Below are 144,179 nucleotides of genomic sequence, written 5' to 3' on the forward strand. Positions count from 1 at the left end.
CTCATCAATACAAAGGAATTCCTAAATACAGTGGTACCTCTGGTTAGGTACTTAATTTGTTCTGGAGGTCCGTTCTTAACCTGAAGCACCACTTTAGCTAATGGGGCCTCCCGCTGCCGTCGCGCCGCCGGAGCACAATTTCTGTTCTCACCCTGAAGCAAAGTTCTTAACCTGAGGTAATATTTCTGGGTTAGCGGAGTCTGTAACCTGAAGCGTATGTAACCTGAGGTACCACTGTACTAGTAACGGAATATTAATGTTGCCTTGCTGAAGCTATACAGCGGACTATAATGTTACGAGTGCTGGGGTTTTTTATTTATTTATAGAGCATGCAGTTTGCTAATGCATTGCAGTCATTGGCGACTGTTTGATATTTCTTTATGTCTGCTCTCACAAAATAACCACGTGTCACAAAATCAAGTAGCATGTCACCTAGCAACAGGAAGTGCAGTGCAGGAGCCAAGAAAAGTTCCAGGCTGGGCAGAAAGAAACAGCAAGCGGGGCATCAAGGAGGAGGCATGCATGCGTAAACTGGGTGTCTTAAGAGAACAAAGGCCTCACAATCCAACAAGACCGATGAAAACAACACCGTGGTGAGTATAGCAGGAATCTTTTAACAAGTGATGGGTGAGCTTTCCCAGGCTTGCTTAAAATTAGGACTTGGTTTAGACCGAGCCCAAATTAGCTCATTTTAAGAGCAAGTCCATCTGGAGCTCTCTTAAGCCACCCCCTTCTCATCCTCCCCACAAACCTATGCTACTGACAATGAAAATGAAGATTTGCAGTAGCAACATTGACTAAGACCTAGGACAGGTATGAGAAACCTGTGGCCCTCCAGATATTGTTGGATTCCAACCATCAGCCCCAAGCCAATGTTTCTGGGGTGATAGAATTTGTAATCCAACAGCATTGGGAGAGCTGCAGGTTCCCCATCCCATACCCTGGAATGTTGGAGGAACAGTGGATTGGACACCAGGATCCATGAGAATTATAATCTCCCAGGGTTTATTGCCCCTTTGTAAGGTCTTGGTGCTCAAATGCTGCTGAAGAAAGCCACAGCTGCAGCCTGTACCATTCTTGCTGCCTTCACCAGGTACCTTTCAGCAGGAAAGAAAGGGAGTTGGCTCCGGCAGCAGGGATGGAACAGATCACAGCTAAGCAATTTGGCCTTTGGGCTAAAAAATGTCCCGCATGGCACTTGTAATACCCTGATCAAAGTTACTACTAGACCAGCAGCAGAACTACACACATTTGGCATACAAGATTGCAGTTAATGCCTTTTGGTAATGCCAGATGCAATCTTCACTGACTATAGAGAGAGCTTGATAATCTGTTCAAATCCTTAAAAAGCAAGGAAGCCTCTGTGGTGTGGCCAGAAAAGCCCGTAATACAGTGGTACCTTGGGTAAAGAACTTAATTTGTTCTGGAGGTTTGTTCTTAACCTGAAACTGTTCTTAACCTGAGGTACCACTTTAGCTAATGGGGTCTCCCGCTGCAGCACGATTTCTGTTCTCATCCTGAAGCAAAGTTCTTAACCCAAGGAACTATTTCTGGGATGGCGGAATCTGTAACCTGAAGCATCTGTAACCTGAGGTACCACTGTATTTAAACCTGCACCACCTTATTCTACCCCCCCCCCCCAATTTTTATACTATAATTTCAATAGTTCATAATTGTGGACATCAATCTACAGATAATTTCTGAGTACAGCAGTTCCATGCCACCACAGAATGCATCACTTCTCAGGTGTATGACATCATGTTTTACCCTTTTATTTCCAACCTACCTTACTCCAAAGGTCACCTGGGCTAGCTTTTGCATTACACTCTTCTTCACTTAAATTTCATTATTTCTAATGCTTACTCACAATGCATTAATCTATGTAAGGACCCTATATATGGTTTAGATGTTTTAACAGTACACCTAAACATGTCAAAGTGTACTTACCTTCCATGTATTTTCAGCATGCAGCTTTCTGCATAGAACCATCAGGTCAGTTGCTGTGCAAACAAATAGATGGACACATGTCTCGTATCAGAAATGGCAACATTAAGAAACCAAAGGAAGAGAATATTGGTCTCCCAGGATACTCCACTGTTCTCCAACTAAATGATTTCAAAGGGGACTGCAGCATGAAATTGCTGAACTGGAACTCATCAGGAAATATTGAATATATCAAGTTCATTATCTTGAACTAAGATAATGGTTTCCTGTCCCACCAGAGGTGTCAATTCATCCATCAATCCAAGGGATGAGTCTCACCAGTCCCTGCTCTCATGCATGGTCACTTTGCATGCATTTTACTTAAAATTGCCATATCCTGTATTATTTACATTTCATTGTCCGTAGACCCCACTGTTTCCATCCCTTCTTCTCTACACATGTGCAGACATGTATATGAAGAAGAAGAGAAGAGTTTGGATTTGATATCCCGCCTTTCACTCCCTTTAAGGAGTCTCAAAGCGGCTAACATTCTCCTTTCCCTTCCTCCCCCACAACAAACACTCTGTGAGGTGAGTGGGGCTGAGACACTTCAAAGAAGTGTGACTGGCCCAAGGTCACCCCGCAGCTGCAGGTGGAGGAGCGGGTAATCGAACCTGGTTCCCCAGATTACAAGACTACCGCTCTTAACCACTACACCACACTGGCTCTCTAATACATGTATTAGAGGTGACGTGAGTTCAACAGCTAAAGTGCGAAACAACTGGTAATTCATTATAAGCACGGTCAGACTGTGTGCACATAATCCACAAGGCACAGTAAATGGGTGCAGTGGCTGGTTATTATGCACATGAGCCATTGGGCTCACAATACGCCTGATATATATGTCTGCACGTTCTCCAATGGAGGATAACACTCCTTGCATGTGAAGCAGACTCTAGCCTACGAAAGCTTTGTCTTAAAAAAAGTAGGATGAATATGATAGGACAAATGCACATTTGCAAATATGTGCATCATATGACATGGCACACTCCTTAGGGAGTTGTGATGGGTTGCGTGGAAGTTTTGTAAGCAACCTGGGTTGGCCTTTGCCTAGTGTGTGAAACTCCCCATGCTGAACCTAGTAAAAGGATGTGATACTCGACCAATGGGGTTGGTTGATACTTAGGTCCAGAACCCCAAATCATCCTCTTGTATCATAGGAGCCAACTCCTAGGGGCAGAGATCCCTTCGCCTCCCCCTCAATAAAATATTTGAGGGGGCCTGCCCCCCATATGTATGGGCATCGCCCTTCAAAAGCGGGGTGACTGTGTGTGTTTGTGTGCTGGATCTTGTAATCGATTATGCAGGGTGGAGCTTCCTTGACACCCAGCCACCCCAATATTTCGTTCAAGTTGGCACCGCTGTTTCGAATCCAAAGGAAACCGCCTTTTGCGCGGGACTGATGGCTTTGCAACCTGACCCTCGTAGAGAAAGGAGGACGAGGATAGCGAGGGGTCTCTCTCTAATTTGCTTCCATTGCTGAAGCGCCCAAGAGTGGAGCGGAGTGTGGAGCGCGAGCCGCCTCCTTCCACCGGGGCGCATTAGGGCCCTGCAGGAAAGCGCCCCAAGCGGGGTCCCTCTGCCCGGCTTGTCTGGGTCTCGCATAGACACCCCGCCCGCGCGCGCAGAGAGTGGCTGGCAGGCAGGGCAGCGGCTGCGCTGAGCAGAGCCCGGGACGGCTGCCAGCCGCTGCTGCCTTCGTGTGTTGCGATGGCAGCAGCAGCGGCGGCGGCAACCCCCTCATTCGACGAAAGGAACCTCTGAAGCCCGCCCGGCTCCCTCCACCACCCGTCCACTTGGCACACACGCGCGCGCGCATTCACTCCTACACGCAGAGATAGAGGCGCGCGCGCCCTCTCGCCTTCCCTCACGTTACGCGCTGCGCCCAACCTCAACTTGCCCTCCTCGTCAGGGAAGGGTGGGCTTCTGCTCGGCCAGAGCCGCTTCTCTTCGGGGCGACGCCCCCCCCCCCTCCACACACACTCTCTCGGTGTGTCCGGGCGCGCGCGCGCTAGAGGTGGCGCGCGCGCTCTCCTCCCGCAGCCTCCTCCCCAGCTCCCTTTCCGTTCCGCCAGTCTCCGAGCGCCTCTGTTGCTGCTGCGCCCGCCTCGAAGTTTGGCCGGCAGCTGCGGCTCCTCAGGCAGCCGCCGCCGGCAGCGCCAGCAAGCAGCGCCGCTCTCTCGGAGCCGCCGCCGCCGAGCCCGCCTCTCTCGCTTAGCCGCCGCTTTGTTCCTTTCGCTCCCCCTCAGCCCCTGAAGAGCCGGACGCCCGCGCCGTTGCCGCGCGCCGCAGCATGCTGAAAGTCACCATGCCCTCGTCGTCGTCGTCTTCGTCGTCGCCCTCCTCCGCCCCCACCTCGTCCACCGCCGCCCCCGCCGCCTCTGCCCCGACCTCGGGCCGGGCTGGGGGCGCCCCTGCCGCCGCCGGCCCCACCGTCGTCCCGGACTACTGGATCGACGGCTCCAACAGAGACACCTTGGCCGACTATTACGACCTGGAGTCGGAGCTGGGACGGTGAGGAGGCGGGAGATTTGCGCGGGCGCCGCCGGGGAAGAGGAGGTGGCGGGGCGTGAGGGGAGGAAAGCCGTGCAGGGCTCTGGAGCGGTTCAGGGAGGGCGACATCCTGGGTGCTGCTGCTGGCGCGTCAGGGTGGCGGCGGCGGCGGCTGCCCCCTTATCACTAGGCAGGGTGGCGCTGGGGTACCCAGGCTGAGGGAGGCGTTCCTGGACAAAGCGGGGCGGGGGGCGGCCAAGTGAGGGGAGGAGGCGCTGGTGGTGCAGCAGCAGCAGCCGGGGCGCTTGTCGCCAGGCGAGGCAATGCAGGGGGCACAGCAGGGCCAGCGAAGTCCTGCGCGGTGCAAGGGATTGTGGGGGTGCGCGGAGCGGTCCAGGCAGAGAGAGACACACAGAGAGATCGTGGTTCCGCAGAGAGGAGACATTCCTAGACAGCCGTGTGGGCGGCCAGCAGTCTCGCTTTAGAGCGGGGATGGGGAGGGGAAAGACGGCCAGGTGGCGCTGGCGACTGGAGAGTTTGGACCACAGGAGCCAAGTCCGAGGGGCCGAGGATCCCTTCGATCCTCCCAATAAATGAAGGGTCTGCGGAGCCCCCTCCCAAGTTGATGAGCATTGCTATTCAAATAGTATGTGTCTTGTGATCAGTTATGCAGGGTGGGGCTTATCTCTCCCCCCCTTTTTAATTCAAGTTGGCACACCCCTGGTTAGGAAGGAGAAAGCGATGTGGCAGTTTCAGGGCTTGATCCCGGAAGGCAGAGGGGCATCCCGTCCCTTTGCGGGAGAGGGGGCAAGTTGGAGAGGAGCGAGTGGCCACTTATGGAAGAGGGGCAACTGCTTGGCGTCTTTCTCTTGCTGGTGTTGGGGAGCAGGGGTCAGACTGGGGCGAGTGTGCTGGGTTGGTGCCTCAGCGCTTCTGCTCAGCAGCCACACACCGCCAAAGATTTATTCCTCTCCCCCACAAGTCTCCCCTCCTTCCTTCCCTCCCGCCCACCAACCCTCTTATATTGAGGGAAGAAAGCTGCAAACGGATCGAGCTGTTGCCCCTTGTTTCACATGTGTAGGAGGCAGTATTGAAAGATGCGCCATCTGTAGTGCTCTAATAGGAGATGGAAAATCTCTTTTCTTTTTTCTTTTTTAACCCACATACAGATTTGGGTAATCAGCGTCGTTATTTTATCCATGTTAAACTTATTGTTATCGTATGGAGGCAAGTGACACTGAAAATGGAATTTAAATACTAGTTTGGATTTGTGGTTCTGTCAGTAGGTACTAGAGAGTGGGAATGAATCATTTAAAGCAGTTGAAAGGAAGAATAATAAAGAGATGCCCTGGTTCAAAGAAATGAACAGCCTAGCACTAATTATCTGGGAAGAGGCTAAGCTTGCAGCGTCGTCTTCTGAAACATGAAGAAATGTTTTGCAAATACCATCTCAAGAGCATTATTATTCTGGATAATTATTTAATGGTAACAGCTGTTGCATACTTATGACTTGACAGAACATTTGTGTTTGCGCGGATAAAGCATTTCCAAAAATTCTGTGGGGGTATGTGTGTCAACCTGCATTCTAAACAGGATGGGAGAAAGGTAGAAACCCACAGGGTTTTCTTTTGGAAAACAGAATTCATTTTAAGTCGAAAGATTCAAGTTGAATTTTTTTACAGGCGAAAAATGTTTAGAACATTTATCTAACCTTCTCCATCTCATCTGAAAGTAGCTTCCTCCTGAAGCAATATTTTATTTAATTGTGGAGAGTTTGTGAAAACACCAACCTTTGGTTTAGCTGGTGGGCCAGTATTTTAGTTGGCTAATGGTGGGGCGATAAGTGAGTGCAGCAGCTTCCCACTCAGATCTATGAGGTGGATGGTGCTGTCATGTGACAGCCCTTTCCACACACATTGATACAAGTGTAAAAGAAGTTTTCAGTGCCTTGTCTGTAAAGGCCAAATAAGGTGGGGTAAGAACATCAGGGAAGTCAATGAAGGGGAAAAGAAAAATATCAATTAATAGCTTGTTCCAGTGCTGAATAATCCCAGGGTAAATTTGGTAATATGCAACTGGAAATCTCAGCTGAAAACATTTACCGGTATGTATTTTACAATTAAAATATTTTAAAACTACCCGCCATCTTTTCAGACCCCAGGGTGGTATACAATAGGCATTATTATAATACAGCCGTGTTCCATTGGTACGTGACACTTCACAGTCTTCACGAAATCAAGTCACCAAAACTCCATTAACAGCGTGACCCTGTGTATGCTTACTCAGAAATAAGTTCCACTGTGTGCAGTGAAACTTACTTCCTCATAAGTTTATACAGTCATACCTCGGGTTACAGACGCTTCGGGTTGCGCGTTTTCAGGTTTTGCACCATGCCGAATCCAGAAGTACTGGAACAGGTTACTTCTGGGTTTCAGTGCTCGCCTATGCGCAGAAAGTGCTAAATTGCACTTTGTGCATGCGCAGAAGCGCCAAATCGCAACCTGCGCGTGCGCAGACACGTTGCTGCAGGTTGCGAACGCTGTGGGTTGCGAACGTGCCTCCCGCACGGATCACATTCACAACCCGAGCATCCACTGTATAGGATTGCAGCATTAGTCATCCATGCAATTTCTAACTTTCTTATTCAATATGGGATGAAGAGCAAAGACCCTTCAGTGAGTTGCCATTTGACAAACTGCACCTATATCCCATCCTATCCGTACTCCTGAAACGTGTCTCATGGCATCTCAGTGCTATGAAGGACTGCCTTCCTCTTTTTGCTGCAGAATTAGATTCTAATGAAAGTAGCACTATGATGGCTGACTGGCATCTGCAGACACAGGGAAGTAGGAGCAATGGCAGAAGCAGAACTGGGAGAACAGAAGTCACTGGGTAGGAGCCAGTGGAGTTGAACAAGGTAGAAAAAGCCTGGATGAGCAGAGTGGGGGGGGGGGAATAGGTAAGCATCCACAAATATATATATATTAACTAGACTTTGCTAAAGCATAAAGTCAATCATATCTAAATACAAAACCACATCATGGGGCAATTCCCATTCTCAGTGGCTTATATTGACTGGTGCCTTTTTATAACTTATTTTAGAAGTGCATGAAATAGTTCCATTACGATATTGGACTATGTGTAGGTTAAAATAAACTTTAAGCATCCCTTCTTATGTGGGAGAGAGGACATACCTGCAAACATACATCATTTTATTTAAAACCAGGCTCAAGTTGGCTTACAAGATAGAAGCAAAACAATTCAAACACAACAAAAGTAGTTGTAAACAATAAATAAAACATCAAAAAAGCACACAGCCAAACTGAACACTTTCCACATAAATCATAATAAAGATACAAAATAAACACACAAATTTAATATCAATAGCAGCAATAAAATCCTCTAAACAATACCCCCAACCTGAATCTGTTCAGCAGCTTCAGCGTTTGTAGCTGGAGTCGGTCATAGTCCCACTCTCCCAGACCAGGATTCACAGCCAAGATGGAGAGCAAGAGCAGAAACACACTTTGATTCCATAGAAACTGTTAAAAACATGGAATAAAATAAATTTAAGACCACATATTTGGTCGCATCTGTATTAAAGTCTTGTAATATGGGAAACTCTTTATAAATTGTTGCTATGGTAGTATCTAACACCAGATAGACTTAATAAAATCTATTCCAACATACAGTTTGAACGTTGAAAGTTTTCTGGCACCAGTGCGCACTAACCTCATTTGTGGCAGAAGTTTAAGAAGGCATATGATCTTTGGAGGCAAATAATATGTACCATGAAATAAGTGGTGTGGATTGCACTGGGACTTAGTCCAATGTTGCTTTTGTTTAAATACATTTTCCCACTGTCTGGGTGATAATGAAAGTTCTAACTCTTTATTCCAATCATCCCTTACTGTCTGTGTATTGAACTTTTGTATTGTTAATAGATATCTATAAAAAGCAATTGCTGGCTTTTTATTTTTGAATGAGTTGTCCAATTGCTCCAATATCTCAGGTATCTTGGAAGCTGAAAGGGCTGATGGACCAAACACACTTGGGTAGGAGATGTTGTAATTTAAGATATTGCCATTGGGCTGCATCTGATAGATGATATTTTTGTCTTAAAATAGCAAAAGTATAAAATTCATCTTCCCCATCTAACAGTTGGTCCAATGTCAAAACATCTGCTTTCATCCAATTTTTCCATATCACCATCTTTTTTTGCAGTTCTTAGTGTGGGGTTTCGCAACAGAGTAAGTTTAACATGTGAAAATGAGTCAAATTTGTTTTTATTAGCCAATATATTCCATATTAATTTTTCCCCAGAGTCACTTGAGACTTCAAATTTTTCAATCCTAGTATTGTCCAACCAACCAAAGGTGCTATGTACATATATTGTAGGGTTGCCCGCATCAGAAAATTAGGGCCAACAGTGGGATTTCAATATTTAGTACTTGACTGCATGTAAGCTTAGTGATATAATTCCAAATTTGGGATTCCAAAACCACCTTCTTGAATTTGTAGCTGCATTCTCTGCAAGGATATTCTTGGTGTTGCTGATCCCCAAAGGCATTTCCTAAACAATGAGTTTATCTTTTGAAAATATGATTCAGATATAAAAACTGGAAGTCCTCTCAGGATATAAATGAATCTGGGAATAATATTCATTTTGAGAGCATTCACTCTTCCCCAAAGGGAATTTGTTTTTGTAAATAATGAATTATCCCCCCTTCTTGTTTTGTATTTATCTTAATCGTTCTCTTAAAATAATAATAAAAAATAAAAAATGCCTACGTATGAAAATATAAAAGTGTTTTATATCAAGGAGAGTGCTTATAAAACAGTTCTACTCTTTCTCCCTATAAACAATCTGGCAGTAAAAATTTTGTGCCATACTAAATCTGAACTGGCACAGTTACTTGACTTATTCATTCCAGAAGGTATTAAACTTTCATGGGTGACGTTTCAAAGCTCTATAGCTCATATTTTAATGTTTTACATGGATTCATAATTTAGTCGTATATATCTGTAATATGGTGTTAATATTTAAAGCACACAGACTTCTGGGAATAGTGGTGAAGACATTAGAGTGTACATCTATCTCACACAGTTATGATGAAGTTATTTCTTGCTAGCAAAATCTCCTTTTACAAAACACTTTAGCAATATATTCTAGAAACGCCAGATACATAAAAAGTTCTGATTTATTTTGCTGTGGAGCTTATTGTTAAGCCAGTCATATCGGAGTTGAGTTGAACAATCCCAAGCAAGGTTTTGTTGAAATGTAAGTTGTTTTATACATGAGAATGCAATTTGCTTCTAAGGAAACCTACATTTCTGGAACTCCCTTCCCCCCCACTTCTGTTCCCCCCCTCCCATTTTAACCCTACTGACCGAGAGTAAGTGTTGTTGTATTTGAGTCCTGTTTCCTGTGGGTATTTGGGTGGTTACTATGAGAATAGGGTGCTGGCCTGATGCAGCTATTCTTATGATCTTAGTAGAAGCTCAAGTATGGCTTATTACTGGTGTCAACAGTTGTGTTTGAAGGACCAAAATGCTATCACCCCCCCCCAAACTCTGGTCACAAAACATGACCATCAACACATCAATGCTGCACACATCAGATCACAAAGTAGCAAAAGTAGGCAATAACAACAACATTGTGTTCTCCGGTAAGAATATTTGCCTGAAAACGAAACGAAAAAGCTGCAATTGACTCAGGAAGTAATTTACAAATCTTATTCACATGTAAGGATGCATAACGTTTACCTGGGATGAAGTGAGGATTACCTCTGACATGTACAAGATTGCACTATAATTCACTTTCATCCTACCATTGTGGTCTCTGATGCCCCAGAAAGATAAGAGCATATGTGAGAGAGTGAAAGAGATAATGAGAACTTTCCCAGGATCTCAGCCAGGCAAAAGCTTTCATTTACTAGATATTCAGCTGAAGTTAAGCTAGAAGGTATGTGAGTTATCTGGGTAGCTTTTGTTCTCTTTCATGGATAAAGGCAAGATATAATAGATCAGGTGGCGCTGTGGGTTAAACCACAGAGCCTAGGACTTGCTGATCAGAAGGACGGCGGTTCAAATCCCCATGACAGGGTGAGCTCCCGTTGCTCGGTCCCTGCTCCTGCCAACCTAGCAGTTTGAAAGGACCTCAAAGTGCAAGTAGATAAATAGGTACCACTCTGGCGGGAAGGTAAACGGCGTTTCCGTGCGCTGCTCTGGTTCGCCAGAAGTGGCTTAGTCATGCTGACCACATGACCTGTACACCGGCTCCCTCGGCCAATAAAGCAAGATGAACGCCGCAACCCCAGAGTCGGTCACGACTGGACCTAATGGTCAGGGGTTCCTTTACCTTTACCTAGAATAGGTATAACAAATGTGCCTGCCACATGTTGTTGCAGTCCACCTCCCATCAATCCAAGCCTCCATGGACAATGGCCAGGGATGATGGGAGCTGTAGTCCCACAACAACTGGTGCTATGTTGTGGAATCCCTTCCCTGCTGAATTATGAGAGGCTCCCTTTAGTACTGGCATTCTGCCAGCTCTCAAAGACACCCTTGGTTGGACAAGCATTCCCCTGAACTCGGAACTTCCTGATCTAATTGGTTTAATTGATTTTTAAACTGTTTTGCTTTTTAAGAGGCTTGTTTTGTTGTATATGTTATTTAAGCATATTTTTAATGTTCTGCTGAACTGATAATAATGGCCAAACACACTCTCATATCCACCTCAACCAGCTACGCCCACACATGCTATCCCCTTTTTGGAATAGTCTAACATCTCGGCACAATGAAAATATCAGATTCTATATGTCTGACATTAAACCGGAAGTAACTGCAAAAGTGGCTGAGTTTTTATCAATAGTATCTCTAAGAGTGGTGAATGGCACTATTTAGTGGGAAGAAACTCCAATGAAAACCCTTGTTATTACATATTTTTACATGGCTGTTTATTTGTATATATTTTTAAAAATTTATACATGGATGTTTTATGATGGCCTATATTTGTAATGCCTAATAAAGGTTTGGTGTAGTAAGTAAATAAGTATAATTATAGGACAAGTCTGGTTTGTTCTTTTTCATGGCAATGGAAGTGTCTCAACTATGTTTCCCCACCCCCTTATATCTTAATTTGGAATTTAAACTCTTTTGCTTGACAATAGCCAGTCACTAGAATATAAAAGCTATATACACAACCTGGCTGGATAGGTAATTATTGTTCATTTTTCAGAATGAACCTTCTGACAAATTGAGACCTTTTTCTATTATTTTTTGCAAAAAATTATCCATGACCCTATATTACAGCACCCTTTGCATACATCCGTGTTTGGGGAAAACACAAAGCTCTAATAATTCCTAATTTGAGAGCAGCAACACAATGCAATATAGTGTTTTGTTCAGCAGCGATAATCTTTTTCTACACAATTCCTGTGCTAACCAGCTCCCTGTATTGCAGTGTCTCATTTCATTCATTCATCTCATGCCCACACAGATGCATGCACTTGACCTGATTCATTACATGTGTGCTAAAAACAAAGGCAACTTGGCATCAGCTTGTGCGTGGTTCTTACAAGTTAAGTGAAGTTTGTATGCTTGGAAGTCTTGTCATAATGCTTACTATACATGTAGCAAATATTGTGTGAATTAGCCTCATGTGCAGCAGAATGAGGTGGGGGGAGAGAATTGTATGAACTGTGGAGGTAGGGGGTGCCAAATACAATTTTTATACAATGTTAAAAAGGAACCACATGAGAAGGCTGGGTTACAATATCTAATGTATAGCCTACCGCTTTAGGAATCCATCACTTCATTCTGCTAACCTATGTAGATCCAGCCTCAGTCTTGTCTTAATATAAGCAATAGCAATGGACAGTAGCCTACAGTTTAAGAAAACCACAGTGCTTCTGCAGTTGATTATGAAACGGCAAAGAGCTGCTTTCAAATGGCACATGTAAATCATCTTTCAAACACTCAGTCTTTTGGATCATGGCCAAAGCTAACACCGTCCACTTCAAAGAAGGTCTCTACCTTTTTCTAGACATAATGCAAATTCTCAAGATTAGAAGTTTTTCCTGTAAACTAGGATACCTCCGGTGCCATCATTGCAGCAATTCAACAACAAATTAATTTCCTTTTAGTTATCAGGTATTCATTCTCTTTCGTGTGTTACCTCTGAGTATTTGGGTCTCTAATCTGGGTTTCTAAAAATGAAGCAGCACTGAACAGTTTGTAAAAAGTATTAGCAGGGAAATGGAAGGCGAAGTACAATTGTTCCAAGACACCATTGGTATATCAGAGGCGGTTCTCTCACTTCCATGTGAGTTACTGCCTGTTTTTCTGCTGAGTTCAAGTTAGATATCTTCCATGCATATCTTTCAATACCTTGGTGGGTGTCATAGTTAAAAAATTCTTGATTTTTCCTATCCATGGTGCACAGTACAGCTATAAAAGAAAGAATTTGAATGGCCATAAGATAAGAATAGCTGTAGTCATTGTCGCTGTTTTATCATACTGTGCTTCCAGCTTGTACAAGATCTCCAGTACCTCTTGAAGGAGACTGTGAAACTGGGCCAGTGCTATCTGGGGAACCATAAATCTTGCAATATATTAAAAAGTGAATGAACAAGCCCTTAGAGATTGATCAGCATGAAATGCAATGCTAAATGGATGTTAATGGGCTATCCTTAACTCTTATTAGATTGAGCAACAATCTGCAGTGCAACAATTTAGTCTTTATGGTGCCACAAGACTCTTATTTGCTCAGCCTGAATGTGCATTGTGTACCTTTGTGCATATGGTTCACAACTTTGCTACCTACTTTGGAAACCTTTATTTTGAAGTGGAGAGGGACCATAGAAGTTGAGCGTATGCTGTACATGCAGTAGGGTCCTGTTTGCACATCACCCCCAATCTCTGAGCAGTGTGAGATTCCAGGGGGTTCCAGGTGCTTTACGCAGGGTTCATGCTCTCTTTTGGAAATGAGGCACAGTGGAGACTGTGGTGTATTTATGACCTACAGTTTATGCCTTGTGTGCCTCCTTCTGGCAACTCCTGGCCACTAAGCTGGTGCCAAACGTATTGTTCTGCTCTCCTTTGGACCACATCAGCGAGGCCAAGAGGGGGGTCTTGTCATCTGGGCAGCACAGGATCTCCATACACGCTGCTCAGACTTGTGCCCCAGGGAAGTCATTTTGGTGCTGCTAACACAGTGGTTTGACTTTACCACTGGAGGAGGTGCACTGCATTGTCTCTTAAGACAGATAGATGCCAACGACAGCAACACACATATATAACCTGAGCCTATAGTGTAGTTCACAGCATTGGCACCCCTAGAGGGACTTGTTTCTCCCATAGCCACAGCCTTGGATCCAAACAGACCTCAACCATTGCTCTCTAACATCTCTCTGACTCTCCTGCTTGCTGCATTGCTTCTCCTAGTCACATAACTTCCAACTCTAAAACCCTTCTTCCAACTCTGCCTTTGTCTTCAAAAACTAACCATGAGTTGAGGGGGCGCATGCTGTCTGACACAGAGCTCCTCCTCACCTTCACCCCAGGTGATTTCCTTATCAGGAAACTGGCCTGGCTTATGTTTTAACATTTGCTGAATCCAGGGGTTCAGTGTGTGGCATCCAGAAGCTCATGACATGGGGGAGACTGGCACCCACAAACTCAGTCCCAAGTTCAGGCCCTCCCCTCCCCAATTTAAAGTATTAGGTAACAAAAAGACAGGAAAGACTCAAATGAACGTACCATATTTTTCCGTCTATAAGACTCCCCCTATTTTGGGGGTCTCAGATTTAAGAAGATGGCCTCGGCACTATCCGTGTATAAGACGCCCCCTAATTTTTGACATTATTTATTGGGGGGGGGGGAACCTAGTCTTATACACAGAAAAATACACTACTTTCAGTCATTATGTTATTTGTTTAAATATTTATAGACCACACTTTTCATATGAAACATTGCAAGGTAGTATACTACCTAAATATGCAATACTACAGTAAACGTAATAAAAATGTCAAACACACCAGTAAAAGCTGGATAGCAAAACAAAACTAAGCAAAACTCTCAGGTTTGAGCGGCCAGTCTGAATAATACAGTTTTTAAAAGACGTCTGAAAGAGAGCGGGGATGACTCTTGCCAAACCTCTGTTGGCAAGGAGCTCCACAGAGCAGGGCTTGTCAGTCCCTGGTCAAGGCCAGTCAGACTTCAGGAGTATGTGGGACTGCTGAAAATGCCCCATTGGAAGACCTCAGCAATACAGGTGAAGCATAAGAAGTCAGGTGGTCCTTGGACAATACTAGGCTGGGCTAGATGAACATGTAGCATAAGGCAGCCTCTTCTAAACTGACTTCCCCTCTGAATCCTTGCAGCGCATGATAAAACATCACTGACTCAAAGCACATATGTTATTGAAGAGTCCTGCTGAAGTTCTAAGGTTCTTAAAATTACCCAAGGAAACCCACATTCTAGCAAAATGCTCTTCACCAGATGTCCAGCTCTACAATTAATGCACTTTGTTTTTCTTATGCACATGCTCATTTATAAAGCACGAACCTTCAGCCCAGCTTTCCATAGGAAAGAGGTCTTTCTTAACAGCAGCTGTAGCTAGAAAGGATGCTACCAAATCTTCTGCTCTATTGATAAAGGAGAAAGCCACATGCTATCAAAGGCTGCGTAGATGATGCAGACGCCAAGTGATCCTGTGGCTTCTGACTGTGCCCACTCGTTAAAGCCGGTGTCTGGACTCTCTGAAAGGGAAACTCCTATGTGAGCAATGTTAAGGAATTGCTCATGTGGAAGGAAGCCCTTTCAAACGGGATGGCAACCTGAAAACACAGGTGTTTTGTCGGAAGGATTTTAGTTCAAGTGCAGTGAAATCTCTGAGAGTTTTCGGGGGTGGGGTGGGGGCTGTGAAGGTAAGTGTGCATAGCTATTAGTATCGTGAAAGAAAGCTACATAAGTAAAAGGTAAATGTAGCACAATTTGTCCCAGTTGTGGGGAATAAAATATTGGAATATTATATGTTTGAATGTTTAAATATTGAATGTTTAAATATTGAAGAAGTTGGGTATGTGCAATTTGGAGAGATGATTAAGAGGTGATTTGATGGCCATTTTCAAATACAGTCATACCTTGGAAGTTGAACGGAATCTGTTCCAGAAGCCCGTTCGACTTGCAAAACGTTTGGAAACCAAAGCGTGGCTTCTGATTGGCTACAGGAAGCTGCAGAAGCCCAGTCTGATGTTCAGGTTCCAAAGAACATTCGCAAACCGGAACCCTCACTTCCAGGTTTGCGGTGTTCGGAAGCCAAAATGTCTGAGTACCAAGGAGTTCGGGATACAAGGTACGACTGTATTTGAAGAACTGTCACATAGGTGTTGGAACACATTTGCTTTCTGCTGCCCCAGTGGGTTGCGCTATAACTCAACACTCTTACCCAACCCTTGAACTCAGCGCACTTACCCTAAAAAATACTTTTTTGGTGATACACACGTAGCCACCGTATGATACACAGCAATATTTTGTTGCAAGTGATATTGTAACAATATAATTGAGAAGTGTCTAAAGAATCTAGGCCTGATGCAGTGCATATCAATAGACAGACCATGTCCATTGGGCTTTCATTCTAATTAGGCAAAACTAAAACTATAAGTATAACTAAGAGACTGAAAACTGGAGGAGGAACAGATGAACAGAAATAATTAGGCATAAGCTAGCTGACATAAATATTTTTTTTTCCATTAAGGTATGATAAGGAACATTTAAAGAAATGTTAAGAGACTAATTAAGTGAGTAAATTAGCTGGTAAATAGATGAGAGAAAGGAAGAAGCATGAAGTGGTGGGAAGGATACAGCATTTAGCAAAGTGAAACTAAAAATAAAAGTTAAGTCAGAACTAGAGAATGAAAGTGAATACATGATCATTATATAAAAAAGGGTAGGTAATGGAATGCAAAACACAAACAAAAAGCTTAAGGTGAGCGTAAGGAAAAAGCAATTAAAAGAGCATAACAATTATCCAATCAGGATAAAATAAGAGAATGAGCCAAAGTGTGGGCAGAATAAACAGAAAGAAAAAAAGCAAATGTTAGCAATATTTGACAAGTGAACACAGTGAAAGTTAGGAAATGATGAAATCTGAGAAGAAGAAAATATAACAAAATAAGACCAAGTTCTCTTTGTTGAAGAAAAGAAAAGAAAAGGGGAGGTAGGCTTCAGAAATACAGCCAAAACTAGAAAAAATAGAAATGAACAGACAGTGGAAAAGAAATGCAAACAAGGAGCAAGTGTGAGCAGGGGTGAGTGGGGGATACCGCTAGATTCAAAGCATGGCGTGCAAAAGTGAATAAAAGACAGGAAAGTTTAAAAGAATCAAGAAGAGCAAGAAAATATTGAAGTGACAAACGTGAGACCAGTTGATGTGGATGTTGTTGTTTTTCAATAATGGATTTTCCTTTTTCCATACAATATGCAGCTAGGAAAATAAGTTAGGTTTCCAAAGTTATTCATAAGATTTAATGACAGTTCGGTCTTACTGTTTTATTGCACTCATGGTTAAAAAACATATACACTTGTTGTATCTGTGAGGATGAAGGGCAGCCTAAAAGCATTCTTATTAAATGGATAAATGAAATAAAAATGCGTCTAAACCATTGTACTAGGGATGCGGGTGGCGCTGTGGGTAAAACCTCAGTGCCTAGGACTTGCTGATCGTATGGTCGGCTGTTCGAATCCCTGCGGTGGGGTGAGCTCCCGTCGTTAGGTCCCAGCTCCTGCCCACCTAGCAGTTCGAAAGCACCCTTAAGTGCAAGTAGATAAATAGGTACCGCTTTATAGCGGGAAGGTAAACGGCATTTCCTTGTGCTGCGCTGGTGCTGGCTCGCCAGCTGCAGCTTCGTCACGCGGACAGCGCCGGCTCACGGCCTCTTGAGCGACATGAGCACGCAACCCTACGGGACACGACTGGCCCGTACGGGCAGGGGTACCTTTACCTTTTTAAACCATTGTACTATGTGGCCTAAAAATTATCGCAATAAACAGTAGAAAACATAGGAAAATGCCTTACGCTGAGGAGGAGCTTTGGTCTATTCTAGCTCATTATTGCATAAACTGGCAGCAACTGCCCAGGGTTTCATGAAGGAGTCTTTTCCGACTGGGGATTGAACTGGGAACCTTCTGCATCCAAGGCAGATGTTCTGTCTTTGAGCTATGGGCCTTCCTACCATGCACCTTGACTTGCAAAGGGAGTCTTCATCGGTTGCTCTGCCTCAGCCAGCAAAATAAATTGGGCAAACGTGATAGTACCAAAACTTAGGCAGGCATTTGTGCACCATAAGGTCCTACTGAACCAAATGAGTCTTCAAGAGATGCTGAAAGCTTATCATCATGCCAGTGGTAAATTATGGGAGAGGACATTCCACATACCCCCGCAGAATAGGCCATTTGGTTGCTGAATCTCAGATTTCCCTATGTTGTGGGACAACCAGAATTCAGGGCATCAGCCGCTGAACTTAGCACATGGACAGATTCATGCTGGAGGAATGCTCCTTCAAAAATGCAGGTGTCAAGTTGTTTAGGGCTTTGTAAGTCATTACTGGTGTACCTTGAGTATACTTGAAGGACGTTACATGTACTGAAATCAGGAGGTTCAAGACACCATCCAACCACATCCAAAATATGGCACAATTCAAGAACCCAGTTAAATGGATTGATTCTATGGTATGAAGTTGATTTATGACATGAACTATGGTAAGTCTACATCAGTACCTATCTACTAAGAAGTCAATCCCAATTGGACTTCCAGGTAAGTCTGTATAAGATTGCAAATACAGCCTATATTTCCTGCGTTATTTAAGATTTTGTATGTAGTCATTGTGTCAGGGAACTGCCATCGGAGCCAGAGGGAGAGGGAGGGCTCCAGAGGGATTCCGGAGAGCGTCCCGGGAGGGAGAGAAGCAGCCCATCTTCTGGGGAAGGAAATCAGCGTAGCACCAGTGGAGAAGGGGGGCAGATGGGGGAATCGGTGAGGTGGCTCCATGACTCCTCGCCGGAGACCAGCGGGGAGAGCACAAGTCCTCCGCTGCCCACACCCTCCTTGCGCAGAAGGCTTCCGCGCAGGGAGAGTAGGCGGCGACTAGGCGTCAAAGAGCTTCTTTGCTGGAAGAAGTTCAAGAAACGCCCACTGACGGATTCTGCCAGCGATTGAGACAGCCACGGGTGAGTGGCTGTCCGGACAGAAAGAGTTCACCCAGGTAACCCAGCCAGGTGTGGCGCCGATTTACTCACGAGCAACCCCTAGAACCATTACACTTTGATACCTGATATTCTGTAAACTCATTTAAAAATGTTTCTACCTTCCCCCTATCTTTTATATTTAACTTATAACTAAAATAAGAGAGAGAGAATAGTGGATGTGTGTAACATGGTGTACTTTTTCAAGGCACATTCCAATAACCCTTGTAGCACACTATGGTCCATGAGACTATCTCTGCTGTGCAATCTTTGTAATCTTCCCTGGGGCATCTCAATGGCCATGTGAGATATTTAGTTCTGGCTCACATTATCCTTTTTTGTGTGGTCCAGCATGATACTTAGAATCATAGAGTTGGAAGGGACCACAAGGGTCATCTAGTCCAACCCCCTGCTATGCAGGGATCTTTTGCCCAACATGGGCAACCCTTGAACCCATGACCCCTGAGATTAAGAACCTCATGCTCTACCGACTGGCCTATCCCAGTTCTTCTAGTGTCTTTTTGTTTTAACTTCTATTTCTATGTGTGTTTCCAAAAAAACTGAAAATACACTTTTGTTAACATCCTCTTTTATGCTGGTGAGTTAAACGGGTATCTCTTGTAATTGCTACTGCTGGTATTATTATTATTTATATATAACATGCTATATTTAAATCAGAACAAACCCTTCTGTGCCCAGCATTGCAACTGTTAGGTAGACCATATGTTAATGAGAACATTTCATTGTAAGTAAACAGTTTATTGCATTTGAAAATAACCAGCCAGGCTCAAAAAGACTTTCACCAACAGCACAGGCTTGTATGATGTGTAGAAATCACCATTCAATTACATTTACTTTATGTATTATTATTTTTAAATAACTGACACAGTGGCCACATTCACACATAAAGCTAAGCCAAGTTGCGTGGTTTGTTTAACCCACAATGTGCACAATCACACAGCTCAAATGCTCTTATTTTGCTCTTTCTTTTGTCTAGCAAGGAGCAACAAACCATGAGCCTTGACGTAGTGTGATGTCCAAACCATTGCACTTTGTTTTTTATTAATCACTGCCCATCTCAAAACCACATGTCATTAAAAATATAGTAGTGCTAACAGCATTTATACCAATGGAGACTTCAAAACTCTTCCATCCTTCTAAAAAAATGTCAGAGTTTCTGTGGTCTGAGAGAAGATAGAAGAACCACAGAGGAAATTCAGAAAGGCTGTAATTGCATGATGGTGTTGTATGGATGTCTTGCAAAAAGTGAGTGAACAAACCACAGCAATTTCTCGGTGAGCTTCTATTGTGGAAGCACCGTTTCAGCCTTGAAAGTAATGTGTACTAAGAAAACGATATTATACTAATGGATGGTTTTGATTTCTGAATATGCACAAGCCTCGCGTGAAAAGAGAGCCAACTGCAATTTTCAGTAGTGTTTATCAGTGCTTTTGCTGATTTTATAGTTCTGCTGTGTGCTTCTGCTTTTATTTTTCTAAGATGAAAGATAAATTGGTAAGAATTGCTATTTAAACACAAGCATTTTTAAATAGGCAGTGAAGTTAGAGGACCTGCAGGTGTGTGGTGCAGAAAGCAGATAAATTCTTTAAAATAGTTTCATGGAGGTGGTTTTGAGTAGGCTGGGTAGCAATAAAGGTCTAGGAATTGTATATTGTGAAGTGTAGCAGTATTTATTTACCTGTCATTCAAAACCCTCATCCTTCTGCTATACTTAGAAACATGCTCATGTAGCCCACTGGTGGGTGTGCCCACATCTTTCTTTTAATAAAGAATGACTACATAAGGTGTTTGAACTTTTAAATCCTCATTCCTGAGATAATCTTCAAAACACATCGCCAATTGCCAATGCAGATTACATAAACCTGGTACAGGAGCCTTGCAGTAATGTTTAGGGCTCATGAGATGGTGGGAACAGGGAAGTTATAGGATGGGGTAGGTAAGCGAATATATTTTTCCCCCTTTCCCACTAGCCTTGAAACCTTCATCAGCCAAGCAGGTGTTTATGAAGTGATGCTAACTGGTGAGGTAGATATGTCAGTCTGCATTTCTTAGCGCAGAAAATACACATCCAATGTGTAGAGATCTTTCCTATTCTAATTAATTCAAGAGGGTTCTGGAAGCTTCTCTTGGTGAAAGAAACAAGCAGAAGGTTCATGGTGTTTGGGCTATTCCTTCAGAGAAGCTGAGTACAGCTGGCTTAAACTGGCTCTCTTATCTCTTTCTGTCAAGGCCATGCCCACTATAAAAGTAGGGCCAGAAGGAGCCTGGGTTTCAGTTTCTTTTTCTATCTCTTTTCCTTCTGTACATAGTATGCTTAATGTTAAGGTTTGGACTTATTATAAGTTATTGTAAGTTTAAGTTAAGTCTGCTGCAACTGGATTTTTTTTGGACTGTGCCAGTTGTGAATGTACAGTGGTACCTCGTATTAAGAACTTAATTCGTTCTGGAGGTCCGTTCTTAACCTGAAACTGTTCTTAACCCGAGGTACCACTTTAGCTAATGGGGCCTCCCGCCACCATCCTGAAATAAAATTCTTAACCCGAGGTAGTATTTCTGGGTTAGCGGAGTCTGTAACCTGAAGCGTCTGTAACTCGAGGTACCATTGTATTGGATTTGTGACCATTTGCCTCTGTAGCAGTAAAGCTCTGCTGGATGAAATATAATTGCCCCTGGTCTATTTTTTGGGAATCCCGCAACACATTTAAGTTGTTACTCTGCTAACTATACGTTGGAATCTGCTCTGGATCAACACTGAGTAGAATTTCAATGACAGGATAAGCACCAGGGCAACAGTTCCTAATAAAGTAGAGGCTAGGTGATGAAATGTAAAAGTTTAAGCCACATAGGTCTCCACAAGGTCACTGGCCAATTTAATTTGAGGAAGATGAACTGACTAGGAGTATATTCACATTACCGTGGACTATGCTTTCAGTGCACTCGCACATGACGTTAGCCACAATCCATATTGATTCTCCCATTTCTTCACCAGCACTCCTGTTGGATGTGATTTTTTTCCTCCAACGAGCTTCAATCCAACTAGAAAACTGGATTTGAAGTTAGAGGTAATGTGAACATATCTTAACAGCCCCTGTGCATGTGCAGATGAGCACCCATGCACAGTGGCGAAGCTGCATGCTCTGGCACTGGGGGGCGGAGAGCAGGTGGGGGCGTGGCTGGTGCATGTCCTGGGGCTATGGTGCGCGTCCTGGGGGCGTGGCACGTCACCCCGTGGGGTGTGGCATGCATCCTGGGGGCGTGGCTCCCGGCATGGTGGGGGCGTGTGCGGTGCCTGTCCGGGGGCGGCTGAGATGGTACCCCCCTCCCTGATGGTGCGGGGGCGGTGTGCTCCCCCCGCCCTCTGTTCCTCCGCCAGTGCCCATGCACAGATGACAGCTTCATGAGTAGAACTTCTAAGGGGGTTACAGGATCGGGAAACCCAAAGCATCCTGTGCATCAGGTGAAGGCCTCCTCACCCCTTATCTGATGTGAGAACCCTGCAAATGCGGTTCGCAATAGGGGGTGACCATGCCGCATTTTAAGCTGCTAATGTGAACAAATGCTAAGCAGGAGTTAAACTCATCTCAAGTTATGCAAGATCCTTTTATCTTCAAGTCGGGATATGACCATTTTAAAGTTTAAAAAGGTTTCTGTTCGTGAAGGAGTGGCAGTCTATATACATCAGTACAGTGGTACCTCGGGTTACATACGCTTCAGGTTACAGACTCCGCTAACCCTGAAATATTACCTCGGGTTAAGAACTTTGCTTCAGGATGAGAACAGAAATCGTGCTCCGGGGGCACGGCGGCAGCGGGAGGCCCCATTCGCTAAAGTGGTGCTTCAGGTTAAGAACAGTTTCAGGTTAAGAACAGACCTCCGAAACGAATTAAGTACTTAACCCAAGGTACCACTGTAGTGCTTTAGAACTTGAGCTCCAAAAAGAAGAAAAAGAAAAAGAAAAAAAGGCCATCTGTCCCAGTATTACAACATCACCCCTTGTAAAACCTGGCAATAATTCTTGGCAAAGGGATATTGTTTAAATATTTGATTTTCCAGGAGGAATAACAAGCATTAGGGAACATTCAGAACTGTGGAAGGAACAGTGGTTTGCAGCAGGTAGCCACTCGGTTTTGCCATTTAGCATTTTAGTTTCTGGTTTGATTAATTATTTACTCATTTGTTTTATCTCTATGGCACTTCATATTCATGCGTATCCCCAAAGGGTTTACAACCAATCAGAAGCAACAGCATAAAACATACTGGAACATCATTGTTGCAGCACACACACACACACAAACAATCACAATTACAATGCCTGGGCCAATTAAAGCTGACCAAACAAGTCATATACTGTAATATTAATAAAGTGATGCAATGGGAGTTTATGCCTGTAAACATGACATGGTGAGAATTTCATTGAACATGCACGTGGCACAGAGACTAAAATTTAATATGCAAGGAAATCCATTTTGATCATGAAACACAAGCAGAAAGGGGTACCAGGAAATCACATGCATTAAATAAAGGCCATGGTAACCATCTGTTCATAATAATTGAATTGCTACTGAATATAAACTAAAAAGGAAGGGAAGAAATTGAGTATAATAGACAGCATTTCCAGTTTTCCATCAGAAATACAAACAGAATCTTCTCCAGATTTAATCCTTTTGTCTTTTATGTCTAAAGAGTATAAATCATTTGTTGTGCATATTTTTTATTAAATTTTCCGTTTTACAATTTGGAATATTCATTTAAACAACCTTAAAATGTCAACAACTTTCCTTCTTCTCTTTCCATGGTTCATTTTGCATATATAAATCCCTGCATATTTTACATAAACTAAACCATTCAGTAATCCATTATTGCATCCGTCAAAACTTGTTTACACTGTTGAATTTATCTTAATGCTTCAACGTTAAGAGTATAAGTCATTTTTCTTCCTCAAAGATTTTGCTTAAGACCAAGAACAAAAGCTGTGAAGAAGATACACTTCTTGACAGAAAGTCATCTGATGTAATTCCAGACTATTTGTATTAAAGTGGATTTTAGTGGAACGTTTAAATGTTACAAAACAAAATAAAGATATTTATTTAAATAATAATGTTATAATGCTGGAAGGCTATGTGAGTTTACTCACCTAACCTTTCTATACTTCTTACAGTATAATTAAGATTCTAACATACAAATTAGGGAGAATGTGATGAACCCTAAAATCCACGAAACATCATTGATGTGGCTCCACAATGAGATATGCGCAATTCTTTTTTTTTTTAATTTCTTTTTATTGAGTTCCTTACAGCAAAAACATAAAAACATTAAGAAACAAAACAAAGAAAAATACAAACGAAAAAAGAAAAAAAACGAGGACAACACACATAACAAATAAACAAACAAATCAACTCTAAAACACTAATTGACTTCCCTCCATCTCGGTTTGAGCTATACAAATACCATACCTCTCTGCAGTTTTATTTGGCCAAATCTGTACGTCGCGGGTTTTATATTTCACCTACTGTGATTTTAATATTTCCTAGATTTGCTTCAGTGTATGTTACAAATTTGTTCCAGTCATTCATAAACTTTCTACTTTTTTGATGTCTGATTTTCTGTGTCATCTTTGCTAATTCTATATACTCGAATAATTTAATTTGTCATTCTCTAACGGTTGGGATGTTAGGAGTTTTCCAGTTTTGCGCTAGCAGTATCCTGGCGGCTACCGTTGCGTACTGGAATAATGTTTGATCTTCTTTTTTAATCTCCTCTCCAATCATTCCCAAGAGAAAAGCTTCGGGTTTTTTGGGAAAGGTGTATTTCAATATTTTTTTAAATTTATCGTAAATAAGTCCCCAAAACCTTTTCACTTCTTCACAGGTCCACCACATGTGGTGAAAATTACCCTCTTTAGTTTTGCATTTCCAGCATGTTTTGTCTCCTGTCTTGTACATTTTTTCCAATTTCACAGGTGTGATGTACCATCGGTACATCATCTTTTCCATATTTTCTCGGAGTCCAACACATGCTGTAAATTTCATACCCTTGTTCCAGAGTTTCACCCAGCTGTCATACTCTAGATTATATCCAAGATCTATAGCCCATTTAATCATGACCTCCTTTATTTCTTCGTCCTTAGTCTCCCAATCTAACAGTTGGTTATACATTTTGGATAAAAGTTTGGAGTTACTTTCTAAAATTTCCACCTGGTATCTGGACTTTTTTACATATGCGCAATTCTTACCACATGGCTAATTCTGGTCACTAGCAGGCATAGTCCTATGCAAACTTACCTAAGATTGAATTCCACATAATTAAATGGAACTGACTTCTGAGTAGACACACATAGGATTTTGCTGCAAGCTGATATGTCAAAAGCTGACCCATATAATATCATTAATTACCTTAAAGCTCGGCTCATAGTCATAGTAAGATTCATAATCTCACTTTTCAAAGTAATATATGAATTGCACATTGGAGTCAATGGATAAAGCATGCCTGAGTTCTTGAAAATTATAATCTAGGTCATGGTACTATGAGCACAACTCTGCCCTCACTTTAGCATATTTTGAAATGCTTGGGGTCAAAAGTCTGTGGCGGGGGTGGTGGTGGGGAAACTAGAGTGCTTTAATATTTGATTGAGTTAAATAAGAACGGGCACTGCTCCACTGCAGCACTTTGCACTAATGTAGCTCTGGCATAAAGATGGACAGTTAAACAAGCCATATTTATTGGCTGCTGACACTATTTGAAGCTTCGGAGGAATATATAGGAAAGAGAGCATTACAGTGGTACCTCGGGTTAAGTACTTAATTCGTTCTGGAGGTCTGTACTTAACCTGAAACTGTTCTTAACCTGAAGCACCACTTTAGCTAATGGGGCCTCCTGCTGCTGCTGGACCACTGGAGCACAGTTCCTGTTCTCATCCTGAAGCAAAGTTCTTAACCTGAAGCACTATTTCTGGGTTAGCGGAGTCTAACCTGAAGCGTCTGTAACCTGAAGCGTATGTAACCCGAGGTACCACTGTAGTATCTTGATATGTGAATCTATGAGGAAGCGACTGATTACCCTTGCATACTGATATGTGTGTGGGGGGGTGTTAATAAAAAAGAATAGCAGCAGGCGTGCAGAGTTCTGCCCCCCCCATTGGGGGTGCCCCACACATGTGTGTGATACCTGACACGGCGAGCGCTTGACATTACAGGGCATGAAGGGGCCCGATGGAGCCCTTTGCGCCCTGCAAAAGGGCCCCCAGAATGTCCTCTCCCTAGAGGCTCAAGTGGCTACAACACTTTTGTCATTTGACACCGTGTGAAAACTCTTGTGTTCACCTTGGCTTTTTATAACTAATTAGGAGTTTTGACCCTGCCACAAGCTAGGAGTTTGGTTTGTGGCTCCTTGTGGCTCCATGTGGGATTTTATCTGCTTTTATAAATGGTACTAAATTCAGTTTAACTGCAACACTGTTCTACTATTTATTGTATTGCGACCTGCTGTGGAATCATATGGTGAAAGGTGAGCTAGAAATTGCCTTACGAGTATACTGAATATTATTTACTAGCAGTAAATATTACTATTATTAATAATTAAATATTATTTTTAAAATATAAATAAATAATTTATGGGACAAGCGTTTGACACCTAAAAAGCGGCTGTGTGTGTGTGTGTGTGTGTGTGTGTTTATAATGCAGAACATGCTAATTATCTCTTGTTTTATCTCCCCCGTTACTGAAAGTCTATACAACAATAGCTTTCCTAACCTTTCTATGGCAATTCAAAGCAAAATTATTAACTTTGACCATCCCTCCCTCTCTTGGGCTATTCCTTTCCATGTGCAGATGCATAATACCTGCCATTCACACCTGCTTGCCCACTGAGAGCAATCAAACAATACAAGCCAGCAGCTGTTTTATGACCCAGATAAATCAGATGGAGACACGCCGCTGTTCTGTGTCAAAGTAACCTTTTCGGATGTTGTCTTCCAACTTTTTCCTCTATGGAGACTGCTTCCATATGGCAAGGTCACTTCGCCCCCCCTCCCCGCCCCCGCATGTGGCCTTCTCCATATGCCCAGGTTACTTATGAAAAAGCTGGTGGGCAGTCAATGGCGAAAGCTTTCTTTTTTCTTGGCACAACCTTGACTCCTCTACAGTAATTTGTTTCTTTTCAGAGAGTTCTCCTTCTCTCCCATCCGAGAGAAAATAACACTCAGGAGTCACTCTTCTCCTTGCTAATCATATCACTTGTCTAAGGGAAGCTGCTGCTGTCACAAAAATCGTATTTGCAACATGGAATGGGTTTCTCACGGCTGGCAATTATCCAGGTTAAGTCATTCATTCTTGACAACTTCTGTTACTTGAATCACTCAGCCTGAAAAACACACACAAAAATTAAGTTATCTCCAAATATGTTTTAATTAAAATCCTTTGCATAAGATTTTTCCTAAATAGAGAAGGGAAAAAAGATATACAGCCCATTATGATGTGTGAAAATCATGCCATAGTTTATTTTGTTATGTGTACATGAGATTAAGAAACCAGTACATGAAGTTCCTTCTAGGTGTTTGTATGCATCAAAATATAACAGCCTGCAGTTTTCACACATCTTGTTGTATACATTTTTCTCTACATGGAAATTAATGCAGTGCAGTGTTGCATTAAACAGCCTTAATATTTATTCAATTCATGTTGGGGGAGAAAGTGTTTATACCTTAATAATGAATATTTTCTCTTTCCCAATGGTTTTACTGTTGGAACTAACATCTGTTATGTGAATGACGCCTAACAAGACACTCCTTTGCATGTTTACTCAGACGTAAGTCCCACTGTGTTCAGTGGGACTTATTCATTGTGAACATGTCTGAGGACGTGGTGCAACACAATGAAAGGATAGTCAAATTAATTATCAGTACACATATTGTGACAAAAACGGGAGCAAAATAATTCAGTGATAAAGATGAAAAACTTTGTACTAGACATGAAGTAGATGTGACTGATGCCAATCTTTTTGTACTTCTGTTTCGCCATTGCAATGGTTTTTGTAACATGCTTCCATAATCTGATTTTTTTTAAAAGAAAAAAATTTGATTATAGGACCGTGTGTTAGGACACAGTTGTGCAGAATGAGAGCCAAAAGTGTCATTTGAACAATCCAAACCACCCAGTTATATGCATATTCCATAGTACAGTGGTACCTCGGGTTACATACGCTCGAGGTTACAGACTCTGCTAACCCAGAAATAGTGCTTCAGGTTAAGAACTTTGCTTCAGGATGAGAACAGAAATCGTGCTCCAGCGGCGTGGCAGCAGCGGGAGCCCCCATTAGCTAAAGTGGTGCTTCAGGTTAAGAACAGTTTCAGGTTAAGAACGGACCTCCGGAACGAATTAAGTACTTAACCCGAGGTACCACTGTATATCTGTCAGTGCAGGAAAGCCCCATGCAGTGATGGTTTTGCCCCCTTCTCTCATAGGATATGAGCAGTAGCATCATTTCAGGACAAGGGAGCAAATATGCTTTAAACTTCTCTGGCATTGTCTTTGCTGCAGCCAACAGGCATAGGGAAATCACAAAAGTACCACCATTGATCAGAAAGCACTGCCCCATCACTAAGCCATGACTTGACAGGACAAAGGAATGGGCAACAGATGCTGGGAGGCAGTGTTATCACAGATATTCCACGCAGCTGTAGGGTGCCTCCTCATTCTTCCGGAAGCTGGTAGAGGAGAACACAACCTTTTCGATACAAAGTTGAAGTATGCAGGAGAAACAAGCCTATACTCTAGACATCAAAAGATGGGGGAAACTGTTCTGTTTGTCTGTGTCTATCCTTCTGTAGCTTTTGGAAAGTTTCCTGATGACAGACAAATCAAATTGTTGCAGGCTTTGGCAGTTTTTGCAACTATCTTCCACCAGTCATTTTGGTTTTGTACTCCCGCCCCCCTTTTATATATATAAAAAAGGGAGTGTGTTCCATTTCTGTAATGAAGGATGTAAAATCATGAGATTGTAGCATAAATATGATGAATGCTGTGGAATATCTGTCTGCCTGCGATCAAATAGAAGCTGAAGTTTGTTACTACCTTAAGAAATGAAACTGACTACACTAGTTTGATTACAGATCTGTTTCTCAGTTGTTACACATTTACAGCATTTATCACTGCCACCACCCTGGAAGTGGATCAAGTTTTGTTCCTTGCTTTCAGTCAAATGCAGATATACAGCTGATACAGATATAGATACACATATTCATATACAGAGAGACAGAGGGGCCTTGTACAGTCCTCATTATTTAATTAGGCTTTTAACCCCTAATTAAACATTTGGCTGGCAGTGAAAGGGAAAGTAGAAGGCTTTTTGGCAGTGGTGGCCTCCCTGTGAAACACCCCTCACCTTCAGATGGCAAGGAGATAAAGAACTACAAACTTTCAGAAGACATTTTTTCAAAAAGGGGAAAAGAGAGGACACAAATAATTACCGCCCAGTCAGTCTGACATCAATACCAGGGAAGATTCTGGAGCAGATCATTAAGCAAACAGTCTGTGAGCACCTAGAAAGGAATGCTGTGATCACCAATAGTCAGCATGGATTTCTGAAAAATAAGTCATGTCAGACTAACCTGATCTCGTTTTTTGACAGAATTACAAGCCTGGTAGATGAAGGGAACGCAGTGGATGTAGCCTACCTTGATTTCAGCAAGGCATTTGACAAGGTGTCCCATGATATTCTTGTAAAGAAGCTGGTAAAATGCGGTCTTGACTATGCTACCACTCAGTGGATTTGTAGCTGGCTGACTGACCGAACCCAAAGGGTGCTCATCAATGGTTCCTCTTCATCCTGGAGAAGAGTGACTAGTGGGGTGCCACAGGGTTTTGTCTTGGGCCCGGTCTTATTCAGCATTTTTATCAACGACTTGGATGATGGACTCAAGGGCATCCTGATCAAATTTGCATATGACACCAAACTGGGAAGGGTGTCTAACACCCCAGAGGACAGGATCACACTTCAAAATGACCTTGACAGATTAGAGAACTGGGCCAAAACAAACAAGATGAATTTTAACAGGGAGAAATGTAAAGTATTGCACTTGGGCAAAAAAAATGAGAGGCACAAATACAAGATGGGTGACACCTGGCTTAAGAGCAGTACATGTGAAAAGGATCTAGGAGTCTTGGTTGACCACAAACTTGACATGAGCCAACAGTGTGACGCGGCAGCTAAAAAAGCCAATGCAATTCTGGGCTGCATCAATAGGAGTATAGCATCTAGATCAAGGGAAGTAATAGTGCCACTGTATTCTGCTCTGGTCAGACCTCACCTGGAGTACTGTGTCCAGTTCTGGGCACCACAGTTCAAGAAGGACACTGACAAACTGGAACGTGTCCAGAGGAGGGCAACCAAAATGGTCAAAGGCCTGGAAGCGATGCCTTATGAGGAACGGCTAAGGGAGCTGGGCATGTTTAGCCTGGAGAAGAGGAGGTTAAGGGGTGATATGATAGCCATGTTCAAATATATAAAAGGATGTCACATAGAGGAGGGAGAAAGGTTGTTTTCTGCTGCTCCAGAGAAGTGGACATGGAGCAGTGGTTCCAAACTACAAGAAAGAAGATTCCACCTAAACATTAGGAAGAACTTCCTGACAGTAAGAGCTGTTTGACAGTGGAATTTGCTGCCAAGGAGTGTGGTGGAGTCTCCTTCTTTGGAGGTCTTTAAGCAGAGGCTTGACAACCAAATGTCAGGAGTGCTCTGATGGTGTTTCCTGCTTGGCAGGGGGTTGGACTCGATGGCCCTTGTGGTCTCTTCCAACTCTATGATTCTATGATTCTATGATTCTATGATTCTATGATCTGAAGGCAGCCCTGTATTGGGAAGTTTTTTAATGTTTGATGTGTCCATCTCCTTCTCCCTGCACCTGATTACATGTTTAATCAAGGATTTAAACCCTAATTAAACATCTAGTTGGCAGTGAAGAGGGGAGGAAGGAAGGAAGGAAGGAAGGAAGGAAGGAAGGAAGGACAAGAGAGAGTCTCTTCCTATGTCATCTCCCCCCCTCCACCAACCCTATCTTTAATTAGTGTTTAAAATCCTGATTAAACATGTGGTTGCCTGAGCCCCCTGCTTTTAGCAGCCCTGGACTGCTCTGGGTGGGCCCAACAAGAAGCAGACCTGGAGCTGCCTTGACCTGCTCTGGACAAATCCCAGGTTGACCCAAATTGCCTGGTTTGGATTAACAATGAGTTTTTAGACATGAAAACGTCTCCACATCATGGAATGCAAGAATATGATATGGTCGAAGAGATCCCAAACTCAGGTGTGTGAGAGGTTTTATGGGGCTTGGGGTGGGGCTGGCAGTTTTGCCAATTTTCTGCACAATCCAAATCTCAGCTCCACCCGAGTGGAGAAGTTTGTATGCAGCAGATCTTGGGCTGTGCCAGCTGAGCTGGGGTGAAGAAGAAGAAGAGGAGGAGGAGGGGGAGGAGGAGGAGGAGTTTGGATTTGATATCCCACTTTATCACTATCCTAAGGAGTCTCAAAGCAGCTAACATTCTCCTTTCCCTTCGTCCCCCACAACAAACAGGTGAGGTGAGTGAGGCTGAGAGACTTCAGAGAAGTGTGACTGGCCCAAGGTCACCCAGCAGCTGCATGTGGAGGAGCGGAGACGCGAACCTGGTTCACCAGATTACAAGTCCACCGCTCTTAACCACTACACCACACTTGCTCTCCAGTACTAAGCCAGTATAAATCCCCCATCCTGGCTCAGTTGGCATAAATCCCAGCCCTGACTCTAGCATAAGTTCTGCTGGCTTCCTATTGTTTGAATCGCTCTATTTGCCACATCTCTGGCTTTATCTGTAGGTGTGTGTGTGTGTGCGTTTGCTTATGCTCACTTTATGTTACTCACATTTACTATAGACCCGTTTTGTCCTTTGTCACAAAATCTACTAGGCTTTCTGCTGCTGATGTAGATTCAATAATCCACAGTAGGTATTTCTACTTGTGTAGTTCTACGGAACATCCCTCCACCCCCCGCTGGTGAAATATGATTCATTGGAGGATTGTGGAAGTGTGATTTAGAATACAGCGCTTACATCTATAGCCAGAGGCCCATATTCATAACATAATTTGCATGTGTAGACTTGACATTACCCTTCTGTTCGATGCTTACTCCGTTATTGTCTGAGAATTGTGCAGATGACCTCTGTTCATTTTTATAAATGACCACATCTGCCTGACCTGCACCTTTATTATTCCACCATGTGATTTTTTTTCCCAATTAAATATTATTAATTAGATGCTATTGTTCTGTATCTAGTTTTTTCAATATGTTAAAGATTCTGCAGAAAAGTGGGGAGGGGGGAGAGTAAAAGGAAGCAAGCCACCCAATAGGAATAGCTTTTCTTTTTTCGTGTGATTATATATTCACAGCCAAGTATATACATCTATATCTATATTGACCCATGTGAATTGCTAAGCAGCTGGCTCTCATTTTGTATGCAGCACCACACCCTTATGCACAATGATTGTCATATAGACTCCCTTGCCACAACGAATCGAAAGCCCAACTGGATCAGAATGTGCCACAGGGAGAGAGGGTCACAAAGTGAGGAAGGGATATAGATAAAGTGCCCCTTTTAAAGCTGTACTACCAAAATGATTAAGGTTTTAAATGACAATTTTAGTTTATATTTTAGTGATCAAGATTTAATATATATTTTTAACTGCCACTATATCTGAATTGTCTCTGTTATACCCAATTGCAATTCAATGTATTCCTGTTGTGTTTTATGATTTCCCTGATATTGTAAGTGAGCCGGAACTGGTCTGTGACCGTAATAATAAAATTCATTCATTCAAGCGCCCCTTTTCTCATTCCCTCCCCCCCCCCCGCATTGCCTCAGTTTTTCAAACAGCAAGTGTCTGCTTTCCTCATTTGCGGTACAGTGGTGCCTCAGGTTATGAACTTAATGCATTCCAGAAGTCAGTTCTTAATCCGAAGCGTTCTTAACCTGAGGCACGCATTCCCTACATAGGTGTCCGTGGCCCTGGAAGTGGATTATGTTCTTATCCCGGGGCAAAGTTTGCAACCCGGAGCACCTACCTCCGGGTTTGTGGAGTTCGTAATGCGAAGCGTTCATAAGTAGGATGGTTCATAATCCAAGGTACCACTGTAGTGGGCTTCTTGGCAAAATGTGCATATGTAGAAATAAGTGCATTTGTCAGCATTTCCATGTGAATTTTTCCCAATGCATGCAAATTTACAAAATAATTGCAAAAACAAATTTGCAAAAAACAAAAATAACATTTTTGTATGTTGTTTTCATTAAAATATCATTTTATTATAATAATAATATAATAATAATTTATTATTTATACCCCGTCCATCTGGCTGGGTTTCCCCAGCCACTTTGGGTGGCCTCCAACAAAATATTAAAATACAATGGTCTGTTAAACATTAAAAGCTTCCCTAAACAGGGCTGCCTTCAGATGTCTTATGCACACTTTACCCTAGTCTGTGCATTATTATTATTATTATTATTAGTAGTAGTAGTAGTAGTAGTAGTATTAACATATTTATTGGCTGGAGAACTGCACTGCAAAATTTGGAGAAGTGCAAATTTTGAGGGATGATTGTCAGGGACTGGTGGGGCTCTGATGAGTGAGTTGTGGAGGCAGGGGGTTGGGGGCTGTTGACACAGGAGAGCAGACCAATGATTTATGGGGTTTGGTGTCCGCGTGAGGCATGAGTCAGGGAGGGGGAAAGAAGACAGGTCAGAGCAGTCCAAGGCAGAGGAGCGAGTGCAGGACATGTCAGAAGCAGAGGAATAGGCTGTCCTGGCGAGGGACTACCTATGCTGTATGGCAAACAAATACTGAAACAGCATTTCAAAAGCTGTTCACAATGTGGCACAGTGGCGGCAAGTAGGGTAGGAAGCTATTCAAGGCAGAAAAATAAACTTTCCACTGGGCTAGGAAAAGCCTGGATACTCTTTAGAGCCTGGCAATAAATTTGCTGTCATTAGGCTAATGCTGAAATAGCTGGCTTGGAGAAGTATTTGATTTGCAGAAGTAAAGAAAAAATGAACTATGCCAATTTGGTTATATTTTGTGACATGTTTTAAAGATGATGCTCTCTTAATTATAAGGAGATAGACAGGAGAAGTGGGAGGCAAGTGTTTTGCTCAACAGTTTTGTACGTTCTGCTTTCCAGCCATGGTTTCTTTGATGTGCAGACAATTCAGAACATTTCCCCCGTATTGTTTGTAAGCCTACGCAGATTAGAGTAGACCTTTAATTATGGTGAGCTCCTTTGGGCATGGCTTATGATGGAAAAGTAAGGTAAAGGTAAAGGGACCCTGACCATTAGGTCCAGTCGTAACTGACTCTGGGGTTGTGGCGCTCATCTCGCTTTATTGGCCAAGGGAGCCGGCGTACAGCTTCCAGGTCATGTGGCCAGCATGACTAAGCTGCTTCTGGCGAACCAGAGCAGCACACGGAAACGCCGTTTACCTTCCCGCCAGAGCGGTACCTATTTATCTACTTGCACTTTGTCGTGCTTTTGAACTGCTAGGTTGGCAGGAGCAGGGACCGAGCAACGGGAGCTCACCCTGTCGCGGGGATTCGAACCGCCGACCTTCTGATCAGCAAGTCCTAGGCTCTGTGGTTTAACCCACAGCATCACCCGCGTCCCACAATGATGGAAAAGTAGTGCACAATAAACCGGTGTTGATGATAGGTTCACTTGTCAGACCCAATAGTAAAACAAGCCAACAAACAAAAATCCACTTGGGAGCTAAAAGACATAGATCCAAAATCTAGAAGTGCACTGATGTTCTTTCTTGGCTAGCAAAATTTTATTTGCAGGGTTTTGCAGAAGTTAGCAGGGTGTGTGATTTCAATCAGCCAAATGGCATGTGGGAAAGGTTAACTCCTCCCTCCCTTCCTCCTGCATTCACATTCTTTATTCTCTGACATCCTTTTGGGGGAGACACTATCTTGTCCTTTCCTTCAGTCATCCAAATGTCTTGGGTTGACCCTGTTCCTCCACAGCTGCTATCAACAGAACAAACATGCAGGAGATAATTTTCCTGGATCTCTCATGTCATTGAGCTGATGTGGTATAGCGGCCAGTGTGTTGGGCTAGGACCTACAAGATGTGGGTTCAAATCCCCCCCCCAAAAGTCATGAAGTTCACTAGGTGACCTTGGGCTACTAACCTACCTCAGAGCTTTGTTGCTGGAATCAAACAGGAGGGGGAGAACTATGCAGTGCTCTCTTTTTTCTTTTAAGAAGAAAAGATGTCAGTACTCACCATAAAGTTATTACAGTGAGTGTCACACTTTTAACATCTGAAAAAAGGTGTCAGTACTATGTACCCTTGAGTACCCCCAGGAAAAAAGCACTGGAACTATGCCACCTTGGAGGAAATGTGAGACATGGGTGTAATATTAAATGATAAAATAAATCATCTCCTTTGTCCTGAGAAGAAATAGGGGAAATGGAACGTATAATAATTAAAGGCAGGGAAGGGGATGGATCAAAAAGGGGAAAGGAGCAGAGTCAAATTCTGAAACAATAACCAGAAATAAGTGTGCCCAAAGCCAGATTTTCCAACTTGCCAAGTATTCTTAAGTGGTGAGGGACCTTGCTGCCTTCCCCACAAATTATTTCTGGATAATCACAGGGACATTAAATAAATGGAAGGGGAAGTTGCACATGCACACACAAGGTTTCTGAAACTACAGCGTTCTTTGAATCATTACCTATACAAAATTTTGACTACTGTGGAGTGTAGACTACCAATTTTGTATGCTCCTACAAAATTACACACCTAATCTCTTATGCATGTAGAAAAAGTTAGCTTTTATAGTATTGGATCCAGTACCTTATCAGGACCATTTCATGCAAAGCATTTACCCGTGTTCATTTCATCATTTTACAACCTTTTATTTTGATTTGGGTAGCAATTCTCCGATTAGATAAAATAGAAATTGGCAGTGGCGTAGCGTGGGGGGTGCAGGGGGGGCCGGCCGCACCGGGTGCAACATCTGGGGGTTAGGGTTAGGGGGCGCAAATCCACGGGTTAGGGGTGCAAATTACTTGCCTTGCCCCGGGTTCTGACAACCCACGCTACGCCACTGGAAATTGGATCTTGAAAATATACTCGCACAAATCTGTTTAAGACTTGAATAATTTATCCAGTTGAAATCTACGCAGGATTGGATTTGCGGTGGTGGTGATTATTGTATTTGAAATGCAGTACAGGGTTGAACTGATTCTTTTTTTAAAGATACATAGTGCAGTTGTAGCTTTATTAAGCAAAATGTTTCTTTTCCTTCTGATTGTGCTGCAGCTGCTTTGTGAAACATAGAGCAAAGACAAATGTGACATTTTGGAACAGTGGAGCAACTCTGGAAACTCCTTTACTACATTTGATCCACATTTCCCTTCCGTTGTTGAACTCGAACAAAAGAGGTTCTGCAAATCTTCTGCAGAAACCAGCTATGCATGGTGCTCATTGGCTGGCTACTCAAACTTCTCTGGTTACTCAAACTTTGGAGCAGTCTTGCACTTAAAAAAAAAGTGTATAAAATATTAATAACGAATGAGCACAGAAATGCATCACGTGGTGCTTTTAAAAATAAAAATGTATACAGCCTGACTGAAGGATGGAGAGGGGGAAATGATGGACAGCCGAGTTGCCATTTTATTTAGCATTATGCATGCATGCATGCATTGTGGTTGCGTACTGTTTTGCAAATGGTTCACGCAGACCAGGGGTCAGCAAACCTTTTCAGCAGAGGGCCAGTCCACTGTCCCTCAGACCTTGGGGTGGGTGGACGGACTATATTTTGAAGAAAAAATAAATGAACGAATTCCTGTGCCCCACAAATAACCCAGAGATGCGTTTTAAATAAAAGGACACATTCTGCTCATGTAAAAACACCAGGCAAGACCCACAAATAACCCAGAGATGCATTTTAAATAAAAGCACACATTCTACTCATGTAAAAACACGCTGATTCCCGGACCATCCTTGGGCCGGATTTAGAAGGCGATTGGGCCGGATCCAGCCCCCGGGCCTTAGTTGGCCTACCCATGATGTAGACCTTGCATGTACCATAGTTCCCAAATCCATTCCCCTTTTAAATCTGGCACCACCTCACTCCACTCCCTGCTCACCCTTCTCAGAGAATCTGAAAAAAAAAAGTGAACAAAGAGACAGTTATGTCCCATGGAAACATTTGAGGCAAGAATTTTGTCTGTCAAACAATGCCCGGAAGAAGGAAGGGTTGCTGATGGGAATGGAAGAAAGTTCAGCCATAATAACAGGATTCTTCTCAACTGTAATTCTGACAGTATCTTGAGCGGCCCCAGAATTATTGGCTCTTTCATCTTTATTGAAAGGACCGTTACTCAGAGACCCTTTTTTCTTTCTCGTTTTGTGTCTTCCACATCTGCCTTGTGCTACAACTTCCTTTAAAATGTTCTGAGTATGCTGCTGGGTCAGGTCTACTTGACATTAATTGCATTTTCTATTATTTTAACTTCCCTTCCTTCTCTAGAATATATACTACAAATATATTAATTAGAAATGGATGCTCTTCATTCAGTGAAGATGTGCTCAGGATAGATGCAAATTCATACATCACTTTCCCTCACTTCTTAACACGTAGATAAGAAGTTTGTGTGAACACACAAATGGCAACTGGAAGGTCTTGCTAAAATACTTTTCAAAGTAACACATTTTGCATTAGGGAAATGGTGGATGCGTCTGGTTTTTTTAAATTAATGTTCAAAGAGTTCTACCGAACAACACTTCTAGAACTGCAGTATAAATATTCCATATAAGAAAACACATCACCTAATTCTGTCGTTGTTGGTTTTTGTTTTTTTTTTAAAAAGGAAGTGGGGATGTATGAAAAGTTGAATACAGTACTGAAAAGAGCAAAGAAATTTTCAAGACTGACAGCTGAAGATTGCATTTTCCAATGTGCCAAAGTCATTCCAGCAGTGAAATAACAACTCTCCCGTGGAACAGAAAAGGCTACAAATGAAACAGTTTTCTGTTCTGCAGGAGTGTTACAATGTCGCTAGCACTGGATTTTATTTATTTGTTTATTCTTCACGATTCCCTAGTACTGCACTGTAGTTAAATATCCCTGGGCAATGGGAATGGAATAATGAACAGAATTACTTTGTGTAGGTGTTACATTGCTGAGGAATATAGCCAAAATAAATTCCAAGCAAGTACTTGATCAAAACTGAAAATCAAAACTGTACAGTGAAAAATCATAACTTATTTTAATTTCCAAGAATTAAATTTCAAATTTTAAAGCAAGCTCAGTTTTCAGAGAAATAACGTTTTATAGAATAGAATAGAATAGAATAGAATATATTCTACATATCTGAACGTAACTTTATATTCTGTTTTTTTCAGGGGTGCAACATCTATTGTCTACAGATGCAGGCAGAAAGGAACACAAAAGCCATTTGCTGTCAAAATCTTGAAGAAAACTGTAAGTTTCATTCCACCACCACCACCACCACCCCTTCTCAAATTTTTCTTACAGAGGTTTTCTTCAGAGGATCCATTGCAAATGCGTTTAGGCTTTAATTGCACAGTCTGACCAATGAGGACGTTCCAGCTTTGTTCGATTTAAATTCATGATGTGCACACCAGCAGCCTTCGGAGGAAATTATTCCCGAAGACATGCTATGCATTTACTCGTCTTTTTATATATCAGTATTCTATCTGCATATTGTAAAATGTTTAGTAGAAAATGTACATTTAGAAAACACCAAGTGCGTGAATTCCTGATGAGAACAAAGCAGCAGGAAGCCATGGAAAGGACATAAAAAATTATAAGAGGTTCTGCAAACTAACCCATATATCTTGTATGACTTCCTAATCTGAACTCAGCCTTCTATGGAAAGCAGAATCTTCTGCACAGGCATGAGGGTGTGGGAAGAAGAAAGAGATTATCACCCCAAGACTACATGCCAGAAAGAACACAACAGTTCTTGTTTTTGCAAAGGAAGCAACCTTACCTTTTGTTTCATGCTGCAGTTGTACCTGAGCAATAGTTCTGACTCAGGGGGTGGCCAACCCTCAATGCAGCCCTCAGGATAGGGATGGGGGGGGGGAGAGAGAGAGGTTTAAAACAAGAGTAAAACTGCTTATGTGTTCCTAGAGAATTGCTAATTTCTACTGTAAGTAGGTTAATGGCAGGTGCTGCTTCAACTTTGCTAGCATGCCGTACTTTGAGAACTCTGCATTGTGGCATGTTCTCTGAGTGCTGAAGGTTTCATGGTATTATAAAAATAGCATTAGGATTAAAAAATTCAGAAGAAGTACAGTCAGGAGATTCATCCAAGAGCTGGTTATTACATAAGCACCTGCAACTCTCTCAAAAGAGTTGCTATTATTTGAGCATCGTATTTAGCTTTGAGGCTGAAATTCATATAAGTTATGGATTTTTCAAATTAGTAAGCAGAATGGTGGGGTGAGGGGGAGAGAATTTGGAAACAGGAGTGCGGGGGACAGTCTAGATGCATTTCCTTGACAACAACAGCTTTATGATCCAGCCATATTCAGTGGCGGAGCTTCATGCTCCGGCACTGGGGGCGGGGCGTGCATCCTGGGGGTGGGGCATGCCACCCACAGGGGCGTGGTGTGCGTTCTGGGGGTGTGGTGTGCTGCCTGCAGGGGCAGGGCACCCAGCACGGGCGGGGGGGGCAGCCGTGATGGAACTCCACCGGGATCACGCTGCCGGGGGCAATGCGCCCCCCCGCCCCCTCTTCCTCCGCCAGTGGCCATATTGACAGTGAAAACCTTTTCAGGTTTCAGTGGTTAAGTGAGGGGAGGCATTCAGTAGAGAGGAATGATATTTGTATCAATGGAGATCCAAGTCACTTCTGCAAAGGGAAAGAGCTCTTCTGTAGGTGGAATAGCACGTCTGTACCAACTGTATCACTGTAGGTCACTTATTCCACCAAATAAGAGGACTGTTCTTTCTGTTCCTCTTATTTCACCAGGGGGGGGGGTTTCAAGCGCTGCTTACGCACCATCTTCCGTGGAGTTTAGACTTATCTTCAACAGCAGCTCCTCCAAATTTTAAAATGTTCTGACAATAATTTTAATGAGTCCTACTTTAGGATTGTTTTATTGTTTTCTCGCCGAAGGGGCTTGAAATACTAGAGCTGCAAGCTAAAAATTTAGTACAGTGCATATGTTCCTATTTGAGACCTAGTTCTCATTTTCAGCCCCAGGTGTAGCTCATCGCTCTGCAGTAAAATATCTTGACACCACTGTTGAAAGCGTAAACACAGTGCAATGGAGCTATGCGACCATGTTGCAACTATCTGTCGGTCTGGAGTTAATATGCATAGTTCAAGCCCCACATCTTTAAAAGATGGGCAAATTGGTTAATAGGTAAAAAAGCAGCAAATTTATAATTGGGGTATGGGACGTTTTCTATATGGAAAAAATCCAGATTAAGGCCCATCATCTTGGGAAATAAGTCAGTAAGTGCTTTCGGATGGGTGCTTTCTTGAATGACAGGCATAGTCATTCAGCATATCCCACCAACAGCTACAGGAAACATTGGTTAAATCAATTTATAATGGTCTCTTCCATTTTGAGAGTTTAGTTTAAGGGGACCTAGTAGAACATTATGAAAGAAATAGATTAATGCAAAATTTGGCATACACGGCTCTGCAGGCCCATTTATGTTAACAATTATTTTTCAGTGGATCCTGTGGAATTTCATTGATGATCAAGGTATATACAGGTCACAAAGCTTGATTACCCTTCTGAAAAAGGGAGTTCATTGATAGGTGACTTTTATTTGAGAACAGCTTGTCCTTAATCTCCATGTTTTGTTTAGAGTCTCCAATAATCTAAAGAAATGAAGATGGGGCTGTTAAGATGGACACTCTGGAAGGAAATAGATTAAAGGTGTCTTGTTATCAAAAAATTTAAAAGGGCAATATAAAAAACGGCTCCCCTCCCCTAGTTGTTGGTTGACTCCAACTTCCTCTCTTGAAACTCGAATGAAAAGTGTGTTGTGATAGAGAGCACCTTTGGGATAAACTGATGACATTTATAAATTAAAACAGATCCCCCGAGGGACATGGAAGCATTCTAGTCATGTTAAAGGGAGTCCCTCAGGGATGATTTTTGAGAAAATCATTGTACTAATCTTCCCAGAGAAGAGGAAAAAGATATGTTTTATTCCTGATCACGACCCAAACTGGCAACAGTTTTTACAGCAACTGTTATTGTGGGACTTGAGGCAATTTTAGGTTACATCCCAGCAGATAAAATATCCAGAGATGGAGCCAAGTCTACTTGTCTCTCAAAAATAAATCTTCCCTACCAACAGCAGTTGAGGTTACGTGAGGCAGTTTTAACTGAATGTCTTCAAAGATTGAGGGATCTGCTCAGGCTTTAGAGACACTAAAGTGAAATTGCACCGGGCTGCAGTCCTGCACCCATTTACCTGAAAGTAAGCACAATTGAACTAAATAGGAAAAAGTAAGTCCTCCTCAAAAGTGAGTGGGCATACATAGGATTATGTGCTGTCACAAATCTGAGCCTCCAGGAAGAACCATTTAACTGTCATGTCAACTTTCATTCCAATTCTGCCAACTTGTTCACCCCTCTTTGATCAAATCTTCTGCTCATTTACAGTCAACTGCTGCTTCCATGTGCATACCAGCAAACTTATAGCTAGTCCAGCCATCAGTCTTGCTCTCCACATTCTGTTTGGCCTTTGTTGCTTAAACTTGAAATGCAAGAATGTTTCTGCATTTATCTGTTCATTCACCACCTAATTAATTACACAACAGTGCTTTTTAAAGTGTAAAACTGGTAAAAAGGGTAAAGGTAAAAGTCCCTGGACGGTTAAATCCAGTCAAAGGTGACTATGGGGTTGCAGTGCTCATCTTGCTTTCAGGCTGAGGGAGCCGGCATTTGTTTGTTTCTGGATCATGTGGCCAGCATGCCCAAACCGCGTCTGATGCAACGGGACACTGTGACAAGTGCAGAGCGCACAAAAAACACCGTTTACCTTCCCGCCACAGCGGTACCTATTTATCTACTTGTACTGGCATGCTTTCGAACTGCTAGGTTGGCAGGAGCTGGGACAGAGCAACAAGAACTCACCCCATCATGGGGATTCGAACCACCGACCTTCTGATTGGCAAGCCCAAGAGGCTCAGTGGTTTTGACCACAGCAACTTAGCACTGACCCTTTGGACTGGAGATGATGGGGTCTGAACCAGAGACCTTCCGCATGCCAAGCAGCGGCTGAACTACTGAGATGCAGACCCTCTATTTTTGGCAGGGCTAACTACCCGTCTTGCAAAAATGCATGCAAAGAAGCTGTCGCACCAGCTCTCTTTCTAAATAACAGCAGTATTCGTGGAGAGCAGAGTTATTTAACCCTTTCCTGTGCTGCAAATTGCTACTTCCCTCATATATAAGCTGCACTCACTCCGTAGGGTTCCAAACACAGCTTGAATCCTGAAGCTCAAGGTTAGTAAAGCAAGAAACAGCCAGCAATATTTCACTGTACCATCTGTTGACCAGACTGTTGGAACTACGCCAGGTAATGTGCAGCTGAGTCTTGTTTCTATGAACACCAAACTAGTGCCAGAGTAGGGCTTGGTAATAGGTTTGTAAGCAGTAGAATGGTTATCACTTTATCCAGATTTTTTGTTTGCCCGCCCCCCACAAGGTTTTATCCTAAACATTTGGACTGTTCATGATGATGCATACTTTATCATTTATAAATTATATAATAAATGATAAGTATCAAATAAATGTGGCCTTCAATGTTGAGACACAGAAACTCTGCAGTGTGAAATACCAGAGAGCATCCTCATAAACATTAACCTGTTGTTGTCATGACATGAAAAGCTCACTAATGCCATGGTAGTGGCTGCTAAAACATTTTAAGGGTAAGCATAGGTAGTATGCTTCATAAACATTAATTCACATGTGTATTCAGAGCAAAGTTTAGAGATTGGGTACATTTTTAGCAAGACCTAGGGAAGACAGGGTTTTTTCCCCAGCTAGAACTCAGCAGAACACAGTTCCGGCAACTCTCAGCTGGGTGCCATTGCCGTTATAAGAGAACAAGGGAGGCGTTCATGGTGAGTTCCGGCACCTCTTTTTCTAGAAAAATAGCACTGTATAAGGATATACTATTTTTTGTACCATGAGCTCCAATGTATCCATTGGGCCAAGGCTAAACTGGGCGTAAAGCTGTTATAGTAATCTGTAAACGAACATGTTATTTCAGATGTTGCCTGCTGAAGAGCTCTGTGCAACTCTAAAGAAGTTGTTTCAAGAAAAGGTATTGCTATGTTTATATCTATTTGATAATAAAGGTAAAGGTAAAGGTACCCCTGCCCGTACGGGCCAGTCGTGTCCGACTCTAGGGTTGTGCGCCCATCTCACTTAAGAGGCCAGGGGCCAGCGCTGTCCGGAGACACTTCCGGGTCACGTGGGCAGCGTGACAGAGCTGCTCTGGCGAGCCGGCACCAGTGCAGCACACGGAAACGCCGTTTACCTTCCCGCTATAAAGCGGTACCTATTTATCTACTTGCACTTAGGGGTGCTTTCGAACTGCTAGGTGGGCAGGAGCTGGGACCGAAAGACGGGAGCTCACCCCGCCGCGGGGATTCGACCGCCAACCATACGATCGGCAAGTCCTAGGCACTGAGGTTTTACCCACAGCGCCACCCGCGTCCCATATTTGATAATAGGAAGAGAGTATTAAGTGGCTTCAGAAAAACTAGAACTGCAAAAATATACCCGCCCAGTTTAGTAATCCCATGCAGCAAAAGATCTGCTTGCAGAGGAAATTTTCCATTCTTTTCATTGATGTTGGGCTGCCTGCTCCATGGGAAGTGAAAGGCTAATTCATGCAGGAATTCAATGTCTGTACACACACTGAATCGCACATTTGAAGCCTTGTGTTTAAAGCAGCCTTAGGTAAATGCCATTCATGTAAATAAATTATTGCTAATCAGTCAGTAGCCTTATTACTTTGACTACAAAGCAGGGAGGAGTAGTAAGAAGAACATTGTCCCTTGAACCTGGACGGCGGCCTGTTTGTTGTAATGGTAAAGAGTGCATTTCACCTAGTATTTATGCTACACATTCAGCTAAATGCGCAGCATTCATTCTGCAAGGAAATAAGTAACATGTGTGCAGCAGCTGTTGCTTGGTAGATGGCATTTACTGCAACTATTGGTCATGAATTCTATGTAACGATTTTGAACAAACATTAAGGGCGGGATTCACCTAATGAACCCTGCCAGCAGAAGCTTTGTGCAAGGGTTTTCACTTGTGCAATGGAACTTCCTCATTTCTTCCCTCCCCTCCCCACATGCCCCCTGCCCTGAAATTGCATTTGAGGGGGTCAGGAAAAACCCCAGAACAGCACATACAGGGAGTGAAATGTTCCATCTGGCAAGCAAATATGCTTGCAGATGGAACCTTGTAATTCCATCCTGAGACTTCAAAATGTTAAAGTAGGACAATAATAAATGCCAACTATTACTCTGTGGTATGAACATGTGTAGATATCATACTGGCAAATCAGGGATGGAAACTGCCAAATGAAACTTCTGAGCACTGCATGAACTGGAAACTGGAAACAAACAAAAACAAAAATCTGCTGGGTGCGCAGAGTGCACTAAAGGACTGAGTAATTAATGTTTTATTTTATAAAACTGAGTGATGAGTTCTGCTGAAACATGCAACATTCATCTTAAGTGGAGAGGCAGTCAGAAAAACTACTGGAGCTTACAAAACAGTAAGATTCTCCCCCCCCCCCTTGTTCCTTTCTTCCGTTCTTGTTTACCCTCTAGGCACTTATTCCTTACCCTCTTGTTTCAGCTAGCTTGCTGGGTCTTTTCAGAGCACAGAGGAAACCTTTCCCCTCTCCCAAATGTGTAAACAAGTGATATAAAATTCTGTCTTTGAGCACATTTCTAAAATTAACTTTGTAGTGTTGTAAAAAGAGAATCCTCTGTGACATGTTGGCACTAGAGGGTCACTGCTGCCTCACACAGAAGTAGCTTGGGGGCACAGATATTCACCAGCAGGGAGTGCTTACTAACCTAATAAAACAAAGGGAAGTTTTGCTTCATGTACACCTTGCTTCTGCTTCTTGAACATATTTTCCCCCCTCAGACTTAGTGTAAACTTATTTCTCTTGTCTCCTCAGTATCTTGCGGTATTCTCAAATCTGTCTAAAATAGCTGATCATCTTTGTTTCAGACCTCAGACCTCTTTGTGCCCCTGATCACATCTACTATTAATTTTATTTTTATGATTTCTTTTCATTATATAGGTTTCAGTGATGTTGACCTCAGTGCCTGGAGCATTTTCTCCTCTCACTGGTATTAGCAAGATTCCCTCCACCATCCTCTCCACCCCCTGAGCCTACTTGCCTTCCACTTCACAGAATTATAGAGTTGAGACACTGAGGGTCATCTACCCCAAACCCCCTGCAATGCAGGAATCTCAACATGCGGTCTCCCATCCACTTTGAAACCATGCCGGACCCTGCTTAGCTTTGCAAACGTGCTAGCAGTTTTATTGCTGCACCTCTAGTCTTCGAACAACATACTGTCTTTTTATGTAGACATTAAACTCAAGAAAGGAAGGCATATTTTCTTATATTGGTTTTTGCAGTCACACTGATGTCGTTGGAACTGTGCTCAGAAGGTAATTGGACACAAGGCAGGTTTCAGAATAATAATGTGTTTCTAATATATTGTGTAAATATATAGGATGCTTGAATGGTAATGCAAGATTTTAAAAAGTAGCCTTGCTGAATGAGACAGGTGGTTGTAGCAGGTTGTGCCGTCTGCAGATAGAAAACTTTTTGATCCAGTGGAACTTCCTGTCAGCTGAAACAATGGGTGCTGATCAAATTTCCATCACAATTTTGTATGAAACGTTACTGAAATCTTTGAATTTTCTTTAAGAATGCTGGTATATTTGCTCAGATATCTATTTCTTAACCTGCAGCCTTATCCTAAATATATTAGCATGCAAGTAAGTCCCAGTGATTTCAGTAGGACTCACTTCCTAGAACATGTGTTTAGGATTGCACAGTAATAGTTAAAAATGTCTAAGATGAATACCAAAAACTTATTATGCATCCCCCCCCCCTTTAACTAGGTAGACAAGAAGATTGTCCGAACAGAAATAGGCGTTCTACTTCGACTTTCACATCCAAATATTGTAAGTTGGGTATTTTTTACAACACTATTTTTTGTTTGCTTGTGATACAGATGTTTTATTGTGGAACCTTTAGGCAGAATGAAAAGCAGAGGTTTAAAGAAGTAATTAAAAACAAGAATAAGTTCAAACAAACCCCAAGACCAAGTTAATGGGATAAATGAGACATTCATCCTTCACTGTAACTTCCTTGCTGTTGATCTTCGAAATATATACATACTTTCTCTGAAACTGAAAAATTCCTTATTTTGTGCCTTTCTCAGATAAGACTGAAGGAGATATTTGAAACCCCCACAGAAATCAGCCTTGTCTTGGAGCTGGTCACGGGAGGAGAACTGTTTGACAGGTAGGCGATGTGTGAAAGCCAGATGGGCAGGGTATAAATAATAAATTATTATTATTATTATCACATTAAACCATTCTTAAACAGTGGTTTATTTAAACAAGTCAACGAACCTTGTTTAAACCAAAGGATGAACTGCAAATTACCGAAGTAATTCTGGTTTGTTTCACCCTTTCATCCCATCTGGCTTCTAACTCTCTTCTGCCCCTCCTCCTAACATCACTTAAGTGTTTGCAGCACCTAGTTACTGGCATTGCCTCACTATGCCACCATTTCCCTTTCCACTGGTCGGCTGTGAGAGTGAGAGCTGTCATCAAACAACTGCTCCCTCTTTCCATTCTGCCAGGAAAGAAACACCCACACTATTTTGCAGCTTGTTGTTTCTTAAAGTGCACTCCTTTCCTCTGCAACCATGCCTTTTATTTTTCTTTCCCCAACCGGCAATTGGTTTAAGTAAGCATTCCTTACATTGGACCCCTCTCTACGCTCTTCTTCTGCTAGGTGGGTATTGAAAGACTGATTTGACTAATGCACACTTAAGTAGTTTCATATGTTAATTGTAATGACTGTCAGGAACAGAATCTCATTTCGGACTCATGCATAATGAGTTTTCCCTTCAAAAGCTGCCCAAATTGAAAGGAGACACATTCCCAGAAATCATTCCACTCACTAACCAAAACCACTCCAGCGCCCAACAGTGGAAACATTTGCAAAGCAAAAATTCATCAGTGTTTCCTTTAAGTTTTAAAATCCAGCTTGAGCTGCAACTTTGAATAGAAGGGGAAAGGATTCTGTTACCAGGCAAAGTTGGCAGCAGTGTCAACTACAAGAGAAGTGCCAGTGAGAGGAACTGAGCACTAAAAGTGGATTCATTTTTCAGCTACTCTTGTTTGGTGTCTCTGTTTCTTGGTGGACAATTTGGGAAGGGTGACATTACAAGGGTCACATAAACTATATACAGTGGTACCTCAGGTTACAGACGTTTCAGGTTACAAACGCTTCAGGTTACAGACTCCGTTAACCCAGAAATAGTACCTCGGGTTAAGAACTTTGCTTCAGGATGAGAAGAAGAGAAGAAGAAGAGTTTGGTTTTGATACCCCGCTTTATCACTACCCGAAGGAGTCTCAAAGCGGCTAACATTCTCCTTTCCCTTCCTGCCCCACAACAAACACTCTGTGAGGTGAGTGAGGTTGAGAGACTTCAGAGAAGTGTGACTGGCCCAAGGTCTCCCAGCAGCTGCATGTGGAGGAGCGGAGACGCGAACCCTTTTCACCAGATTACGAGTCTACCACTCTTAACCACTACACCACACTGGCTCTGAGAACAGAAATCACGTGGCGGTGGCAGCAGGAGGCCCCATTAGCTAAAGTGGTACCTCAGGTTAAGAACAGTTTCAGGTTAAGAACGGACCTCCAGAACAAATTAAGTTCTTAACCTGAGATACCATTGTAGTTAGGGAGGTGCTCATGTTTACACATAACACTTGGTCATAGCTAAGGTCACTGAGCCAACAACAAATCATGGCTTTAAAAGTTAAACTATAGTTAAGGCACTCTGCTGGGTTCAGATGTAACACTAAACCATGTTTTATGTACCAATATTTATCAGGAGTGACTAGCCTTGCAGGCCAGAGGGCCTGAGGGCTGCATTCAACATTGGCCAATCATAGAAATAATAGAATCATAGAGTTGAAAGGGACCACGAGGGTCATCTAGTCCAACCCCCTGCAATGCAGCAATCTTTTGCCCAAAGTAGGGCTCGAATCCACGACCCTGAGATTCAGAGTCTCATGCTCTACCAGCTGATCTTTCAGGGGCTGCATGCCAGCACCATATGTTGCCAAAAATAAGTGTAGTCACCCCACGCTCCTGCATGCACAGATATACACAGGCAGACATACACACAGCAGAACTGTGTACATGCATCTACCATCCCCCACAGCCACTGGACAGACTCAGCAACACAAAAACACTCGTTCAGCAGCATTTGTGTTCTCTGAATGCTCCAGTATTACCCTGGGGAGCAAAAGCAAAGCCTCCTTTTAAGTTTGCAAAATGACCTATTCTCTCTTTGGTGCTGTGCCGTTGTTAGAAGGTCTTACAGAGGAAACAGAAAGGGATGCTTATTCCTGTTTCCTAAGCATCTCTGAGACCTGGGTTGAAATCCCAATTCTGCCATGATGCCAAGTGACCTGGGGACAGTCATTGTCTCTCAGCCTAACCTATCTCACAGAGTTGTTAAGGGTATAGAATAGGGTGTGAGGAACCATGTACGCTGCCTTGAGTTCCTTGGATAAAAGCTGAGATAAAAATGCCATACATACATACATACATAAACACAGGGATATTCTCACCCAGGCAGCCTTTCAAAGACAACATTTTATACCACAAATATGGATCACAGAGGAAAAGTAAACAGTGTGTATCATGAACATGCTGGTCACATCAGTATGTCAAACAGGTTTATTATTTATAGAAGCTCAACAGAGCAGAAGGGAGTAATGAACAGTGAGAGTTTCAGAAGGCGAATGTGGGCAAATTGCCAGCGAATGCATGTGGTTAGAGCTGCAGGTGAGGCAAAAGTATACAAGAAACAGATGGGCATTTAATAGGATAAGGAAGTGGAGGATAAAATAACCAATCATCAAGATTTGTATCATCATAATGAGTTGTAAAAATCAGACCACTTTGAACACTTTCCCATTCTTGCGTTTTTCCTTCTGATGGCAGTGCTGCGTGATCCTAGAGGTAAGATAGATAGTAATTAGGTCCATTTTTCTGTGCTAAACATTATTTAACCAAGGAGGCCCTGTTTTTCTTATTTGCTTATATCTGTGAACTTTGAGAATTTCCTAATGCAGGTTCCTATGGGTGACTGGCTGCAGAGAGCACATTACATGGATTCTTTCATATGGCTTTCATATCTCCTGGGCCAGGGCAATCCGACACACATCCCGTGGGCCACATGTGGCCCTTGAGGCTGTTTTGAGGCTCCTCACCCGGGGCAGCACAATCAGGCTGGTGAAGATGGTGGTTGCAGCCAAAGGCAGGCTACTGCTGCTGTTCCTCCTCCTCCTCCTCTGCTGCTGCTGCTGCAGGAGTTGTGATTCAAGGACCCGCCACCTGCTTGAGGATAAGAAAGACACATGGACACAGTATATTAGGTTAATGGGCTAAAAAAGGCCACAACTTTATTGATTACAGCATGTGAGAGGTATTGGCTTAGGCATTGGATAAAACAACAGAGTGTGATTCCACCCCCTCAGGGAAGGGTGAGTCTATCAAGGGTTAACCACCAGTGGGAGGAGCCTGTTGATGCAAATACAACTGAAAGCTCCCCCTGATGTCACCAGGGGTCGTGCCATGGCCCTAGCCACCAGCAAGGGCGTCGGACAGGATTCACAACTGCCGGATTCCTTTACCGGAATACCCATAAAATGGAGGGGTAGGCGATGGCCACACCCTACCCTCCAATGCACAACCATATTCCAATGCCTAACCGCCAATACCTAAAGTTGTGACGATTTGCTATGAGGTAGGCGAAAACCAGCAACACAATGGCCTGGAAGTGCTGTCGCGGCCGCATTTGAGCGGCTAAACCCCGCCCCGAAGCCTTCACCCGATTGGCTGGCCACCTGGGGGCATGGTGTGGCAGCTGGAGCAGCTGGGCAGGGGCCGAAACGCCCCCTGCCTCCTCTGTGAGGAGGAGAGGCTTTCTGTGCAGCCAACAGGCTGCGCTCTATGGCCCACTTGGAGTGTGGCTGCATCCCACAGGCTTCCAGAACTCCAGAGCTACCTGGGGGGGGGGGGAGAAGAAGAAGAGGAGCACCACCTGGTGTAGAGAAGAAGCATGGTGTGTGTGTGTGTGTGTGTGTGTGTGTGAGTGAGTGAGAGAGAGAGACTTTGCTTTCTTTCTTTTTTGCAATGCAGAGAAGTTTGAGCTTTGGGGTGCACCAATTGGTGGGGGAGAGAAGGGAACTTTGGTGCCAGAGTGGGTGGGTGGGTGAACTGTGAACAATCATTTTCAAACATGAACTTCTTAAAGTCCCAAACTCAAAACAACCTAGTAGATCATTCATTTGAGAATTGCCTGCGAATGTCAACCACCAACCTCAAGGCGGACATCGGTCAACTGGTGAAGAATTGTCTAACTCAGACATCCCACTGCTTGTCTGCATTGTTAACGAAAGCATGCGTTGAGTTCCTGTCAGGATAAAAGGCAGGGGAGGAGGAGGAGGAGGAGGAGGAGGAGGAGGAGGAAGAAGAAGAAGAAGAAGAAGAAGAAGAAGAAGAAGAAGAAGAAGAAGAAGAAGAAGAAGAAGAAGAAGATTTCAGAATGTTCAAAACCAGTTGAGTCTCTTGCAAAGTCTGTAAATAAACACAGCCTGCGAAGAAGAAGAGTGCATGATTTTGGACCACCCTGCCTTAAACACACTCCTTCCAAATGGTCCTGGAATGGAGTTATCTTGGCTTAGTCTGTAGCTGACTCCCCACTCCCCACCCCAAATAAGTTAATAAACTGGGGTAGGAAGGAGTCGTGAAGGGTGCAGCGGAATGACAGGCTGTTTCTTAAGAGTGGAGCCATAAACTGGATTAAGAATAAAATAAAAAGATCTGTTTTCAAGGCCCGCACTGAACAGTTTCTAATCAAGAATATTGAGCAGGAAAACATTCTGAATAAGGCAGAAAGGGCAATCAGTGAAGTCCAGAGACAAAGCCTGAGTGCATTTTTGCAGACATTTCAGTCTGAAGGGCTGGGGTGGTAGTGGTTGTATGTCTGGTAAGCAATGCCAATCTAGGGCTGACAGAGGTTCCCCATCCCTGCTGTAAACTGCTATGCACATGATGACGGTGAGGTATACAGAAAACATAACACTGTTTCCAGGCCTTTGGGGTTATATAACTGTGCTATATGGCCAGATCCTGACACAGCGTCATACTGTGTAGGCAGTGTCAGAAGCAGAGGAAAGCTTCATTGCCAAGCACAGTTCCTTTATGACAGCTAGACAAGTCAGGATATGATCTCTTACAAGGCTAGCTAGCTGACATTTGCTTAAAATTCTGAAGTAAGTGCAAAACCAGCGCATTGGATTCATTTTCAAAGACACATCACTTTGTAACTATCTAAAGATACCTTGGCAACAAGAAACTGGAACTGCATCAATGCTGATGGCAGGCACTGGGGAAAGCCTTCCATGTGCTGTCAGATTTCTTAGCGGAATAAAGAGATTTGTTTTAAATATTTTGTTTTAAATATTTTACAAACTTTTCAACAGTTTTAGTCCACAAAAGGAAAAAAAAATCCCAAGATACCTGTAATTTTAAAAGCATTGCTTTGTAGCAAGTTTAATCTGTGCATCAGTCTCTGCTTTAGACAATCATCTAGCTATTATACAATGTTAGAAAAATGAAATAATATAAGCGATTTAAAATAGGAGAGTAGAAGAAATATTTATTCAATGAAGTGTCCTAGGCGTATTGATGACAACAAACTCCACAGCTCTAGATGATGCCTCTATGGAATTTTGAAATACTATGGAAGCTGCAAAAGTTTAAAGAAAGCAAAAGCTGTCAGTAAGTGTGTTCCGTGGTGATTCGCATAGCTGTCAGCTCCAAATCATAATGTAATTTATTATGAAAATTTGATCCAGAAACGTAATGTTTCATTTCTGTCCCTGGGAAATCAGTGTTTTGTTTTTTTAAGTTCATATAACCCTGGCTGGATCTAGACACATCAAAGAAGCGTTTCAGTTAAGCACGTTATAAGCTTTATAAAGGAAAATCACGTTGACGAAAGATGGGACTCCACGGCGCCATCTGGTGTCTTAGTGTTATAACGCATATAAAATGGTTTTTCTTTACTAATGTAGCTGAGTCCTAAGTGATTTTGGACCAGTCATTTAGCAATATAAAATGCTGCATTGAATCCAAATGTGATTTTGCCTTAGTGGAAATGTTTCATTTCATGCATGTTGTGACATCATGCTTTCCCTTTTACCTACTGCAGCCCTCTGAGCCATATCCCATTATGTGTTTATTTTTTGTGGGGGTGTCCCACTAGTTCTCAGAACCAGTTTCCAGGGTGATTGGGGGATTTAAGTGGGCATGGCAGATTGGCAAAAATCGAATGCCCTGACTTGTGTAAGGCAAAGCCACCACTGGATGCAACCCACTGAGTTGTCTGCTTCCCCATAAAAAATTATTCTGAGAGTAGGCGGTTAAAAGGCAACGTGGTAATTATCAGGTCTTCATATAAGCAGATAGAAATAAGTTTTGCGGGGGGTTTTGGGGGGGTTGCATTGGGCATGTCTCAATGGAAGGAGAGGGAGAACCCTTGCTGAACATACAGAGAAGTTATATTTGCCTTCTTAGTTCATTAAAACTGAGGAGTAGGTGATGAATAATAGCATAAACTTTTGCATTGTTGAGATATTTTTTGACATCAATAAATCAGATAATTTAGCACTTAGAAAAGGATGAGCTGACAATTGAAGGTGAGAGCACTGATAAATGATCTAGACGTGTTCTTTTGTGTGGGGTGTGTGTGTAGCCTCTGACAAGATAGTATACTTCTTCTGTGTCCCATATACTCACATGTGTCTCAGTTGTCTAATGAACTCCTGAAGCAGCATTGCCAAACTATCCATTATTATTAGTAAAACAATGTTCTGGGAAGTAACTAGAATCAATATCTTAAAAAACCCAGTAAATATCAGAGAAAGCCCAGGCAATGGTATTTTACCTCATACCCTTGACCTGTCAAGCGCCATTTCTGGCCTTCTCTGATTCTCCCCTTGGACTCAGGTGGCCAATATTTCTTAAATTTAAAGCTGGAAACCCTGCACAAAACAATGTTTCTGTGGTAATTTTTTTTCCTGAGCTGAGCTAGATTAATCTTTTTCTCTCTCTTTCGGATCAATAGAGTAATAAAAGTGAGTCTGTGGGAAAGGTTGGCTGTCGAATGCCTCAGTGCCTCAAAATATACCAACTTTCTTTCTTTCTATTTCCAACTCAGAAGCACTTTGCAATAATTGATTGTTCAAGGTTATTTTGCTGTATTATTTTCATTGTACTGTGGTTATTACTATAGCATGGAAGCAATCTTCTTTTCTAAGGAGCTGTGCTGTGATCACATTTTAGTTCATGGAGCCTTCAGTCAGTGAACAGCCTGAAAACAAAATGCTGCTTCTGTACAGGAGACAACAGATTATTTCTGCAGTCTTCAAATCATTTATTCTGGAGTAGATCCATTGATTTCACTGCAACTGCCACAGAGTAAAAGGTATGAGGATTATTCCTCTAAAACAGGGGTCAGCAACCTTTTTCAGCTGTGGGCCAGACCACCATCCCTCTGACCATGTGGTGGGCCGGACTGTATTTTGAAAAATAATAATGAACGAATTCCTATGTCCCACAAATAACCCACAGATGCATTTTAAATAAAAGCACACATTTGACTCATGTAAAAACACACTGATTCCCTGACTGTTTGCGGGCCGGATTGAGAAGGCGATTGGGCCTCATCTGGCCCCCAGGCCTTAGGTTGCCTACCCCTGCTCTAAAATGATCTTCTGTGCAATGGAGCTATGGCAGTGTGAATATTGGTCCTATGCTGCAGCTTTTAGCAGTTGCAGTGCAATCAAGCTCCTAAAAAGTTATGAATGCAAGTAGCACCCTGTACAACCTCTAGGAAAACCCTGATGCTTTGTTAGCCTTAGGATGCAGTTGTCTCACCTGCCCTAGGGCTAGATGGTTTACTTAAGGCTAAATCATAAAATCACTGTTACCACCTACATGCCTGTAGTATGGCCAGTCTCTCAGCCATATGCATGTCCAGCCAACACAACCATGGGAATAGTTTCAGCTATATCCATAGAGCCTGCTTCATGGTTTCGTTGTTTGGGAAGCCAACTGTGTGGCCTAGCTTTTCAGTAGTTATCAATGGCAGCACTGAGATTCCCATTCTGTAAAAATAAGGCACTACGGAACAGCACTTAGACCTGAAAGCTGTATCACAGAATGAATGAAACTAGTGTATATATACACAAAATACAAGGCATATTATGGCCTTACCTATTCCTGCCTTTTCCTATATATCACTTTTATTTCATTATAGCTTGGTTAAGCTTGCAAGCCCTGACTTTAGTCCTTTACACAGTGTCAGAAATAAATAGCATTGGTCTCAGAAGGGCTTATTCCTAAGAGCATGGAGTTTGTGTATCTGCCCTTTAATTCTGGAGTTCATAAGTATGAACTTTTTTTTTTTACAGTAGCCTTTTAAGGATACTGCATTTATTAGCACAAATTCATTTCATTCCCATAGCACCTAAGCTGATGTCTTGAAAAACAATCTTTTTGTTATTAGCTGAGAACCAGAGTTGCTGTATACTTGGTAAATCTATTCTTAGCCATGACCAAGTGGCTTTTTTTATTCTGCAGGAGACTTCCTAGACTATAAGATGTGTCTGCTCTGATTACTGTGTGATTAATTTTTAATAGCACATTTACCTAGAACTGTGCTTTCCTTGTAACCGTTGAGTCTGAAGTGAAATTTCGTGCCAAGTGAAAACATTCCTCTTCAGCCAGGCCTTGGGCTGATTTGCAATCTTTGTCATTTTAAATGTGTTGGGGGGAGGTGTTATGGGTGTGTTTCATTTTTGTTCTTGCTTTTATTATGTATTTTGTATGTTTATGCTGTGTTTTGTATGGTTTGTATGTTTATGCTAAGGGCAGTATACAAATTTATTATGAATAAATAAATCTTCTGTTTCTTTATAGGATTGTGGAAAAAGGATATTACAGTGAACGAGATGCTGCTGATGCTGTCAAACAAATCCTGGAGGCGGTTGCTGTAAGCATTAGTACTCTTGCAGAATAATCTTTCACTTACCTGGAGCAATTTATGTAATCAGTATACATATAGGTGTGACAGCTCTTGCCTACAGTTCTTGGGTTGGTTTTCTGCTTACCTGTCTAAATCAGCGGCATCTTTGAGACAAAAGTGATCTTGCGACAGCGTCATCTTTCATGCTGCATACCTGAATGATTGTTATGACAGCTCACTTTCTGTGAAACCTATTTATTTTCACTCTTGGTCGTTTATATCAAGAATGAGGAGGCAGCTTTGACAGCGACACTTTCTGTGTCAATATTCTGTGTGCCAATAGCTATCCATTTGTTCTGGTAAAGCATCTTTAGTATATTGCTTTTATATTTAGGCAGTTTGGGGTGTATGTTTCTTACTGTCTAGAGAGTTAACAAAATAACAGCAGATGTTCAAGGGCAGCATTGAGTTTTGTATTCAGATAGAGAATGTGAGGCCAGATAGCATTCTACACACCAGCTTCCCTGGTTACCATTTGATGGACAATGTTTTAAAATCTACATGAGCGGTTAAAGATTGCTTCATCCCAAACTGAAAGCTTAGCCTGTGTTCATACCTGAGCCATCGCCAGTGTGGGCTTGAGAAGTAATTATACAATCCAAGCAATCTGCAGGACAGGACCTTGCATTCACTGGGTTGTGATTCAATGCTCTCTGTGCATGAGTGGAACAGATTTCTGCTTGTGCAACAGGACATCACCTTCCTCTGTCTCTCTTGCAGCCCACTGAGCACCCTCAAAATCTGCTCCAGAGGGTTGGGTTAAGCTTGGAGCAGATCACTGCATTGCGGAAACTAAACCAGCACATTGGGGCTGCTTTGCTCACCTGACCTCCCTCTAGCTCCATTGCTTCTGGAGGGGGGCAGGCAATGCAGCAATAACATAAGGCACTACTTCCAATGTGTTTGCACTGCGCTGACCTCTCTGCTGCCTCCCCCTCCCCTTCTCCTTCCCAGTATGCAGCAGCAACACAGCTGGAAGGAGGTCAGGTGAGCAGCTTTTTCTTATTCAGTGACATTTATTCTAACAAAATACAAATTAACCTTTTGCTAACTTTTTCATACATTGCTACAAACATGAAGTGAAGGAAGTCAGAAACCATCAAGTATCAGTTCAGTAGTCCTGTGTGAGTCGTCATATTTAAACAGGTCCACTGCATTCCACTGCTGATCCAAACCATGAGCAAATGGTTTTTTAGTGGCTATCATGTTGCCTAGTAATATAAGTATCAAGTACTATGTTATCTTCTAAATGATTGGGGCAATAACTAGGAAGGCTCTGCTTCATCCCCATACTGATTTCAGCTTGGAGTTGGAGGGATCTTTCAAACAGTGTTGGCCTTCTCAGATATCTGTAAAGTAGATGGATGTGTGTACAAATCTTAAACTCAATCAGAAAGTGGATGAAGGCTGCTGCCACCCAGCTGAATGAGTCACATAATCAAACACAAAGGAAAGATGCAGGAAACAACCAGATTTCTTCTGTGGCTGTAAACTACAACTTTCAACAAAAGCGTGACATTTTAAAGTGCCCACGGAGGAGCTGCTGCTGCAGTGGAGAGTACCTTCAGTTTAATCTCACCTAGGAAGTAGTCACATTGAGGCGTCTGCAGTAGAAAGCAGGATCTTAGTAAACACCAGCTCAATGGTCAGAATTATAGGTGAGGCATGATGTTCTTGGGCAGAGGACAGGAGAGCACAGTGCAGGGCTAAATCTGAAAAGAGCTTTAATTGTTTCTCCAGCTCAGAGATGATTGGGGGCTACTGTGCTCTGAAATACTGCTAAAGGGAGCCACGGCTCAAGCCAAGCTCTCTTTAAATGGTCACCTCGCCATCAAAGCAGCATCAGCCCAGACCACACACTGTAGTGGCAAGAGATGTGAAGAGCTGGCCTTGGGATTGAAGATACGGTGGGGGCTGTAGAGGATGCACCTGAGGACGCTAGAAGAAACACCTGGGAATTCATAAATAGGGGGTGAGATGTCCTTTATTGATACCTGAAGGAGCATCTACAACCCTTCATTCTGCCCAGACATTGAGGTCCAGCGCCGAGAGCCTGCTGGTGGTTCCCTCATTGCGAGAAGCAAAATTACAGAGGATCAGGCAGAGGGCCTTCTCGGTGGTGGCACCCGCTCTGTGGAACGCCCTCCCATCAGATGTCAAAGGAATAAACAACTATCTGACTTTTAGAAGACATCTGAAGGCAGCCCTGTTTAGGGAATTTTTTAATGACTGATGTTTTAATTTATTTTTAATCTTTTGTTGGAAACCCAGCCAGATGGGCAGGGTATAAATATATTATTATTATTATTATTATTATTGTTATTATTATTATTATTATTATTATTATTATTATTATTACTATTACTATTATTATTATTTCTCCTCTTTGGTGGAGGAATAAGCAAGGAGTGCTACCCAGTAACAAGAAGAGTTTGTCATGAGTTCCTCCTGTGTGTTCACCCTCACCAGCATGGCTTCTTCAAGCTTCTCCTCCTCATCTGTAAGAGTTTTTCCAAGTCTGTTTCTGTATAAAGGGTCATGACATGCTTCCCCATTCATTGTCACGTCAGCATCATCTCCGCACATACATTGGCTGCATGCAGGATGCTAAAGTGAATGAGAAATCCTTGCAAGTTAAAGAAACTATTTTAATCACCACAGTGGTTTGCACCTCAGGAATATTCCACCACTACTCCCTTTGCCTTTATTGTGCAGTGAATTCAAGTCTTATTATCCATGTGCCTCAGCATGTACAATTCTATTTTAAAAGCATTAACTTGGAAACACATGAAATTAAAAATGTCCAGAGGGATAAGAGGCTGTTACAGGAAGACTTTGAAACAAATTGCCCCCAAATGTGTGTGTGTGGAGTGTGGGGGAATTCACCAGAGATTATGTTTCATTTAACTAAAGAGAAAAAAAGTGAGGCATTGTGTCTCATTTTAATTCCATTGCCTTGGTTATATGGCTGTTTTTACTACAAATGTCAGGTCATGAAGTGCCAGAATATTCTGTTCCATTCTGTAAGAACTGAGGAATTTCAGAACTAATTGATCTTCTGTTGCTCTTTCAATGAAGTTCATTAGAATCCTGTTCATGATATGCTAGTTTAAATATGATGACTCACATAGGACTACTGAACTGATACTTGATGGCTTCTGACTGACTTCCTTTACTTCGTGTTTGTAGCCATGTAAGAAAAAGTTAACAAAAGGTTAATTTGTATTTTGTTAGAATAAATGTCACAGTACAAGGAAAAGCTAGGATGCAAGACTAAGACTGAGGAAGCAGAAGTTCAAATTCTCACTCAACATGAAGTTTGCTGGGTGTTTTTGTCTGACCTTAAACCAAGGAACCAATGCAGTATGGTGGAACAAGGCATGCTGGTAGCTGCAGCCCCTGGGAGTGCTATAAGTGAGCAAGTGGCTCCAACAAAGAGAGGATTTAAGGTTTTTGTTCTACCAGGGCAGACATGGCTTGGAGCCTAGAAGTTCCCTCAAGATGTGTTACCACATACATTGGTAGATCAGCCTATGTGTCCATGTGGAGGTGATTGGTTCATCAGGAGTGCAGGCTCTGAAAGATCTGGCTTAGGGTTCTTGGACCCCAGAGCCCCCACTGTGGCTTAGGCAATGGGGAACCAACATCCCACAGGCCAGTCCTGTCCCACCAGGAGTCTCAGTTTAGCCCTTGAGGGTACACACCCCAAAAAACCATGCCCACCTGTCAATCAGCTGACATTCTTCCAATGGGTGGGTGACAGCTGACGGGAGGAGGTGAAGTTCAATTCTGCTTTGGCTGCATACCCCAGTTCCCTGCAGCTCATCATGCTTATGTGCATGTCTTTTATGTCCAAAAGAATTATTCTCATTCCCATGTTCTACCACTTCCCTTTGCCTCATTTTCTGCCAGTGCACCTGACTCCCAAGTTGAACAACCAGGTTATAGAATATCCAGGAGTCTCCTTGGCAGGTAACTCCACACAGTGAACTTTTCTAGATGTATCGCACAGCTGGCAGGAATGGATTAGCATGTCACCCTCCCTAAACCCTAGTTAAAATGATTTGTGGGACATAATTTTCTACAGTAGATATGATCCAGGATGATGATTAACCCTGGGATTCATATAACAATTCATATAATGAGATGTTCTAGGGTAAAATAAGCCCCAGTCACAATGCTGTGTTATGTGCATTGAGCTTTTATGTGGAAATAAACAAAGCGCTGTGGGTTAAACCACAGAGCCTAGGACTTGCAGATCAGAAGGTCGGCGGTTCGAATCCCTGCGATGGGGTGAGCTCCCGTTGCTCGGTCCCTGCTCCTGCCAATCTAGCAGTTCGAAAGCACGTTAAGGTGCAAGTAGATAAATAGGTACCGCTCTGGCGGCAAGGTAAACGGTGTTTCTGTGCGCTGCTCTGGTTCACCAGAAGCGGCTTAGTCATGCTGGCCACATGATCTGGAAGCTGTGCGCCGGCTCCCTCGGCCAGTAAAGCGAGACGAGCACCACAACCCCAGAGTCGGTCATGACTGGACCTAATGGTCAGGGGTACCTTTACCTTTTTAAACAAAGCCTATCTATATTAAACGAACCACGCTTTCTTCTTCTAACCACTTTTTAAAAGGCTCTGGATGATTATTTCATGTCCTTTAGCAAATGTATAGGGAAACAGTACATGCCATCCCCCGTAAAAACATTACTAAAAAGTTTACCTTTAGGACAAAGTTTAAATAATAGTAGAAGGGCTTTTATTTTTCTGTTGTTTGTGTCTATTAAGAACCCCTTTCAAAAACTGATAAATGAAGTAAACTATAAAAGGAGAACTCACATTCATCAACTTGGGGAACCGAAGTAGGGTTCCTAGAACTCTGCCTTCTTCCAGTGGTTTTAAATTCATGAGAAAAATTGGGCAATTATTCAGTGTCCATTCAGAAATTGAACTTTTGGCAGTGTTTGTTTCATGAAATATTGAGTGCTCTGGTCATTAATTTATTGTCAGGAGTCAGTTTTGATTTGTTTTGCCTTTGCTTTTATTCTATAATGAAGTATGGACATAAATATTAGTATGGACGATTAGCACATAAACATTGCAAAGTATGTAGTCTTAATTTGTTTTTCCTGAACTGTAATAGAATCATAGAATTGGGTCACCTATATCATATGAATACTTTAAACACACACATCTTAGCTTGCTGTAAAAATAATAATAATAATAATAATAATAATAATAATAATAATGAAATAGACAAATAGTTTTTTGTGCTAACTATACACTAGAGCAGGGAGGAGGCAAATTTTTGTGGCAGTGCACATGTATAAGGTCTCAGGTTCATGACTAGTTTCTCCAGCTGAAGTAGCTCAGCCCTTTAAAGGATACTGCCAGTTAGGGAAAACAGTACTAGATTGTAGACCCTAAGTCCAGCTCAAATAAAGGCAGCTCCTCAAATATATCAACTGTTAAAATTAGGTCCGAACCAAACATTAAAATTAATTTTAGGATTTAAAAAAATGAACTTTCCAATATATCTATCCAGATTTTGAATGGAGAATCCAGATTCATTTTTGAATGTGAAACACTTACCTCAGCAATTTGAATCAAAATGCTTTTAGCCTTAACAGATTTTCCTGACTGAAACCTGTCAAAATCAAAACATGCGAAATCTCATGAAGCCGTCAACTACTAATTATCATTGCATGTTGTCTATCAAACGCTGTCAGACATGAAATACAGTTGAATGACAACCAACTTACTGTCAAATATGAAACTTTATTTCATTGCAACTTCCAAATATCCATTTATTTTTCCCATCTGTAAAACAAAGGTCAGTTGCAAAACTTTGCAACTGTGTTTAAGGAAACTGGAAAATCAGTTTGGCACAGTGGAAAAGCAGAACTCAAGACCTAAGGTTGGAGGAACTGGGTCTATAAAAAATGCTGGAGAATCAGGAAGTTGGGAAGAACTCCACTGAGAAACCAAGGGTCTTCACAGAGAGCCCTATTACCAGAGATGGTCATTCTCTTCTGGCAAGCTATAATTAGACATGATGGACAAAGTTTTAGAGTTTGTAGGTCATCAACCTAATACCTTCCGGAATGTGTCCATAGCAAACAAAACATATCGAAGCAATTGTGCTAATACAAGGCCCATGACACTTCACTAAACTGCTCTGCAACCAGCAGGCCGTTCAAAGCAGGATGCAATAAATTTTATTCACAAAGTGTTTTGTTAACATGTCACAACAGATCACTGAGTGATCGCTCAGCTGAGTAGTCCATAAGAACCTAAGAAGAGCCCTGCTGGACGTGGGTGCAGGACGTGGGTGCAATAGTACTCTCCCAGCTGCAATCCCCAGCAAATACAGGGTGAGTCTTTTAAAAGAGGCCCCATGGAACATGTGTACTCTGAAACCACAGGGCCTCTTTTAAAGGACTCTCCCGTAGTATTCAGAGGCAGTACACAGCCAGCATTAGTAGCCATTGACCATGATGGCTATGTCCTAGTTCCACTGTACCCAGATATCCTAAGACTCAGAATTACCCAGAAAAGCTCCAATGACCAACATTTCATTGATGCAACAGTGAAGAACCATAATCATTTCATTGATCACACCACCATGGCTGCTCAGTATGCTCAAAAGCAGAATCTAGACCTGCTTAGTTATTTTTGCCCAATTATTTCTCTACCTGCACTTTAGTTGTCATCCTTGATGTTTCAGCTTATGGAGCTCTCTGTGGTGCCCAGCGATTACTTGAGCTCTAGTCAGCAGGAACAGCTAGTAGTAATGCCATTGCTGCTCTGCCCAATGAGAATTTCCTGGCTGAATTTGACAAAAGTTGATAGGCACTAAAATACACAAAACATGTGGAATTGTTAACAGCGTTAGAACCATTTCTGTTTTGAGGAAATTATACGGGTATTTTCTGTGGGTCCACTTGAAAATGAAGCACACCTACACAGTAATGAAAACTAACCTTGCCAACATACAAATATACCAAAAAGGGTACCTTTATGCAGCTGAAAAATCAGTAATGCTGATTTCACCAGCATTCTCAAATAAGCTAGGACTTCGTTCTCTAACTATAGACATGCAAGGTTAAATCTCAAGTTCTGTTGACTCTACATCCTGCTGCAGACAGCATTGTGCCAGCTCTGTTGTGGTCTGCCTTTAGATATGAGCCAGCATCAAATCGATTTTAAATGAACATCCTTTGTAACACTGCAGATACTGTCATATCCTCAGGAAGCCTTTCATCTGTGAAAGCAAAGACTGCAGTTCTGAAACCCTTTGAGTTCAGTGCACTTGACTTGGTAATCCAAAAAAGCTGCTTTATATTTATGAGTTATTCAACTCAGATACAATGTTTTATTAATGGTTATATATTTTAAATTACTCTTTCCTTTCTTTCGGCCATTTTCTTTTGTACTAGTACTTTTGGTAATTTGGAGCCATTGTGTACAAGCTAAATTAAAGCCTGCCATTCTCATAAAGAGCAAGAAACCACTGGCAATTTCAGAGAAATATTGGTGCCTTATTGCTTTCTATAACAAGTTCCTTTGCTCTCCAGCTTTGTATATTAATCTGCAAAAATACGAATGCAACAGGGTAGAGGAAAATGCATCAATGTATTTTTGTGCATGTGTAGAGGTGTACCTAGGCTCCCTTGCGCCCCTGAGAAGGAGTTGTATTGACCCTCTCCTCCATCCCTTACACCCTTGGCAAGGAGCTATACTGGGAGATACCATGGACTTGAAAGTCTAAAAGGGAGTGCACAGACTGGTGGGCAAGTTCCTAGCCACTCCAAATCAAAAAGGCATGATTTTTGTGCCTGCCCTCCCAGATCTGCACCCAGCGCACCTGCCAAACGTGGCCACAAGGCTGGTCCTGATAAGAATCTTGTTTGTGGAGCCAAAAGGATTCCCTATCCCAGGCTAGGGAAGGAAATAATCTGATCTGAAATAAGGAAACTTTGTTTTTAGAGTAGAAAATACATCCAGGGCAACAGAAGTTCTGTCAAACTACCTTCACCTCTTCTCACAGCTATTGCTAACATACAGACCGAAATGTATGAAGCTTTCATTGTTTACAAGTGGCACACTAATCTTAAAGGATTCTTGACTCCTGCAGAGGAAGAAGCAGAATGAAAGATGTTTGGACAACCCAGTCCTGTCAGATTAGGTTTCAGGACTATTTGCCTACGATCATTTTAAATTCCCAGCGAAGCTCATCCTCTCACTTGCTTCTGTGCATGAAATGAATGGCAAAAGGGGATTGCAACTGTGCAGCAGTCCATGTAAGACAGCACTAACACTAATTTTACATGTCCAGGCCTGGATATTTTGCCATGAGAAAGTGACTTGTATCACAAGCGCTGGAATATATAGAGGTGAAATTTGTAAACAGGGGTGAAGAGGACAGCTGACTGTAGCTGTAACGTTCTGATTCAACAGCAGAGCAGAGATACAGCAGATGTAAAAGCCCACTAGGAGAAAGTTGCAGTGGTCTAGAATACAAATTCCAAAATATAAATACATAGCTTATGCTAAAAGCCATACCCTGATGGTGCTTTGGCTCCCTGACTGGTTACTTGCTTATTTTGATGTTCCCTGAATCCAGCTCTTTATTCCTACTATTGATTCAACTACCTCTTGTAGTTTCATAGGACAAGACCTACAGTAGCTCATCAAATATGTTAAATAAACAATCCTAGGGTTGCCATATTTCAAAAAGTAAAAACCAGGAGCTTGTACTCATGTCCTGTTGAGCTTCTTTTTTTTTTTTAAGGAAACCAACTTTTTAAAGGAAAACCCCCAAGTTGTTCAGATTTTTTTAGACAAACCTCCAAATGTGTTTTTTTTTCTTTTCAAAAATGCCAAACAACACACAATTTCTCACTTAACTTGCCTGAGATCCAGGACGAAGCGCTGCCTTTCAGGAATTCCCCATGGATATCAATTCTGCCTTTGAAATCCCAGTAATATCTGGGGAAATCCGGATGTATGGCAGCTCTAAGCAAACTGTTAAAAAATGTGACTGAAGCCCAATACTTGACTTTGACAACTAGACATTTATTGTAAAACTCCATTGGGATGCATGTGTGTTATATATCATCCATGTTGCATGCACCTCTCTCAATATATTGTTGCCACAGTGATATGAGATTCCAGGAGTTCCAGGCACACTTGCCCAGGGTCGCTGTTTCCTTTTGGAAATGAGGCATAGCAGAGACAGTGGTGTCTTTATGATATATGGCTTATGTACACATATATACTGCCTGAACCTACGATGGAGGGGTTCATAGCATTAGCACTCCAAGAGTGTCTTGCTTCCTCCATAGATGTAGCCTAGGATCCAACGAGAGATCCAACATTGTGCTCTGCTTGCTGCTTTGTGTCACCCAGTCACATAACACCTCCTTCTAACTTCTCTAAGCTCTGGCTTTGAGGGAGAGAGGAGGCCCATCCATTTGCCATCTCAGACAGAGTCCCTTGATCATTTGTTGTTAATAGCCCATCCCTAGGCTATCACTTCAACACAAGAAGCTTCGCCTAGCTTAATTAGCTTTTAACACTTGCCTTAATTATAGGATTAGACATGTCCAGCACACAGCCTAATACACACAGGTCTGACACCCAGAGTTTTAACACACTGAACCTTGATTAAATTCTATCACTTACTGCTTGCAGGAATTTACAAATATCTTAACACTCACAAACCCATAAGAATATACTGCATAGTCTCCCTTCATTTAGGGTGGTATTCCAAGTAAGTTTTACTGAGAGTAGACCCACTCAAATTATGGACCTAACTTTGCTGTGTTTACTAATCTCAATGGGTCTACTCTCAGTAAAACTTACTTGAATACAATCCTTGGTTTTCAGCAAGCTGCCATGCTGTGCAGCTCAGCAGGACAAGTGTGTGTGTATTGTGTACAGGGTAATTAGATTTCTAGCTGCTGTTTTTGAAATGACGCAGTCATAGTAGGTTCTGTTTTGAAAAACGAGGGCTACTTTTAACAGCCGTGTTTTCATCCAGAGGCATATTCCCCATGGATACAAGGTGTACTCCTTACATAATTTATTAGTGGATTCATTTCCCATAATTAGCAGTCAGTCCATAATCTGCTGCTTTTCAAATATTCTTGCTAGATTCTTCCTTGAAAATAGGCATCTCAGAATTAAAATGTCATTTTAACCTTACCCTGTTAACTTCCCAAAGGCTTCTGCTTCTAGGTAACCTGCACTCTAATTGTGATTATAATGATTATAATGATCTGCCTTCCACCTTAGGGGAATATATCTGTAATTCAAAAGCATGGTTTGATGAATGGAATCCTATCATGAAATCAAATAACCAATGTTATATTAGAATGAAGACAGCCATTCTGACTGCCCTGGAAACAAAGTCAGAATGCAGCAGTCTCGCCATACTTTATAATGTCTGCCTTCTTCATCCTTATTTTGGATCCTCTGATTTAATTCACTCACTGCACTATAAAATGGAGTGTTTGAAAGCTGCATAATGACACTGGTGAATTGATAAAGATTTTTTTTGAAAAATTGTACCTTCTAAAAAATCTTTCGCTAACATGAGAGAAGTGAGGCAAAACTGAGATTTCCATCAACCCTGCCAGATTAGTATTGCAGTGATTTGTAAGTGGAAAATGAGAAGTTTGCTTGCCTAGTTGATTGCATTAAGCTAGTGACAAGGGAATTAAAGGGCCATGAAGTCCCAAACATTCTGCCCTGACAGTACCTCTGGAAAAACTGCAAGAAATGGAAATATGATACTTTTCATTCTTAAGAAGCATTTGCAGTTCAACCATCATGATGCATCAAGAAATCAGAGAAGATGCAACTGTCAAAAGCAGAGAGGAGGACTCTCTACAGATCTATAAAAGTAGCTCTTTGCAGTAGCGAGAAGTAAAAGCTTTGTGTGGCGAGGTGCTCAGCAAGTCATTAATTTCCTTTGGGTACATCAGTCATGTTTCGTGAAGAAAGTTCATTTGCCCAATGGAAACTCAGATGCACCTTAGTGACAGAAGATAGAGATTATAGATAAAAGAGATGAATGGTGGGAGCAGTGGGTTTTAGCGGAGGGGAAGGTGACAGAGTCAAGAAGAGTGTTATGTTGTAGGTTAAAATGAAAGCAAAAGAGAGAAAAGATCAGACAACAGGAAAAGCCAGACAGGGTGGAAATTAGGGGCAGGGGTAGCTCAAGTAAATGCTGAGATTTGACCAAAGAACGGTACACTCCTCCTATCTGGGATAGTCATCCTCTTCCACCAAGTGTGCAGCTTCAGGAGGTATGCATATGAACTGGTGAGAGAGGGAGGGGACACCCGCCTAGGCAGCCAGATCAGTTGAATCAACCCTGGCAATCAGTGGGGTGACAGATGTCGCAGTCAGATCACCCTCACATCCAAACACAGAGACTAAGCGAGAGGTCAAAAGAAGCAAGAAACGGTATTCACAGAAGCTATGTTAAAAATGGGGTGGAAATAGAATGGCATCCTGCTTCTTCTAGGCAGATATTTCACCTTCCCAATTCTTTTCAGGTGGACATAACTGAATCTAGCCTAACCCCCTTCATTCCTTTTGTCTCTCCCACAAGAATAATGGGCATTGTAGTTTGTTAAGCGTTGCTGGGAGTTGTGATCCTGTGAGGTTTGAGCTACAGTACCCAGATTTTTTTTGAGGGAAACAATGTGCTTCAAATCTGCTTTAAAGGTATAGTGTGTACACAGCCTAAGTTAGGTCTGTTATTTTCAATAGGTTTACCGTATTTTTCCGTGTATAAGACTAGAGGTTTTTTTTACCAAAAAAATAGGTTTAAAATTGGGTTTTGTCTTATACACTGGTAGTGCTGAGGGGTGTTTTCTTAATTCAGAGTCCCCCAAAATAGGAGGCATCTTATACATGGGGGGTGCCTTATACACAGAAAAATACGGTACTTTGATTAAAGCTCAGTTTAATACCATGCTTTCCCCCCCTTATATACATTTTATTGATGCTTATTAAGTCTTTTAAATGTGAACTGCTTTGTGAGGTTCAACAGAGAGAAACATTAATGCATGCATACGCTTGCCTTGAATAAATAAACATACCGTATTTTTCGCACCATAGGACGCACTTTTCCCCTCCTAAAAAGCAAGGGAAAATGTGTGTGCGTCCTATGGAGCGAATGCAGGGGGGAGGCAGGCAGGAAAAGCCCCCAAGAGCTGCACACAAGCTCCCTGCGCTCTTGCGGGCTTTTCCACAGGAGGGAGAAGGGACTGACTGGCCGCATCAGTCCCTTCTCCTACCTCCCAGAAAAGCCAGGAGAAGCCGCGATCTCTTTAAAGGAGTTGCGCGGCTTCTGCCGGTTTTGCGGGAGGTGGGTGAATCCCCCCACCTCACAGTAAAGCCAGGAAAGCCCTGCGCAGCGTCTCCCGGCAAGGAGAGGCTGCGCGGGGCTAAAGGGGAAGGCAAAACAGCGAGCGGGATCCATCCCGCTTGCTGCTTTGGCTTGCTCCATAGCTGCGGGCAACCCCTCCGGCAAGGAGAGGCTGCACGGGGCTATGGAGTCTTTAGCCCCACGCAGCCTTTCCTGGCAAGGAGAGGCTGCACGGGGCTAAAGGGGAAGGCAAAACAGCGAGCGGGATCCATCCCGCTTGCTGCTTTGGCTTGCTCCATAGCTGCGCGCAACCCCTCCGGCAAGGAGAGGCTGCACGGGGCTATGGAGTCTTTAGCCCCACGCAGCCTTTCCTGGCAAGGAGAGGCTGCACGGGGCTAAAGGGGAAGCCAAAACAGCGAGCGGGATCCATCCTGCTCGCTGCCTTGGCTTGTGCCATAGCTGTGCGCAACCGCTCCGGCAGGGAGAGGTTGTGCGCAGCCTGTACGCTGCTCTTTGGGGCTGGGGGAAAAATTTTTTTTCCTTGATTTCCCCCCCTAAAAACTGGGTGCGCCCTATGGTCCGGTGCGCCCTATGGTGCGAAAAATACGGTAGGTGTTTTATTAGATTATCTTGATCAACATGTCATGTGACATGTTCATAGGTCCAGCAGAAATCCACATCCAAAAAAGTCAACATCTTCTTATAGTTAGTGTTCTAGGCTCACAACTACTTAAAATTCTAACCTTGTAGCATTAGTCATCCAAAAAAAAAACCCCAGAGGACTTTAATAAGGCTGTCAAATTTGCTAACACTTGGTGTGATGTGAATTATTCCCTTGCATTCAGAAGCAGTCAGAAATCACCTAGCATTCACTAGCAGAAAACACATCATTTTATTCATGTGTCATTTTAGATTCCACTTCCCCCTTCCCTTCCAAAGCAGGTTACATCTATTATAGAGAGACTAAACCTGTAGCTTCTGTTTTTTTGACCTCCTTTTCATAATAGAAGCAATTCTTAACTTGCATTGTATTACTTTAGTGTAACCTACGTTGAAAATGTGTGCAACTTAATTCCAAGTAATATATTTAGGATTTGATGTAAGTCTGGTAAATTAATTTCTTTTCCAGCTGAAGATTTTGCTTAATTCCAATCATTCATATGTATGGTATGCACACATTTTAAAAAGTTCATATTACAGAATAAACTAGTTTTTTAAAAATGTAATGCAGTTAACTACCATGGAAAGGTACCATGCATGGAATATTAGTTTAGACAAATCTGCCATGCTTAAATGTTTTTAGAGCAGTGGAGTAAAGACAGTGATTTAGTGTGTTAACAGTGCAATCAGATTCTTTACTTATTATTTATTCATTTAATTTTCAATAAAAGGGGGGGAGATTGATTTTAATTATTTATTCAGTCCTCCTGAATAAGCCCAAGGTGGCACATCAATAATAAGTAAAATAAATTAAGGCACTAAAAAACGCACCACAATTTAAAACATAAAAACAGTTCTAAAAACAGTTAAAACATTTTCTCAGCTGGCGATCTGAGTTTTGCCAAGAACAGTGACTTTCGGCCATCAAATGCCTCAGTAAACAGGAATGTTTTGAAGGTCTTCCTGAAAAATCAATAATGAGAAAGATAGACACACGTCAGAAAGAAAGGCATTCCACAGTCAGTATCTGCCACTGAAAAGGGGTTGTTGTCATGAGTCATCACCAAGGCTTCACCTGCTGATCATAATGGTCTGAGATAGTTGATATTGGAGAATGTGCTCTTTTAGAAACACCATAGAGAACAGAAGGATGCACAAATTGACAAGTCACTTTTCCAAAATATATAGCAGATGACAGAGGAATGGTTAGAAAGCAAGATCAATGTAATAAATCTCCTCAAGCCTGACCTTTGTAGTAATAAAATAATTACACTAAAATATATCTTGGTTTTTTATAATAGAATATATTTTGATCTACTTTCTTGTTATCTCCTTAAAGTTCTTTTTTTATAATGTTACTGCGCTCATTTTGGTTGCAGTTCATGAAGCCATTACATCAAAACTCCCTATGAAACACATAGTTATTACAGCCATATTATTGCTAGAATTTATTAACAGGTAATTCGGTTTGTGACTGCAGCTTAAATAAACAATGCTTGTAAATCATCAGGAGCTTCTGAAATGAGAAAATCTAATTGTATTTTTGCACAGAGCAATCATGCTTGTTCAAATGTCAATAAGCCACAGGAACAAGCAGCAACATGTCTGAGGTTTGCATGTTTCAAACTTCCCTGCCCCCACCCACCAACGCCTCTCCTTTTTTTGTGTGGAGATTGGAATTTTCATTTCAGGCTTTTACTAATCACGGTTCCGCATTATTGTGAAACCCTGAACTACAGTTAATCCTAACTATCATTTCTTGAAACGATCCAAGATTTGAAACAAGCCATTTTTTTAAGTTTCAAACAAACCACGTTAAAAATAACCCCAGTTTGTTGGGTTCCAACAAAATGATGAGCTGCAGTTAATTAAAAAATGGAAGCAAAACTTTCTGAAGCCTTTCTTGCACCCACGCTGGAGAAGGGTGAAACACATGGCCCCAAGACTCACTACATCTCATTCCCATAGTGATATATCATGATTTATCATGAGATCTGAATGCAGGAATAGGCTAGATATTTCTTCATTTTATTTTGATCAAACCTTCTTGCTCCGGTGAGTAACCTGACCACTGAATTCTGCATCAGCTAAAGTTTCTGAACCGTCCTCAGAGGCAGCCCAACATATAATATGTTGCAGTAATCTAACCTAGAGGTTACCAGAGCATAGATAGCAGATGATAGACCATCCCTGTTCTGATACGGGTGCAGCTGGGTCACCAGCCGAAGTTCATGGAAGTCAATCCATGCCACCAAGGCCACCTGAGCCTGAAGCAACAGCAATGGACGCAGGAGTACCCACAATCTATGTACCCGCTCCTTCAGAGGGAGTGTAACTCCATCAAGAGCAGGCCACCTCCCATCCCTCTGGTACAGGCAACCACCTCCTAACACTGCTTCAGGCTTATCTGGATTGAGCTTCAGTTCGTTGGCTCTCATCTAGTCCATTACCAAGGCTAGAAATGTATACTAGTGGCCAAAATTGTGGAAACGTTTTGGGAAAAGTGTATTTCTGAAGTTTGATGGCTCATAACACCCCTTTTGGGGGGAGTAATACCATATAATTATATATCAATGGAAAGATAATTTAATGAAGAATCTAACGCAACAAAGTTTGTTCAATTGTCTGTATTCTATCAAAAGTTATATTTTATCCAAATAACCAGAAAATTATATTTATCCAAATAACCAGAAAAAGGAAGCACAACTTGCTTAGGTTGATATGCAGTAACTTTCCTTCATTTGAATGTAGCCAATGAGCATGAGTGTTAGAGCCAATCAGGTGTTATGAGCCATCAAACCTCGGGAATACACTTCTCCCAAAAGGTTTCCACAGTTTTGGCCACTAGTGTAGCTACATCTTGTGCAGACACAGAAAACTATGGCTACCATTGTAATTTCCAAAAGAACTTTTTTTAAAAAAAACGCCACCTGGTACATTTTTGTTGTATAAAAAGTGATTCTTTTCCGTTTCCTCTTGAGGTTACAATTTGCATTCAGATGTCTTGAGATAGAATTTTCTTTTTCAAATAATTGCTTCGTTTGCTGTTGGAATAGTAGTACTCTAAATGCACAGTGTTATGGAGGGTGGGGGAGAAATACTCATCTCAAATGCAAGTTTAAAATTGTGCGTTTCACTTATTCCTTCCAAGTATCTACATGCCAATGGAATTGTTCACCGTGATTTGAAACCAGAAAATCTACTGTATGCAACGCCAGCTCCAGATGCATCTTTAAAAATAGGTAAATACTGTTCTTCTGTACCAGCTTTGGTTTGCATGTTGGTGTTCTAGTGCAGCCTTTTCTATACTGCCCTATACCCACAGGTCTCTGGGCGGTTCACAGGAGAAGCTCCCATCACCCCTAGTCAGAAGGACCAGTGGTCAGGAATGATTGGAGTTGTTTTCCAACAGCATCTGGGGACCCGAGACTGGAGAAAGGATGCTCTAGTCTAGTGCAGCTGCCCCATTGTTTTCAATTCAGGAAAGGGAATGTGCATGCTTCCATTTCATTGATATTATTCACAGAACATTCCACAGCTTTGAACAGGGCACCCTGTGCTTCAGAGACCTCTGCATGCCCTACAAAACCCTTTGAATTTATTTATTTATTTATTAAATGGGAAGTGGTTTCCTTTATTTTTATATAATTTTTATTCATTTTTCTGTTTTGCAGTTTACTCATTTAAACATCCTTAAAATATCAATGACTCCCCTTCTTCTCTTTTCATGGTTCATTTTGCATATCATGAATCCCTGCATACTTTACATAAACTAAACCATTCAGTATTCCATCATTACATCCATCAAAACTAATGTACACTGTTGAATTTATCTTAATGCTGCCAACGTTTTCAAATGTACACAATTTCCCCCCGTATATTCAATAAATATTTTCCAATCTTCTCTTAACGTATGTTCTTCTTGTTCTCTTATTCTATATGTTAGGTCTGCAAGCTGCACATATTCCATCAGCTTAAGTCGCCAAAAAACCCTTTGAATTTCACTGATCCCCATTTCTATACAATCAATTGTCCATATCGAAGACATTATTTTGTACTACATTCTTTTCTCAGGATTCTCTTGTCCTCCTTTCCCTATACCTCTGTGCATTCTGTTTTAGAAATAATCAGCAAATGAATAGATACCTTTAATTGCCCTAGTGGGCATATGATGTCTTCAATTATAAGTAAAAATAATAATGTCCGTTATCTAAGCAACTGAGGATGCAATTCTGTGGTCCCTAGGAAAGCATCCCTGAAGACATAGGGGTGGAGGCAGTGCCAGATTTTTGGGGACCCCCCAAAAAATTAAAGGAAGAGAAACACTGGATGTACATTTCCAAAATATAAGATAAAAAAACAAATAAAATGGCTCTAGATGCCTATTAGGTCCATAAATTACCATATAGCAAGTACAGTCATACCGTGGGTTACAGCCGCTTCAGGTTGCGTTTTTTGGGTTACGTACCTGCTGAAACCCGGAAGTACCAGAATGGGTTACTTCCGGGTTTTGGCAGTCGTACATGCGCAGAAGCACCGAATCACAACCTGCATGTGTGCAGATGCGCCGCTGCGGGTTGCGAACGCTGCGGGTTGCGAACGTGCATCCCGCACGGATCACACTCGCAACCCAAGCGTCCACTGTATTCAACACAAAAAACAGTGACAATTGTTGTTGACAAAGGACAGCTGGAGATATAAAGGGCCCCATTACCTTCAGTAGCTTAGGGCCTCATCAAACCTCAGTCCGGCCCTGGGTGGGGGAATCTCCTTGGAGGACAGAGAGAAAGTTTTAACCTTGTAAGCCTCTTCGCTGAGGCACCAGAAGGGTGTCTGCTGGTTCTTCTCTGCTGAGTGAGATGTCATGGAATATGCTCTGGTGATATGTACCAGGAGAAGCAAATCAACACAAACCTGGGAAGCCCCTCTGTCATGAGCAGAAGTGTTTCCCACTCATACATTGACAACTTTGGATTCAATGAATTTAGGATTGGATGTATTTACCCACCAGAAAGTTTCACTCCTGTACCTTACACGAGGTGTAATTTGATTAGTGTTTGATTGTTATTTGATTAGTATAACATTTCCAAATGACGAAATATTATGTTCATTTCATTCCACGGTATCGTGCAAGAAATATAAAATAATGATAATAACAAATAATGAATCCTTTCTGGTTTATATGTAACAGCTGATTTTGGACTTTCCAAGATTGTTGCAGATCAAGTGACCATGAAAACAGTCTGTGGGACTCCAGGGTACTGTGGTATGTTCCTTTATTGCTTACAGTATGTTAGATATCTATTTATTTGTATTCAGTTGCCTTAAATGCTTAGGGTGTTAGTCACCTAAGTTTTATTCAGATTAGACCCACTGAAATAACTTGTAGCTTCACTTTAAAAAGGCACAGTTGATAGGGGGCTCTGTAAAGGGTTTTGGATATTTCCCTCCATTTGGGGCGTCATTTATGACTGATACACATTATGACTGACGAACAAGAATATTACTATTCTTTACTGCATTTTCTTTATCACGACTTCTGTCAACATAAATCACAAAATGAATATTACTAACATGGAATGAACAGTGTTAAAGACACATTTAAGAGTGTTAAATGCGCAAATGGTAAAGCGTAGAAGGTGGCGTTAAGTACAAAGGACCCCCTGCTTGGCAGGGGGTTGGACTCGATGGCCCTTGTGGTCTCTTCCAACTCTATGACTCTATGATTCTATGATTCTAAGGCATTTTAGGAAAATTAATGGTATTTCTGTTTGAGGTAATGTTAGGTGAGCATTCCTAAAGTCCCAAATGAAGGCCACTGGAAGCTGTGGCCTTACTATCAGGTAGGGTGAGGCAGCCAAGTCAGGCAGCTGGTTCTGAGTGTCATGAAATGACAGCAAGTTAATTCATTTCTTATTGCTGTGTTTTTTTTTCTGCAAAGGAGATTAAGAGGTGCCTGTGGTATACATGCCAACTCTATGAGGCTGAGGACAGCTCAGTCCCCACATAGTATATGGGGCTGGGGCTGAGCCCCCCCCCCCAATCTTGAGGGGCTGAGCCCTGCTGGGCCTCCCCACCACATGACAAGACCCCCCCCCCCATGTTGAGCATAACTCAGCGCCTCTGCCCTGTGGTATTTTCTCCCTCAAGATGCCAAAATATCTTGACTGGCTTTTAAGTAGTACCGTATTTTTCGCTCCAAAAGACGTGCCAGGCCATAAGGCGCACCTAGTTTTGGGAGGAGGAAAACAAGAAAAAATTATTCTGAATCCCAGAAGCCAGAACAGCAAGAGGGATCTGGCTTCTGGGATACCATGTGGCTGTTCTGGCTTCTGGGATAACCGCGCTAAGCCTCTTCAGGGCAGCGGGATGAAGACTGCCCCTGCCCGAAGAGGCTGCGCGTGGCTAAGGCAGAAGCCAGGGCAGGCGCGTCGCTGAAGGGGCGCTCCCTCTATGAGAGGCAGAACTGCGCAGCGCCCCTTCAGCGAAGCTGGAGAAGGAACAGAAAGAGACCCTTCTGTTCCTCCTCCGGCTTCGCAGGACAGGCGCTGCGCAGAGAGGGAGAGCTGTGCAGTGCCCCTTCAGCGAAGTGGGAGGAGGAACAGAAGGGGCTCCGTTCCTCCTCCCGCTTCGCTGAAGGGGCGCTGGCCAGCTCTACCTCTCTGCGCAGTGCCATTCACTCCATAAGACGCACTCACATTTCCCCTTACTTTTTAGGAGGAAAAAAGTGTGTCTAATGGAGCGAAAAATATGGTATGCACCTTGACTGAAGGGGTGCCGTTTGCTGCTCTGCCTCAGGCAGCAAAATGTCTTGAGCCCTGGGGAGAGGTCCTCCAGGTAGGGCACTGGAAAGCTTCTCTGCCATCGCTCTAGCAGTGGCAGTGTTCTGTAGGTAGCGGCCCCCAAAACCGAATGTTCTGGAAGGGTATCAGAAGAGCTTTGAATCCACAGGATCCAAAGTCTCTTTGTTCCTTTGACACCCCAGAAAAGCTGGAAGATGTACACCAGCCCTGGAGCTAGTTATTTCCCCTGCCATCGGTATCAGTGAGAAGAGGAATTTAAAAAGTCAAATTGGGGGGACGTCTCCAGAAAATCCATCCACACTTACTTTCTGCTCTGGCCACTGCCAGCTTAGGAAGTGGCGGTTTTTCCACCATGGAGTCATCCTCCTCCCTTCCGAATCTTAAGATTGCCCTGTAAATATTTAAAACATTAGCTTAGATTATGTTGCATTTTGATAGAAAGAAATAAATCTGTTTGTTTCGACGCACCACCAGCCTTGGGCTTTTAATAATAGATGTAAATAAAGGGTAAGGGATTAGAAACACAGCAAAACAATGTCCAGACAAAAGCAGGATTCCAAATGGGAAAATTTGAAACAACCACATGCAATGAGAAATGGTGGTGTTACTTGTCCATGAATAATTAACTTCCGAGAATAGTCATGCATTGCCTGGGGGTAGCAAGGCAAGTCAACCACAAAATGGAAATAATAGATTATCACTTTTTGAGCACATTATGTGTAACGAGCCAAGATCTGGCATCTCAGATAATGCACTGATTAAGACATGCAAGGAATACAAACTCACTTTTCAGAATCTGAAAGGAAATTAAAAGTATGAATAATTAACAGTGGGATCCTATGCATCCCTGCTCAAAACTAAGTCCCATTGAGCTTCCTGGCACTTACCGTATTTTTTGCTCTATAAGACTCACTTTTTCCCTCCTAAAAAGTAAGGGGAAATGTGTGTGCGTCTTATGGAGCAAATGCAGGCTGCGCAGCTATCCCAGAAGCCAGAACAGCAAGAGGGATTGCTGCCTTTGCTGCGCAGCGATCCCTCTTGCTGTTCTGGCTTCTGGGATTCAGAATATTTTTTTTTTCTTGTTTTCCTCCTCCGAAAAATAGGTGCGTCTTGTGCTCTGGTGCGTCTTATTGAGCGAAAAATACAGTACTTACCAGCAAGAGTGTGTAGGACTGCATCTTGAATGAAGGCAAAAGAAAAAGGGGTTGCTGCTAGTTTTTTAAAAAGGAACATTACCCCTTGACTAAAATAAATTGAACCTATTTGGGGGACATTCCACTGGAGTCTGGAACCAAATGTTTTTCGCTCTTTCCCTTTTGCCAAACATGGAACTAGACAATTGAACAGGACATTGTAATTACAAAGAGTTCTAATTCTCAGCAACCCTTACCAAACAACAGTACCTAGAATTCTTTGAGGGAAAGGATGTGCTTTGAATGTGCTTTAAAGATAAAGTATATACAGTACACAGCTGTAGAGTCAGATTTCATGGTCCAGATTTCTTTTTTCTTCTTCTTTTTTTTATTAAGGGTTGTAACAAAAGGTCTCACAATATAAGCAATTGAAGTGCAGGAGACAATTGCCTGAGAGGGGGCTGTGCTTTCTTCTGTGCTTCTAGAGAGGCTTCACTTCATATGATAATAATATTACCTAAGAATAATAGTTTAATAATATCCATTCTGAATAGCTTCACTATATCTCTTTCCTGAAACATATTCTCCTAGCACATATGAATGCACAATTAATGCGCATATTTCAGTAAAGAAATTGGTCTACCTTTGCTGAGCTTAAGCTGCTTTATTTATTTTCTTTCTTTTTCTCTCTCTCACATAGGAATTCTAGGTTTCTAGAATTTTGCTTTTTCTTACCACTGCCTCTGCATTGGGCCCATCCATGCTGGCCACTGCTCTGTTTCACTGCTATTTCTTTCTACATTAAATTTTTGTTTTATTGACAAGGTTTTTATAATCTGCAGCACCGGAAATACTGCGAGGCTGTGCCTATGGCCCAGAAGTGGACATGTGGTCCTTGGGAATAATCACTTACATCCTGTGAGTTTGGCTAAAAATTACCCTATATAGGCAAATGTGATTCATTTATTAGTTTGCTTGGTTTCTCTTCATGAGTCAATTGGGATTTTATTTTTGGCTGCAGTTTATGCACTTTACACAGGAGGAAGCCTTATTAAACACAGTAAAAACTTACTTCCAAATTAACATGGGTACGATTGCAGTACACGCCACTCTTGTCCACTCTTAAGATACTCTGCTCTGGTATCAACATTGTCCTTTAGCCATGAAGGTGTAGTATCAAAGATTGTCACTCCCTTGGGTTGGAAGCAGGGTGAGGGTGTCATCCAATTTGCCTCATGTTTGTGGGAGAAGTTGAGAAGTAAGTTCCCAGCGCTCTCCCAGGAGAATAGGGAACCTATTGAAAGGAATGCCCCCTCAGAAAGAGCTAGGAGTTTAGGTCACCAGAGTGAGAGGGGGGCTGTTCCTCAAGATAGCTTAAACAATTTTTTGGAAACCCCTTTTTGCATTGGGTCTTTAATTGTAGTGGAGATGATACTTGTATTGTGGCTGCTTATGTTAAATCTGAACAACAACAACAACAACAATTTTATTGTTTATACCCCGCCCATCTGGCTGGGTTCCCCCAGCCACTCTGGGTGGCTTTCCAGCAAAATATAAAAAATAATAAAATGTCAGGCATTAATAACTTCCCTGAACAGGGCTACCCTCAAATATTTTCTAAAAGTTGTGTAATTCCTTATCTCCCTGACATCTGGTGATGGGAGGGTGTTTCACAGGGAGGGCGCCACTACCGAGAAGGCCCTCTGCCTGGTTAACTATGATAGAACCAGGGCTTTTTTCCAGGCGGAATTTGATGGAACTCAGTCTCAATGCCATTGCCATTCCAAGAGAATGAGGGAGGTGTTCATGGTGAGTTCCGGCACCTCTTTTTCTAGAAAAATAGCACTGGATAGAGCCAGTTGTTATCTACAGAGAAGGCAACCCCCATTGCAGCAATGGTGCTCCTTCTTTTAGTATTCATGGCTGCAATTTTGTAAACCTAGACGTGCCGTTAGAACAGCAATGGGGAAACTGTCAGAGAAACTTTTCAGAGAAACCAATAGATGGCAGCCTTGATACCTACCAGGTTTTCTGCTGTGTCAGCCTCAGAATAGAATATTTCTAATGCTACTTTGCTTCCACCTACAGCCCAGTATGAGATATACTTAGGTTTCAAATTGCCTAAATACTTTTTACCGTATTTTTCGCCCTATAGGACGCACTTTTCCCCCTCCAAAAATGAAGAGAAAATGTGTGTGCGTCCTATGGGGCGAATGCAGGCTTTCGCTGAAGCCTGGAGAGCGAGAGGGGTCGGTGCACACCGACCCCTCTCGCTCTCCAGGCTTCAGGAAGCTATCCGCAAGCCGTGGGAGCTCAGTGCCCCCAGGCTTTGGGCTCCGCGCAGCTCTCTGCAAGCCGTGGGAGGGTTGCGCGAGTTCGCACAGCTCTCCCACGGCTTGTGGAGAGCTGCCTGTTCTGGGGGCTGGGGTCGGGGGAAGCTCGGGCTTCCCCCGCCCCAGCCCTGCGCCTGGGGGGGGATTTTTTTTCTTTATTTCCCCCCAAAAAAACTAGGTGCGCCCTATGGGCTGGTGCGCCCTATGGGCCGAAAAATACAGTAATCCTCCCAAATGCTGTGAAGAAAAATAAATAGATTAAAAATCCTTCATACCTATTGCAAAATCCTTTGTGCTCTGTTAATCTCTTATGGCCTGATCCCGTGAGCCATTGGCTGAACAGAGTAGCACATAAGAACATATGTGGAAAGCTGCTGTAGCAGGAAGATGCTGGTTTAGGACTTATTCCTCTATTCTTTTAGGCATGGGGAAATTTTATGGGGAGATAAACATGTGACTACTCCCCCTACAGTCTGAGAAGGGCCATTCTATCTGATGTTCCTTACTGTACACACTTGCATTTGACTCTTGGTACTGAAGACTTTTAAACATGCTATGAATTCTACGTCCAATATTATTTATTTCTTAAGATTAATACACCACTTGATTGTAAAAACAAACAACCCCTCAGAGCAGTTTACAAAGCATAGAACAGTAAAATCAAGATAAATTTACAAGCCTACTTTAAAACATACAAAAGTTAAAATGCTAAAACAGTTTAAAATTACCTCAACTTCCTAAGCATCTGGGTGGGCTTGTCTAAGCAGGTATAGTTTTATCAGGTGCCAACAAGAGTACAGTGAAGCTGCCTGCTTGATCTCAATAGGCGAGGAGTTCCAAAGTGTAGATGCTGCCACACTACACAATTGAGTTCTTACAAACGCTGAACAGATATTATGTGGCATGATGTGTAGCAGTATCAATTTCGCTGATTGAAGCGGTCAAGTGGGCACATGCAGGGCAAGGTAGATTACTACAGAGGTTACACATTCCTCCGTATTTTGCAGACATAACATGCTCTTTGTGTCAAGGAAGCTAAAGCTGATCAACGTGGTTGAGCTATCTCACTGATATTGATGTGACAAGTTTGTTTATTGCTTGTTTCTAGACTCTGTGGTTTTGAGCCGTTCTACGATGAAAGAGGAGACCAGTACATGTTCAAAAGGATCCTGAACTGTGAATATGATTTCGTTTCCCCCTGGTGGGATGATGTGTCTCTAAATGCCAAGGATTTGGTATGTTCAGCTAATTCTGCCATTTACCATCAGCATAATTTTATCAGGATAATCAGCATTGTACTATACATGTGGAATCTACTTTATGTATATTCATTATAGGTTATATCCCCACAGTGTCTGTGCATGAGAAAAATAGACTTCCACCAATGCAATGGCACTTCTCCTTCCTATCTTTACCTCTGCAGCCCCCACGTACCGTCAAAATCTGTGGAGGGTTGGTGGACCCTATGGGACAGATTCGGAGGTGGGATTCATGGGGCTGCAGGAGACAGAAAAGCAAGGAGAAGTCTTGTTGCACCAGCAGAAATCTGCTTGTGTGACATTGGATTTCACCCAGTAAAATTATAGCCTGAAAGTTTTGAATCTTGATATTGTTCAGATGCACTTTTAGCACGTTACTGGCCCAGTTCATATGCTGATTCAGCTGGCAACAGTCTTTGGATGCTAGAGGCACAAGCTTGGCTGACTCCTTTCCATCTCCTTTTCTGAGGGGAGGGGATAATGTGCATTGAGAGTTTCCATGCATGCATTCACTGGATGTTTCTAGCCAGTGGTTAGAGTGTTGGACTAGGACCTGGAAGACCAGGATTCAAATTCCCACTCAGCTACCTTGGGTGACTTTGGGCCAGTCACTGCCTCTTAGCCTAACCTACCTCATGGGGTTGCGGTGGGGTTTGAAAGAGGAGCAGAAGAATATATACACCACCTTGAGCTCCTTGGAGAAATAAAAGTGGGATATAAATGCAATAATTAATCATAATATGTGTGGAGCACTCACACCAGGTGCTTCTAAGCAGTTGTTTGATGCTAAAAGTGGATATTGGTTGGGTAGCAAGTTGCTAGCATATGAAATTGTGCATATATCCTTAGGTTGGAGCCTACAAGGTTTCCGAGGAATGCATTTTCCCCCTTACTTTTAAATCACCTTATTTTGCAGGTTAAGAAGTTAATTGTGCTTGACCCCAAGAAACGTCTCACCACATTTCAAGCCTTACAACACCCTTGGGTCACAGGCAAGGCAGCCAATTTCGCTCATATGGATACAGCCCAGAAGAAACTCCAAGAATTCAATGCTCGACGTAAACTTAAGGTACGTTTCAGGGGTGTGTGTGTTATTGTTTACTTTTGGATGGTTTCAAGTAACTCGCTTTGTTAACGGAAGACAGCACAAGGGCTCCTCTACGTAGCACCACACTTGCATGCTATTTTCACCGATGTGTGTATTTTTATGCATGCGTCACCAAAGTGCATGGATTTTTGTACACGTCACCTGACTGGAGAACTTCAGAGAAGTGTGGCTATCTTTTGGTTTGTGTATTGCTTTGGAGAGTGAGAAGTAGGTTTGCCCTTTAAATGTACAGTGGTACCTCGGGTTACAGACTCCGCTAACCCAGAAATAGTACCTCAAGTTAAGAACTTTGCTTCAGAATGTGAACAGAAATCACGCGGTGGCAGTGTAAGGCCCCATTAGCTAAAGTGGTACCTCAGCTTAAGAACAGTTTCAGGTTAAGAATGGACCTCCAGAATGAATTAAGTTCTTAACCCAAGGTACCACTGTAAAGTGAATTGAATTTCTCCCCCACCCCTCATAGTGACACACTTAGAAAAAGGTAAGGAGGCGCTGCTCTAAAGAATACCTTAAAAAAGTGGAAATGTGTGGATAAAACATGCTTATTCCCTTTAAACCTACTCTATATATGCACAGCTGCATATCACCCAGTCTTAGCAGAAACAGGCTGGTGTCTTGGTAACTGTGGCTTTTAGCAAAATATTCTCCTTCGTTAGACCACACTGATTTGTTCAGTTTGGAGACACATTCTGTCTGAACCCCTGCAAGTCTAAATAGAGTTAATTCATACATTGTGTAGGAGAGAATCTACTAGGGAGTGATTATAGCCTTGCCTGGCTTGGTACACAGTGGAGACAGATGGGATGGGTGCCACGAAACCACAGCATAGGTGCCAAGAAATCTAACCACTCTTGTTTGTTTTTATTGAAACCCAGGCTGCAGTGAAAGCTGTTGTTGCATCAACTCGTCTTGGGAGTGCAAGCTGCCACAGCACCCACGACAGCAATAAGCCCAGCCAAAGGCAGTCTCTGCGCCCAGAAAGAGAGGACAGCGTGGAGGGAAAAGAAGAAGTAGTAGTAGCAGAAGAAGAAGAAGCAAACTTCACTGAATCTCATGAAGAGGACGCTCACGAAGAAGCAGCTGAAGGAGAGTCTTAAATCTTGGGGTATCTTATTCCAGCCAAGTTCTGTCATTCCGTGCACCAGCCAAGATACCATTCAGAAACAAATTACAAGCATGGCTACTCTGAGTGGCTTTGCCTTGGGATGGAAAATGCTCTAGCTGGTGACCTGAACTTCAAAATGCATGTGACTGCTTCTGAAAAAAATAAATAGTTCACAGTCTTTTAATGGCATGCCATGGATAAAGTGATATTTACAGTAATACCAACGAATGAAGTGGAGAGCAGGGAACACTCCTTATTACCAACATGTATATCTCATGTAGAGTGTTTATAGATAACCTCTGAAGTGAATGATGATTATGGCTTATTATACAAGATTTTCTAGAGATCTTGACATTTCTTCAACCTGCTTCTTTTCAAACTCATAATCACCCAGTAGATCAATGGGCGCTAAGACCCGCCAAGTGTTTTTTAAATGGCATTTGAAATATTTTGCATTCATCCGTGATAATTTACAAACTGTTTACAATTGAGAACTTAAATATTTATATGCAAAAAAACATTCCACTGATTCCTGTGAAAGATTTATTCGAATGGCTATGAAACTATGTTCCTTAAGAATGCCTTACCTCTATAAGTAACCATTTCTGTACAGTATTTTGATGATAACTAGAATATCTTCAGACTTCTGTCACATTACTATCTAGTATTACTTTTACAAAACAATGTTAAGGATAGTACTCAAACAGAGCAGGTATGTGTGCCATTGTTAAGGTACAATTGGAATTAGTCATGACTATGAAACTGTGCGCCTGTTTATTATACAGAGGGGGATTCTGTAATTAATGTCCTGCAAGAAGAATATTCAACAGCATTATACTTTTGCTTTAGGATACCAGTCAAGGTACTTGCCATGGGCAGCAATAGAAATGCTTGCATGATTAGAGATACATGAGAATTGTGTAGCCAGCTGTTGTTTCTTTTTGTTTGATCTGTTGCGTAGACTTGATCTGTATAAGTGTGCCGTAAAGAACAGGTTAAGGTTAGGATAGGACACTGTCACTGCAAAAAAGAAAGAAAATGTTCTATTCAGGCACTTGTGTATAATAGGTGTTACAATCTTTACTCTGCCAGGTGTAACCTATGCGAGTTGAAAAATAAGCAGAATGGATAGCATTTGTAATACATTTTGTAGCACCCGAATTTCTTAACGTATAGGTACAAACGATCCAAAGAAATTAGCATGCAACAATTAACTTTTAGTGCAATCCTATAGTCAGAAGTACGTATGCCCCACAGAGTTCAGTGGAGCTTACTCACAGGTAAGTGGGTGTAGTATTGCAGTCTCTGTTGCTTTTCAAGAACACAGCCAATACCCCAATACGTTAGTTATTCCTTGCATTCTTTTTTCTTTGCCTTTGAAACAGTATTATCTTGCAGAGAAACAAGAACCAGTTAAACTACAGAAACCAAGAGGAGGCACATGTTTTGTGTCTTCTGTTCTATTGTAGTTAGAAAGGTAATTAAATAATATTTCAACGAGACTTGGTAAATTAAAACAACTCTGATAACGACAGAACAGAATACTAAGTTAGTTTTTTTGCAGTGAAAGTGTCCTATATGACTTTTGAAAGCTGCCATGATATTTTAACTCATTTATAAATGGATAAATAAGTAGATCTTACATGGAAAATATTTGTTTTGCACATGGAATCATTGTGCCCAAGCACACGAACTGATTCCAAGATGTTGTTTTTGGAAAGTGTTTGCTTGTCTGGCAAAAGGAAGAATTCGAAGTGCTTAGCTAGAAAAGCACAGCACAATCCAAAGCAGTTTGCAGGTGGGGCTAGTTCTTTTTCTTCTGTGAAGAGGAATGCTCTGGACTTGCATGGAGATTGCTCACTGCATGCAATATGAGTTGATATAGAAGAGGGCTGGCGACCCCTTTGCATGTGAAGTTCTGTGCACACATCAGAAGTGCCAGATCACAGCTTCTGGGTACAGTCAGCTGCATATCTGCTTGAAATGAATCAAGGGCTGCTTTCTCAGCTGCACACTGTGACTTGCATTATGTGTTCTGGGTACTGAGCCTTAAGTTGGAAGGTTATTGCTGCCAGGAAAACAGAATTGTTTTTAAATCCAGCCATTCGGGAAACACAGGGTACATGCAGTGATTTCCTAGCTTCTTATACAACTGCTTCAGAAATCCTTCCAGAAAACTAGTCTCCATCTCTCTCTCTCTCTCTCTCTCTCTCTCTCTCTCTCTCTCTCTCTCTCTCTCTCTCTGTGGTAGCATATTATCAGAAGTCTGGAAGCTACTCGTGCTGTGAACCACACAAAATATATTTTTTAAAAATCAGCATCTTGGTAGCAGTGGGGGACAATCAAAACACCTGAAGGTTCAAAATTCGGTCCAGAACCTTCAGCTATACTTATTCTAGATACATTTGATTTGGTGTGTAAATCTCATCACGACAAGCACTTGATCAAGTATGTCAAAATGATCTGTGCTCTTGGGAAACCAAGATTCCACACTGCATTGGTGCTACCCATTTTCTGTGGCAATGAAACTGTTAGAGCAGGGATAGTCCACATGGCACCTTTCCAATCTTGTTGGACCATGGACGCCCATCATCCCTGGCCTTGACCAATGGTCATGCTGGCTGAGTGATGCAAGTTGTAGCCCCCACATCTGAAGGGCACCAGGTTGGCCACCCCTGACATAAACATCACACCCTTGCTTGTTAAGGAGGATTTATTACTACTGTTCATTATGTCATAGGAATAGTTCTATGGTTGTGATCTGTAATCAAATGTTTGAAAGACACCCAGAATACGAAACCTATGCAAGGTTATGGGGTATGGCTAACAGACGAGGGTGCAGTTCAGAAGCTGTTGCTGTTCACCAGATCTGATTGCTAAATCCTTGTTATGATTTCTGCTCAGTGTTAGAAATAATTCCCCTTCTGCAAGTCTCAGTATTAAATGTGCACACAGATGCAGATAGCTCAGTTTGTTATCGAGCATGGGGCCGATAATGCCAAGGCTTCAGGTTTAATTCCGGTATGGGATAGCTGCATATTCTCGCATTGCAAGGAGTTGGAGTAGATGATCCCCAGGGTCCCTTTCAACTCTATGATTCTCTGATCTCTCCCATGCTGGACCATATGCTCTAATAATAAGCATCAAGGCAAATTTGTGTTATATCTGATTCTGTATGGGACATGGAAATTCCAGTTTGTAAGAGTCTTTCAGCTCAGTCTTACGTATACTTACTCAAAAGTAAGCTCTGTGGAATTCAGCGGGACATTCTCCCGGATCAGTGTGCATAAGGTTGCAGCCTTAAAATAATGACTTTGATTCTGTGGTTGCCTAAGGAATAGCATTACCATGAAAGCAGCTTACTGTGACAGGGGAAGAAAATGAGGTGTAGACTAACATTGAATGCATGCTATTAGTAACGTTAATTAGACACTGGTATTTTTATTATTCTGATAGGTGAGATAAGATTGGGGTCTAGTATAGCAGGTACTATTATAAAATTATTTCACAGAATATGTTTCTCGTGAGTGCTAACTTATTTTGCCATGTCAACTGTTCCTGGTTGCAGAACAGCAACAAATCAGTCAAATGACTTGCTGTAAGTTGATTTTAAGTCTCTCCTCAGCCAGGCTACACCCATGGTTAATGCATAATGTCAAGGCTAATAATAGGGGGTGAAGGGGACCTGCAATTAAATGTTGCAGTGTGGCTTGCCCCTGCTCAAGTTTCCAGCCACTTCATTGTATTCCCCCTTCCCACCTGGTTTCCCATTTTTTCCTCTAACAGGCAGAGAGCATCCCATGCCTACTAAGCAAACTCAGCCCTCCATGGGCTTGAGGAGATTTTTTGCCCTAAATATTTTTGTACTCCTGCAGACCTTGAGGACATAGGGTTCCCTCAAGCAGAGCAACTGATCCTGCTGCTCCTACTGCTGCATTTTCATGTGAGTAGCTGTACATAATTTCCACTGCTCAGTCACTGTGTTGTCTCTTTTGCATTATCAGTAGAGAACCTGGCAGAAAGGATTTCAGGGGTCAGCATGCATCATGACCATTGAGAACAGCAGGTAAAGAGACTGCACAGACCTGGAAGCAGATTAGGAGTGCCTAAGGTTGACTCTTACAACGGGGATCAAAGAATATGGCAGAAACCCAACCATGACCATGTATCTGCAGCCCATTTGCGGTTGAATAATCTCAAGTGTGCAATATGGAATACATGTCTAGTATAAGAGAACTAGGTTGTTAATAACCAATTTGTAATGCAGGTAGGACATTATTAGTATGTCTGAAAAGCATGGATATGGAAGGTCTCAATTGCACCATGAAACTTTCAAAAACAGTTTGCAATGCACTTCAGAATTCTCGTTGCAAAAATTGAATAGCTTGCTGCACAGCTGCAATCCCTTGCACAACCATAAAGTAGTTTATGGGTTCTCATCTAATATTGGCTTGTATTGGAGAAGCCTGGCACTGTTAGTGTAGTGGCTAAGTGAAGAGAGGTTGCCTCAAACTCCCTAGGTGGCCTTTGGCACCCTTGGCATCTCTGAACCTCAACTTTCCAGCACCATGTGCAATATAGGCTCATGATATAGGCCTACCTTACAGGACTGTTGTAAAAGTTACTGTGCTAATTATATATCAGTGTATAGAAAACAGTCTATAAATGCTAATATTACTTCTGACTGAAGAAGGAAGAGGAATTCTCTCCTGCTCAGGATTTTGGTGGGCACAATATTGGGATGTGTACTTCTAGGCTCTTAAAAGGAGACACCATCCAACACAGAACAGCACAATCCTATGCATGTCTACTCAGAAGTAAACACTGTTAATAGAACTGATGCAAAGGTATATAGAAATTGCAGCCTTAAACCTACTAAAATGAATGAGATTAAGCACACTTAACTGTGTTAGATTGTGGCCTAAGGCACTTGACTTAAGTATAAAAACCTTCCTTTTCCCCCCGTTAATGAAATATGTGCACTTTTTGTGGGACTATCACCTAGGACCACTTTCAGGTAAAGCATTGAATGACTATGGTTAACCCAAGATATGTTGCACAAAAGTAGCACTAGCAAAGGACCCTTAGAGTTGGTTTGGGCAACACTTGCGTATGTGTGATTGCTATGTATGCATTCCCTGCACTGTATATTTTCCCCACCTTTGTTACATTTGCTCCAAACATCTAGCACACTTTTGTTGCTTAGCGTATCAAAAAAACCATTTGCAATGTTACTAAAGAACAAGAAATAGTTGTGTGTGGAAATGCCTGAAAACTATAACCAAGAATCTGACGGATCAAGCTTGCAAAACCTTTCTATCACATGATAAAGTAAGTACTGTTGAAGTCTCAGAATTAGGCATGTTTGCAGCTTCAATAAGTGCAACTCACCTAGCCTTTCATATATGCCCATATGGAAACGAATTATCTGGAGAATGAAGAGAATGCACTTTGATGCTGAAAAGTTTAAGAAGTACTTTGCATGTACCATAAAAATAAACACATATGTCTAGAGAAGTCTGTTTGTCATTCTGTGATATCAGAGTTTTATATAGAGACCTTGGGCAGGGGTGGGCAGGTACTTAGAAAACCATATATTTGTGAAAATTGAAAATGCAGTGACAACCCAAGAGTCAGCCCCAATTTTGTGCCTTTCAGAGTTTCTGATTTGGATGGGTGATGCTTGAGTGACAGAGCACTGGATAGGATCTGGAAGAATTTCCAGCTGTCCGAGTGTGTCCAGGTTCTGTGCTTTATGTTACGTTTGCATTAGATGAGCTGACAGGAAAGACATCTGTGCAGGACCCCAAGATCTGCCTAGTAACTCCTGAAAGCCAACACCAGCTTTCAAGCTGGTGCCTTATGATACGATGGCTCACAATAGGCACATGTGAACTTGTGGTTAGGAAGGAAAGCTCAAAAATATGCTCATGGACTTTTGCACTTAGTTGTCACAATAAAAATACACCAAGTGCTGAAAGTCCACAGCCCCAACAAGATGTTTCCTCCAGATCACCCACACCTGTCACAAAGATGCTATGGGGTGTCAGGCATGGGGCAGGTAGAAAGACGCAGCTGCCAGCGCACAACTGGTAATCTTAAGGTGCGTTCCTGATAGGCAAGTCTTTCTAGTCAATGAACTAACAGCTGATAAGTGCTGGTGTCGAGCCTGCTGGGATTGGCTGCATGGCTTGAAGTCAGTGCCAAGCAGCTGATTGGCAGCAAGCTCAAGCCCTGTTTGGGTCACCTGATGTCCTAGTGACATCAGGCAATTGACAGCTGGGTGGGACTAGCTGGCCAGAACCAGTTCCCCATGGCACATGCTTTGCTTTAACCTCAGCTAAAAGGCTGGGAAAGATGTTTGCCCAAGACATTGGAGACTCAGTGCTGGCTGAAGCAGACAATGCTGGACTAGGCAGACTAATAATAATAATTTATTTCTACCCCCACCCATCTGGCTGAATTTCCCCAGCTACTCTGTATAAAGCAGATTCATGTGACTGACAATGTTGTCTTATTTTTTTTATTTTAAAAAAACCACCACCACCAATATTTTGAACTGAATACTTTAATATACATCTTAAGCATCTTATATAAATAATCTCTCACCAGTTATAATACAGAACTGCAGCACAATTCCTATATATTCTTCCAGCACTAGCACCATCTCAATGACTAGCAGCCATTTCAGTAGAACTGTGGGTCACTTGTACCAGCAAGTGAATTTAAAAAATATCTGTTTAAATAATTGAAGCATATTAACAATTTAAAAAAATAAACATCATCGTGAAGCTTTAAGAAGATTATGCTCTACCAAAGTCTCAAATGAATTCTTTCCTGGTAAGTTAACATAAGAGCAATCTTAAGAAAACGATGTCCTGGAGTATAGGCCTTAAATATTATTAAACTGTTTTTATGGAAAATCTTGATTCAATTCTTAGGTGCGCCCAGTCAAAGTTAAGCACTGTTAAGTCCCTCCAATCTCCTACTGAAGGATAATACATTTTACAGATGTTACTAATTGAAACTTGTCACCATGTACTAGTAATAATCAGAGCAGTTTTGCAAATAACCACATGCTTTACTATTTTGTTATCAGTAACAACTACTGCTAACTTTTTGGCTAAAATGGGTGGTATGCAAGTAAGTTTTATACAGAAATTAAAGATTAAACAAGGTCCATTAATTTCAGTGGGTCTACTCTGAGTAAGACTCAGTTGCATGCCACCCCAAATAACCAATGACAAAATTACTCTATAAAGCAGTAAAGTATGGAAACAGGAGCACAGAATTCTCTACAGTGCATCAAGGTTTTTAGTTTAAAGATAAAAGATTCTGAACCATCTTTTAGATCAGGATTAGCAAGCAACATAAAGTACATGAAAGCATTAGTATTTCGCATTCATACATTTAGCCCTTGAAAAGAAAAGATGCCAGTGTATTGCTATTCCCACTCTTACAGGCCACCGCCTTCAATGTTTACTCAGAAGCAAGTCCTACTGTGCTCAATGAGGCTTCTCCCTAGTAATAACGTTTAGTAAAGCAGTCTTAGTAAATAAAGGGGTTGCTGGATGGCAGAGCTTTCCTATCATTGCCTAGTTTCCTTTAGGGGTGAAATTAGCTGGAGCAGAACATGTTTTCACCCTCCAGTTCCACAGCTTCCCTTTGTGAAAATGAACATCTTCCATGGGGGTGCTACAAATATGAGCACTGTGATTTGCATGCTTTGGAGCTACAACCATTCTGGAAATTATGTTGTGTAGGCCAGCCTACAGACTGTATTTCTGCAGGGAAAGGAGTCTTTCCCTCAACTTGCTAGAACACTCTGATTTAGAGCTCTATCCAGAATGTGGTTGTGCGAGTGTCATGGGCTTCTGTGTCCACGGCTTGGCTAAGAAGGAACAACATGCCAAAGGCTTGCCAAGTGAGTTTCATTGAGCTCAGTGGATCTTACTTCAGAGTAAACACGTTTTCAGTTCTTCTGTGCAAATGGGACTACCAGTACCTATAAGGAAAATACTACAGACCTTCATGCAAGAAGCTTCCAACCTATCCTAAGGTTTTGAGAATTGACTATGAGGTGCAGAGTATGATTGCAAGAAACACAGAGAGTTTGAGGTCAGCACAGATTATGCTTTCAGGGTTTTTCTGAGATCAGAATAAAAGTTAGTCAGAGTACTGGCCATAGCCGTGTCCACCGCCGACTGGGGGATCATCCCACGCAAATCTGTCTGGATGAAGCCTATCAACAGGCTGTGTCTAGGATTGTCCTTGAGAGGGAAACAGAACCAGCCACAAGGGTGGTTAAAACCTCGAACATAACCCGGTTTTACTTCACCATAGTCCAGGCTGACACCTGTTTTAAAATAAAACACAGTTGTGGGTTGAACCTCTCAAGTAAAAGGAATGCATCTAGTTTAATTCCTGAGAAATCTTTTTGAGAATTTTATTACAGCCAGGATCCCAAGGATCCTGTGGGAGAGGTAAGCTTCCTTCTAACAACCCCAAACTCCAGACTCAGGGGATCTAGAGTTTCAGCAGTTTGCTGACAAACCTAGAGAAGCTATATGCAGATTTCCTTAAAAAAAGGGAAGTCCCAATATGTAGTCCTTTGTCTTGCCCCTGTTCAAGTTGTGCTTGTAAAGCTGAGGGATTTCTGTCCAAGGCAGTACCTTATAATCATATGGGGAACGTGTCCATTTCTTGGAACAATAAATGGTGGTGTCTAGAAGAAGCTACCCAAACCAACCTTCCCCCATCCAAGAGAGGAAGGATTTGCGGACAAAGTTACCCAAGAACGCCTTTCTAAGTCAATGTGCAATATTTACAATATTCTAAATCTGGTCTGAACCATGGCAATCTCCCAAGCAAAATCTAGGTCTGGTTCTTTGCTCCCCAAAACAGTTACATAGAAGAGAGAACTAGGTTTGGGAGGTTGTGGACAGTGGCGGAGCTTCATGCTCTGGCACTGGGGGGCGGAGACCAGGCGGGAGCGGGGCTGGTGTGCGTCCTGGGGGTGTGGCGCCCAGCGTGGGCGGGGGGCAGCCGCGATGGCACCCCACTGGGATCACGCTGCCGAGGGCGGTGCGCTCCCCTGCACTCCTCTTCCTCCGCCAGTGTTTGTGGACTCTCCTTCCTTGGAGGTTTTTAAGCAGAGGTTGGATGGCCATCTGTCATGGATGCTTTAGCTGAGATTCCTGCATTGCAGGGGGTTGGACTAGATGACCCTTCGGATCTCTTCCAACTCCACGATTATATGATTTCAGGGCAAGCCAAGCAGCACCTGCTCAAATTCCACATTTTAGGCAGTCAGGAATGGGTTCAGGTTCAACCTGTCAATCCTCATCTCAGGCCAAGTGCAGCTCACTCACCAGAAAATGCAAGCTAGCAGTCGTATTCATTCTACTTTCCTTTGCACTAAGTGACTTTTGTATAGTACTTTTGATCTGCCAAGTGACAGACAGGATGTCCTTCTATGTGGCGCTAGTTTATTTCTAATTTTAGCTTTGAGGAAGTGGGTGTCAAACCAATAATTTGTTGCAAACAGCAGCACGAACGTACACAGATTTGATTTCTACAGGTTTCAGTGTGCTTTAGACAGCAAGATTAGAAGATAGAAGAGGTTTAATTAGAATTACCGCATGACAGAATCCCGTCTTCGTAGTCTGTTGTGCAGGAGAAGTCAACAAACTCTCTGGGAGAAATGATGTTCCACAACTGGCCAGCTGTGGTGTACCGCATAATACAACAGTTCTGCAGTGCAATTACAAAATGCCCGTTTAGATAGTATTCATTTGTAGAAACCTAGGGTTTATAGCTATGCCAAGCAATATGGGGACTGTGTTGAAGAGTCAAACTAGATGAGACCAGAAATAAATCATGACATTTCCATCTTTTTAAGCTCTGCAGCAGCAGTTCCACTCACTTCCCCAATCTGGATCAGGCCTGTGACATTGGGGGTTGTGGTTAGAGGGCTGTCTCTTGAATGTGAAGAGATACAGCTGCCATCTCTTGATATGACTCAGGACTCTATGTAGCTGAATTTTTTTTAAGTTTAAAGAGACAAGAGACTTACCCAGTGTACCCTTAGGTCTCCCACCTTTAAAAAAATCCAGCTACAGGCCTAATATGAATTTAATTGACTGCCTGACTCAAATAATGAACTATACAGATATCTCTTACTTGAAGAAACAATCAGGTTTTCCTACAAGTGCTCCTGATTATTCCAACACGCTGAGATGAATCATCAGTCTTATCTTAAATAATAAACATCTTTAAGAAATCTAGGAACAGATTCTTAATAGGAGTTAAATTCACTAGAAACAGTACGCTTAAAGCTACACACATCAGAACGAAAGGTGCCTGGCAAAATGTAAATAGCCAGAACTGGTGTAGAATCTACAGGCTTTTTTTAAAAAAAGTGTTTGCTTGTGTTTCAGGATTCATTAAGATGCTGTGCTGAAACCAGGACAGTTCTGCTGAAGGTCACTTTTTGGCTAAGAAAAGAGACTTTGGACATCAAAAGAAAATAGGCTTTAAATTAAAAATTGAGAGCACGATGCAGCCAAAGGTCAAGAGTTTAAATCTATCACAATGGGATCAACTTTCCCACTGAAGCCAATGGGATTTAAAACTGTTTCTGGATAGTTCAAATTTAGTTGGAAGCTATATCGAAATTAATGCTCAAAACAGCTTGGATATGGCTGTATTTGTACGTCCTAGTTTTCAGCTACTCAAAATGAGGCGCTTTCTTGAAAACTGCAAAAGCTATTTTGTTCACTTCAGATTTGTTATACATCAAAGTTTCTACCACTGCCAACAAGAAGGTTAAAGTGTCACTCAAAGCACAATGTATGAAGTGTGGACATATGCAAGTAGAGAAGCTCCCTTCTTGTTGACTGTAAAACTTTAACTTGCATTGTAAATGCTGTGCCAGATGAAAAGCATGCAAGTAGAACTTCTGGTTGTGTGATAAATGGGTGATGCATTACCTCTTCAAACTCATCAACAATATCCATCGAGGTCATCAGACTATCCCAGTAGAGTCGATAGGGTCCAGGGCGTATGTGATCTACTATTCTGTTGGCGACATCCTCCACAATCCCTTGTGCTTTGTAGCTACAGAATCAGATTTAATACAATGATGCTTAGAAAATGACAAAGCGCCTAGCAACTTTCCACCAGTTTAAAGTAACTATATATGGGTCATATACGTGCCAATATCTCTTTTATTTTCCATCAGGATCCAGGGGCCTTAGGAATGTTAAATTTCATCCATTATGCCTCAGATTACCCAATCCTCTTGTGCCAAAGCAAAAAGTTATTCTCTATGAACTTTGAGGGTGGGGATGGAGGCACACCAAGTTGGATTTCATTCATTCAGTCTGAGGCGGAGGAAAGAGGAGGTCTGCCAAAGGTGTTTTAATGAGGACTCCCTAAAAGGAAAGCTACAGCAGGACCTACTCAGCCTCAGAGAACAGCAAGAACTGTCTACAAATGAAATAACCATTTTTATAACAAACAAAATGCAGCTGAGAGGAGGATGCTTAGCACCAGAGGCATTATGTACACAAATGCATAAGTGACGGTTTCACATTTATATTCCACAAAGCACTCAAAGCCACCCCCACCCACTATGCATGTTATGCTTTTATGTCCATAGTAGATGCAGAGAAACTATCCTGAAATGAAGTATGATACAGCAACGATGGCTGGAGGGCACAATGTATTGGGGAGCGGCCCACTTCTACTCTAATATGGCCAGATTCTTCCTCTCATAAACAGCCCCCTCCCTTTCTACTGGAAATTATATTTATGAAAGAATTCATCTCCTCTGTAAGTTAACTTACAGGTATCCATTGAATTCTTCAGATGGTTTACGCCAAACTGTCGTATCTTTCTGCAGAAAAAAAAAGAAGATCACAATATTTGTACTTTATTAAAAATGACTCAATCACTTCACACCTCTGAATGTACAAATATGACAGAATCGAGAAGTACACAGACCACAGAGGGAACTTTTCAAATATAGTGCATCTTTTACCAGCCTGTTCATCAGTACACACATTTTAATTCAACTGTAGTTATATATATATATATATATATATATATATATATATATATATGCATGCAATAAATTGTCATGTAAATTCTTCTGGTGAATGAAGAGAGAAACCAACACCAAAATATAGCATTAAATCAATATATGTGAGAACACACATCCTCTATGAACTATGGCCATTCGTATCATCCCATGCTTCTTTAAAAAAATGTTTCAAAAGGCATACAAAGAAAAACTCTTGAGAACTAAACTTGACAAATCACACATCAAAAAGTCTCCCTATCACAACATCAAATTTTAACTGGGTTGCCTTGGCATTGTGTAGGCATCACAACTGACACAATTGCTTAGGACTGAAGATTTTAAGTTAATTTTGTGTTAATCTGATAGTATAAAAAACTGATTTAGTGCCAATCTAGATATGATGAGCTTTGATGAGTATCACTATGAGTATCGGGGGAAAGTATATTATGCTTGTGCCAGCATTTGCACATGCAGTTACGTAATGAGACAGCACTATCAGATGGTAAGAAGAACAGGCTTTCCCCAAACCATACACAGTAAATAAACACATGAGGAAAAAGGGGGACAGGTTGCCATGTCCCACCTGCTTTAGTGAACCAGCACTACACACTTCCAGAAGTTTTGAGAGCCAAAGTCTGAAGCAGGGAGCCTCTTCTACTTATGGAGGTTCATGGGTGTAGCCAGGGGGGGCAGCTGCCCCTCCAAATCAATAAAAATTGATAAAAACTCATAGCTAACTGAGGTTCTGTCCCCCCACAACAAAAGGCCTGCCCTGCCACCAACAAAAATCCTGGCTACGCCATGTGGAGGATCCCTGTGTGACCTCTAGCTTGTGGAAAGATAGAAAAAAGAGGAAAGTGCCCTGAATCTCCTTGTGTGATTTTCATCACTCAAAGAAACAAAACACCAAAACAGGGCTCTGAAATCTACCCACTCAAATGTATGGTACTTCACATATCATCGCACCATATAGGCCCACCTAAAACACAAAAGTAGAATATAAATCACCCTACTCGTTTATTAACAAAAGAAAAGAATCTGGAAAGGCAACGGCTTGGTAACTTACTGTTTTCTTAGTAAGTCTCCATTCATCATCTTCAACATTGTAGTACCGGATGACCTCATTTTTTAGCTTTGTAGCCACAGAAACTACATCAGGAAAGTCTGCCATTCTCTTCTGTCTTCTGCAGAAAATGAGGATGTAAAAAAACAAAAGGCAATGATTTACTGTTCCTTCTCAGTTTCCTGTTTGGCGTTAACACTATAATAATCATACAAGTCTCAATTTCTCTCTAAATTGCACAGCTGCATGATTCAGGATCATCTGGAGTCAGCAGCAAGTGTTTTTCTCAACAAAGTAGAAGCAATATATTATTGCAGTGCCCAACAATTAAAATGCACACGTTCCAAGATCTAAACAAGTATGTTGCAAGTGCTGCCAATCTCCTTCTTGGAAAAAAGCTCTGAATACCAAACAATCTTAACAAGTGAGAAAGTGACCTTTAAAAGGCTGTGGTGGTTAAGGATCACACGGGTTGAACATGGAGCTTGGAACTCTGGTGCTAAGATTTCTAGAGTATACGCATAACTGTCAACCGTCCCTTATTTGGCGGGCAACTCCCTTATCCCAGCACTGTGTCCCGCTGCTGTCCCATATTGATGATGTTCCTTAAATTTCACGGGTTTCAAAGGAAGCAGCTCCTCTCCCTCCCTGCTGGCAAGGAGGGAGGGAGGCTCCAACTGTGTTGCTTGACTGTGTTGCTCACCCAATAAGGAGTCTAAGAACGACTGGGGGGTGGCGCTTGCATGCCTTGTGCCGATCAAATCGGCCGCGTTGCCTGGGGACTCGCTTTTGCTCAGCGCTTCCCAGTGGAGAGGTGACGGTGGTTTTCCTTGGTGCATCCCCTTTGCCAGGTTGCTGCGCTGTGGGAACCACCGCTTGAGGCTTCGTTTGGCTGCTGGCTGGGCTTTCTGCCTTTGGCTCGGAGGGGCTCAGAAGTTGAACATACCTGTGCCCTGAAAATCCCTTATTTTGGCTGCTGATCCCTTATTTTCGAAGCTGCTGGTCCCTTATTTTCAAATCTGTAAGTTGACAGCTATGAGTATATGCTTAAACTGTTCCATGGCTCCAGGTTGGCATGTGCCTCTGTGACATCAGGGAAGGTAAGTAAATGGCATTCAGAGGGGCTGTGTGGCTCATGCCAGCACAGGCCGCCTACAAGATCAGATATTAGTGCCAAAAACACAAAAGAAAAGCGGCACAGGAGGACTGTCAAATGAGAGAGTCAGTTGGACAAAAACAGAACCTAACATTACCCCACAGATGTCTCCATTAACATAACAACCTGTTAAAATGGAGAGTGAAGTGTCTCCTATTGTACCATCGAGTAAAACTGCTTCACATACAATTATTCCAGTGATGGGTGTCACTTCTGTGTGTACAACCACTATCTATATGTCACACTCATGATAAGCACCCATCTGTTTTGCCAGTGTGCGTGCTCATCATATATGACTGCACACATTTTCCTACATGGAATTTATTTCTTTGCAGGAAACCACTGTGGGTGAAGGGGGTGTTGCTTTCACAACAAGTGGCAGATTGCTTAAATTAAATGCTTCTTCTCAAAAGAGAAATGAAACCTTCACTGAAAGGCAAAGCAGTACAAATATAGACTGAATATTTTAAAAGTATACCTTTTTAAGGATGGCCATTAAGATGCCATTTTCAGTGCACGTAATAAAATACTGTTTTCATAATATCTGATGCCTGATTAATTGAGAGGCACATTTGTGGTTGATTAAACCTTTAAAATAAAATAAACTAGCATGCCAAAAGCATCTGGAGCGCCACAGGTTTCCTATCCCCGCTCTAATGATTCATCCAGCTGGTAACTTCTACATCTCTTAGCATAATCTTAAACATGGCGACTGAGAAGTAAAATCCACTGGTATCAATAGATTCCTAGTAAGTTACTCCTAGAATTGAAGCACTGGCTCATAGTTGTGCATAAAACAGAGATGGCATGAAGCTGGCCTAAGAGAAACTTACAACGTGTAGGTATTCTGTTGTGCCATTCTACCAATGTCTTGGTCATGCAGGTTGCATAACCAAACACTGATCCCACGGCCTTTGATACAGGTGCATAGGCATAGCCTATGTTCCAGGGGGCAGAACCCAGCTATCTGCGATGCAATTGGTTAGTTAGTTATTTTTTATTTGCTTGATTGGGGGAGGGGCAGTACCCCCCCCCCTTGGCTACACCATGGCAGGTGACCAACAGGGCCAAAGAGGCATCTATGCACAATGTGTAGCTACTAAAAACAAGTCTGAATGTTTATTATTTAGAAGCACCTGTGACCTACTTTTATACGACTATGCAAATTGGTCTTAATTAAATGTGCTGTTTGTTCCCATCCCATTACCTCTCTCTCAGATAGATAATAAAGTGCTTGGCCAACCATAACAGCCGAGGCTTCTGTGCCAGCTCTCTAACAAACATTACTTACGAAAGCAGGTGCCGCGCTCAGAGCAAGGAGCTGAAACTATTTGCTCCTGCCCTGCCTCTCCTTGGCAAGTGGATAAAAAACCCACAACAGACTCATCTGAGTAATGCCCCATATCCTTTTAATCCAGAATAATGAGTAATGCCCCACATTCTTCTACTCCAGAATAAAAAGTAAGGCGACATATCCTTTCACTCCAGAATAACCTGAATGCCACTGTGATGATATGTATGCGTCAGCCAAGATCTGCGGAGACCCGGGTTCAAATCCCTACTCCTCCATCTATAATCACTGGGCCAGTCACTATCAACTTCACACCAGATATTCTCCTCCTGAGGATAAAACGGGGGGTGGGGAGGAGCACATATGCCACCAGTGAGCTCGTTGGAGGCAGTTTGAGATATAAATGCAGTAGGATACCAATGAATTCGATACGTAAACAAACATGCTGCCTGTCCTCGGGTTCATGGGGGGGGGGGTGTGGATTTCAATCGGCCCACTGCTTTCAAATCTGAACATCCAATGTTATAGGTTTGCGTGGGGGGGGCGGTTTTCTTCGCGTTCCCCGTTTCCACAAGGCCGGGCTCGTTTCCACACGTGAGGCTCAGAATGCGGGCACGTGAAAACGTAACGTGTGAAAACGGCACACTTTTTCGGGTACCGAGCATCCCCAGCCGGGCAAAAAGGCCGCGTACGCTTACCAGGATCCCGGGCTGCGAGTAGCGACTTTTCCGCCGCGGACGGTTCGGCGCCACGTCGAAGGTCCCCCGGACTCCGGCCACGCGCGACCCGCTCCTTCTTCCCCCAGCTCTGCATCTGTTACTTCTGCTGTGCTCACCCGGTCCAGCAGCTCATGCCGTTGGGCCAATCAGCGCTCAGCCGGCATCCCCGTCGCAGCCAATCGCAGCGCGCCCGTCTCTTCTCACCTCTCCTCCCCCCGCCCACCGTTTCGCCTCCCAACCCGCCGTCGGTATCGATCTCCCTATGCAAAATTCATAGCCCTTCAACCACGCCCCCAACTGTCCGCCCCTTTCTCTCTTCCCAAAACGGATGACAGGCGGACCGTGCTCATTGGGCACATGGCTGGAGGGAGGCGGGGTGAAGCGCGGGGATTGGCTGACGTGCATGTGGAGTGACAAAACGGCGGGGGCGCGGAGAGAGAGACCGGCAAGGAGAGTTTTGCTGCGCCTGAGAGAGGCTTTTGCCACGTTTGTTGTGGCAGAAACTTTTCTGGACCGAAGTCCGGCTCATCTGGTACAAAAACAGCACCTGGAGGATTGTGCGGTCCAGGAAAGCTGCCTTGTTGTGGCATATTAATAAGTTGGTTGGTCTTAATGGTGCCACCAGATTCTTTGATGTTTTGGCTGCAACAGACTAACAGGACCCATCCCAGTCTTAGGAGTGTGAATGTAAAAGTGGGGTGACAGGAAAGAATTAAGAGGGTGGAAGGCTTTCCAGAAAACGTTTGGCCATTTGAGATATAGGAATACTAAACACTCAAGCACTTAATATAATACGTTCTGCTATGATGTAATCACATATTTCATACCCTCCAACATTTCTCCAATGAAAATAGGGATGTCCTATTCAATAATAATGATAATAAATTTATTATTTATAACCTGCCCATCTGACTGGGTCACCCCAGCCACTCCAGGCTGCTTCCAACATACTGTATATAAAATGATCACTACCATCAATTTATTATCTGAAGAAGTGTGCATGCACACGAAAGCTCATACCAAGAACTAACTTACTGTATTTTTTGCTCTATAAGACTCACTTTTTCCCTCCTAAAAAGTAAGGGGGAATGTGTGTGCGTCTTATGGAGCGAATGCAGGCTGCGCAGCTATCCCAGAAGCCAGAACAGCAAGAGGGATTGCTGCTTTCACTGCGCAGCGATCCCTCTTGCTGTTCTGGCTTCGGAGATTCAGAATATTTTTTTTCTTGTTTTCCTCCTCCAAAAACTAGGTGCGTCTTGTGGTCTGGTGCGTCTTATACAGCGAAAAATACGGTAGTTGGTCTTTAAGGTGCTACTGGAAGGAAAAAAATTTTTTTGTTTTGATCAATTTATTATTTATACCCCTCCCATGGACTCCAAGAAGATCAAACCTATCCATTCTGAAGGAAATCAGCCCTGAGTGCTCACTGGAAGGATAGATCCTGAAGCTGAGGCTCCAATACCTTGGCCACCTCATGAGAAGAGAAGACTCCCTGGAAAAGACCCTGATGATGGGAAAGATTGAGGGCACAAGGAGAAGGGGACGACAGAGGATGAGATGGTTGGACAGTGTTCTTGAAGCTACCAGCATGAGTCTGACCAAACTGCGGAAGGCAGTGGAAGATGGGAGTGCCTGGCATGCTCTGGTCCATGGGGTCACGAAGAGTCGGACACAACTAAACGACTAAACAACAACACCCCGCCCATCAGGCTGAGTTTCTCCAATCAATCTGGGTAGCTCCCAATAGAACATTAAAAACACGATAAAACATTAAACATTAAAACACTTGCCTATACAGGGCTGCCTTCAGATGTCTTCTAAAATTTGTATAGTTACTTAAGGATGTCCTAAGGAAAAACGGGACATTCCGGGATTAAATCAGAAACTGGGCCAGCTTCTGTAAATCTGGGACTGTCCATGGAAAAGAGGGACACTTGGAAGGTCTGATACCTGGCTTTCTTAAAACGATGGAATCTCATAGAGCTTTGATAATATTTTTTATCAGAGTTTCTATCATGCCTAAAATAATAAGCATTTCAAGAAGAGTGAAGTTTATGTTGCATCAATAACACAAATGGAGAAAACACTGTAAAATCAGACAATACTTTAAACTCTCTTGGATTTCAGCTGCAATTAAAAGAACACTTAAAAAAGATCAAAAACTGAGATTGCAATCCTATTCATACTTGTTGTTGTTTAGTCATTTAGTTGTGTCCGACTCTTTGTGACCCCATGTACCAGAGCACGCCAGGCACTCCTGTCTTCCACTGCCTCCCGCAGTTTGGTCAGACTCATGCTGGTAGCTTCGAGAACACTGTCCAACCATCTCATCCTCTGTCGTCCCCTTCTCCTTGTGCCCTCCATCTTCCCCACATCAATGTCTTTTCCAGGGAGTCTTTTCTTCGCATGAGGTGGCCAAAGTATTGGAGCCTCAGCTTCACAATCTGTCCTTCCAGTATGCACTCAGGGCTGATTTTCTTAAATATGGATAGGTTTTATCTTCTTGCAGTCCATGGGACTCTCAAGAGTCTCCTCCAGCACCATAATTCAAAAGCATCAATTCTTTGGCGATCGGCCTTCTTTATGGTCCAGCTCTCACTTCCATACATCACTACTGGGAAAACCATAGCTTTAACTATACGGATCTTTGTTGGCAAGGTGATGTCTCTGCTTTTTAAGATGCTGTCTAGGTTTGTCATTGCATACTTACATAGAAGTAAATCTCACTGAACACAGTGGATCTTACTTTTGAGTCAACAGGCTTATCCTCTGAAGTTGCCGCTTACTGGCCTGGCATCTGCTCCTAATGGGTAGATTCAACAGGTTATACTTATCTTAGAATGAAGACAGTGATCAGGAAAGCTTAAAAGATTGAATTTTGGGCTGCCGTGCAATTGCTAAGAACACCAAATTAAAAATATGTTTACTTTAATTTGTCTCTTCTCAAAATGTCCCTAAGAATAGCTTTTCTAAACCAAGATTCATTTTGAAAGTCGAAAGGTTTACTGAAGGTCAGGTTTCTTAAGCTTTCTGCCTTACAAACTGATCAATAACGATGAACAATTAGAAAGAGGGCTGCCTCATCTTTCTTTTCTCCCGCTCTGCAATTTTCTGTACTGTTAACCAAGCTATCCATCTTCATGTAAAAATCAATAAGGTTTTAAAAGAAAATAAGATAATTAAACCCATATACATGCACTGTGCAAGATGAAGTTGCCTTTGGCAAGCTGACATCAGAAACCCCTCAGAATATACAGCTGCAGAAACAAGAAGTGTGGCGTAGTCAATTGTGTTGGAGAAGCGCTGAGGATACCTGGATTCAAATCCTTAGAAAAGGACAAAAGGGACATGAATTTGCATAAAATTTGCATGGTGAAATTATGCATATAGATGCACATTTAGAATTAAGTACTAAGGATGGCAAATCATCATAATAATAATATTTATATGCTGCCCATCCGAATGTGTCAGTATTAATTTTTCTCCGTTTCTCATTTTTCCAATCTCACTTCAGTTCTTCACGCTTTCACATCAGAATGCCATTTTTTTAAACAAGGTCCTCATGAAAATTCATTAGCATATTAGTGTGAATTTCTCCTTATAGACACATTTTTGTAGGCAGTTTGGCCAAATCTATACATTTTTGCTAAGTCATTTCCCCTAACATAATGCAATTTTTGTATGTCATTTGATTAGAACAAACGGGAGTGGAAATTGCCAGCATTTGTTTATTTGTCTAATGTCTAGAATGGACATCAGTCCAGTAAACCTGTTCAGTATTTGCTGAACTTTCAGTTCACACTGCATTTCTTTTGCGTTGAAATGAATGGTGTGGAATAACGTAATTATTAAGTAGTGGGTAGACATAGCAGACGACACAGAGATTTCTCCAAGTAGTCCTTTATAAGTAAGCTAGAACTGAACTGAACAGCAAACAGCTCAGCCAGCCTGCTTTTATAGGCAGCTGGCTGTCAACATTGTAACAACAGCAGCTCAGGGGTTCCTGCCTAAATTAACTTATATGGACCTGAGTGAAAACTATATACACAATACCCCTGGTGGCCACGGGTACTTCAATACTTAACAGTAATGACAACATAATTTACACAATTAATTGCAGAAATTATGTAAGATATTGAATTTTGCCATGGTGGACAGTGTGACGTATGGCATAGTCTAGGGTGGAAGACAAACCGCAGTGGAACAGAAGCAGTGCTGCATGCAAGGACTACAGGACAGAATGGAGAATGAGGCGCAGGCCCGGCCAGGATGCAGTCTTGTATGTTCATTGCAGCATCTGGGCTTGACAAGGCATGTGACCCATTCTAAGCCTACTACAGCTGAGGAATCACACACCTCCTCCCTGAGCTAGCGAGCCCCACCTGGGCTGTGGGTCCTTGCCTGCCTTAGCCTCCTAGAGTGTACCTCCTGCAATCCCGCAATCAGAATAATTCAATCAAAATAACCAAAATTCCAAATCCACCCCCCCAACCCAAAATAATTAGTGCAAAATCCCTCTATAATTTCCTTCTAGTTCCTTTGGGGACCTGAAGAACAGTGCCTGTCCTCTGAGGCAAACAAAGTTTTAATTTTTTTTCCAAGAGACAGCTCATCAAGATCAACATATTTGGCTTTAAAGCAACTATGCCCAGAATGCCTAATTGCATGCTTTACATGTGATCTAAGCAATGAACTAATTAACTGCTTAAGGCCACCCCAAAATAATGAATCAACGAACAAGAAGAAGCTGTTACCACAGCAGACTATGTCTTTAGCATGGCAACAAAAGTACGTTTCAAGATCCTCAAGTCACTTCTTGTGACTGAGCAAGAACCTATGGCTCAGGCTAGAAATAACCAAAACCAAACTAGAAGAACAATTTGCAGTTTTGTGGCTTTCCAGAAAGAGAAGTTGAGACTTTCATTTTCCTTTTTTTCAGCGGCCGTGCTTGGCCGAATCTTTTCCTTCAGGAACTCAGAGGCACCATCTTCCTAGAATGAGTTCACAGATTTACAGTACTTTCCCATGCAAAAGTACTTTCCCCAGAAGCAATACCTTTCATTTTGGGTGCCAAGACTTACAGATCCATATTTCTTTGTGCTAGATCAGATTTACGATTTGATTTCTTTTAATGTCCATGAACTCTCCACATTCCAAGATCTCTATTCTTATTGTGGTGGTGTTTTTTTAAAGTACAATAATTCCCTCTTAATCCTATTATAACAGTCCTCCAACAAGTCGAAATCAAATACAGCAGGTGGGTTTTCCCATGAAAGCTGTTGCTAACTATACATAGATATGCAAGAGCGTATTTCTAAGAGGAACCATCACTGCTTATCTGAGTTAGGGCTGAGAGCTGGTGATAAGAATCTAAACCCACTACTGCATACAAAATCATATACAAAATCAACAAACCCAATTACATGAGCTGAAGTGCAGTAAAATGGAAAAGAGGGGTAAAGGGAAGAAGTATCTTCATTTAAGCTTTCCAGCATCTGTTCCACAGCATCAGCTGAGATCAATCTAAGCAACTGGTTTATGGACAAAAGAAGTTCTATTCTTGATATTGATGACTCCTGGAACTCCTAGAACTGTGATATCTGTACGTACTTTGCTATTTCCAGTTACCTACATGGCGGCTGAATTGATTGTACATGAAACAAATTAACAACAACAACAACAATAATTTATTATTTATACCCCACCCATCTGCCTGAGTTTCCCCAGCCACTCTGGGCGGCTCCCAATCAAGTGTTAAAAACAATACAGCATTAAATATTAAAAACTTCCCTGAACAGGTCTGCCTTCAGATGTCTTTTAAAGATAGGATAACTGCTTATTTCCTTCACATCTGAAGGGAGGGTGTTCCACAGGGTGGGCGCCACTACCGAGAAGGCCCTCTGTCTGGTTCCCTGTAACCTCACTTCTCACAGCGAGGGAACCGCCAGAAGGCCCTCGGCGCTGGATCTCAGTGTCCAGGCTGGACGATGGGGGTGGAGACGTTCCTTCAGGTATACAGGACCAAGGCTGTTTAGGGCTTTAAAGGTCAGCACCAACACTTTGAATTGTGCTCGGAAACGTACTGGGAGCCAATGCAGATCTCTCAGAACCGGTGTTATGTGGTCCCGGCGGCCACTTGGAAACAAAAGCTGCCTTGCTACAATTGAAGAAATTACACACACACACACACACACCACATAATGTTATTAATCTAAATTTTCAAGATAGCCTACAAAAGAGAATCCCAAAACAAATATAAAACAGATCAGAAATATCAGAAACAAAAGCAATTATCGTAGCAACAGTAAAAATACAAAAAACAACAACCTAGTAGATATAGACACATATATATTGCACCAAGTATACCAGAAACATTCCTCCTGAGAGCAGATTTGTTGTCATTTAACCCCAGGGTTTTGCACAGTCAACTCTAGATAACATTGGGAAGAATGCAGTTGAAGACTGAACACATCAAAATACTGAGTAAGCAGATGAGTTGCAGTAGGTGGTGTAAATCTAAGTGAATGCCACAAGGTGGCGCAAGCGTATAGAATATGTTGTACACAGTGATGGGGAGTGGTGGAATCTATGCCATAGCAACAAAGAAAACCTCCAATTAAGTTTGAGAAAAGCACCCAGAATAGGGAGTGCTGAAACATTATTCATTCAGAGTACAAGGGTAGCTCTAAGCATTTGTAAACTTCCTGTGACTGAAGGGTTTATTGTTTTCCTATGCAGGAGTGACCCACCCAGTTCTTCCCATGCAGCTGACTCACTGAGCAACCTATTTTAACTTTAGACTGATTTGAGTTCATTACCAAAAACAGGGAAAGGTCTGCAACTTTTATAGGGTGACTGTGTGCCCTACTGTACAGAAGGCAGTTCTCTACTGCACTCTAGAACATGGTTTCTCAAACTCGGGTCTCCAGCTGTTTTTGGACTACAACTCCTATCATCCCTAGCTAGCAGGACCAGTGGTCAGGGAAGACGGGAACTGTAGTCCACAAACAGCTGGAGACCCAAGTTCGGGAATCCCAGACCCTCCAAGTGTCCCTTTTTTCCAGAGACAGTTCCGGATTTGCAGAAGCTGTCCCGGTTTCTGATTTGATCCAAGAATGTCCTGCTTTTCTTTTTTCATCAGAGAAATGTTGGAGGGTATGGAGTTATCTGACCGCCAAGACATCTGAAGGCAACCCTGTATAGGGAAGTTTGTAAATGTTTAATGTTTTATTATGCCTTTATATACATTGCAAGCTGCCCAGAGCGGCTTGGGCAACCTAAATTTAAAAAATATCATTAATAATATTATTATGGAATAGAACATCCCTATTTTAATCGGAGAAATGTTGGAGGGTATGGAAACCCTGCTCTAGAAAAACCATTAGTAGGGAGAGCAAGGACCTTGAAATTGCCCATTAAAGTTAACACCCCTGGACTGAGCAGGTGTAGAGATTTATTCACTATGGTGTTGCCTTTCTCTTTAAATTGTAGTAATAATTTCTAAATTTACTAGTTTTCCTCAGGTAGCAAAATATTTTGGACCAGCTCTGTTCCATTAAATTTAAAGCAATAGGAATTCTGCTTTTGTGACTCTTTTTCCTGATGCGCCCACTTGTACCAGACACCATACAAATTTCCTCTATTTTGCTATTTTATGCAAGTAATGAGTATGACCATAATCCGAAATATTTTGTATTTCTGATGATTTGCTCAAGTTACTGATCATGTCACACTGGACACCTCATCTGGCTCTGCAACAATGCGGACCAAGTTTTAAGCGTCTCAGTAGAAGTCTGTTTGTTTGAGGTGTTTATATTTCCTAAGGAAAGATAAAAGTAAAGGACCCCTGGATGGTTAAGCCCAGTCAAAGGTGACTATGGGGTTACGGCGCTCATCTTGCTTTCAGGTCGAGGGAGCTGGTGTTTGGCCACAGACAGCTTTTCTGGGTCATGTGGCCAGCATGACTAAACTGCTACTGGTGCAATGGTACACCGTGACAGAAACCAGAGCACACGGAAACGCCATTTGCCTTCCCGCCAGAGCAGTACCTATTTATCTACTTGCACTGGTGTGCTTTCAAACTACTAGGTTGGCAGGAGCTGGGACAGAGCAATGGGAACTCACCCTGTTGTGCAGATTCGAACTGCTGACCTTCTGATTGGCAAACCCAAGAGGTTCAGTGGTTTAGACAACAGTGCCACCTACATCCTTTACGTTTACTTCCTAAGTATACTTAGTCAGAGCTATTTTTCTAGAAAAAGAGGTGCCAGAAAGCACCATGAATGCCTCCCTTGTTCTCTTACAATGGCAATGGAGCCCACCTGAGAGGTGCCAGAATTGTGTTCTGGTGAGTTCTGGCTGGAAAAAACGGCCTGTACTTACTTATACTTACCAAAGTATAAGTACTAACCAAAGTCTTCGAGACAGCTAGTTATCCCCAGGTAAAATCATCCTTGTTATTATGTTTGAACATGTCCTCGTCTGTTGAAGCACGATGGTCTGCCTACACAGCGATTCCAGCAAGACATAGGATCTAGATCAAACACCAGCAGCAAACATTTGTCAGCTTTTGAGCACAGTGCAGCTCTTTTACAGGCAAAATGGTTCTGTATTTTACTTTTAACACCGGTATTTTAAGCCAAAAATTGCTGTCTAAAGGGTTTGCTCAAGCAAAAACACATTTTATTTCTCTGTTCCAGTTGGAAAGATTATCTACCTGTTTAGAGGGATTCTGGCCAAATTATTGCTGAGTTTCCATAATAGCTGGCTTACGTGCAATCAGATCTGGCAGTCTGGTTGGCTGAACATGTAATATAATGCCTGTGAAGTTTTATCTGTTGGAATAAATGAGATTTTGAAGCATTTATTAAAGTGTTGCCGGAGGAAGATTGTAGCTGCAATCGTCCAACAGCCTGCCAAAGCAAGCCCCATTCATTTCAATTAGGCTCTTACCCACAAGTGTGCTGAGAATTAGCCTGATGTTTAAATGCTGAAACTTTGCTTTCCGTCCCACAGATCGTTTTGTATGCAGCGTTTTTTTGCATATGTGTTTTCAGAAATTTGGTGAGGGGATCACAGCATGGCTGATATATACCGTAATTCACACAGAAACCACACAGCCCACCTCCATCCCCAACTATTCTTACATGTTTGCCTTTTATTGCCATGCAGTATTCTTTTGTTTCTTAATTGTCGATAGTGGTACAATTAGTCTATCAGTCAAGTCTGATCCAATGCTTAATAAATCAAAGCTGGATTTCCCTAGGGAAGTGGAGTTGTTTATTTTTGTTTTGCAATGCATTTCTTATCAATTAAAAATTCGGTGTGGCTTGAGCAATTTTTTATTCTGAAAGCGTGGCCCAGAGAAAAAAGTTTGAGAACCACTGCTTTAGTGAACATCCTCCTCAAACTGCAGCCATTTTAAATGCTTCATACTAATCTGTGCACAGATTGAATCAATAGCAGCTATTTTAAGCCAAATATTTAAAGCATATATTCCTCAGAGTATGCATTTCCTGTCTGTTTTTCACTTCACTGGAGCAGTTCTGGGCTTAAAGTAAACAAATGTGTTAGCATTTCAAAGTTTTGCTTTGCTGAGATGATACAGAACAGCTGACAGAAAACAGACATAAAGTTTACAACTTTAATATTAGGGACTGATTAAGAAATTGTTTACATCAACTTATAGTCCTTTCATGAAGGAATACATTTCTCAAGCACATTTCTTTTCCTTCAAGGCAAACTGTATAGTAATTAACGCCATAAAAAAATCACTGGCTGAACACTCATATTTTATTCCCTGTAAACTGTAGTTCTGTGAGGAGAAAGTCTCTCCTCCTTCCGGAGGGGAGGGATTGTGAGCGGGAGACGATTCCCGCGTCTCGCAGGAGGAGTATAGGGAACTTTAACCAGATAGATTGCCACCCCCTGAAATGAAAAATTCTGGTTGAAGGCCATACTTTCAGTGGGGCTTTAAAAAAATGAATGGAAAGTCAGTGATTTCCTCACAACCAACAGGAATCTTTTGCCCAGCGTGGGGCTCGAACCCACAACCTGAAATTAAGAGGATCACGCTCTACTGACTGAGCAATACCCCAGGGGTAGATTTATACTAGACAGTCTACACATCATTCCTCCCTTTATTAGTTGTTCTGCAGGGCTTCAACAATGTTATTGTATTGTTGCTGTCTGGAGCAGCATGATTGTGGTATAGCACAAAAACGTGACACACACACACACACACACACACACACACACACACACACACACAATTACCCCACCCCAGGACATTTGTGGTATGAAAAGTATGAAAAGTTACTGGGTCTCAGCAGGCAGCTATGAGACCAACTGGAAACGAAGCAGTATGTCTGCCCCAAAACTTTTGCAGGCACAAACAATATTGAACGTGGGGATGCGAGCCAAGGAGATAAGTAAGTATACAACCTCTAGAAGCTATTTGAAGGCAATCCTGTATAGGGAAGTATTTTTAATGTTTATTATGCTTTTATAAATGTTGGAAGCCTCCCAGAGTGGCTGGGCCAACCCAGTCAGATGGGCAGGGTATAAATAATAAAATTATTATTATTATTATGGAATAGGACATCCCTATTTTCATCAGAGAAATGTTGGCGGGTATGGTATTTTTCTCAGGGTATTGATGTTAGTGTCCAAACCTACAGAAACTGAGCTGCAATGTGATGTTCTGTGTGCAAAAATTAAAAATCCCATTTCAATTGGAATTGTTGCATTTTGAAACGACCTATAAAGCAAAACTAGGTCACTGTTACAAAACAACAGAAAGTGTTAAAACAGGGTTTCGTCACAGCCTCTCAGACGTTGCTAGGTAACAGCACCCTGCCTTCAGAAACAGCATCAGCCAATGAAACTATGCTCTGATGATGTAATCATATGGATTTTTTAAAAAATCTTCCATCTCATTGGTGGCCTGTCTTGCCGTTTAGTAGCCCTCTGGGAGGGCTTTTAGGGTTGCGGTTCTGTGCAGCACAATCAGTAGCTGCACGATGTTTGGTGAGGCCATTGCCGTTTTTGAATCTGCTCCTCTTCACATAACTGGCATATGTTTAAAATCATCTGTAGTCCCAGAGAAGAGACACTATTCTATGCGGTTATGAATTATTTTTAAAACACAGCAAGCAAAATGCCCAATATATGCTCAGTTAGACATTAGCAAACAAGAGGGCTTCTGTACTCCAACATCTCCATCTCTAGTCCAGGACTCTTTTTCACACCAGATGCCTGCTGAAGCTCACGAGCAGGACATGTGTGCAATACCTGCAAATAATATTTACAGAATAGTTTTATCTTTCATTAAAAATTGGTTCTTGCACAACCTAGTCATGTCAAGCTTTGAACTAAGGTTTACACTGATATTCCTAAAACAGTGTGGGTGTTATGTACTGAAGTTCTCACCCTGGGCCAGCAGGCGGATAGTGTAGATAGTTTTCACTCAGGTCCACATATGCAAATAAGGAATTGACAGAGACGTTCAGTGATTGGATAGTTACAGAAAGTTGTTACTGTTGTGTTGTAGTGGAGCTCTATATAAGCAGGCTGGCTGAACCCTTCAGTTCTGTTCTGTTCTGGCCTGTGAATAAACAAGAGCTGTTTGAAGAATCGCTGTGTCGTCTGATATGTTCACCCACAGTGAGTAAGTCTCAAGAAGTGCTTAATAAGTCATTGATTTGATCTGAGCACTTTCTGACATTCCTATTCCTGATGATCTCCTGGGACATGGGACTTCCTCTGCAGGCAAAGACAGGCACTGGTGAATTGAGCAGACAAGACCAATAGTGGGTCCAATAGTTAAGAAGGCGGTTTCTGCAGGTGCTGTAGAGGGAAGTGAGGGGCAGATGGGGCTCATCAACCTAGGAAGGTAGTCCATCTAGGAGAAGGAAAACTCTGGTCCTAAACCTCCACTGCTTTGGGCAATATCTCTGGGAGAAGAAGAGGCTAAGGAGTAAACCCTAACCAAGTTGTATCATCCATCTAACAACTCCTGCAGCCAAACTGGTGCCAAATGCATTGCTTTCCTTTCCTTTTGACCACAGCAGTGAGGCCAAGAGGGAGGTCTTGTCATCTGGGCAGCCCAGGACCTCCATACACACTGCTCAGGGGAGGCCACTTCGGTGCTGCTAATGCAGCGGTTTGACTTTACACCCGGAGGCAGACTCCATTGTCTCTTGAGACAGATGGATGCCAGCAACAACCTGTGTCATGTCTGAGCATCAGAATAGAAACCTCTTAAAGAAGCACACCAGCCAGGTACCCCAGTCAAATTTGAATCTGCAAGATAAAGAAATTAGCCTAAATGCTAATTCTGATAAATAATTCGCTTAAATGCTAATTTCTTATACATAAGAAACCAATATTTTCTATTAGTGACATTTTAATACTGTGAACATTATAGAGTTTTATTGCACACCAATGTGATTTTAAAAAAAAATAATAAAAGGATATTACATATATATACACACACACACATACATACATATATATGTATGTATGTATAATATTTTGAATTGCATATCCTTGCCACAGTGATTAGATATTACTCTTACCATTAGCCCCAATCCAGTTTGGACATATGCAAATGGAAACATGTTTTTTCTTGAACATATCCATAGCTGAATGCAGCACTCGGCATATATGCTGGTGTTGTACGAGTGGACCCTGGCTTGATCTGGATATTGGGGCCATGTCTGCATAGCCCCAGATGGATAGTTGGTGATAGCACCTATTCTCTACTTAGAAAGAAGGGGGCTAGATTTAGTTCCCCACCCACAGATAAATGATATTTGCCAGTGGCGGATTTTGTAAAGGTAAAGGGACCCCTGACCATTAGGTCCAGTCGTGGCCGACTCTGGGGTTGCGGCGCTCATCTCGCTTTATTGGCCAAGGGAGCTGGCATCCAGCTTCTGGGTCATGTGGCCAGCATGACTAAGCCACTTCTGGCAAACAAGAGCAGCGCACAGAAACGCCATTTACCTTCCCGCCGGGGTGGTACCTATTTATCTACTTGCACTTTGACGTGCTTTCGAACTGCTAGGTTGGCAGGAGCAGGGACCAAACAATGGGAGTTCACCCCATCACGGGGATTCGCCAGAGCGGTACCTATTTATCTACTTGCACTTTGACGTGCTTTCGAACTGCTAGGTTGGCAGGAGCAGGGACCGAGCAACGGGAGCTCACCCCGTAGCGGGGATTTGAACCGCCGACGTTCTGATCGGCAAGTCCTAGGCTCTGTGGTTTAAGCCACAGTGCCACCCGCGTCCCTGGCGGATTTTGAGGGCCCTCAAAATTCAGCGGCACCCTGTGTGACACTATAAGCCATCCCTCCCTGCCCCTCTTGCACTGTTCTACAGGGTTGTTGTGGCGCCCCCTGCAGCGTGGCACCCAGTGCAGCCAAACCGCTTGCACTGCCCTAAAATCTCCTCTAAATTTCTTATACATATATATAATTTTTATAAAATTTTCTGCTTTAAAATTTAAAATACTCATTTTACATCCTTAAGATATCAGTGACTTCCCTTCTTCTCTTTCCATGGTTCATTTACGTATCATAAATCCCTGCATATTTTACAAAAACGATACTATTCAGTATACCATTACTGCATCCATCAAAACTTGTTTACACTGTTGAGTTCATCTTAACGATGCCAGCATTTCCAGCTGTGCACAATTATTTTCCATATATTCAATAAACATTTTCCAATCTTCTTTAAACGTATGTTCTTCTTCTCTTATTCTATATGTTTAAGTCTGCGAGTTGTGCATATTCTGTCAACTCAAGTTGCCATTTCTCTTTAGTTAGGACCTTGCTTGTTTTCCATTTTTGGGTTAACAATACACGGGCCACAGTAGTAAAGGTAAAGGGACCCCTGACCATTAGGTCCAGTCGTGACCGACTCTGGGGTTGCGGCGCTCATCTTGCTTTATTGGCCAAGGGAGCCAGCGTACAGCTTCTGGGTCATGTGGCCAGCATGACTAAGCCGCTTCTGGCGAACCAGAGCAGCGCACGGAAACGCCGTTTACCTTCCCGCTGGAGTGGTACCTATTTATCTACTTGCACTTTGACGTGCTTTCAAACTGCTAGGTTGGCAGGAGCAGGGACCGAACAACGGGAGCTCACCCCGTCGCGGGGATTCGAACCGCCGACCTTCTGATCGGTAAGTCCTAGGCTCTGTGGTTTAACCCATGGCACCACCCGCAGTAGTAGTATACATAAATAACCTTTTTTTTAACACCTGGGAATTTCAGTATGATTCTCCCCAACAGAAAGGACTCTGGTTTTGGGTGGAAAGTACTTTTGAACATTTTTATTTCAATTCATTATGGATCATTTCCCAGTTCTCTTTTACCATTTTACAAGTCCACCACAAGTCCCTCCGCCTCTTTGCATCTCCAGCACTTCAGACTGATTCAGACTTATGCATCTTAGCAAGCCTACTTGGAGTTAAATACCATCTGTGAATCATTTTCAGGTAGTTCTCCTTCAAAGAATAGTATGCTGTAAACTTCAAGTCATCCTCTGTACCTTTCTTACCTGGTAGTAGAGAGAACAAGCAGCAAAAAGGCTGTAGAACCCATATAAACGGGTTATATAAATGATGGATGGTAATAAGCAAGTGTTCTGGAATGTTGCATTTATAATCAGTCAAAAGCAATTGTTTTTGACAAGAAGAAGATCGCAATGAAGTTATGTGAAGTGCTCTGAGCCTTATGGTTACAGTATTTCATCCGCGACAAACATCACTTACATAAGCCATGAGGGAGGGACGGTAACGTGCCCACACTGTACAGTGTGCATTTCTGACCCCAGCAAGTAGGACAAAACCTTTGGCATGCCTAGCATGTTAGCAATGCCAAATTGGAAAACTTCCTACATTGCTGTTGCTTTTTTGGAAAATACTTGAACTGTTTCTTGGAAAAGTGGTCAGAGGGCAGACAGTGTTTATTCTAGGTTTTTACAGTATTTGTTGTTGCATAAGAAGCAAATAATGGGACAGAAGCGGCCAAATAATATCGATACACCAGGCATGGAAGGGATCCTCTCTAGATAGCAAAGTATGTGCTATAGACTTGATTAGACTTAAAGGAGGACAATATCCTCCTGATGGCAGCATCAAAAAGCCCAAGGGGTTGTTTGAGGGCAGGGCATTGGGAGCTTCAGGAGCCAAAACCTGGCTGTTCCCCTGAGGGGGCTAGTCCCCAAAACACTCTATTGTGTCAGTGCAGCAAAAAAACAGAGGAAAATGTCCCCACCCCTCACCTTCCACTCTGGTTGGCAGAAGTCAGCAGGCACTTGGATATTGCAACGGCTCCATCACTTTGTTCTTCCCATTTATGATGGCTCTGCCTTTTAAGTCCTTTTTTGTACACACACACACACACACACACACACACACACACACAGGCTGCAGTCTTATACACACTTTCCTGGCAGTAAACACCATTGAAGGCCCTGTTTGTAAGGCCTAGGCGGATTTCTGGTTGGTGTTGTCCCATGACAGGGCCTTCTTGGTGGCGCTTCTCCACTTGTGAAATGCCCTCCCTGGTGAGGTATTTCTCCCTCAGTACTAACTTTCAGGAGGAACTTTTAAGAGGAAAGAGGAACATTCCGGTTTACCAGGCATTTGAAGGTTAAGAGGTACTATTCCTGGTAGCCATGAAATTATTAGCAGCAGGAGTGTGTGTTTTGGATGTCTTAATGTTATTTCCAAAGGTATATTTTTAAATCACCAATGTGTTTGCTGCCCTGGGCTCCTTTGGGAGGAAAAGGCAAAATATAAATTAAGGAATTAAAGCAAGCCTTAGCTTCATTGGTTCTGTCCTGTAGAATGATCCTCTAACAGGGTGTCTTCTAGATTTCAGTGTTTGCACTGTTAAGATCCATCATGTCTCTTTACATTGCCCAAGACATTTTCTGCCTGACATGAAGGACGCGATGGCACTTCCCCCCATTCCAGCTAACTGGACTAGAACTTGACTCTTACCTGAGCACTGGTGGATGAGACAGTGTCTTGAACCACACCTGAGGGCAAGGGGCACAAAGTAGATTCCATGCCACTCCTAGTTCTGTCCGTGAACTAAGGGTGTTCTTCAACTACGGGAGAATTCTGACAAAATGGAAACGAGAGCACAAATTGCCAGTGTTTGCTTATTCATCCCATATCCAGAACAGAAATCAATCCTGTGAATATAATCAGTAGTAGTAGTAGTAGTTGTTGTTGTTGCTTTCAGTCTTCAAACAACACATTAAGTTGCTTACAGTTTCCCTTCCATTGAGTTGCATTTCTTTTGCATTGAAATAAAGGGGTTGGAATAATGTAAAGACAATATAATGAAGTAATTGATTATGTGAGTTGCATAATTTTGCCACAGCAGACGGCGAGACGAATAATGTAGCTTTTGGCTGAAGGTGAACTGCAGTGGAATGGAAACATAGCTGCACAGGACAAATACAGGGCAGAACAATGCCTTCTTACATCCCTGCCTCCAACAGAGATGAATGGCTTGGGAACTCAGAAGGAAGGATAGGGGTCTGCTTGTACCTCTGCCCACCATCCCAGTATCTGCCACTTGAGGAAGCCACTCTACTCTTCCTAATGGTAGAGCCGGCCCTGCTCTTTCTTTGTTCTTTGCTCACTATTTGTCTGTCTCTCATATACAAACACACAAATACAAAAGGAGGGACTTCTGCCTCAAAAGAAATTGTTGGCAAAGCTTCCCCCAGATTGTAACTTGATCAGGGTTGCATCTATTGCCTTGACATCAGAATTTCCAAACAAGGACTGGGTTTCTTCTGCACTCACCAAAGCAAGTAGCAGTCCCTTAGCGAGAGACACCATAACAGGACATTGACATTCCCACCCAGCCAAATAATTATTCATTTAGTTTGAGAGATCTATGAACACAAGGTTAATCACATTCAAGTAAACAGCAGCCTTGCAGAAGCCTGGTGCCAAAAGGGAAGGGAGAGGAAAATCTTGGCAATTGTCATGAACAATATCAGTTAGTACTGCTTCTCATGCACTCATTCTTCGTTTGCATCCAAGCTCTAATGAGTTTTAGGTTTTGAAGATTTTAAAGAATTTTAAACTCTTAGTCCTCCCTTCCTTTGCTCTATTAATGGAGAAAGAGAACACATTTTCTAGTCTCAAGAGCATCATTTGGGGGGTTTTTTACATTTTGATTGCTACGTTACATTTCACTCTGAATCTTACTGTCAGCCACCTTGAACACCATTTGGTGAGAAGGCAGGACACAGCTTTTAAAAGTCACCAAATAAATAAAGAAATGCAGATCGTACAGATATGATCTGTAGAAAGCAACTGTCTGCAAAAGAGAAGAATATGTTAGAGAAAGCACAACTTTATAGTTAACCATCAGGGCTGATTTTTAAGGCATCATGCTGGGAATTTAACACGAGGCTCTGAAGCAAAATTTAGAAGACTATAGACTCCACAATATCAGCTTTTGGCTGATTAATATTATACAGCCTTTTTCATGTGTTTGTGGGAGGGAGGTTATTGTTTAGTTGTTTCTGTTTTAACTATTTATTTGTGCTTTTATCTTGTATTATCTTGTGAACCATCCTGAGATCTTTTGCTGAAGGGCTGTATATAAATGTAATGAATATTAATAATAAATAACAAGGACCAGCCTGTTTGCAAAACTGGAGAAACTTGCAGGAACTGCACACAAACCACAACCAAGCACACACTGCAATCTATCCTATTGACTACTGTAGAATGCTTCTTTCAAGCTTATTTTTCCCAGAGGGAGGGGATCGTGTGGGCATTAGGGAAGATTTCTGCGGATTCTTGTGTGCCTACAATAACCATGTTGGCGATCCATCCTTTATAGTATAAGAAGCCAAATGCGGGAGAAATTTGATTCTCGTTCTCATTTAAAGGCAAATCCACACTTTTCAAACCATATGCAAACCAAAGCACAGCCATCCTTTGACATCTGAAGCTCTCCTAATTTTGCAGTGCCATTCTCCAGCAAAGTAATATATACCAAAATGCATGTACTGGAAGAAAGTGTACATAAAAGTGCACATATTAGTGAAAGGAATATATGAAATGCATTATGTTAGGGGGGAAAGTTCTGCAAAAAGGTTTGCATTAGCCAACATTGCATAGAAACCATGGTTTAGCACCATGTGAATGATCCATAGTTATGTCTATTGTTATGTACTGAAGTTCTCACCCTGGGCCAGCAGGGAGATACTGTAGATAGTTTTCACTCAGGTCCACTTATGCAAATAAGGAATTGAAAGTGACATTCAGTGATTGGATAGTTATAGAAAACTGTTACTGTTGCATTGTAGGGGCGCTCTATATAAGCAGGCTGGCAGAACCCTTCAGTTCAGTTCTGTTCTGGCCTGTGAATAAACAAGAGCTGTCTGAAGAATCGCTGTGTCGTCTGATGTGTTCACCCACAACTTAACATCTATGTAGTGCTTTTGTGTGTGAAAACTGAGGTGCTGGTACACCTCTCTTGATAAAAGTGCAGTGGGCAGCAAAAAAAGGTTACTCTGCACCAGTGAAAAGCATCACAAAAAGAGCACTGTGTATATGTATACAAAGATCAACAATGCCTCTGTCATACCAATATTGCATGTTTCCAGCCTAATTGTAATTATGGGCATAACTGCAAGCTCAGATTAGTCAAAGCAGAAAGGCAGCATTCAGAAATGAGTGCGTCTCATCTCTCCAAGTATTTGCTCAACTTATTTATATATCTGCTTTCCTGGGCAAGTCACCATTCTGCCAGGGTTGGGGGAAGTTTTTATGTTGATTCGCAAGCCACTTTGATGTCCTAATGAAAAGATCTCTTCCAAACTGCTGGAGTCACAATATTTCAACACACAGGTCAACATGAATTCACCTAAGTTGACTCCTTCCTTTGCTGGCTAAAATCTTACATACTAACAGGGTTTCAGGGCGTGTAATAATTTCCTGCTGTGGCTAAATTAACATTCCAGAACCCAATGGAAATTTTTTACTGCTCCTACAGTAACCTGCAGTTTCAGATAACTGCTGTTTACATAGAAGAGTGGTATTCAGATGGAGAGACCTACCACACTCGGGAGGTTACTCAAAGCCTCTTCTACTTCTGGATAAATAGTTATGGCTGCAGATGTGTGTGATCTGCTTGAGAACTTACACAGGGTTTTAAAGATGTGCAGAGGATCCAGGTGGTTTTGAACAGGAAATTAGGATTGTGCAGGAAATGTGTGTGGCTTCTGAGTAGACTTCAACGGAGCAAGCAGACTTTACAAATGGAGTTAGTGAGTCACGGGCAGAAACATTGCCTTTAAGCAAACAGGAAGGGGAGAACTCCATAGGAGCCAAAATGACTCAGAGGGAAATGAAACAGGACTATATAAAACTCTGCTGTGAGAATTTGCTAGCAAACCACACTGTAACAACTGATGTGCACAGGGGTCAGTGGGGACAGCAGTAAAATTAATTTGCACGCAGTTTCACCAGAAGATCGTCCAAAGAGTTCCCCATCCACATTTTATCCATTTTGCAAAGCTCTGCAGCCCACACAAAATTGGCCTTAGCGTAATGTCCTCTCCATATTGTCATGCTAAGGATAGTGGAAAGAGAGACAAATTAAAGTATTGGATCTCATCTGTCCTAGATCTCACCTTTTATGTGTGGTTTGACTCTAAAAAACAATTGCTAAATGAAGCCTCAATAACAAGGTGTTTGAGCTCTAAAATACACAACCTTGGATAAGATACTAAGAATGCATCGGGAATCTAGGAAGAGGAAGCCAGAGGAACTGGGAACTGCTGCAAATTCATGTTTGCACAGATAATGATAGCACTGTAGAAGCATGTTCAAGCTGTGCTCAGGTGGTAAATTGTTTAAGCTCAATCTTGAACTATGACCATGTGCATATTATTGTGATTATACTAGAAAATCTGAAAGGTGAATGCACAGCCTAAGTACGTAGAATGTGCCCTAGCATCCAACAAATGTTCATACTGCCATTTTTGCCACATTTCCTCCATTTTTGCCAGCCGTTTTTGCTACTCGCGTAGAATAAAAATTTCATTTACACAGAGATTAGGAATATGGCACACATGGAGAGGGAGAGATAGAAATGGAGTTTTAACGTGTACTGGGACTTTTCAGCCCCCTCTTGTTGCAGCCCCCTTAATAACACTTCTTTAAATCTCCCAACCAGCATTTGATGTGGCACATGGGGCTGCAGCTGGAAGGGAAAACCAGCCGCCCCTTGATGTATTCATGGAAAAATCAGACTCTTTGTAAATGCATAATTTCTTAAACAGCTTTGAAATGACTTAAGAGGAACACTCTGAGGTTACAAGTAGTACACACAGAGAAGAAGGTTTTGAGATATCAAGAGACAAGTGCAAGGGGACCTCAAGATTGTCTTACATCACAAACAGGGATATTCTTTTTCATCATATAATCCTGATGCTCTGAAATGAGAAGTCAGCATGTGTTTATTTGTGAACCGCTCAGCCTCTTGAAGATCCTGGCTATCATAAGAGCCCATTCTTTGGAATGCAGCATTTTCATTAATAGGTTTTGATATCCTCTGAACATATGTGATATAGATTAAGGTAGTTTTACAAAAACAACTTAAAGAGGGTGAGAGGTATTTTTGGCTCTCCTGATGTTGTTGGTCTACAACTATCCATGACCATCGGCCATACTGCGCAGGGCTAGTGGCGTAGCATGGATTGTCAGTGCCCGGGGTCAAGCCTAGGGAGTGTGGGGGAGAGGGAAATGGATGGAGTTCGCATGCGCATTAAATTGCCTAGCGGTGCCCATGTCACCCAGGAGATGACAGCCGCAGAGATAAGAAATGAAGAGTCATTCTATTGTCCGGAGAGGTCGCTTCCTTGTTCACATGGAGAAGACGTTTTCAGTGGAGCCCCGTGATGGAAGCATGCAGCTGTACTGAGGCAGCAGCAGGTGTCGAAATTTTGCACCCCTATTTTGTACCTGGGGCAACTGCCTCTGTGCTCTCCACGCTACGCCACTGCCCAGGGCTAATGGGATTTGGAGTCCAGCAGCAACTGAAGGGACATTTTTGGCATACAGGATGTATTCTTGAATGAAGAATATGTTGATTTGCGGACCTGACTCTCACCTACTCAGGTCTATAGTTAGTGGGGTAAGAGGCAACATGTGTCCCTGGAGATGCTGTGCTTTGGGGCAATTATTGTAAACCCTGTTTGAGCCAAGTTCTCATTTCAAGCCCAAATAAAGGGATGTAGGCAAGAACTGAATTTCGGGGTAGGACAAGTGATACAGAATAAAAGTATTAAGATTGAATGATGGATGAATCACCCTGCTTTGAGCAGGAGGTTGGGTGGAAATACCCCTAACTCTGTGATTCTATTCTTTCACGCCATTTTTGTAGCTATCTCTTATTGCTGTTGCCAGGTACTTCTACAAGCCTTGGTGGTAGGACACCGGGGGTGCCAATTACTATTGTAAAGGGCAGAGGGAGCCCAGACACTGAGAATCTGATAGGTCAACTGAAAGCTATGAGATTTTCCCCCGTCCCCCTTCTGGTCCTGCTTGCAGCCAAGGATACAATGTCAATGAAGCTTTTAGTCTTGAGTGCTGTTACTAAATGCCAGGCTGGTCCATAATAAAATATCTAGTTGGTTATCCTTTGGACGGGACTGACCTGGGGTTACATAATCGACACCTGGGTAGAGGCAGGCGGTATTAGCCTGCTTCAGTTATGTTTAACTTGGGTTCTTGGTTCAGCATTAGCACTTAATGGTTGGGAAAGTGTGGGTTCCATTTCCCCACCCTCTCCCCCAGTTCCTATCTAGCAGAGCTCACATTTAAAGCATTAGCCCCCAATATCACACACATGGGATTGAAGGAGGATTCTGCTTCATGTTTAAACCACCCCAGTGACTACTCCTGATAGAGATGGTCTTGGACCTGATGTTGAGAATCCCCAAACTTTTCTTTCCGGGGGTGGAGGAGGTCTTCAACATTCATACCAAGACCTCCTTACCAAGTGTAACTACCGTTAACAACCATGGAGCTGGCCAAGAATGCCTGTGGTCCTATAAATGTGACGGGTCATATGCTCAGTCTGGTATTCTCTGCCAGGTGAGGTGATGGTTCCATGGAGAAATCACAACATGGTGTGGTTTAGAAGCATGGAGACCATAACACCTCCACAGGGATTGGAAACCAGTTAAGATGATCTGCCTGCAGAGACCAATGGATTCTTGGGACTCTTCGATTTTTGAAAATGTTACTCAGCCAGAGAACAGTGTTGCAATATTTGGGAAAGTGTAAATTTCAATATGTAGCTGCATTTCTGTCTGCATATTGTTTCAGAAAATGCAAATTTGGTTAAGTTCGCCTTTAAATGTGAATTGTTTCCCTATTCCTAACACCAGCATATATGTGACATTTCACCGTCCCAGTAGTCAGCCTGTTCCCTGAGTGCACTTATTTGCCAGAGCAGCAAATGTTAAAATAATTGCTTATGCAAAAGTCAAAGTGACTACCATCATGAAATCACAAGGGCTCATGTATCTTATGTACTCAAAAGTCACGAACGGCAGATTGCTTCTAGGAACCTGATGGGCCAACATGGGAATGTGCGTCCTGTTAATTCGTTTTGCACTGTGCCCAAACAGTGCAGCCAGCATTTCTCTCCTTTTTCATCCTGAACATGTGCAGAACTTCCCTTTTAGACTACAAACACCTATGTAAATAGATCATCGGAAGTGTTTTGCACAACTGGGTGCAAATCTTTTGCTCGGTGAAGATAGCCATCGGCTCCTGTTATCTGTAATCCGAACGATTCACTCTCTGCATCCCTAAACAGGCATACACAATCCTGCCACTGCTAGCGGTACCTACCAGCCGTTTACTGCATGTGCAAATCCAGCAAGGCGAATGGCGAACATAGCATGGGGGATGAATGCAAGGATCCAACCCAGAAGGCATGCTTTGCGTACTGGGAAGTCTAGTTGGTGTCACGGTTGCAAAATATTTCCCATGCTTGGATTGGGGTGATTGCATTAAATTTATTTTTTAACTAGGATATAAATCTTAGAAACATTTAAAAAAAGAACTAAAATATGCAGTCACATTTTTGTGCTGAGATCCAGGGACAAGTTGTAGGATCCTAGTTGCACACATTTGTCAAGCTCCCATATCCTAGAGACCACCTGTCCTTGTAGCAGCCCATCCCCCAGCTCTATTGTATTATTCAAACAAGACCATACCTCTCATTTTTATCAGTTCAGGAAATTTGAATTGTAGGTGCAGAAGCAGGGCCTTCTGATGACCCCAGGACTTTGGGATATTTCTCCCAGAGTACCTCCTTGCTTACATTATGAAAAGCCTATATAGCACCTACTGCAATCTCCAAAAAGCTTTCGGTTTCAGGAATTCTGTCGATTAATGTCAGTGGATTTGGTGGGTGCTGTTTTTATTATTTGTTTTTCAGCATTCATTCTCGTAACCCACTTTAATAGTCCACACAGGATAAGAAGAAGAAGGAAAAGAAAAAGAGACCACGGATGTTATAGTTACTCTTAGAGCTTGCATATTTATTGAACAAATCCTACTAAAAGAGCTAAAATACATTGGGTACTTGTAGTGCATTATTAAAGATCACACTGTTACAAAAGCCTACATTTTCAGCAGTACACAACTGCAACTATACATAAATGCCACAACTGCTGAATACTGATTCTTGCTATATGTATATACAGCACAATTGACGCTATCTAGTCTACTAGAAAGAAAGCGCACGAGAATAGGGAAGTAGGAGGAAGAGGAGGAGGAAGTGGAAAGAAAACTAAGAATTGCAGTGCATGCATTGGTATTTAACAGTCAGAAGCTAAACAGTTCAGGTCAAAACCTGCCCAGTCAAAGGAAGAGCTGAAAGACAGAGTTATATAAAAAAATCAAGGTGGGCTTCCAGACTGTGTCTAACACAACAACATTCCATGAGGAGATGGTACAATTTTGTATTGTATTTTGTTTCCTAATACCCTGGGAGCAAGAACAAAAATGTAAAACCCACACATTGGAAAGACTGTGGAATTCTATTCATTGCTTTTTTAAGAGTTTGTCATTTTATACACTTAAAGGAACGATTATGTTTTTGGGGGGAGGGGGGGAAACCAGCCAATTTTTTATTGATTTTAAGAGGACATGTAAAAACATGCTAACCCTCCCTTTAAAAAAAAAAAGCCTTCCTAATAAATAAAAAAGACAAAAAACATTAAGAAGACCCCTAAAGACCGTATGAAAATTATTGCTATTCTTTATCCAAATGATATAAGCAGGATGGCAGAAAGGGACTCGTAGTAAATTACAGTTTTGTGATTGCTCCCACTTACCATTTCAAGTTTGTGAGCACACCCAGGTGGGAATCGGTTCCGCACTTACTGTAATAGTAATTACTCACCCTACAACACTGAATAAGAAAGCCACACTGAAGACACAAGGAAACAAGTCAGTCCAGTCTAAAGAACGAGAACGAAGTACCAACACCTTCTTAGAACATGGAAATTAAAAATAACTCCATCAGAGCTACCTTGCCAAGGAGCACGTTTAAAGTCCAAAATAGCACCATTCATCAGTGTCTCAAATCCCGTGGCAGCATCTCAGTCACTTACCACAAGGAAACCATGAGTTTCATACTACTTCTATACATCAAAAGAGTACATGGATAAAATATAGAGATATACAGACAATCGATGAAAATAAACTACTAGGCTTGTTACATCTAAAATGAAATAAAAGGGGGACTCTCAGCCTCTGCAAGAAGCAGTTCGGAATCATGGAAATGAAGAGGCAGCAAAGTTACCAGTTGCATGCGGTCTGTTGAGTTTTGAGTAGTGGAAGACATTGTTGTGGTAGAACCAGGCCTGAAGGCCCACCTGTAAAGTTTGTAAACTTGGATTCACAGTGTGAAATTCTGAGAGCTTTGACTTGAGTCAGAATGGTTATAAACCGGTTTCATGATACGTATTTTCCCCCACTGTAATTCTCTATAGAAAGGCTCAGAGTCCCGTAATTTTCTTCGTATGATTTACACAGAAACAATTCCCGATATATGACACCATGATGACCTCATCAACACCCATACATCATATTTAATACAAATGAGGAGTTATGATTAAAAAGAGGAGAGGTAATTTATTTTGGTGAAATGGTGTCCATAGCGATTTGCTGGTGCCAGGAGCGGAGCTTCCACTTTATCGTTCTTTTTGCGATTGACTTCCTTTGGGATGGGTAGGTTGTCCTACACAAGCAGAGTGGGAGGAGAGAAAAGAGTTAGATGCATTTCTACCATACCAATGTTGGTTTTTTTGTGGATTTAAAAAAAACAACAACATTTTCCCTTACATACATTTGACTTGTTACAGACTTGGTTTAAACATTAAGTATACACTACTTTAAGTTCAAAGTATTAGGTGGAAGAATGTTGTTTAGGATATTGTTTTCCAAACATGATGCAATCAAAAAATTATGATGAATGGAGAAAACATCACACACTACAATTCGCTTTCTAGAGTTCTGGGTCTTGGGAAATTTCCATCTTGGCTGAATACCATGTGAATATGGTACATACAATTCCTCACAATTATAGCACCAGTAATCCCAACATACAGAGATTGCCCTTTGGCTAGTGTAACAAAGTGGTAGAGCATTACACAAGCTTTTTCTTTCCTACATCTTGGAAAGCAAAAGGGCAGTATTATTTATTAGTTGCATTTGTATCACACCCTGCTTCCAAGGAGCTCGCAGCAAAGTACATGAAATTTCCTCAGTATAAAGTTTCAGACTTCTGGCCGGAAGGGAATCGCTACCATTTTCATAGTTAATGACTCTTCTTCTTTCTGCAACACTGAAGAGTATGGCCCCATCTGTTGGATAGCTCCTTCCCAATAAAATTTCCAGGATTACAGGGGCCTTCTCCAGGTAAAAGAAAAATACCTAACCCCAGCAAGCTGACATAGGAACAGCTGTTATTTTCTGAGCAAGAAAACAAGATAGAGTGTTTGCACAAGAGGGGAAGGCTTCCTGTTCTTAATGTATCTGCAAAACTCCACAACAAGTGCATTCCTTATTCTGCATGTTTTGGATATGTTTGGATGCAAAGATGTGGTTGTGCAAGGCTGATGCTTAAGGCAGTTCGACACCTGGTTGCGTGCTCTGCACACAAACTGCCAAGTGTAAGCAAGTGTGCAAAAAACAAACAAGGTAAAATCTGATTGCATAAATTTACAGACCAGGTGAGGATCATATTAAGTGCGACTAATGCACGTCTGAGGGAGGTAACTTACTGATAATAGCATGAAGAAGATTGCTTAAAACCATCACTCAAAGGCACAGAACATTAATGCTAACAAGGTTGCCTGCCAATAAATTCATTTGGGTGTTAATCAGAGGCTCCATTTTTACTGGCACTTCTAATTTCGTGCACAGAAAATCCATTCGTGCTGCAAAAAATTGCCTAGTTATTGAAATGTACCTTTCTGCTGCCTGGCTTCTCCTGCCTTCTTAAATGGCTTGTTTCTTAGGCTCCTGGCACCCAGTAATGAAGCCTTTTCCTGCAATAATTTACTGAAAGGCATATTTATTCTCTCAAAGTGGTAAGGAATGGTTAGCAGGCCATGCTGCCAGAAGCTGTGCTTTACTATCTAGATCGTCTTGCTAATACTTTCTTTCCCACACTGTTTAGTTCTTAGTTCCTATAATATATTATACCAAGTGCTTAAGCCTGGCTCTAACTTTAAGCCTATGTTTGGCCTGTTTACTATTTAATGTCAGCGAGATTTAAAGTAAAGCCCATTATTATGCATTATCTTGAGCAGAGAGACACTGCAGAAAGAGAGTCCTAGCAATAAATTCCACAAAGTCCTCATCATTATAGGTGAAATCCAGCACACAGGTAGGACATAAATCTGATTGGTGTGTGCAGGATTGCAACCAAGATAGTTAAATAGATATATATATATAGTTAAATAGATATGTATATATTTGCTTTTCTGTGGCTACATGTAAATGGGCTAGACTCATTAGTCTTGAAAATTAGGATATATTAATTCCAGTAAGTATTAAATGCTCACATTTCTTTCTTGAAATTCTGCATCAGAAATCAGTTTTCACACCTCTATATTAACCTGGTTTCGTTTCAGTCTTCTTATATATTTATAATATTTCTATACGTACTGATAATATTCAAAATCCCCAAGTGATTCACATAACACACAATAAAACAATTTTTAAAAATGAATATCTATATATACAACATTATAACAAGAAATGGGATTCTATAGGGGGTTGCCCTCCCATCTAAAACAGGTTGCTTCCCTCCATTCAGATCAGCAATAGTACCTCCATCTTATCCGGTTTACGTTTCAACTTGCTTGCCCTTATCCAAACTTGTTTGCTCTCATTTTCTTTAACTCAGAAATGGCAAACTCTTGAATATTGGCTGCAGAATATTTTCCTAGCCTCTATGCCAAGCAAAAATGTGGAAGGGGGGGGGGAGAGCCCACAACCCTATCTCATATATTCATGATTTTCCATATCCAGCATTTTTAGCTGTGCTAGTAATTCTGCTACTCTACAGCCCTACCACTGAGCCTGTTCAGGCAAAGCTATCTTGAAGCTGGAATCCAACTGTCGTACATTATTAATTCAAGCTGTCTCTGCAGTTATACACACTCAAGAGAATATCCAGCGGCCCAGTCCCATTTTATTGCAACACCAGCAAAGGGAGGTCATCAGCTGGAGCACAAACCAGCAGTGGCCTCGCTCTATGTCAGGGGCTGGCAGAAGGCAGATTGGCACTGGGTGGAAACAGCAGCATTCTGGGGCATATATAAAGCCCTTGAACTATTTACAATGAACTAAGGCAGGGGTGAGGAACTTGTGGTTCATTCAAACGTGTTATGTACTGAAGTTCTCACCCTGGGCCAGCAGGGGGATACTGTAGATAGTTATGCAAATGAAGGATTGAAAGTGACGTTCAGTGATTGGATAGTTTTAGAAAGTTGTTACAGTAACGTGGTACTGGAGCTCTATATAAGCAGGCTGACTGAGTCCTTCAGTTCAGTTCTGTTCTGGCCTCTGAATAAACAAGAGCTGTTGAAGAATCACTGTGTCGTCTGATATGTTCACCCACAACTTAACAAAACTCCACCTCCCAGCAGCCCCAGCCAGCCTGGCCAATGGCAAGGGATGATGGGAACTGTACTTAACATCTGGAGGACCACAGGTTCCCCTTCCCTGCAGTGAGTCTTCCACCTCACCCTGAGATCATGCACTCCTGCCCTGACGCCATGTGGCAACTCTCCAGCAGGCCATTTGTTCTAAGAAGAATTGGGAGGAGAAAGAATCTTGGCAGGCCAGACATGGCATATGGGCCCCATGTTGACTTTCCTGTTCCTTGTGGATAAAATGGAGGAGATGAAGTGGCTCATTTCCTAGTATTTTGCTGCCTTTAACCACGTAATCTGTGGAGATTGTTTTTCCCCCGCAGCGGTCCCCTACCTCCAGAAGTACTGATCTAATATGACCTCACGCCAGGAAGTGAACATGGCCAGGCTGCCTGCATGGCAATCACAGTAAAAAATGCTAAGTCAAGAGAAAGAACTTGCTCATCTCTTGATATAAGGAAAACCCAACAATTAAGAAACTGTGGATTTAGAAGCGGTACATATTGTATGTGCAATACAATTCTCGCTCTCTCTTTCACACACACACACACACACACACACACACACACACAGCGCTAAGTTTTGTGCTATGATCCTGTCTACTCCTGAGCTGAGAACTCACAGACATATTTCAAATTTAAAATAATGTATGTGTTTATGTTAAAGCTCTGGTTTACGGTTCACGAGAATTTGGCCCGGGATCTTTAGAATTCAAAGCTCCTTTTGTTGCATTTTAGAGAACATTCCCTTAAATAAACCAATTATTTCCTCAATTGTTTTTGCTTGTCGTTTGGTTTTATTCATGGCTTTTTTTTTACTCTTAGCGGATATAGGAAGAAAACTAAAAATTTTAACATGCAAGCAACAGAGACAGACAGACAGATGAAAGATCTGGGCAGGGTGCCAAAAGTATTGTGCTGTGCAGTTCCTTTCAGCTGTAAAAACAATCCCAACCCTGAAATTCTGCCATATAGTCATAAGATTAAATATATATATATCCCATGTGACCATACTAGGATCTGCAAATACAGTCTCTCTGTTCCTTGCAAACCATTTCCACTTGTCTAGTCCATGAGAAAGAGAAAGGGCTTTTTTGTCTGCAATTCTGAATTCATGAATCTATTCTTTTTTATTGCTTCTTCATTATATAAGGCTGTTTTAGATTAGTAAGAGGAGTCCATGAAATTGGAAGACTGAGCCCTTTTCACTATTTGTCTGTTATGTTCCATTAGCTCTAATTGTATAAACCTAATTTAAGATTGTGATTATAAAGGTTCTCTATTTCTATATAATATTCTAACGATAATATCCAGAAAGACAAATTGCGTTGATTTAAGTCTTTAATAACATCCGTAAGGTTGCAATCCTAAACATACCTACTAAGAAGCAAGGGTCATTGGGCACGGTGGGACTTACTTCTGAGTAAACACAAACAGGGCTGGGCTGCAAGCTTCTTCCTTGGTTAATAAAACTCTAGCCATGAACTAAAGAGTTGTATTGGAAGAGGCAATTTCTGAAGTCTCCCTAGGTTTCAGAGGTGGCTCTTTACATTGGGGAGGGGAGATAAGAAACAAATTTTTGAGACTGCAACCCACAGGGCACTTTGCCAGCCCAAAGCATTCACCAGAGGCTTCACTATGGAAAATAAACGAGCAAACTGATCCTATTGAACTATTGCTGCAGTGGCATGCTGGCAATCCTCTATTCAGTTTTACTCCCTACAATGGAGACTCTCATCACACTGTGGGAGTTCAGAGGGCTCCTCTCCCTTGCCAACACCTCCTGATGCCATAGAAGAGCCCATCATTCAGAGGGCAAAAGAAGGTGGAGGGATGAGCAGAGAGGAGAATCACAAGGGGAATGGCATGACCAAAGAGGCAGCTAGCAGCTGGTTCTCCCCATCAGATGGTCCAAGAAGAAGGGAGAGACTGAGAACGAAGGATTTCTCAGCTATCTGGCCACCATAACCAAACATGACCACCCAGGCCCAGCAGTGTATAGGGGGCAGGTTGGGCTGGTCTAGGGTCCTTCTGAGACCTAGGCCTTTGGCCAGCGCCTGACCTCCTGGATTCCACATGGTCAGAGAGGAAGCCAGAGGGGAAGGAACTGTGACCCTTCCCACCAGCCGAAGCCAAAAGAGTGTATGGATCAAGCTTTCCTCTCTACCTGATAGACGCATAAATAATAAAGTGATATTCACAACCCTGGGAAAAAGGCTTTCTGTCCCTAGACCATACTGCCTGTGCCTTACCATAACACTACCATGTTGCACAGGGGAGGAAAGATCCAATGGATGGCACAGTGGCAGCAACAGACACTGGAATACAGTCATACCTCGGATCCCAGATGCCTTGCGAGTCAAACGTTTTGGCTCCCGAACGCCGCAAACCAGGAAGTGAGTGTTCTGGTTTGCAAACGTTATTTGGTACCCGAACGTCTGGCGTGACTTTCGCAGCTTCTGACTGGCTGCAGGAGCTTCCATGTCATAATATAAAACCACTTCCATGTCATAATATAAACCAGCATGCAGATCAGAAATTTCCTTCAATGAAATGCATAGAAAATGTGCTGTTGCCTGAATGACAGATTTGTTTGTGGGAATCTTCTTAGGACGGCTCTAGGACTATAACTGAAACTATTTTTCAGCTGTTCACTGTTTTGCTTACTTGCCAATTTTGCTGCCAAATATCTGAGTCATCAGTAAAGAGGGATAAGAAAATAAGACCAGTATGTTTTGTGGCTTTGAGGAAACAATTTTTATCCTGTGCAAATTTCAGATCCAATTCTGGACATAATAAAACAAAAATAAGGCTGTTTAAACTTGTCAGGACAACTTAAGACACCTAAAGCCATTTTAACAATAGTATTACTATTTATCAACAATACAATCAAAAACTTGTATTTAATTCCAATGAAGGCTTCAAAGGTAGTGAAGATTTAACTTTAGGGGCCAAATATGTCTTGCATGTAGATATGTGTAGCCACTGTAATATTTCAGCCCGTTTTCAATTCTTCAAAATGCTGTTGAAATTCTGTAACATGTGTTTGTGTGTAATTTATGTGTGGGAGTGTGTGCAGCTAGCCCCAAGACTCTATGCAAACACACAGTTCAAGCTTTAAAATGCCAACTGAGATATTTTGAAAAGTACCTGAAGAAACCCTCCATGCTCATGGCTGATTGGAATGTGCTTCTGGCTTTCTGTGAACCTTGGATGATAAACCTACAGAAATATTAATACAATGAAACAAAAATTAATCATGAGGTTGCGGTCGTTTGCAGAATTGCAGTGCATCATTTGAAACACAATGCAAGCAGAGTCCACATTGGTGCCCAGTGGTTCCACCAGCCTTCGGTTTCCCCAGAGTTTTTTAAAGCAAATTTCTAGTTCTTCTGACTAGCAAAAAGTTGAAACAGGGTGTACAAGAGAGGCCACTAACTGAGGTTCTGAGGAATCTCCTAGAAACACTGTGCAATGGTCAAACTCGTTTTTGTATGTTAAAGACCCCTAATTCAATCCCCTGGAATCTCCATGTAGGGCTTGGGTGAGGAACAGCCTCCATCTTCAGCCCTGGAAAGCCACCAACGGTTTAGTATTCGCTTCTTTGGACAAGAAAGGCTCCCAGAGCAGCTTAGAAAATAGCGAGCAACATAGTCCTCACACTCAGCCTTACAATCTAAAAGATACAATGCCCAAGGGGAGAAAACGGGATAAGGAATGAAGAAAAAGCAACACCAGGTACCAGCTCTTAAAGTTATCAGCTTTGATGGACACAGATCAAGAAGTCTGATGGGATGATTGCCACCAAGTGACAGCCGAGGGAGAGCCAGAGGCAGCTGGTCTCTCAGCAGAAGCGATGCAATAGGCCTGCTTCCCTTCTCTCCCCCTGCTCTGTAAACTGATGTGAAAAATCGTTGAAATCTGAATTATTTTTTTTAGAATCAGTTTGTGGTTGTAGGGAAGGGGCGCAAAGGACAAATTTTAGTATAGTTTTTCAGGGAGTTTCTTTGCACAATTCCCAAGTTCCTCTTCACTGCTTTTTACCCGAAGACCACCACAGAAGCAATAGGATTAAGAATTTCTGAAATGTTGACCATCTGTCCACAGACTGCCTGTTTCTTCCAATCACTGCTTCTGGGGAATAATGCTATGACTGGGCTTCAGATTTTGTGATAGGGATGACGCGATATGAAGCACAAAGTCTAGGAGGGGAGAGGTGGGTGCACAGGGCAAAGAGGGAAAGCCACTCTGTCACCACCTGCTGGTCTAAATTTGTATAAAGCAGTTTTGTACGTTCCTCAGACATCCCTTAACCCAGAGAAGTGCCCTGCATCATCTTATCCACACACCATTTTGGATTTGGAATCCTGCTTTATCACTACCCGAAGGAGTCTCAAAGCGGCTAACATTCTCCTTTCCCTTCCTCCCCCACAACAAACACTCTGTGAGGTGAGTGGGGCTGAGAGACTTCAAAGAAGTGTGACTGGCCCAAGGTCACCCAGCAGCTGCATGTGGAGGAGCGGAGACGCGAACCCAGTTCCCCAGATTACGAGTCTATCGCTCTTAACCACTACACCACACTGGCTCTCCACATTTTGCTCACCTGGTTTTGAACTAAGCTGATACTGAAATAAGCCTGCTTTTAATACAGTTTGACTGTTGCATTTGAATGATCACTATGCACATTGTATGTGACACCTGTAACTTAATTTGCCATGTACTCACAGAATCTGGCATCAGTGGAGCTTAATTTCAACTATGTGAGGGGGTGAACTCCCCAGGCAGCAAAGGGTCTTACTTCCTGCAATACCTGCTGCATGCTTGTATCTGATTATTTACAATTTTGACTACTCCAAATCAGAAATGAAACCTGTCTCCTCAAATGCCAAGTTATTGTCAGGCACACTGAGTTATCCTCAGAGAGGTGATGACATGACTTATAGAATCATAGAATCATAGAGTTGGAAGAGACTACAAGGGCCATCGAGTCCAACCCCCTGTCAAGCAGGAAACACCATCAGAGCACCCCTGACATTTGGTTGTCAAGCCTCTGCTTAAAGACCTCCAAAGAAGGAGACTCCACCACACTCCTTGGCAGCAAATTCCACTATCGAACAGCTCTTACTGTCAGGAAGTTCTTCCTAATGTTTAGGTGGAATCTTCTTTCTTGTAGTTTGGAACCATTGCTCCGTGTCCGCTTCTCTGGAGCAGCAGAAAACAACCTTTCTCCCTCCTCTATGTGACATCCTTTTATATATTTGAACATGGCTATCATATCACCCCTTAACCTCCTCTTCTCCAGGCTAAACATGCCCAGCTCCCTTAGCCGTTCCTCATAAGGCATCGTTTCCAGGCCTTTGACCATTTTGGTTGCCCTCCTCTGGACACGTTCCAGTTTGTCAGTGTCCTTCTTGAACTGTGGTGCCCAGAACTGGACACAGTACTCCAGGTGAGGTCTGACCAGAGCAGAATACAGTGGCACTATTACTTCCCTTGATCTAGATGCTATACTCCTATTGATGCAGCCCAGAATTGCATTGGCTTTTTTAGCTGCCGCGTCACACTGTTGGCTTATGTCAAGTTTGTGGTCAACCAAGACTCCTAGATCCTTTTCACATGTACTGCTCTCAAGCCAGGTGTCACCCATCTTGTATTTGTGCCTCTCATTTTTTTTGCCCAAGTGCAATACTTTACATTTCTCCCTGTTAAAATTCATCTTGTTTGTTTTGGCCCAGTTCTCTAATCTGTCAAGGTCGTTTTGAAGTGTGATCCTGTCCTCTGGGGTGTTAGCCACCCCTCCCAGTTTGGTGTCATCTGCAAATTTGATCAGGATGCCCTTGAGTCCATCATCCAAGTCGTTGATGAAGATGTTGAATAAGACCGGGCCCAAGACAGAACCCTGTGGCACCCCACTAGTCACTCTTCTCCAGGATGAAGAGGAACCATTGATGAGCAGCCTTTGGGTTCGGTCAGTCAGCCAGTTACAAATCCACTGAGTGGTAGCATAGTCAAGACCGCATTTTACCAGCTTCTTTACAAGAATATCATGGGGCACCTTGTCAAATGCCTTGCTGAAATCAAGGTAGGCTACATCCACTGTGTTCCCTTCATCTACCAGGCTTGTAATTCTGTCAAAAAACGAGATCAGGTTAGTCTGACATGACTTATTTTTCAGAAATCCATGCTGACTATTGGCGATCACAGCATTCCTTACTAGGTGCTCACAGACTGTTTGCTTAATGATCTGCTCCAGAATCTTCCCTGGTATTGATGTCAGACTGACTGGGCGGTAATTATTTCGGTCCTCTCTTTTCCCCTTTTTGAAAATAGGGACAACATTTGCCCTCCTCCAGTCTGCTGGGACTTCGCCTGTTCTCCAGGAATTCTCAAAGATGACTGCCAGTGGTTCTGAGATCACATCTGCCAGTTCTTTTAATACTCTTGGATGCAGTTCATCTGGCCCTGGAGACTTGAATACATCTAAACTAGCCAAGTATTCTTGTACTATCTCCTTAGTTATTCTGGGCTGTGTTTCCTCTGCTGAATCATTTGCTCCAAATTCTTCAGGTCGGGCATTGTTTTCTTTATCGGAGAAGACTGAGGCAAAGAAGGCATTGAGGAGTTCAGCCCTTTCTGTGTCCCCTGTTTGCATTTCACCATCTTCTCCTCTGAGTGACCCCGCTGTTTCTTTGTTCTTCCTTTTGCTACGAACATACCCATAAAAACCTTTTTTGTTGCTTTTAACCTCTCTAGCAAGCCTGAGTTCATTCTGTGCTTTAGCTTTTCTGACTTTGTGTCTACACGTGCTGGCTATTTGTTTAAATTCCTCTTTGGTGATTTCCCCCCTTTTCCATTTTTTGTACACATCCTTTTTTAATCTTAACTCAGTTAACTCAGTTAAAAGTTCTTTAGATAGCCACCCTGGCTTCTTTAGGCACCTTCCATGTTTCCGTCTCATTGGTATTGCCTGAAGTTGTGCTTTTACTATCTCCCTCTTAACAAACTCCCAGCCATCATGAACTCCCTTTCCTTTTAGTATTACTGTCCATGGGATCTCACCCAGCACTTCCCTAAGTTTTATGAACTCGGCTTTCTTAAAGTCAAGAAATTGAGTCCTAGTATGCTTGGCTGCTCCTTTCCGCTGTATAGTAAACTTCAGAAGAGCATGATCACTCGCGCCTAATGATCCTTCCACTTCTACCCCACTAACCAGGTCATCAACATTGGTTAGGACCAGATCTAAAATGGCTGTTCCTCTTGTTGCTTCTCCCACTTTCTGGACAATGAAGTTGTCTGCAAGGCCAGTGAGGAATCTGTTTGACCTTATGCTCTTGGCTGAGTTTGACATCCAACAAATATCTGGGTAATTGAAGTCCCCCATTACTACTATCTCCCTTCCTTTTGCATGCTTGGCCATCTGTTCCAGGAAGGCATCATCTATGTCCTCCGTTTGGCTTGGGGATCTATAGTAAACTCCCACAATGAGGTCACTGTTATTCTTCTCTCCCTTAATTTTGACCCAAATGCTCTCACTTTGGCTTTGAGGTTCTAAATCTTGGATCTCTTCACAGGTATACACATCCCTGACATATAACGCCACTCCTCCTCCTTTCTTGTCTGGTCTATTTCTCTGAAATAGATTGTATCCCTCCATTATTACATTCCATATCGTGGGACTTATCCCACCAGGTTTCAGTGATGCCTATTATGTCATATTTAGTTTGCTGTACCAAGAGCTCAAGCTCATCTTGTTTATTTCCCATGCTTTGTGCATTAGTGTACAGACATTGAAGTCCATTAATCATTCCCCCGTGTCTCTTATTTAAGGATTTTTTCCTCCCACCACTAGGTCTGCGTGCTGTTTGCTCCATTTGGTCTATGACATTTGGATGATCATCTTCATCAATTGATAGACTCCTACCTTCAGGAGCACTGTCTCCCTCCCCCACATTAGTCAGTTTAAAGCCCTCCTGATGAGGTTTCTGAGATTTTTGGCAAAAACATTCCTCCCAACCGTTGTGAGGTGCAGCCCATCGCTTGACAGAAGTCCATCTTCAAGAAACTGCAGTCCGTGATCTAAGAATCCAAACCGTTCCTGTTTACACCATTTGCAAAGCCAGCTGTTCACTTCTTCATTCTGCTCTTAAATCCTTCACAACCATCATTCACACTTAGTTGGGCATTTATGCATAGCAGCCACGTCTGCTGTTTTTATTTCATTAATCTACAAAAATTTGCCTGCCAATCTTCGTTGTCCATCACTATTGTGGCTGAATTTCTACCACTGGAAGAAAGCTAATGGTGTAAAAACCCTCACTTTTGGAACAGAAAAAAAAGCAGAAATCCTGAAGATCCAAATCTATCTCCTTTTGTTTTGTTTCTGTACAAATTGTGAAGCTACAACCCTTTGCACACTTACCTGAGGGTAATCCTCATTGAACTTGGTGGGGCATACTTCCTAATAAATATGCATAGGGTTTCACGGCATAGTAACTTAACATTTTTCCTGCATCTAAGCCAAAGTCTCATATGAAAAAAGAAATGTGCCAAGAAATCAAATGGAAAATGCAAGTGGAAGAACTGAGGGTTGGGTTTTTTTTAACCAACCTTTCTTTTTTAACAGGGCTGTGAGTGATCCTCCCAAATCACACCCTTTAGTTCACTGGAAGCCTACAAACACCAGATTGGGAAAAGAGAAAGGGTAATACGATGATGTCTTTAGCAAAAGTAGAGGACCAGCTTCAAGTACCATCATTGCCAGAGAGAAAGGATCCTGGATAGTTGGACTAGGAAATCATAATCATTATGTAATTTGTACCCCGCCCATCTGACTGGCTTGCCCCAGCCACTTTGGGCGGCTTCCAAGAGACATAAGAACACAATAAAACATCAAACATTAACAATATCCCTAAACAGGGCTGCCTTCAGCTGTCTTCTAAGAGTTGTGTAGTTCTTTATCTCCTTGACATCTGATGGAAGGGCGTTCCACAGGGCGGGTGCCACTGCCGAGAAGACCCTCTGCCTGGTTCCCTGTAACTTCACTTCTTGCAGTGAGGGAAGAGCCAGAAGGCCCTTGGCGCTGGACCTCAGTGTTGAGGCTGAACAATGGTGGTACAGACGCTCCTTCAGGTATACAGAGCCTCCATAACTCTTGCCAAACTGATTTGGCAGCTGTCTGGGGTAGATTGAGTTTGACATAGGGATGCTTGAGGAGTTCATCTGGTTCATATTCTGAAGTGAAATGACCTGAACTAAATCTAATGTATGGATTGGAATGCGGCTAGCTATCTTTTGGATCCTGTCGTTTTCTAAGGTTCTGCTAGAGCACATAGTTGTGCCTACTGTGTGGCGGCGAAAGCAGCAAAGAAGGCCTACATTACTGCTTCCATCATGTCCTCAAGAGCTCTTCAGAGTGGTCCATAGGCTGTGAACACCTATATTAGGGAATGGAGCCTTGAACACCTCTGTGAGTTGCTTTCTGGGCATTTTGAGGACAAAGTTGTTTGTCTCCTTAGTGATCTAGAGGTTTCCAACGCTCCATCAACCCATTGGGAGCGGTCATTAGAGCTTTTGGAGCAATGTCATCAGTACCCCAATGATACCCAACTCCATTTTTCTGTAACATCTGAACTGAGAATACTTGAGAAGGCCCTGAACCAGGGTCTGGATGCAGCAATGGGGTGGATGAGCGCTAATAGTGTTTGAATCCTGGCAAGACAGAACCTCTGTGGGTGAATAGTTTCTGGGTCCAGGAAGGTGCCTTCCCTGGATGGGGATCATGCTCTCCTTGAAGGAGGAGGTGTGCTGTTTGGAAGTGCTCCTGGATCTATCTCTGTCTATCTATCTTGGTGGTGGTGGTGTCCTTGGTGGCTAGGAATGCTTTAACCAACTTTGGTTGATAAGGCAGCTACATACATTCCCAGATCAGGGTAGCTTGACCACAGATGTCCTTGTACTGGTAACCTCATAGCTGGATTACCACAATACACTCTATGTGAGACTACCCTTGAGGTTGGTCCAGAGGCAGCAGCTGGTGCAGAATTGGTGGCTAGGTTGTTTGTGGAAGCAAAGCCACCACAGAACACCCTGCTTGAAGGATTTGGCCTAGTTGCCAATCTGCTACTGGGCCAAGTTCAATGTGTGAGAACTAACCTAAGGCCTTATACACCAGGTTATCTGAGAGACATCCCTTACATATCCCAGTAAACTGCTGTTGTCGAGCTTTTCCAGCAAGTTCCAATAACCACAGAAGGCCACTCTGCAGTAATTTGGAACAGGGCTTTTAGTGTGGCTGTTCTGTGAATAGCATTCCTGCTGAGATACAGCACAGCTGAAGATATTTTTGTTCTGACAGCCTTCCCAGTTGGTCTTTTCCACAAGCGTCTCCTTGTTAGTGTTTCAGGTATTTGCTGTTTCGTGTTTTTAAACTGTTTTTAATCATCTTATGTGTAGGTCGCCATGAGACAGTTGTTGAGGTGGTGATTTGTAAATCGATGATGATGATAATCTTGCCTTTGAAAATGTGCAGTGTTATGAGGTGGCCTTTAAACAAAATGGCAGCATTATTTTGAAAGTGTGTGGCTGTCGCAGCATCAGCCAGGCTTTCCGGCCACTTGGGAAAAGCTGTTACTGGTAGAGTGAGATGGGAACTTTTTAAAAAAGCCATTATGAGGACCACCTCATAAAACTGCAAGTAAAGATTTAATTTTTTAAAATCACATGGATTTTTCCCCCAACTGCACATTAATATGGAATTGGAAATAAGAACATGTGGAAGTGGCGTGGTCCAGAAATAGACTGCTCTGTCTGCTCCTTGGAACTTTAAGTAAATGTTGAGGCACAGAAATTTAAAAGCACAGAAGCTTAAATAACGGCACGGCTCAGAAGAAGGCATCCCCTTGTATCTTTCATTTGCCATGCTTCTGTTAAGACACTGTATGTGGCTTAAATTCAGTTGCTAGATTACTTTAATGCAATCAGAAGGAGTGGCACAGCAACCATGGAAGGTAAGAAAGGAAAGGGGCTAGGAAGTGGAGATTTAGAAGCTAAGACTGGAAACAGAGAGGTATCTTATGGGTGGGACAACCACATCCTGTCAGATTTTGAGGGAAACCTCCATTACTGATGCCATGGTAAACAGATAATGCAGACAGGGCCAAACTGTTTTACAAATCTTGCTTCCTTCTCTCCCAAATGTCAATTCACATTAAAGCAAAACTGGGCAATATGTGAAGTGTACATTTCATGTATCTGTTTTTTTTAGAAAACAAAATGAGTGGCAACCAGAAGGGAAGATCAGAACCAGGATTGTGCTGCCTCAGGTGGAAGTGAAGACTTTCACACAGCACTGTGGCCATTGAGAATATTCCCTACCTGAAGCTGCCATACATCTTAGAAGGAAAACCTCTAGAGCAGGGGTCTGCAACCTAAGGCCCATGGGCTGGTAGCGGCCCACGAGGCTTGTCTGACTGGCCCATGGTGAACCCTGCTGCCGCCCGCTCTTACCAGCGCAGCTCAGTGCAGTGCGGAGATTGGCTTCCGGGTTGATGGCGCCTGTGCCCATGCACATGGGTGCTCCCCCGACCCGGATGTGCACTGGAAATAGCATGTGCGCATGTGTGCGGGATGTAGAAGCACCCATGCACATGCACACATGCTATTTCTGGCACACATCTGGGTTGGAGGAGTGCCGGAAATAGCATGTGCGAACAGGCGCTTCTCTGACCCAGAAGAGAGTGCATGCGCACACGCTGCGGCCCATCCTCCGACAGACGGAGCGTCAACCGGCCCATCCTCAGATAAGTTTGCCGACCTCTGCTCTAAATCTAATGGTAGCTTCCCTTGTGGCGGAAAACAGTTACATGAAATATGTAAATGCATTTCACATAGCATCTAGTTTGGGCCTTAGTTATGCAGTACAGTCATACTTTGGGTTGAAGTAGCTTCAGGTTGAGCCTTTTCGGGTTGCACTCCGCAGCGACCCGGAAGTAACGGAGCACGTTACTTCCAGGTTTCGCCGCTCGCGCATGCACAGACGCTGAAAATGACACCACGCGCATGCGCAGAAATGGCGAATCACAACCCACACAGACATGGATTGCGTTCACTTCAAGATGCGAACAGGGCTCTGGAACGGATCCCGTTCACATCCAGAGGTACCACTGTAGTTTTCAACTACAATAGACCAGATGATTAACTTGTTTGGTAAGGCAACAATTTGAATTAAGTCCCATTCTGTCTTATATTCATTATCTGGTAGATAAGAGATGGCAATATCTTGGACTTTTCTACACTGATAACTAGCTAGGCAATAAGGAGGTCAACTTATTCTGGTTAACAAAAATATAGGAAAAACAGCACCTTTCATATTTACAAAATTCTGCAGGCAGGATAAGATCTAGGCAACCGACAGAAAGCATTTTGTTGCTCTAGTGCCCTAGTGTATTGCTGTGGCATACTAAATTTATAAATAGAACTTGCCGTCAGCCTGCAGAGGCCCCTATAGCTTCTCAAAGCACTTCAGAGCTAGATGCTCAGGGAGATAGGGAACGACAAAGACATGTTCTAACATAGAGCAAGATGAAAGGGAGTGCACTAGTTGCAAGAAGCAAACACCAGAGACAGCCTTGTTTCCTGGAGACCTATTCACAAGATCCACATGGGGCACACCCAGATGTGATATGAGTATACCTGCACACGAGCTGGCATGATATGAACTGGTGCTTGATCCTTCTCAGCAAGGCTGTCAGTCAGCAGTTAAGGTGCCAGGGGCAATTTGTGTAAGCATCCACTCTGCCCAAACCAATTGTGGATCACTCCTTGGTATAGAAAGCTTTGACTGTAAGCAAGTAGAGATGACCAGTATGGCAGGAGAGGAAGACAAGCAGAAGTGGAAGTCTCAGCAACTTCAGTACAGCCGTGTAGACTTTGTGGTTGCCAGCCGGCTGTTGTGAACAAGGATGCTTTTCTGTCGTAGTTTTCCTTACTGGAAATAGGCCAGCCTTCTTTTTGGCTCAACTTTATAGTAGTAATCAATGCCCAGCAGTGTGTGGCTGGTGATTTTTTAAAATTTTAGTTAAGGAGAGCCAGTAAAGGTAAATGGCATTGCTAAGGCCTCCATGAAAGAAACCCTCTCGTTTTCATAGCCGAATTCTCTGGCGTTGCATTTGCGCTGGCATTCTTCTATAGATCTTCTTTGTTCCCCACCCCCGTACGATGTGCCTGCATAGCTCAGTTGGTTAGAGCATGATGCTGATAATTCCAAGGTTGCAGGTTTGATCCCCATACGGGACAGCTGCATATTCCTGAGTCGCAGGGGTTGGGCTACAGACAGTCCTCAGAGTCCCTTCCAACTTGATTCTATGATACCTACGATGACTCAAGTTGCTAAACATTAACAGGCCGGAAGCAACTAAATGCGGATAAGTAAATCCCACCTGCCTCTTTTAACACTTTCCTTGTGTTCACCCCTTTTCTTCCTCTTCTTCAGCTGCGGATATTAATTAGAAGATTCGTTCCACAGGATTATGCACCTAGCCGCAGTACATTTCAGAGGATATTATGTCATCTATAATTTTTTTCAATGAGTCAGAAATTGTTTTAGGCTGCGATTCAAAAATTCCCATTAATTTCAGCAGATTTTATTCTACAGTAGCTGTGTGCAGGTTTGCATCCCAAAGTGATTTCCATTGGTCACTTTCTTCACAAGGTATAGATCTTGGTGGCTCAGTTAGTGCACACAAGTTTGGGCCTCCTCAGTTTAGCTCAAGTAACTATAATACCGCCTTGTGTTCAAAAAATTATGACCTCATGTTTTGGTTAGAGCTAATATACAAGCTTTACTTCCTATTGCAATAATATGGCACTGCAGTACTATTTTCTTTGCTATCGTTAATTCTTCCAACTCCAGCTCATACTATGGTTATGTTGGTCGCCTTCCCCTACTCCAACTAAAGTAGCTAACTAAAAGCTACTTAATATATTAAAGAGAAGCCAGGGTGTGGACAGTGGAAATGCATTTCTATTTTAAATACGGCATGAAAAACCTAGCCAATAAAGAAGAAAAATGCAGGAACTCTTAAACTAAAATGTTGCAGCCTGCAAAAGAAACTAGCTATACTACCTACACAGAACACACAAGCTAGAAAAAACTTGTTCCTTACCATAACTTGTACTTGCTTACGCAGTGCCATAATCTTGGAACGAGTTAAGAGCCACTTTGCAAAGGCAAAATCATTGCTGTGAACAGGCTTGGGGACAAACTGTCTTCCAAATATACCATGAATGATATGCCATCATTTACAGGAATGGATTAGGATTGTACCCATGCAGTGCAATCCTATACTGGTTTACTTAGAAGAGCTCAATGGGACTTTAAAAAGGTAAAGGGACCCCTGACCATTAGGTCCAGTTGTGGCTGACTCTGGGGTTGCGGCGCTCATCTCGCTTTATTGGCCGAGGGAGCCGGCGTACAGTTTCCGGGTCATGTGGCCAGCATGACTAAGCTGCTTCTGGTGAACCAGGGCAGCACACGGAAATGCCATTTACCTTCCCACTGGAGCGGTACCTATTTATCTACTTGCACTTTGACGTGCTTTTGAACTGCTAGGTTGGCAGGAGCAGGGACTGAGCAACGGGAGCTCACCCCATCACGGGAATTCAAACCGCCGACCTTCTGATTGGCAAGTCCTAGGCTATGTGGTTTAACCCACAGCGCCACTTACTCCCCAGTAAATATGTATAATATTGCAGCCTTATTTATATTTTGATTTTGTAGGAATAAGACTAAGGATTCACTCAGCGCATGTGGCTGCTCTTTTCTTCAAGAAAAGCGAAATTATTTTAATTGTTTTATTGTTATTATTGTATTTTTTAATTTATACGATTGTGGTTTTGTGCCATTGAAAGTTACTCTCAGTAGTTCATAGGCAAAACAAGAACGGGACAGAAATGGCTACATAAATAAACAAACAAACAAACAAAATCACTAAACAATTATGCATTGTGTTTCTCTTCACAGAGAGTTTAAATGGTCTACTTCTGCAGTGCTATCGGTTCTACAGCATGTGCAAGAAGCTGGTCTTCCTTGGTGGTGGTGGGGAATACTTGCAGATGTCCATTAGGATTGGCGAAAGATAATGTGTCTAGTTACATATGTGTACACAGACACTAAGACTGAGGGGAAGGGCTTTGGCTCAGTGATACAGGGCCAACAAAAAGGGGCCCAGATAACAGGACTAGGAAAGATCTGTGCTTGAGTCTTTCTAGAGATGCTGCCACACAAGAATAGACAACACTGGGCTCAATGGACCATTTCTCTGACCGTGTGATCTTACAGTCATACCTCGTGTTACGTTTGTTTCATGTTGCGGCTTTTCAGGTTACGAATGTGCCAAACCCAGAAGCATTTACTTCTGGGTTCGCCAACCCAGAAGCATTTACTTCTGGGTTCGCCCCGCACGCATGCGCAGTAAGTGATCTGCGTGCTTCACACACACACAGAAGTGTTCTATTGCGCTTCACGCATGCGCAGTAGCAGTGCTCTACTTACAAACTTTTTGGGGTGCGAATGGCACCCCAAAACGGATCACGTTCGTAAGTAGAGGTACCACTGTATTTGTAAACTAACAAAGATAATATATATATAGAGAGAGAGAGAAACAGACAGACAGGTATTTTTAGACAATGATGCCAAAGGGCACCTGCTTCAGGTTCCGTTCCTTCCATCATCCAGACACAAAGATTTGGGGGGCTGGGTGCATGACCCAATTCAGGCAGAATGAGACAGCCCCCACAGGCAGCTGCTTTTGATGTCATAAAAGTGTAGCAGATTGTCAGTTATTGCATTTTTAGTGCCAGCAAGACAGAGACACAGCTGTGGAGTTTTCTGCCTCAGGCGCCAAAGTAAGTTGACAGGCAAGAGTTCAATGCATCATAACTTGTAAACGGATGGGGAGGGGAGACTTTTCTGCCTCAGGCTTTTCTTCGGGGCAGCCCTGCAATACAGCAGGGGGAACCACCTGCAGAATCCTTTCAATGTACACACGGCCCATCTGGGACTCTTGAAATATGAAGGGCAAATAACTCCCCTTCAGTTTCCATGCCAAACAAGCACATTAAACTTCATTTTTATCTGCAGAGACCACATGCGGGAGCCATGCGCCTTTCAGGAAATGGACCTGCTGCATTAGCACATCACATGACCCTGTCCCCCAACCCATAGAAGGGGGGAAAACACTAAATGGACAGGATTATACCTCAGTATTTAACATCCCAATGAATGCTGATTTAGGTTTGGCTCCACAGGAAGCTAGAGAGGAAATGGAATATAATTAACAGCAAGTGAGGGGCAGCACAATCCTGCCACCCACATTAGATTTCTGGAATATGATTGGGCATGATGCACACTGAATTCCTCCAAGGCCAGCCCTGTGGAGGCCTGCAGGGAACTAACTAACTGTGGGAGTGACCAACCTGCACAAAAAGCAGCCATGTTCCATGGCAAGATGACTTACTGAGATCAGAGTTTGGGTACAAGACAGAATCAGAGACTACCGGGCAGAAAACTATTGTGCCGGGGGCCAGCGCCAAAGTGCAGGGCACAGCAGAAAGATGTAACTGGAGAAGAAAAGAGGGTCAAAGCCAGGGGCTAATTGCTGAAGCATAGCCAGGATGATGACTGAGGGCAAGATCAAAGATAAGGCTTAAGACACTGAGTAGCATACAGGTGTTTCTACATGTGCTGCTCCAGGTCAGATCAGAGGGCAGAAATTATAATAAAGTTAGCCAGATACTTCAGGGCAAGGTTTTTCAATAAAGCCAGATGCTGGTTATTTAAAGACATTAGTGCCCCTGCTAAGTAGAATTAGGTCGTTTTTTAAACTTGACTTTAAAAACTATGGTGAGGAAACCAGGAACTCCTTGTACATACACAATCACTTCCACCTTCATACTGGGGCTTTGCTAAGGCTGGTTTTTTTTCTGCCCTTCTTCTCCTAATACAAGGCTCCTCATCATGTTGAAGCTTTTTCCCAGGAGTGGATCATCAGGTGTTTTGTGGGACCACAATTGGACTCCAATCAGGGGTGCCATCTTGAATAAAATATGGGGGGAGAAGGCAAACCTCGCCCACATAATCGATCACACGATGCGGCACACATACACTATTTGAATGGGAATGTCCATTGACTTGGAGGGTGGCCCCCTCAAATATTTTATGGGGGAGCAAAGGGACCTTGGCCCCTAGGAGTTGGCTCCTATGACTCCAAGGCCTGCTCAGCCCTTTGGATCCACTCAAGTGTTTGTATGAAGTAATGAAGAATAGGGAATGTCTGTGGTAGATAGTAAGAATCCTTCTGAACAAGGTCTCAAGTTTCAGTGATTTAGCAATTGTGTACAAGCTCTGTGATGGCAGAGTTTTTAATCCATAGTAGTCTGTAATCCTGAAAAAAAACACAGTTGGGCACCAATCTTATGCATACTTAGCTGTAATTCCCACTGAACTCAGTGGAGCTTACTTCTGAGTAAGCATGTATAGGACTGCACTATGCTTTATTTGGAGACAAATGATATTGTAATCAGTGGACCCTCCTTCCCAGTGAATGTGCTTAGGACATACTGCAATATTTTA

General features: G+C 42.5%; 2 protein-coding genes across 3 annotated transcripts; one reads left to right on the forward strand and one right to left on the reverse strand.

Moving 5' to 3' along the window:
- Nucleotides 1–447: 447 nt before the first annotated feature.
- On the forward strand, nt 448–87,511 carry CAMK4 (calcium/calmodulin dependent protein kinase IV). 2 transcript variants are annotated; one of them, XM_083577034.1, is made up of 13 exons: nt 449–593; nt 4,233–4,497; nt 38,168–38,246; nt 43,038–43,091; nt 45,935–45,997; nt 46,258–46,340; nt 55,116–55,188; nt 71,405–71,495; nt 73,445–73,519; nt 77,032–77,107; nt 79,631–79,757; nt 80,698–80,850; nt 81,765–87,511. In XM_083577034.1, the coding sequence occupies exons 2-13, from the start codon at nt 4,277–4,279 to the stop codon at nt 81,984–81,986; spliced, it is 1,317 nt and encodes a 438-aa protein (XP_083433160.1). In that variant the 5' UTR covers nt 449–593; nt 4,233–4,276; the 3' UTR covers nt 81,987–87,511. The 2 variants fall into 2 exon arrangements, with proteins under 2 accessions (XP_083433161.1, XP_083433160.1); XM_083577035.1 differs by lacking the exon at nt 43,038–43,091 and having other exon boundaries at nt 448–593.
- Nucleotides 87,512–88,544: 1,033 nt separating this feature from the next.
- Nucleotides 88,545–98,432, reverse strand: STARD4 (StAR related lipid transfer domain containing 4). Its single transcript, XM_083577195.1, has 6 exons — nt 98,288–98,432; nt 95,146–95,263; nt 93,844–93,893; nt 92,986–93,112; nt 91,633–91,747; nt 88,545–90,350 (listed from the first exon to the last, which is right to left on the reverse strand). Exons 2-6 carry the CDS (start codon nt 95,248–95,250, stop codon nt 90,124–90,126), a joined length of 624 nt encoding a protein of 207 aa, XP_083433321.1. The 5' UTR covers nt 95,251–95,263; nt 98,288–98,432; the 3' UTR covers nt 88,545–90,123.
- Between the last annotated feature and the right edge of the window lie 45,747 nt (nt 98,433–144,179).

The sequence above is a fragment of the Podarcis filfolensis genome (assembly GCF_964270895.1).
Source record: "Podarcis filfolensis genome assembly, chromosome: 11".
Classification (NCBI taxonomy): domain Eukaryota; kingdom Metazoa; phylum Chordata; class Lepidosauria; order Squamata; family Lacertidae; genus Podarcis; species Podarcis filfolensis.

Excerpts from the sequence above, each read along its gene's own strand:
- CAMK4 (XM_083577034.1), top strand. The coding sequence starts at position 4,277 with ATGCTGAAAGTCACCATGCCCTCGTCGTCGTCGTCTTCGTCGTCGCCC. Across the intron at positions 45,998-46,257 it reads GACTTTCACATCCAAATATT|ATAAGACTGAAGGAGATATT; the intron begins GTAAGTTGGGTA and ends TGCCTTTCTCAG. Across the intron at positions 55,189-71,404 it reads AAATCCTGGAGGCGGTTGCT|TATCTACATGCCAATGGAAT; the intron begins GTAAGCATTAGT and ends ATTCCTTCCAAG.
- STARD4 (XM_083577195.1), bottom strand. The coding sequence starts at position 95,250 with ATGGCAGACTTTCCTGATGTAGTTTCTGTGGCTACAAAGCTAAAAAAT. Across the intron at positions 93,894-95,145 it reads GGAGACTTACTAAGAAAACA|AAAGATACGACAGTTTGGCG; the intron begins GTAAGTTACCAA and ends TTTTTTCTGCAG. Across the intron at positions 90,351-91,632 it reads AGACGGGATTCTGTCATGCG|GTGTCAGCCTGGACTATGGT; the intron begins GTAATTCTAATT and ends ATTTTAAAACAG.